Source organism: Bufo gargarizans, chromosome 10 (genome assembly GCF_014858855.1).
Source record: "Bufo gargarizans isolate SCDJY-AF-19 chromosome 10, ASM1485885v1, whole genome shotgun sequence".
NCBI classification, from domain to species: Eukaryota; Metazoa; Chordata; class Amphibia; order Anura; family Bufonidae; genus Bufo; species Bufo gargarizans.
The window spans coordinates 88286989-88431167 of NC_058089.1; the positions used below are offsets into that span (position 1 = coordinate 88286989).

Below are 144179 nucleotides of genomic sequence, written 5' to 3' on the forward strand. Positions count from 1 at the left end.
GATGGAACAGTGGTCGTAACCCCTGGATATGAGCAGTGTATAATGTGATGGAAAAATAATTCAGGCCAGCAAGGGAAGCAATATGGATAATAACAATACATTAGTAAGTGCCTTGCATTCACTTTCTGTACATGATAAATACCACTTGCTAAAGTGAGACGACCCCTTTAACTATTTAAGGCTAGGGCTACACAATGACATTTTGTAGCACCAATGTCGCGCAGCAATTTTTATAATGATAGTCTATGGTGTCGCACTGCGACATACTGTGACACGACAGTAGCAAAAAATCCTTCCAAGATGGATTTTTTGGCGACTTTCACGTCGCAGCATGTCGCACTGCAACACCATAGACTATCATTTTAAAAATTGTTGTGCGACATCAATGTCGCACGACACATGTTGCAGTGTTGTGCGACATGTCGTTATGTAGCCCTAGCCTAATATTAGGTGGGGTCACATATCAAAGTCTTGATGTAACGTCGTGCTGATTGTTCAAAAATTGATGCAAAACTCCAGAATTCTTGCTGCACTTTTTTCCCATGGAAAACTGAAATAAAATTGTAATTGTGTATCCCCATTTGTATTGTCAGCCTGCATTATTGTTTCCTTTTGTTTACATGTTGCCTTAAAGGGGTTGTCCAAGTTATATTTATTGATGACCTATCCTCAGGATAGGTCATCAATATCAGATCGGCGGGGTCCGACACCCGGCACCCCCACGATCAGCTGTTTGAAGAGAAGGCGTGCGCGGTGTCAGCGCTGCCTCCTCTTCACTGTTTACCTTCTAGACGTTGCATCTGCAGTGGTGAGCAGGTGTAATTACACCCAAGCCGTCCCATTAATTTCAATAGGAAGGCTTGGGTGTAATTACACCTGCTCACCACTGCAGATGCAACGGCTAGAAGGTAAACAGTGAAGAGGAGGCAGTCCTCTCTGCGGCCCGTCCTCTCTGACCATCAGGATGTGTATGCGCGTCCTGGGGAGGATGGTGGCCTCATTCGAGGCCATTCCCTATTCCCAATTCCACTCCCAGGACCTTCAGTTGTTTATCCTATCCAGGTGGGACAAGTCCCCGGCAGGCCTCGATCGCCGGACCCGTCTCCCTCCCGAGCTTTGTCAGGATCTCTCCTGGTGGCTGAATCCTCGGACGGTGTCCATGGGTCGGTCCTTCCTTCCCCCCCAGTTGATGGGTGATCACCACGGATGCCAGCCTCTCGGGTTGGGGGGCGGTCTTCGAGTCCCTCACTGTCCAGGGTCTTTGGTCTGTTCAGGAGTCCTCCCTGCAGATCAACGTTCTCGAACTCAGAGCAATTTTCCTGGCACTGTCTCACTGGACCCCACGTCTCCGCGGTCTCCCGATCCGGGTTCAGACGGACAATTCCACCGCCGTGGCCTATCTGAACCACCAAGGGGGCACCAGGAGTGTGATGGCCCTGCAGGAAGCCTCCCGTATCCTGCGGAGGAGAACGTCCCTGTCCTCTCCGCCGTACACATTCCCGGGGTCGACAATTGGGCAGCAGACTTCCTCAGTCGTCAGCTCGTCGACCCGGGCGAATGGTCTCTCCACCCAGAAGTGTTCCTCCAACATTGTCACAGTTGGGGAAATCCGAACGTGGATCTCTTCGCATCGCGCCTCAATCACAGGCTCCCGTGCTATGTCGCGCGGTCCAGGGACCCTCAGGCTCTCGCGGTCAACTGCCCTAGTTCTGCCTTGGTCTCAGTTCGACCTTCTGTATCTTTTTCCCCCATTCCTCTCCAGCCCCGAGTGCTCAAGCGTCTCAAGGCAGCCCATGTTCCGGCAATCCTGGTGGCTCCGGATTGGCCCTGCAGGGCGTGGTACGCAGATCTGGTGTTTCTGCTCGCCGACGTTCTGTGGCGACTTCCTCTGCGCCACGATCTCCTTTCCCAGGGCCCTCTGTTCCACCCGAATTTACCTCAGCTTCATTTGACGGCGTGGCTGTTGAGACCGCGGTCCTGAAGTCCCGTGGCCTATCGGACTCAGTCATCCAGACGATGCTTCACGCTCGCAAGCCCCAGTCGGCCCGCATTTACTACCGGACCTGTAAGGCGTATTTTGCTTGGTGCGAATCCGGGCGTTTTCGCCCTCTCCGTTTCTCCGTCCCTAACATTCTGGCATTCCTTCAGGCCGGTTTTGAGGAAGGGTCTTTCGCCTAGCTTCTCTCAGGGGGCAGATTTCGGCCCTCTCGGTCCTCTTCCAGTGTCCTGTGGCCTCGCGGGCTCAGGTTAGGACTTTTCTCCAGGGTGTTGCTCGCCGAGCTTTAGATTGGCGGCATGGCGCTTTTTTCTTCCCTCCCTCGGGGACTGCTTTTGGACGTCCCATGGTGCTGTGTCCCCCAATGCCATGCACGAGAAAATTGGATTTTTTGTACTCACCGTAAAATCCTTTTCTCGTAGTAGGCATTGGGGGACACAGATCTCACCCTTCTTGAGTTTCTTCTTGTTTGAGGTCCCGGCGTTTGCCTAAGTGGTTGTCGGGTTTCCCCAGTTGAAGACTTGTTGGCTTTCAGTTTTTCTTTTTGGTTCAGGTGTGACGTTCCTACTGCTTTTGTACTGACTGATCTCTCTCGGCTCTGGCAGAGGGGTATAGCCCACCTGGGTGGAGCCAACACTTTTTTTGTTTCTAGTGTCAGCCTCCTAGTGGCAGCTAGGCATATACCCATGGTGCTGTGTCCCCCAATGCCTACTACGAGAAAAGGATTTTACGGTGAGTACAAAAAATCCAATTTTGTTTGACAAAGACTTGGTTACAGAGTCGAAACGCGTAACTTACTTGGTTCCTCCATGTGGCAATAAAAAGAAGCATTGCATCTATTTTAGCGAGTGGCGGTCTTCTCCTTTGTGTATTGCTTGGAAGAGCATGACCAAGACTTTATGGTATCACCCTGGCCCCCTAATTCCTCAGACTTGAACCTGTCTGAGCATCTATAGGACCACCTGGATCGTCATGTTCCCTCTATGAATCCTCCGCACGCACCCTCTAGCAGCTGTTGGACGCACTGCAGTCAGCAGATACCTGCGACCACCTACCAGGACCTTACCACCTTACCCAGTCAGTCCCGGCCCATCTAGCCGCAGTCCCGGCCCATCTGAGCCAGACAGAAAATCAGTGCATGTAGTATGTCTGCCTATATGGCTGCATAGAACACAACTGATATGAGAACTCACCCTAAGGGTCCATTCACACATCCGTAAGTGTTTTGCGGATCCGCAAAACACGGACACCTGCAATGTGCGATCCGCAATGATCTGGATAAATGAGAACCTTCACAGATATACGTTATATACTTTCCGATGCTGGTGGATGTCAGAGACGGTTAATCTGTGTGTCGGGTGCCCACCAAAATCTGTTGCCTGCACAACTCCTTTAATCAAATATCAAAGAAGTATAAGCAGGTTAACCTGACATCAGTCTGGACAAGCCCTGGCATCTTCTGTTCTCTTCCCACAGCTTGTTCTCATAATCCTCCTATAAAAGTGTTCTTACAACAAACTCCCATGAAAATGATATCCGCACCTTCACTGTTCATTCTTGTAGTGTTGCACAATAAAGTGCAGATCTGTCACCTTACTTTCATCATTTATTTAATTTTAGTAAAATTAAAATAGCCACAATAAAAAGAAGCAGACCTTGTGTCTGAAGAGGATGTACAGTGGGATGCGAAAGTTTGGGCAACCTTGTTAATAGTCATGATTTTCCTGTATAAATCGTTGGTTGTTACGATAAAAAATGTCAGTTAAAGATATCATATAGGAGACACACACAGTGATATTTGAGAAGTGAAATGAAGTTTATTGGATTTACAGAAAGTGCTATAATTGTTTAAACAAAATTAGGCAGGTGCATAAATTTGGACACTGTTGTCATTTTATTGATTCCAAAACCTTTAGAACTAATTATTGGAACTCAAGTTGGCTTGGTAAGCTCAGTGACCCCTGACCTACATACACAGGTGAATCCAATTATGAGAGAGTATTTAAGGGGGTCAATTGTAAGTTTCCCTCCTCTTTTAATTTTCTCTGAAGAGTAGCAACATGGGGGTCTCAAAACAACCCTCAAATGACCTGAAGACAAAGATCGTTCACCATCATGGTTTAGGGGAAGGATACAGAAAGCTGCCTCAGAGATTTCAGATGTCTGTTTCCACAGTTAGGAACATATTGAGGAAATGGAAGACCACAGGCTCAGTTCAAGTTAAGGCTCGAAGTGGCAGACCAAGAAAAATCTCGGATAGACAGATTCGGCGCACATTACACAAGGAGATGCTGTATGCGAGAGGGATGCAGAGGAAGCCTTTTCTCCGCCAACAGCACAAAAAGTGCCGCTTGAGGTGGGCTAAAGCACATTTGGACAAGCCAGCTTCATTTTGGAATAAGGTGCCGTGGACTGATGAAACTAAAATGGAGTTATTTGGCCATAACAAGGGGCGTTATGCATGGAGGAAAAAGAACACAGCATTCCAAGAAAAACACCTGCTACCTACAGTAAAATATGGTGGTGGTTCCATCATGCTGTGGGGCTGTGTGGCCAGTGCAGGGACTGGGAATCTTGTCCAAGTTGAGGGACGCATGGATTCCACTCAGTATCAGCAGATTCTGGAGACCAATGTCCAGGAATCAGCGACAAAGCTGAAGCTGCGCCGGGGCTGGATCTTTCAACAAGACAACGACCCTAAACACTGCTCAAAATCCACTAAGGCATCTATGCAGAGGAACAAGTACAACGTTCTGGAATGGCCATCTCAGTCCCCAGACCTGAATATAATTGAAACTCTGTGGTGTGACTTAAAGAGAGCTGTCCATGCTCGGAAGCCATCAAACCTGAATGAACTAAAGATGTTTTGTAAAGAGGAATGGTCCAAAATACCTTCAACCAGAATCCAGACTCTCATTGGAACCTACAGGAAGCGTTTAGAGGCTGTAATTTCTGCAAAAGGAGGATCTACTAAATATCGATTTCATTTTTTTTGTGGTGCCCAAATTTATGCACCTGCCTAATTTTGTTTAAACAATTATAGCACTTTCTGTAAATCCAATAAATTTCATTTCACTTCTCAAATATCACTGTGTGTGTCTCCTATATGATATATCTAAAATTTATAAAGATAGTGAGCAGGCACTCTATTTATTGGTTCATGGAAAGGCAATTTTATTCATAAAAAATAACATGGATATGTAAGACAATAGATAGCAACAATATAACGACAATTAAGAACAATGTGACAATGATAAATAATATAACAAATGATAATATAGCAGCAATTCACCAGTTGATAATATATAGCAGCAATGGTAGCAGTATCAATAGTATATCACAATTAGTCTGTAGCAAAATTGTTAGCAGCAGTTGGTAATAATATGCAGCAAAAGACTTTCTTATAGGATTGGATTTGTGGCAATTATTCCATGTGTATGCGCCACTATTCCTATGGACGCAATGTAACAACAATATTCTTGGTTGTAGCAGTTATTGAAAAAACTTGCAATTAGTCGCTGAATGTCTCCTTATATTCCCTTTGTGCAATGCACATGCTTAAAATAAAAATGCGGAGTCCTCTATTAATTATTAATAAAATATTAATAAACATTAAGTGTTTGGTCTACTCACGATTCAGCTGTTTTCTGGTGCGGCGTCCCGCTCCTATTCTGAGAACAGACTGACCTTTATGATTCGGACCTTCCGATCGCAGCTTGTTTCTTAAGAGTCGGCGTGCCACATGCTATGGCGGCGTCTCTATTTAATGTTTCAGTCGCCTCTTAACTTGTATGTTCCAGCTGCCGGAGTTCCACTTTATAGATCGTTGGTCAATTTTCGTGAGTTGAATTAAATTGACCACTGAGGAAGGAGCGAGTTTGAGCTCTGAAACATGTTTGGGTGAACAGGCATACGAAAATTGGAATCATACAGCTGGAGCGCTCCAAGAGGAATTTAATTCAACTCACGAAAATTGACCAACTATCTATAAAGTGGAACTCCGGCAGCTGGAACATACAAGTTAAGAGGCGACTGAAACATTAAATAGAGACGCCGCCATAGCATGTGGCACGCCGACTCTTAAGAAACAAGCTGCGATCGGAAGGTCCAAATCATAAAGGTCAGTCTGTTCTCAGAATAGGAGCGGGACGCCGCACCAGAAAACAGCTGAATCGTGAGTAGACCAAACACTTAATGTGTACAATAGAGGACTCCGCATTTTTATTTTAAGCATGTGCATTGCACAAAAGGAATATAAGGAGACATTCAGCGACTAATTGCAAGTTTTTTCAATAACTGCTGCAACCAAGAATATTGTTGTTACATTGCGTCCATAGGAATAGTGGCGCATACACATGGAATAATTGCCACAAATCCAATCCTATAAGAAAGACTTTTGCTACATATTATTACCAACTGCTGCTAACAATTTTGCTACGGACTAATTGTGATATACTATTGATACTGCTACCATTGCTGCTATATATTATCAACTGGTGAATTGCTGCTATATTATCATTTGTTATATTATTTATCATTGTCACATTGTTCTTAATTGTTGTTATATTGTTGCTATCTATTGTCTTACATATCCATGTTATTTTTAATGAATAAAATTGCCTTTCCATGAACCCATAGAGTGCCTGCTCACTATCTTTATAAATTTAAATCTACTCACAAGTGACAAGGGTGAGTCACATTGAGCAAAAGCACCTGCTTTCAGAAAACCAGTGGAGAGCCGCCTTTTTTACTATATATCATATATTTAACTGACATTTTTTATTGTAACAACCAATGATTTATACAGGAAAATTATGACCATTAACAAGGTTGCCCAAACTTTCGCATCCCACTGTATCTTAAGAAAATCTTATTACTTAAAAGGGAATGTATCATCAGAATATGACCCCTTAGTGACCACGCACATTTTTTTAAAATCGCATTCCAAGGGCTATAACTTTTTAGTTTTTTTTCATCAATATAACTGTATGTGGGTTTATTTTTTGCAGGACAAATTAGTTTTTCATGCACCATTTTGTGTACATATACTGATTAAAGCCAGCTGTTTAGCTTAAAGAGGACCTTTCACGGGAATTTTCTAGTGTAATTAAATACCTTTACTTGCGGAGTACCCCCCGCTGATGCTGACACCCTGGTTGTTTTTTTTAAATACGGAATACGGCTTGTACGTCCCACTATGCCCCCCTGCAGTTTTCCTGCTCAGAATGTTAATCCTGAGCATTGGTACAAGGAGGAGGAGACGCCAGGGCTTCCCAATGAGCGTCTCCTTCTTCCTGGCTGTGCCGCCCACAGCCAGGGAGAAAAAACACCTCACCTTGGCTGTGACTGGACTGCGGCGCAGTCAGGGAGAAGGAGACGCTCATTGGGAAGCCCTGGCGTCTCCTCCTCCCTGTACCGATGCTCAGGATTAACATTCTGAGCAGGAAAACTACAGGGGGGCATAGTGGGACGTACGAGCGGTATTTTAAAAAAACAAACAGGGTGTCAGCATCAGCGGGGGGTACTCCGCAAGGAAAGGTATTTAATTAAACTAGAAAATTCCCGTGACAGGTCCTCTTTAGACCCCCTTTGTTTACGTCAGTAAAAAGGCGTATTAGTAGTCGCTAAGGGGTTAAATCAAGTTTTTGTGTGTAACAATATTTTAAAGAATTTTTGATGATGTTATTTTTCATTTTCTATGTCAAAACTTATTTTTAAACAAAAGAAAAACATAAAATCCTGCAGTTTTTGCACTGGCCACTAAGCCTAATAATAGGAGCCACTTCTTGGTCTCACTTTACCATAGTTACCTGCTTATCTGTCATCCTTATCCTGCCTGTAATGATATCACCTCTGTGTATAGATAAGGATCCATCATTCACAATAGGTGATTGTCACATCCTATCTATTCTTTCCTTGTACAATGTCCTCTGTGCAGGTCACAGACCCTGCCTAGAACACTCTCCCATAGAAGTCAGTGAGGTCCCCTCCTGACCATTTTGTCTATGGACCAGGTCCGGGTCTTACCTGACGACCTGTTGGAAAATGGCTTTGCGGATAATTGATCTTACCTATTATGAGTAAGGGGGCACATTTATTAAGACCAGAGTTTTTGCCAAAGTTGGCAGTGGTTCCGCCAAAGTTATAAAGAGGCGCAGGCTTCCGAGCTGTCCTACATTTAGACTTTTTACTACGTCCCCGAAACAGGTGTAGAAAATGGTAAATGAGATGAGCCTACTGGCCCGTCCCCTTCTCCGCCCGCTTACTTGGACCTGGCGTGAGCGGGGCGAAGTCCCAGATTGCGCCTGAAATGCACCTTAATAAATGACCCCCAAGGAGATTCATAGATTGCCGGTGTTTGTTAGACCCCTTACTGTAGATATTTTTTTTCACACACACCATGCTCTGCACAATAGGGCACATACCATGGGAGCTATACAGTCTTTAAACAGGTAATTTGCTGCGTGTATAATAAGGGATGAATCAGAACTAAATTAGGAGACATGAAGCAAAGCCACACATCTGCAAAGACTAACCTTTAATGGACAATAGGACTATAAAAAAAAGCTATAAATATTCAAAAAATAAATATATCCGCACGTGTAAAGCTCTGTATGACCCTGATGAATGATTGTCTATGTCAGAAACAGGCAAAACGGATTGAGTTATGCCTAGTGCAGGGCCTGAAAGACCAATGCCTGATAGGGATTCAAAGACCACTAAACATACATCATGTCCATTAGGCCCTGCACCAGGTAGAACACAGCGTGCTCGTGTTCCTTTAATATAAAAGCCTATTACTGTATTAAACAAAAAAAAACAATTAGGAAAGGAGCGTCCCTTTCTGCAGGATCCTCTGACGCTTTCCAGTCTACACACACTGACTGAAGGGAGACAGTTACACCCAAATAATCCTCTAATCCTTCGGTCAGACTTCTGATGTCAGCATTAAGAGCTCGTAAATAAACCTCTCCCGCTCACAATCCTTTTTTTTTCCCAAGTCTGATTCCTGAAGGCCTCGATTAGGATGAGGTTGCACCCACACGCATGATTCTGAACAAGGCATTGATGTTATTGCTCCGGATGGCGTCCCGGCACGCTGTGATCACCTGGGCTTTGGGTTTGCCAACTAGGAAAAAGGACAGGAATTGTACAGTAGCATGAATGTGCATCTGCAATAATCACGATGCTTCTTCATTTCTATTGCAACCAGGAGATTTCTAGGATATAACATTGATGGTCTAAACATCAGGATTGACTATTCTCTGGGGGCATAACACCTTCTACCTACACTATCTGCAGAAAGAGGAGGGCCATGGCTGCTCCTGTTCATGTTAAGTCAGCTGCAGTACCAGATACAGCCACACGGACTGCTGGGGGCAGAAAAATCCTAAAATTATTTCAACAGTTAGAACTCTGTAAATCTATCACCAGTTTTATAGTGCCCTAACTAAGGACAGCATAAACTGGTGACAGAGTCCCCGAGCACCTCGAGTGGACCCAGCCATTTAGCGCCTGTGCGGCAGGGAGTGATTTGTGTCGAACAGTTTCAGTGCTAAAGATGTTCAATACAGATTTTAGCAAATTCAAGTAAGCGACCCAGTGTTTTGCTCAGGGTCTCTGTCATTAGATTATGCTGCCCTCAGAGCACCATAAAACTGGTGACAGATTCCCATTAAGGCTTTATATCCATCACCGGCAGAAACTGCCACCCTCATCATCACTTCAGGAATGTCCTGAAAACTACCGTATATACAAGCCCCAGCAGCTCCAAGAAGCATGTTCTGGTAAATGCTTTGCATTATATTTTAAGCTGGTCATAGGCACTCAATGGTTTTTGGCCCAGTGACCCCTGGTAAAGGATAAGTGGCTGTCAGACATGCTGGGCAGCTGCCAACTGGGCACTACAGATATTATACCATGTACATAGATCCTTATGAAATTAGCGGGACTGAAGGATTGGCCACCAGTTTAGATTAATTCAGCTTTGGTTACTGCTCACACACCTCGTAATCGTCCTGCTCGCTGGATAGCCTGGTTTACGCACTTGAGATTTTTCAGGAGTTCTGTGTGGTTGTTACAACGGATCTTGTAGCGATTGATCAGGTCTTTGTTGAGGTCATAAAGTTCTGTGTAACGCTTTTTCATGTTCTTCCTGTAAAGTTAAGAGGAAATTCACTCAACTTCAAATAGAAATGACCACTGCAACCACTCTTAAAGGGTGTTATGTTGGCAGTCCATACCCACTGCCGCTCCTCTCTTCTCAGTGAGCAGTATAGCTATATGCGACTTCGTCCCGCTCACGCCAGGCCTGAAACTGCGGGCGTGGCTAGGACGGGGAAGGGGACGGGCCAGCAGGCCCATCTCATTTACCATTTTCTACGCCTGTTTCAGGAGTAGAAAAAGGTCCGAATGTAAAGACAGCAAGGAAGCTGTCTCACATTTAGAACTGACGCTGGATGCGTCAAAGTTACGAAAGTCATGCACCTCTTCATAACTTCGGCGGATCCACCACCAGCTTTATTAAGACCGGCTCCTAAAATGCCAGTCTTAATAAATGTGACTCATTGTACTTCGGGTTTTAAAGCTTTCATTGTTGGGGAAGATGAGGAGAAATGACAGAATTGTTATGCAATGGACTGCAATCTAGCTTACCTTCTATATGACAATATACCTGTATCTTTCGGACTATATGACGCCCCCACCCCCCCCCAGGTTTAGACAACAGGAAATTGGAAAACACATATTTTCTCCTAATTAAAACTAGACCACCTGACTGGAGACTGTAAGACACACACATTTTCGAGCAAGATTTATTCCTGCTAAAAAAAAGTGAGTCTTATAGTCTAAACAATACTGTATCAGCTTGGCTAGCTAACATCTTTGAACACAGTCCTGCTGGATTATTTATAGCATGGTCCCTGATGACAGCTTATAAAATGCCACATACCTATAAATTTGAAAGAAGTAAGAGAAAAACGACTTACACGTCTCTCATCAGGCGGGAATCCTCGGCCTGCACTAGCATGCTGCGGATGAGGTTAGACTGGTCTGCCATGTCTGCAGTTAGTTTCTGATGGACGGAATGAGAGTCATCTACCTGTGAGGGGAAGCATGACACAGTATATAGCTTTAGAAGACACATTTTTTCTAACCTTTTTAGTAACATGTAACAAGCATGCCAACATATCAGAATTAGAAATTGTAAGTTGACTCCTGTGCATAGATAATGCCACCTAGAAGTTGGAGTCCACATCTGCATTACAGTCCCCATAAGGTATTTGTAAAAGGGATTTCTAAATTACAACATAACTTTCAAGGAAATCTGCCATTAGTTTTATGCCGCCCTAAATTAAGCTACAGTACATGCAGATGAGTCCTGATATTCATGAAACTTAAATAATTCCTTTAAGGAGAATCTGTCACCAAGAAAACCCACCTTGAACTACTGAAATAGCTGGATCACTCAAAAGACACATTTTCAGAATATATGTATCTTCCTACTCACCTACATCCCCCCACAGTAAGCCCTGTGACACAGTGAGGGGTTGTGTCTGGCAAGGCAGGTATTTTCCTCCCAGCATGTGTAGGTGCGCTGGTTTCCAGCCAGGTGAGGTCAAATACCAGACCGGCAGCTGGGCTCAGCAGAGATGTCTGTTTTGGGGATCTGAGGCTTTGTGCCGTGCTGGAGGGCTGAGAGCCGCATGCTGGGGAAACAGGCCCCCTAAAGCCTGCTGTGGACTACTGGAGGCAGAATTGCTAGCAAGGTGACTTGTGTTTTATGAACTTTCCATTGTGTGTGAATTAACACCAAGACTGCAAAGTTATGTGCTGTTTTGTGCAATTGCCTCAAGTGTGAATAAACACTGATGTTTTGAGTTAAGAACTTGAATGTTTTGGTGTCGTGACTAGCAGGTACATCATTGGGGGTTTAAGCCGGCTGAGCCTGAGATGACCCAGTATTATGACTTACTCCACCTTTTGCAAAGTGGCTACAGCCTGATGTAATAAGTCCCACGGCTATGCTGGATAGAATATTGGCTGATATGTTATGGAGGGCTCTGCCACCCCCTCTCCAGCACTGGATCGGTCAGGTGTCTCCTGGCAACGACCTAGAAATGGTGGACCTGGTGGAGCGCTACGAGGCTATAGGGACAGTTACAGGGGGTTCTTTTGGGAGGGGGCAGTCAAACCCCGTAAATCTCCATCCCAGACCAGGCGACTTATACCAACCAAACCCACCCGGGATGTACCCTCTACGGGCCTGGCTTTGATAGTCTGCTGGCAGTGTCAGGAGCCGGGCCATGTAAGAGCTGACTGTCCCCATCAGGTGGAACCCATGGATACTAACTATGGCTACCATCAGTCGCTATATGCCAGGAAGCTGTGTGCATCAGGTACCCCAAAAACTCTAAACCACCTGTGCCAGGTGGAGGTAGGAGACACTCCAGCAGAGGCTCTGCTGGACTCAGGGAGTCTGGTGTCCCTAGTAAGGGCTCCCCTGGTACGGTCAGCGGAGTATACTGGCCGGAAAGTCGGGGTAATGTGCATCCATGGAGACTTAAAAGACTATCCCACCGCCCTGGTGTCTCTAACCACAGGGGCTGGCAGATAGATTCACGAAGTGGCAGTGGCCCCAAATTTACACTACGAACTTATAATAAGGAGAGACTTCCCGGCACTGTGGCCTGCTATGAGAGTGACTGATATCCATGAGACGAGGTAACCCTAGCAGAGTGGACCGGCTCAGGGGGGAGACCAGAACCCTGGGAACCTGAGACCGAAGGGCCATTGGTAGGGGTGACCGCCACTTCGGTGGAGGGGTTGACAATGCCGCTAAGTGTGATGGTGGGAGACGTGGAGGACTTGCCACCGGGTCCTGAATTGGCAGACCTCAATGTCACCGGGGATAATTTTGGTACCGCCCAACATCGGGACCCAACCCTATCCCGCGCCTGTGAAAATATGTTAATAGTAGATGGTTAACCAGAACAACCTGGGGCAGAGTCAGTGTTTCCCCGTTTCCAACTACGGGGTGAGCCTATTGAACAGTTGGTGGTCCCCAAGGCTTATCGCAAGCTTGTGTTAGATCTAGCCCACCAACACGTTCTCGGGGGTCACCTGGGGCTGCAGAAAACTGAGGATCGAATTCTACAGCGGTTTTACTGGCCCAGCATATTCAAAGAAGTGGAAGAGTTTTGTAAGTCTTGCCCGACCTGCCAGATAACTAGCCCACAGCCACATTTCCGTAGTCCCCTAGTACCTCTCCCGATTATCGAAGTACCGTTTGACCGAATAGCTATGGACCTCATAGGTCCAGGACCGAAGTCCGCCAGAGGGCTCCAACACATCTTAGTCATTCTAGACTACGCCACTTGGTACCCGGAGGTGGTGCCACTGTGACATAACTCGGCCAAACTCATAGCTAAGGAGTTAATGGAGATGTTTTCCCGAGTGGGACTACCTAAAGAGGTTCTGACCGACCAAGGGATCCCTTTTACTCCAAGGTGATGAGGGAACTCTGCAAGTTGCTGCACATAAAACATCTATGAACGTCCGTTTACCATCCGCAAACAGACGGTCTGGTAGAACGGTTTAACCAAACATTAAAAAATATGTTGAAAAAGGTAGTGTCTAAAGATGGGAAGGATTGGGACCTCCTTCTGCCCTATCTCATGTTTGCAGTGTGAGAGGTACCCCAGGCCTCTACTGGGTTCTCGCCCTTCAAACTGCTATATGGCAGACACCCTCGCGGTCTTTCGGTCGTGGCCAAAGAGGCGTGGTAACAACAACCCACTCCACATAAAAGTTTCATTGAGTACGTTACCCAGATGCAAGATCGGATAGAGACAGTGTTGCCTCTTGTTGGGGAGCATATGGAGGCAGCTCAGCGAGCCCAGAGTCGGGTCTATAATCGGCAGGCTCGGGTCCGGATCTTTAACCCAGGTGATCGGCCCTACGAGGTACCCAAGAAAATTGGAGATGTAAACTACAAGGTACACCAGCCAGGGTGGCGAAAGCCAAAGCAGGTTTACCATGTGAATTTACTCAAACCGTGGAAAGATAGGAAAACCTGTACAGAAGACAGCCCGCGGCCGGGTTTTCTAGAAGAGGTACCGGCCCCTCTGTCTGATGCAAGAGAGGCGGCTGCCACAGTAAAAACTGCTGACAGCCTCTCCTCTAAACAGACTCAAGAGGCCAGGGAGTTAGTTAGTCGGAACACGGATGTGACATTGTCACTGAGCCTCAGGCGAAAGTCTTATTAAAACCATACCGGGTACCCAAGGCTTGGCGACAAGCCATATCGGAGGAGGTGCAGCTAACGTTGCAGCTAGATGTCATTGAGGAGTCATAAAGTGAGTGGGCAAGTCCTATAGTATTGATACCCAAGCCGGACGGGACGTTGCAGTTTTGTAATGACTTTAGAAAACTTAACGAGGTTTCCAAATTCGATACGTATCCCATGCTCCGGGTGGATGAGCTCATCGAGAGGTTAGGACAAGCTCAGTATTTTTCTGTTTTGGACCCCACGAAAGGGTACTGGCAGGTGCCCTTAACGGAGGCTGCCAAAGAGAAAACTGCCTTCATTACGCCTGAGGGGCTGTATCAATATAAGGTCTTGCCCTTTGGTCTGCATGGTGCCCCCGCCACTTTTCAGCGACTAATGGACATTATGGTCGTGGCAACGGATACTGGAGCTGGCGTGACGGTGCCAAGGAATAAACCTATCCGTGCTACTGACTAACTAAACAGGCCTGGATTGTGCTCATAGCCGCGAACATGGGTAGACTATTATAAGGGGGCATACCCTGAGGAAGCCCTTGAAAAGGGGAAGGGAGGGTGGGGCACTGAGTGACGCCACCGCTAAGTGTCTGTGGGAGGAGAGCTTATAAAGCCTACGCCCCTCCCACAATAACAGGCTGAAATCAGCCTTGACAATTATGGTCGTGGCTACGGATACTGGAGCCAGCGTGATGGTGCCAAGGAATAAACCTATCCGTGCTACTAACTAACTAAACAGGCCTGGATTGTGCATATAGCCGCGATTGTGGGTAGCCTATAAGGGGCCAAAAAGTCAAGCAGGGTAGATTTTAGGATTTTATTGAATAGGTACATGGTTTACAAAACTAGTTTGCGAAAAACTTCAAAAATTTCCTGGTGTGGATTGGGAATGTACCTGGTGAAGCAAGATGATTCCCAACGACCCATTTTACGGATGATATGACTGGGTACATTGTGCTTGGATCCGGAAGGAGTGTCCTGATATGGTTTTGGGATCAATACCTAGGCATGAAACTAGTAGACGGATGTGGGATACGAACTGTGCTGTCGTGAGGGGCTTGGATTTGAAAGGCAATAGCGGGCTATCTGGGGAGGAATGACCCAAGGAGCTCATTAATTTGTTTAAAACCTGGACTGGGCACCACTTATTGAAGGATTTGAAATATTTGACTTGGACTGGAGGCCCTGCTTGTGATGTTTTGGTGGAAAGTAGTTGCAAGATGAAATGATCGTGATTCCAGGCTAGCTGGCTCTTAGTTAGGCACTTGGATTTTGTGGAGAAACCTGTGAATTCTCCTGGTCGCAGGAAACCATAGAAGCCTAAATACATGGCCGCCTGGATAACCGTGCTGGGTTGGCGCCCAAAAGGGTTGCTGCCTGGGGAATTGGAGAGCTTCCTAAACAGTTTCCCTGAAACTGGTTGTCTGCTTGAAGTGCAGCGTTGGCTATTTTTGGAATCCCCCTAAGGATTGCCTTGATTGCAGGGACGCGAAGATCGCCCTACTATCATGATATTTTAAGGTAGAGTAGTATTGCACCCCTGCCATGCTGCCATGTATAATCTGATGGAATTATAGCCAAGTTTGAGGTGTTGGTGACAGTAAGCCAAAAACGCCATTAAATAAGTGATCTTATCTGTGCCGCTCCTTGGGTGGAGAAGTGATTTTTTTTTTAAAGCTGTTCCAACCGGTCTTGTAATTTCTAGCTGTTTTGGCAGTGATCTTTGTACGAGGGATTTGGCGGATGAAATGAATTGTGCTAATCCATGCGTAGGGTGTTGAACTCTGGAGGGGATAGTCCTGCTGGCTCTGCCTCTGGCATGACCTGGAAGAAATGTTGGAAATGGAAGCTTGACAGTGCGTCAGCAACTGAATTCTGGACGCCCTGGATACGTCTACATGATATCTGGAAATTGTACTGTAAAGAGAGCCAAACAAATTTGCGGACAAAGGGCATGATGTGATGCGATTTTGACCTGCCCTTGGTGATGATGTCCACTACTGCCTGATTGTCCGTGATGAATGTCACCAGGGAATTTGCCCACTGCCTGCCTTAAATTTGGGTGTCCGCTACAATCGGGTAGATTTCTAATAAAGGGGAGGATCTGAAGTACTCGCTGAGAGACGAGATTTTAGGTGGCCACTGGCCTGCAAACCACTGGTTATTGTAGATGGCAGCGAAACCTTTGGAAGCGGCTGCATCTGAAAATATGGTAGGAGAAGAGGAACTCCATTGGGGAACAAATAAGGAGATCCCATTCCAGTTGGTCAGGAAGGAATCCCACATGGTCAAGTCGGCCATTGCTTGGGCATCCAGAAATACCGGGGAGTCCTGCTCTGTAGCTACAGATCCAATAACCTGGATAGAAAGGCCTTGCCCTGGGGCACGATTCTGACGGCGAAATTCAGCATACCCAGCAGGGATTGTAATTCCTGCTTCAAGAGAACCCTGCAACCCACAAAATTGGAAATAAGTTCCTTGATTTTAGCCAGTTTCTCCTTGGTGGTTGAGGGTCCTTCTATTTTGGTTGGGGCGACGGGGATGTTGAGGCTTGCAAAGACCCGGAGGAGACTATCAAGTTTGCAGGGTTTGATGCCTGGTTGCTCTATCAACAGAAAGTCATCAAGGTAATGAATGACCATAGGGCAATTGCAGTGGTTGACCAGGACACAGTGAAGGGCCTGGGCGAACTGATCGAATAGCCATGGACTGCTTTTTGAGCCGAAGGTGAGGCGGTTGGCGAAGTAGTACAGGCCATCCCACTTTAAGCCGTAAAATTTTTAAAGTTGTGGGTTGATGGGTAACAACTTAAAAGTGTCCGCAAGGTCTGCTTTGGACAGCCATGCCCCTGAGCCTGACAAAAGAATGAGTGAGATGGCCTTGCTGAGTGAGGAGTATTTCATAGAGAACTCCTCTAAAGGAACTAGAGAGTTGAGGCTAGGGATGCCTGAGCCATGAGGCGCTGAGAGATCATAGATTAATCGTTTTTTATTTGAGAATTTTTTGGTGACGATGCCGATGGGGTTGATCCTCCAATAGTCGAAAGGAATACTAGAGAAAGTCCCGATGAGGAAACCCTTCTCCAGCTCCGCCAGAATCAGAGGAACCACCGAAGCGGCATCGGTAACTGCGGACCTGAGGTTAGGGCCTTCCCAAGAAGACTGAGGAAGGACCACGAGACCGGTATGGAAACCCTCTGTGAAACCCTTGATTAGGAATTGTACCTGGTGGGGGTTGTGATGGTCGCAGAGGAGCGTTGCTAACAGGTCCACGTTGACACCGCCTAGTCACTTGTTTCTGGCGGTTCTTTTTGGGCAAACCGACAGGGGGTGGGCACATGTGGAGCAGACGCAGAGCGCTCTGCACTGGTTATAATTGCAGGTTGCCAAGTTGTAGTTATTGCAAATCTGGCTGTTACCTAGGAAAACTATGGGACAAACCAGTTTGTCTGTGCCCGTGTTTTGTCTTGGCTGGGAGCCCGAAGTGCCTGCCGCAGGCCCAGGTTGGGACACTGGAAGGCTGGAATTTGGGCACCAATCGGAGGAATGCAGGATTGACTGGCATGAAGTGCAAGCAGGGGCTTTGAGCTAGGCGAAATGCCGGCAAAAGAGCTCCATATCCAGGGATGCCCAATTGGTGAACCGTTGGAACTGGGTGAGGGCCGCTGCGGCTTTGACAGAGAAGGAACGGTGGTAGTCGTAAAACGCATACCCTCCATACTTCTATCCCAGGTCCGTGACCCTGTACAGGTATAAATCTAGTTCCTCGTGCCTCTCTGGGTAAGCGGAACAGATTATATCCCTAAACAGGCTAAATGCCAGGACGAACTCTGGGATTGACAGTTTTCTGTTTAATCGGGCATCCCTGGGGGCCTGAAGAACGTAAACAGGCGTGAAACATGGATGACAAAGACGTGGCCTGAAAAACAAAGAACAGGCTGTGTGGATGACGGAAAGCGGCCTGAATAACGTAAACAGGCGTGAGACCAAATAAGACAGATGTCGCCTAAATAACGAAAACAGGCTGTGTACAGGAGAGATGCTGCCTGGATAACGTTAACAGGTGGAAAACAAGAATGTAACAACGTATATCAGAGGTAGACAATTGCAGAGAAACATGGGTTAGTGATGTGTAGAGGCATGAGACATAAATAGGACAAAACATAACTGGATTGAAGCAAACAGGTTGTGCACATGAAATGGAGGCGGTAACCACGGCATAACACACGTGACATGAAACCGGACATTTTTGTAATTTTTATTTTTTTATTTTTTGTGAGAGTAAGACTGTAAAATGCAGCATATGGAAACAAAGTGTGGCGTGACAGAGGAGGCAAATAGCGTGGTATGTTTGGAAAACATGGTGACTCTAATGAGAGATTACCAACCTTGTGTTATTGAATTTTGACAAAACGCAGCAAGCAAAGTTCTTGAAATTTCCGCTATGTTTGGCCTGGAAAGCGCTACAGCCCAGCCGGAGCAAACCAGAACTCTATTTCTAAGAATAAAGTAAAATATGGGAAATATGGCAGCTCGGGATGATTCTACCTTGATGGGGGGGCTGATGCCCCTATACGTGGCTGCATAGGGAAGCCCTTAGGTTGGTGAAGAGCCCACCTTGGCATTGAAAAGGTTATTTTTTTTATTTTTTATTTATCCTGCCCCCAAGCATGTGAAAAGTAAGAATCCCTGGTCTAGGGAAAAGAAGGATTGTTATTTATGGCAACAGTGCTGATCGAGCCGATTATGGCTGGCCAAATGCGGGGAGCTTGAGCCGCTCTGTGCCTCTGGCCCCGCTGTAGGCTGTGACGTAAGAGAGGCATGGACGGGGAGGAGCCTGAACCTCCCCCCGCCCTGGATCGCAAGGGCCGGGAAAGCCGGAGGGAACGGCGTCTACCCGGCCGGCGAATCCCGTGAGCGCCGCAGCAAAGTAGGTGGGATGGGGGTGGCCGCTCTGTGGAGGTGCGGGGAAGAGGACCGGAGGGCTTGTTGAAGAGAAGGAGGTGGCGGGGACGCGGAGAGAAGGTAGGACGCCGGCGGCCATACTTACCTGGCTGAAGCCGAGTGAAGCGAGATTGACGTGACCCGGGAAGCACTGAGTGACGCCAGCGCTGAGTGTCTGTGGGAGGGGAGATTATAAAGCCTACGCCCCTCCCACAATAACAGGCTGAAATCAGCCTTGACAATTGTACTTCGTCCACATCGTCGGTACGCTTCGGCTTACCGGACGATATTGTCATCCACAGTACCGACTGGGAAAGTCACCTACCCAAAATGCAGGCTGTAGTGGACTCCCTTCGGAAAGCTGGCCTAACCGCTAACCCCCAAAAATATGCGATAGGGTTAGAGGAGACTAAGTACCTGGGGTATATCATTGGGTGCAGAGTCATTAAACCCCAAGTGAACAAAATAGAGGCGATACGGAATTGGCCCCGACCTGTCGCCACTAGGCAAATAAAGTCATTCCTGGGAATGGTGGTCTATTACATGAGGTTTGTTCCCCACTTTGCTACTCTAGCTGCGCCCTTGACAGGACTCTTGAAGGGACAAAAATCAGTGATGGTTCGCTGGGATGATCGTGCGGAAGAGGCTTTTGCCGCTTTGAAGTCGTTCCTGTGTGGGTCACCGGTTTTGGTGACGCCTGACTTCAAGAGGGAGTTCGTGGTACAAACGGATGCCTCCGAAGTAGGCCTCGGTGCTGTACTATCTCAGGAAGTCAATGAGGAGGAGCATCCTGTTGTCTTCCTAAGCCGCAAGCTCACCCCAGCCGAAACCAGGTACAGTATAGTGGAGAGAGAGTGCCTGGCTATCAAGTGGGCACTCTAGTCTCTCCGCTATTATTTGTTGGGGAGAAAGTTCCACCTGGTGACCGACCACTCCCCTCTCAAGTGGATGAGCCAGGCCAAAAGACAGGATTGCCCGGGTCACCAGATGTTTTTTGTCTCTGCAGAACTTTAAGTTCTCAGTAGAACACAGACCATGCCGGTTGCAGGGAAACGCAGATGGCCTGTCCCGGGTGCCCCTCAGGGTTGAACAAAGGGGGGGGGGGTATGTGACACAGTGAGGGGTTGTGTCTGGCAAGGCAGGTATTTGCCTCCCAGCATGTGTGGCTGGGCTGGTTTTCAGGCAGGTGAGGTCAAATACAGGACCGGAGTTTAAGTGCCAGTTCGGGTTTTGGCAGCACCTGGCCGTCCTTAAATAAGCAGCTGGGCTCAGCAGAGATGTCTCTGTTTTGGGGATCTGAGGCTTTGTGCCGTGCTGGAAGGCTGAGAGCCGCATGCTGGGGAAACAGGCCCCCTAAAGCCTGCTGTAGACTACGGGTGGCAGCACTGCCAGCAAAGTGACTTGTGTTATATGAACTTTCCATTGCGTGTGAATTAACACCAAGACTGAAAAGTTACGTGCTGTTTTGTGCAATTGCCTCGTGTGAATAAACACTGACGTTTTGAGTTAAGACCTTGTATTTTGCCTCTGTACTGCGCCTGCTTACCCTATCTACCAGAGCAAAACCCCACAGCCCTCAAAGGGTTAGTGTGCTGGAGCGCCTCAGTAAAGCAACAGCATGCTTGCTGTGAGGGATTGAGAGTAGAAAGATCAATTCTGAATCTCTTTTCAAGCTATCGAGCCATTACAGTAGTTTTGGAGGGGGGGGGGCTAAAAATCATTTTTTCAATGTATAGTTACAATTGGTTATGAGGTCAGGAGATCAGAGATAAGCCTTCACATGAGCTGTCAATTGACAGGACTGAAAAGTAATACTCCGCAAGCAGTCTGATTTTTTACCTCCCCCATCTAAAAAAGGCTACATTTTTTTAATAAAGACCAATTGAAAACCTTATTTTTAGCCCAAAATGAATTGAATGCAATAATAAAAAAAAAGGATTTCTGCCGAAGGTGTCCACAGCCTTTAAAAGGATTGTCTTGTTTAGAATTCCCATTTACAAATACCCTGTAATGCATATGCCCCCTCCCTCTCCCATTCTACTATACCTCTTACATAAACACCAATATATACCTCTCACATACTAAAAGCACAATGATACATATGCAGCCATTTTCTAATGCAGGTTTGATCACAATGCCATGTTGGACATCGCAGCTTTGGTCTACTGTCACTTTCAGAGCAGAACGTACCTGCACAAGCACATTCCGGAGCTGATCGTAGTATTTGGGGAAATTGGCTTCTACGGGGAGGTCTTCTATAGCCAGAAAGGTGGCCATGGACTGAATTATATCTCCAGCCAGGTCAATGTCATCTGTTCGCAATGTGATCTGTCGGCACAAAATTACGTTTTAGTAAAACAATAGACGGTTACTGCTTTAGATGTGACATAAGGAACAGCACTCACCTCTCCACTGGGCTTCATGTTCAGGAGGAGGGTTCCTGAATCACGGAGTGAGGTAAAGCAAATCTGAAATGGAGCGCTCTGCACCTCTGTGTCTTCTGGTAAGAGGAAGTTCTGGTTCAACCAAAGAACCACCTTTCCAAAAAGCAAAAACTTTACTGACTGGGTAACATAAGCGTTTACATAACACATATTGACAAGGACCTCAGTTTTTCTTTCCATAAATTTTGTGCAGTTGCTAAGTTCTTAATTGTATGTGAAAGTGTAAATGAAAATGTCAATTAAAGGGGTTATCCAACTTTAAACTTTTTTTAATAGACCCCTTCAGAGTGGGTTCATACTTAACTGGTCTCCGCTGCAGGGCCACCTCCGTGGGTCCCAGATCTCTGGGAATCCACATCCTGTTGACATACGGCCACATGACCGCTGTAGCCAATCATTGACCACATTGGTCACGTGTTACCCATGGGTCACATGCTGCACGGATGACAGGTCACCGCTGCGGCCAGTGAGTGGCTGCAGCGGTCCTGTGGCCCTATGTCAACAGGTTGTTGATTCACAGAGATCTGGAACCCATGGAGGCGGCCGTGGAACGATTGAGCCAGAACCCAGCAGTGCAGACCAGGTAAGTATGAACCCCACAGCAGGTCCTCCACTCTGAAAGGTACTGTTAAAAAAGTTTAAAGTCCTTTAAAATCTTTTTTTATCCTGAGATATTAGAGCATGAAGTTATAGACACAACGCCTGCATCTATGCTTCTGCTGCCAAGACCTCATGACACATCCTCAAAATTTCCAACACAAATCCTGCTCTCGCCCCCTCCTGGAAAATTATGATTACGTCTGAATGAGAATATAAACTGTGGTCAGTCAGTTATGTCTCCTGAAAAAAAGTAGTATTACATTATATTCAGATGAATACCCTTCTTTGCAATATATTCTGCAATAAGGCTGGGTTCACACATGACTGATTAGCTGCAGAGTACAGTACCAGCAAAGTCAAAAACTCTTATTCACGCATGGCAGAAAAAATCTGCAGCAGAAACGGACATGTGGTGCGGATTTTATACCTGCGGCAGGTCAATTTATACTCCGGATTTTATCCTTTCCGATGCAAAGAATAAAATCTGCGTCAAATCTGCAACAAAAACACACCATTTGGATGCATTTTTTTCTGCTGCAGATTACAATCAGAAACGCTGCAGACTTTCTGGTGAGAAAAAAATTGGCGGTCATGTGTGAACCCAGCCCATGGTGATCCACTAGTACAGAAAGACTCTGTTCTGTTTCATGGTGACTGGTCCCGTGACTTAAAAAAAAAAAGTTATCCCCATCTCAGCCATGTTTGGCTCAGAATAACCCTTGTATGACGTGGCCGGAGTTACGGAAACAGACGAGCAGACTGTGGTACAATCTTTTTGTAACTCCCATAGAAGTCACTGGGAGATGCAGAATCCATGTAGCACAGCAAGCTACGCTGTTTCTGTAGCTCCCGAGTTGTTAATTTATTCACACATTTCCAAGAGGTATAACAGAGGAAAGGCACAATGCAAAATTCTAAATGCTATTTTGTGTATTTACTAAAACAGACATGTCAGTGGAGCTAACAGGTCCTCTTTCAGCAGACTATCGGTGCCCATACACATTAGATGAACCTCGGCCAAACACACCGTTTTCAGTGGGACTGGCCGACTATCTAATATGTATGCGTGTCCTGACTCTCTCCCTAGACAGCAAATGTCGGGATAACGCCACACGACCATGTCTATTTTGCTGTCTGAAAATCGTGGATTCGCAAAATACAGATGGGGTCCGTGTGCCGCCTACATTTTTTTGGGGGGACCCATTGACTTCAAAGGGTCCACGGTCTGCATTTTGCGGACATATTCTATCTTTTGGCAGAATGGGATAATCTGTGTGCTTTCCACATCCGTATGTCCATTCCACAAAAGGATGGAACATGTCCTATACCTGGCTGCAAAATGAAGACCACGGACCCATTGAAGACAATGGGTCCTCATATAATAAGGATTCAGCACGGATGATATCCGTATTTTGCGGATTCGCAATTTGTGGAGTGTAAAATACAGTTGGGTGCATGAGGCCTACCAAAAGTTTGGACATGCTGGATTTCACTTTGTTCTCACAGGAGACAAGCCGTTGCCTTAGGTATCTAGAAACTTATTCCACTTTCTCCATTGAAAACACATGAGCCAAGCATGACGGGGGTCCCGAGGGTCCGCCGTCTGACAAATAAGCATTTGGCCGACAGCGATCTATGGTGCATGGCCATCTTATGTCATCGTCAATTATGTGGCTAACCATAGTGGACATCCTCTTTCAGTACACCTACACACAGCTATCCTAGGTGTAGCACAGGGACCAGCATCCTTTGGCACTCCAGCTGCTGTGAAACTACAACTCCCAGCATACACATTTACTTGGCTGTTCTTCTAACTCCCATAGAAGTGAAGGGAGGATTCTGGGAGTTGTAGTTTCTGAACAGCTGGAGTGTCGGAGGTTGCTGATCCCTAGTTCCATTTCCCACTTTGCTGAAAATCCTGTCAGCAGCACAACACTTACCCTCTGGACCCGCTCATTGATCGTGAAGGTGACATGGCTGGACGGCTCTGGAGCTGTGGCGGGGTTACTAAGCACATACATCGAAAAGCGAGGAAGCTGCCTCGTCAGTTCAAAGACATGGAACTGGATACTGTTCACAAGAGAAAGTTAGTTCTGGTAAGATTATCCAATCAGGCTAGTTCTTTCATTTCTTTAGGGATGACAAAAATGTAAGGAAAATGGAATCTGACTGGTGGTTACTGCAAACTGCCAAACTTATCCATTAAACTCAATGGAGATCTACATATGTCTATAGTGACAGTCCCTGTGAGCAGTGGTGCAATCACACTGTGGTGTGGCAGTTACACTGAAAAGAAAATTGAAAATGGCACTGTGTATGATGGTAGGAGGCAGAGACATAACTCTAAACTCTTAACGCTAATGCAAAATCTGTACAAGCTACTAAAGCCTACTACATGCTATATAAAAAGCTGTGTCCAAATTTTGGTCTGCAAAAAACTGATTTGCAAAATATGGACACCTGCTTTGTAACATTCTGCATTTTTCTCCCTCCCATCAGTATTAGGGCTCATTCACATGACCGTATGAATGGGTCCACATCCGTTCCGCAATTTTGCTGAATGGGTGCGGACCCATTCATTTCAATGGGGCTGCAAAAGATGTGGACAGCACACTGTGTGCTCTCCGCATCCGTTGTACTGTTCCGCAGCCCCTCAAAAAAGATAGAGCAAGTCCTATTCTTGTCCGCAATTGTGGACAAGATTAGGCATTTCTATCAAACTGCTGTATTTTTTAGATCCGCAAATTGCGGACCGCGAAACACTATGGTCGTGTGAATGTAGCCTAAAGGACTATTCTCATCCTCAATACGGACAAAAACCATACCTGTAATTTGTGGAATGGCCACACAGATCCACAAAAAATATGGATATGTACATCGCCCCTTACCAATGATTGGGTCAGTGTGCTATCCACAAAAAAATGTAGATTACACACGGATGATGAATACGGACATGTGCACGTGGCCTAATACTGGCGTTTTCTCATGTGACAGAGGGGCCTCAGCCCCTCCACTGGAACCGAGGCGCGGGTGCAACCTCCCTGACAGCTACTGCTCTGTCTTGGGAGCTGACTAATTGAAATGCCTGATATTTCAGGAGATGCCTCGACAGTAGAAGCCTCTGCACACTTGCATCCTGTATACAGGAACCTGTAGTCGCAGCAGTAAAGTGATGCCACTTTCTGGATTAACGATGCAGTGATGCCACTTTTACAGAGCTAGTGAGATAGGAGTATAATCTTTCCACTGCTTATACTGTATACCCGTGGAGAAGGTAGAAGCAATTATGCTATCAAAGGGACTTGTGATCAGAGGGACTACAAACGTGCCTTGAGAGATCAAGTTGTGGTCCAAGGATGGCATTCTGCACGGCTCTCTAGAAGCACAGCAAATGAAGACATCATATGCCTACAGTTTAATAGATCGCAGACTGCCCACAGTTGTGCACGTTGTCAATATCCGGATGTCCAGGCCATCAGTCCATTGCCACCCCCTTCAGTAACCTATTTCTTTGGCGAGGCCATCACTATCTAATCAGCAGTAGTCCAACACCACACACCTCACTGATCAGATGTTCTGCAGTACTTCCAATCAGATGTTCTGCAGTACTACACAGCTCTGTCCATGGGCAGTGAACAGAGTTGGTTATTGCTGGGCTGCTCCCAATGAAGTGAATGGTAGTTCTGGCACCGGAACTACGGCAGAACAGCTAATGGCGGAGGAGTGGGGTGTCTGACCCCCCGGATTAGACAGTGATGACCTATCCTGAGGGCCACTGCTTGTAAAGGGTTGGAAAATCCCTGTAACCCTTGGTATACTCTTACCTGCTTTTATAACCCACAAAAGCTTTTATGTGCAGATCCACAGGAACATCTTTAGGAGGGCAGATGGGAACCCGAATCCGACCAGTGAGATGTTGGGCACTAGGGTGTACAACATGGCTCTCACCCTCAAATATTCCTTCAGCAAAGATTAGTACTGCACGTATAATTGTATCTATGGACATACAATCATCAAGGTGGTGAATACATATATAATATTTATATGGCAGGTATATAATAGACAATTAGTGTTTGGTATTCAATATATTACAGTAAGTAAGGCTCTTTTCATAATGGCCTCGTGGCTTCCATTTTGGTAGAAGCCATGGTAGATGTGACAGATCTGTTATGAAAGATTTTGTAATTACCCATAAAGGGAAATATTACCATTTTATTAAAGTGTATTCATTGTTTAATAGAAATGTACAAAATGTTTCCATATCCATTTCTTAATGTTTTCAATATCTCTGCTTGCTGTCAATAAATAGGAACATTCCTTGTTTAGAGACCAGTCCTGTGTAGAGCCTTATTGGAAGTACTCCATTGGCAATACTTTATGTGAAACAAATATGCAAAAAGGGATCTCCCAAAAAATTCCATTCAAGGCATCGCACCCAACCAGCCAGAATCCTGCTACGTACAGACAAGGGGCAAGCACCCCAAACAGCTGTCTATAGATGGATAGATCCCCCAGTAATAACCCAAGGCTTACTGGAAAGTCTGACTCGTAGGGAGCCACTGGTGAGATGGTTCTCTTTCTTGGGAGATACCTCTTTGTGGTTTGGTTTCCCATGGAGCATTTCCAATAAGTCTCCATACCATGGAGTAGGGTTGTTGCGGGTATCGAAATTTCGATACCCAATCAATACTTTTGTCCCGGTATCGATACGATACCGGGATTTCCGTTTTTTGGATACTGGGCTGCGCTTCTGCGCAGTCTAGTATCTCTGAACATGAGCGCGCTGCTATCGGCGCGCTATTGTTCTCTCAGCAGCACAGGGGAGAAGAAAGCAGTCTCTCCCTCCCCCCTGTTCTGCTGCCACCAATGAGAAGAGAGGGACGGAGGAGGGGCGGGCGCACTGCGCCACCAATGAGAAGAGAGGGGCGGGCGCACTGCGCCACCAATGATAGGGCTATTCCCACACAGAGCGGCGCCCAGCGATGTCCCAGCACTCACCATTATTCCTGGGCGCCGCTCCATTCGCCCGCAGTGCCCCATTACTGTCTCCTCTCCTGCTCCACATGCTGATTACTATCGGAGCGATGTGGAGGAGACATCAGCTTCTCTAGTGGGCGTTCCTTCTCCCTGCGCTGCGATTGGACAGCGCTACAGCCAGGGAGAAGGAACGCCCACTAGTAAAGCTGATGTCTCCTCCCCATCGCTCCGAAAGTAATCAGCATGTGGAGCAGGAGAGGAGACAGTAATGGGGCACAGCAGGCGAACGGAGCGGCGCCCAGGAATAATGGTGAGTGCTGGGACATCGCTGGGCGCCGCTCTGTGTAGCCTGATACTTAGTCTGGACCCAGGAAAAGTAGTCAGTCAGTCTTTAACACATAATACAAGAGGCGGGTGCCGGCAGCAGAATCGCATTGCCGGCACCCTGCCCCTGACAGGGAGCTGCGATCAGCGGCAGTTAACCCCTCAGGTGCGGCACCTGAGGGGTTAACTGCCGCTGATCTGCCAGTACCCGCCTCCTGTATAAAGGGGTAATTATCATTGGTGGTGCAGTGTGCCCCTCAACCCCCCATCCCATTAAAATCATTGGTGGCACAGTGCGCCGGCCCCTCTCAACCCCCCAGTATTAAAATCATTGGTGGCAGTGGGCACAGGGTCCTCTCCCCTCCCCCTCATTGGTGGTGCAGTGGCAGCTTCTGATCAGAGCCCCAGCTGTGTAAGCCTGGGACTCTGATCGGTTACCATGGCAGCCAGGATGCTACAGAAGCCCTGGCTGCCATGGTAACATCCCTGATGCTGTGTGCACAGAGCAGCAGGGACAGTGTGATGTCCTATTCACCCTGATAGAGCTCTATCAGGGTGAATAGGACAAGGGATGAAAGATCCCAGGTTCTAGCCCCTAAGGGGGAAATAGTTATTAAATAAAAAGTGTAAAAAAAAAAAAAAAAAAAAAAAAAACAACACCAAAATATGAAGTATAAATCACCCCCTTTTCCCAATTTCACATATAAAATAAATAAACACGCCACGTCCAAACTATTAAAATATAAAAAAAAAAAAAATCTATGTGGTGAACCCCGGAAGAGAAAAAATAAATAAAAACTGCGCGATTCGCCATTTTTTAAAATGCGGAATGCACGTGGCTTTTTTGGTTTATTTTTTTTTTGCATGGTATCGAGTATCGCAATACTTTTTTATGGTATCGAAACCGAAACAAAAATTTGGTATCGCAACAACTCTACCATGGAGTACTTCCAGTAATGGTCCACACAGGACTGTTCTGCTGGTACCAAAATATTTAAAAGGAAAAATATAAGAGCAGGGGTTTGCAGGTGAGCCCATAGCCTACATTTTATCCAATTACCACCTGCCATTACCCAGGATGGTGTCCTCACCGTTTGATGTAGAAATGCTGAGCTCCACATGCGCAGATTGGGTCTCTGTGCCCAGGTTGACAGATAGAGCAGTCTGTAGCTGTGTGTTGGCTGGAATCACTCCCATCTGCCCATCAGGCTCGCTGACTTGAAGCCGTATTTCTGCCTGCTGCAAAGAACAATCGGCTATCAGCTCACTCTATGCCCGGTGCACTGTGGCACATATGGACGTTTTATGATCAACCTTTGAATTCTCCTGATAGTTCTTCAGTTCCAGCAATAAGTTCTGCTTCTTCTGACTGAGCTCTCGGACAAGTTCCTGCTCCACGCTTGTATCCATGAGACTCCCGGCAGTCTCCTGACTAGAAGGGAGGTAGCCTCTGACTGCAGGCAAAAATACGTCACTCATTTACCAATTTATCATTGTCATTCATTTCCATACTATATATATGGTGACAAAGACTTTAATTCAACGGCGACCTATTCTGACCCAAAAAGGGGCAAACTAATACTGTTGAGCCAAAAAGTTACATATTTACTGCAACTGCTGCGCGACCCTAATGTTCTATGGAGGAGAGGTCTTGCCACAATAAGGCAGCTGCCACACTATGGGTCTGAGCTAGCGTACTTTATGCCACATTTATCAAAATCTTGCATGTTGTTTGATAGATTTGCCTTATTCCCATGATTCATGTAAAAAAAATGAAAATCAGATATACAGTACAGGGATGGCCTACCTGCGGCCCTCCAGCTGTAAAACTACAACTCCCACCACACCCTGTTGTAGGCTGGTAGCTGTAGGTTGTCCGGGCATGCTGGGAGTTGTAGTTTTGCAATAGCTGGAGGGCCGCAGGTTGGGAATCCCTGATATAGTAAATGGCAGTCTCTTTTTAAATCTCCCTTTGGACAGGATGATACAGCAGCAGGAGGGAGCAGTGATCGCTAATGCCATAGTTCTTCCCCATGCAGACTTGTTGTTTGCCGGCAGCAGAGCGTGTTTAGACGGCATGATCTGCTGCTGGCAAACGACAATTTAGGTGCCTACACAAACCATTAAATTGCCCGATGAACACGCGTTTCGCTCATTCATTGTGTAATCGGCGGAACCTTTACACCGCCAGATAATTGCTAACAATGCCCATGCAACTGACTAAGGCTAGTTCTACACGAGATACCATCAGCCAAACCTATCTCCTAACTCACCTCAGTCTACCATCCTACCCATGCAACTGACTATGGCTAGCCCTACACGAGATACCATCAGCCAAAGTTATCTCTTCACTCACCTATGTCTACCATCCTACCAATGCAAGTGACTATGGCTAGCCCTACACGAGATACCATCAGCCAAACCTATCTCCTCACTCACCTCTGTCTACCATCCTACCCATGCAAGTGACTATGGCTAGCCCTACACGAGATACCATCAGCCAAAGTTATCTCTTCACTCACCTATGTCTACCATCCTACCCATGCAAGTGACTATGGCTAGCCCTACTCGAGATACCACCAGCCAAACTCACCTCTGTCTATCATCCTACCCAAGCTCTACGTTCTGTTAACAATCAAAGACTGGCCATTCACAATGTGCATGTTAAAATCTAACAGCCTGCTCCTCATCTCCCTTGACATCTGCCACTGCAAAGAGTCGGGAGGCTCCCACACATTAGATCAACGGTTGGTCCTGCTGGTGTATTTTGGTGAGTTTGGCCGAAATACATCTAATGCGTATGGCCAGCTGAAATCAAGCCACTGTGAAGTGGCTAGAAATATAAAAAAAATGTTAAATCTGTTGTCAATCACTGCTCGTCCCAGGGACACCTCACCACTTTCTGTTAATGAAAGAATGGAGGCAGCAATAGTGCAAGGTGCAAATCACGTTAATCCAGATGCGACGTTTGGGCTGACATTGCCTTTTTCAACACCTCCTATTGTCACAGCACGATGATGGTGCCTGTGACAAGGAATCACTAGCCCCGGTGGTGACAGGTTGTCCATCGTGACATCATAACAGGAACGATGCCAATTTTAGTATGTAAGTATATTAAGTTTTTTCGCATTCTGTTTGTTTCAGGAGCTCGCCAAATGTCTTCTCATTTCTAGTGACACATTATTCCTTAATCCTTTTATAATCTGTAAGGATGTTGACATGACATTTCTCCTGCCCACAAGACTTCTTGCCAGCTCTACCAAGATTATAATAAAGGGATTAAATTGAGGTAAATGATAGCAGGATTTTAAATTGTCGAAATATTCTAACAGCTACCTAAATTCTACATAGGTCAACAGCAGACACTCAAAGGGGTTGAGCATGTTTGTGGGGGTTTTGGCAAACAGGCTCCCGGATTCTGCGCTCTCTGCTCCCCTCGGGTCCCTGGATGTAAACTTCCAGTTTAACACTGCTGCAGCCATTTACTGGCTACAGTGGTGACCTGCTCCCGTTGAGTCATGTCAAATGGTTTAAATGGTCATGTGACGCAAGGAGAGCAGGTCACCGCTTTTGGCAACCTCCCATCCCCACCCTAAATGTGCAAAACCTCTTGAAAGGAACACTCCAGGCCAAACTGATCTAGCATGTTATGCCTAGCATATGGCCTGGGAGGGCAGTGCATGACAGAGGGATTTGCTTAGGATCTCTGCAGTCAGGCACATCCCCCTCCGGCCCTGCACTAGGCATAACACACTCCATTAGTTTTGCCTGGAGTGTCCCTTTAACTCTGAATCCTGTAATGTTAGCTCACCTTCTCCATCTATAGAGCAGCAGATAAGTTGGGTTTTTCCATCCATGCGGTAATCGCCTTCTACCACTCCAGCTATGGATGATGAGAAATTATCCTTGAAGATCACCTCTCCTGTGCGGTCGCTGCGGGCGTCCACCTTTAAAACATCCCCAGTAATAAATAAGAGAATTTTCCGTTATCAGCAGCACACATAACAGTTTCAGGACTACCGAACTACTGGCGATAAGACACCACAATATACCGTATATCACTTACAGGTGAAATGGCCAGAACAGTATATGGGGCCATTTCTTCAGGTTATTTGCTAGCTATGCCAGAGGAAACTGAAAGGACACTGCCCGGGTCAGAGTCCATTGCCCACATATATTTTCTTATTCTATTGGAATGCATAATTTATACAATTTAAGGCCAGTTCCACCAATTTACTGACCAGTGTGTTTTTGGAGTGTAGGAACTTAGGCAGGGTGCTGAATCTCCTTAAAGAGACCAGTCCTGTATAGAGGCTTACTGGGAGTACTCCAGGGTATGGAGACTTTTTGGCAATGCTCCATGGGAACCGAATATGCAAAGAGGTTTCTTGTGTCTCTTCCTTGGGAGATACCTCTTTGCATTTCCCATGGAGCATTGCCAATAAGTCTCCATACAATGAAGTACTTCAAGGAAGGCCCCTTTCACATGAGCAAGTTTTCCAGGCAGGTGCAATGCATTACGGGAACGCATAGCACCCGCACTGAATCATGACCCATTCATTTCAATGGGTCTTTGTACATGAGCGTTTTTTTTCACGCATCAGTTCTGCGATGCGTGAAAAATGCAACATGTTCTATACTGGGCGTTTTTCACGCAGCCCTGGCCCCATAGAAGTGAATGGGGCTTCAGTGAAAAACACATTGCATCCGGAAGCAGGTGCGGGTGCGATGCGTTTTTCACTGATGGTTGCTAAGAGATGTTGTTTGTAGACCTTTAGTTTTTAATCACTAGCGTGAAAAACGCATCAAAATGCATTGCACCCGCGCGGAAAAAACTGAACGCCTCCAGATCTAATCTGTAACGCTCGTGTGAAAGAGGCCTAAGTCTCCATACAGGACTGGTCTCTTTAAGAAGATCCAGCCCTCTACCTAAGGCACTCGCAAGGCATCGCATTCAGCCTGCCAGAATCCTACTTCATACTGACGAGGGGCAAGCATCGCGAAACAGCTGTCTACGGATGGATATCTGGCTTGGTTATATTCACTTATCAAATCCCAAGGCTTGCTGGGAAGTCGGATCTTGATTCATAGAGGCCACTTCCAATAGGTGGCGCTGATGAGATGCTTCTCTTTCTTGGTTGATACCTCTGCATATGGAGTGTAGGAGGAAATCGATGCAGACAAGGAGAACATATAAAACCCAAACAGATAATGCATGGTATATGACTGGGGTGGGGGTTGGTGCTGTTGTAGGGAATTTTTTATTTGGAATTTCCCCAAAAGACCATAGTAATAGATACTATAAATGTAATGCAGATACTCGGGAAAGTTCAACGCCACACAGTGTATGAGGGGTCATTATTGTACTGTAGGGAACCGTTACGTAACAGTGTGTGTACATTTTTATATTTTTCCAACTATATGGACTTGTTAGTTAAAAGGGGTTTCCTTCTTAACAACCATTGTCCACAGAATGGATGATAAATGTATAATCGTTGGGGCAGAAGACCATCTTTCCCCAAATGGGTCCACCTTTGGCGTCATCACATCCTCTTGGGTTCTCAGCTAGTAAACCTAAGATCAAGCATTGTGTTGCGAAAACCGTGTGGAGATAATATCTCCTGGTCTGGATTAACCACCGCATGGATACTTTATTTATTTTAGATCTGCCATTGAAGGATAAGGCACAGAATGGTCAGCAACTGCTTAAATAGCAGTGGCCAAAGTGAAAGATTCTAAAACCAGCGGTGTGTGCACATTCGCAACACAAAAATCACACGTAAAATACACGCGTCATGGTAATTAGAGAAAGTGCGACACTCACCTTCCCGTTGGACCACCCTGTGATCAACTCACAAACCCCATCAGAGTTAAGGTCGAAGGCGTGTATGCTCATCGCAAGGTTTTTAGACTGTGGGTGGAACGATATAGACAAAAGATTCATTAATAGACAGTGATACAAGACAAGGGCCCAAGTTAAAGGGAGTCTGTCACCTACATGACAGGCTCTTTAAACTGATAATATAGCTCTGCGGGACGCAAATACATAACACTGATGGTACCTTGGTTTAGTTTTTGAGAGGCTCCAAAGCACCAAAAATGAAGTTTTAAAGATATGCAAATTAGCTGTCGCAAGTGCCCAGGAGCAGCGAGTGTGCAGGCGAGTGTGCTGCAGGCGAGTGTGCTGCAGGAGAGTGTGCTGCAGGAGAGTGTGCTGCAGGCGAGTGTGCTGCAGGCGAGTGTGCTGCAGGCGAGTGTGCTGCAGGCGAGTGTGCTGCAGGCGAGTGTGCTGCAGGCGAGTGTGCTGCAGGAGAGTGTGCTGCAGGAGAGTGTGCTGCAGGCGAGTGTGCTGCAGGAGAGTGTGCTGCAGGAGAGTGTGCTTCAGGCGAGAGTGCTGCAGGAGAGTGTGCTGCAGGTGAGTGTGCTGCAGGTGAGTGTGCTGCAAGTGCCCACTGCTCCCCGCCTTACTTGCACCTGACTCTTCCCCTGTATTGTCCGGCCAGCCCTGTATCCTTGTGAGGTCATTCATATCTCCATTTCCATTTGTAATTACTGGTTACTTAACCGGCGCATGCGCACTACATATCACCATGCCTCTGCCCACAGTGGACCCACGGTCATGCATGCAGGCGTGAAAAGCTCTGATGTTCCACTTGTCCATGGTGAATAAGTGCAGAGCGGGTTGTGTCTAGGTTCAGCTCTGAACCCGGACAACCCCTTCAAGGGAAGATCCCTTTAACCTTAAATAGCAGCTGTCACTACTCCTGACATGTCTGCTTTAGTATACGCTTGTCTTTCGAATGAAATAACAATGGTGGCGTTTCTGTGTGCGTGCTGCCATAAGGAATTTATTTACAATTAGCCATTGGATACTAATTACCTCTTTTGTGGTAAAGAATTTTCCCTGAAATTGCAGTAAAAAAAAATATAAATACTTACTTACCTCATCCACTTGCGAGTGAAGAAGGTGCTGCCGCCATCTTGACTGAAGATACCACACGATATCTTGCGTGCGGTGACATATGATGTCAACACACCGGGTGGATTTTGCATGGTGTCTTCAATCAAGATGGCCCCGGCGGCCGCCACGCAATCAAATGGATAAGGCAAGTTATTTTTTTTACTGGATTAACCCCTGAAAGCCCTCAATGTTAATCTCAGATGTCGCAATCAGTGATAAACGTAGCATCTGAGGGGTTTAATGACGGGAGGCGACATCGCTCTTCCCGTCATTGCGCCCACTACATACAAAGAAATGTGCTTTGTGACTAAGTAATCTGTCACAAAGCGAACTTCTTTGTGAAATTCCGCAAAGCAGCCGAATCGAATTTTCCATAACTTCGCTCATCTCTATTTATAATCCCTGATGTAATCATATGACCGACCGACTTCCTCAGGAAAGCATCAACTCGTTCATAACCATAGATCCTCAGCGGTCAACAGATCAGTAATAAACCAAAAGATGACGGCAGCATATCCAAAACGAGGGTCCTTTATTCACCAAACGTCCATGAACAAGGTACAAAAAAGTATTAAAAAATGCAACGTTTGGGCTACATACTAGCCTTTGTCAAGCATACTGAATAGTGACTATTGAGAATATTTAAAGTGCTTCGTGTTCCACCGACCATCATCAGAGACCAATCATATCTCAACGTATTTGGGATCCACCTATTCATTAAGATCTCTCCAATAAACACATCTCATTCATAAGAGACATCACCCTAATCAAACATGTGATCTAAATAGGTGATTAACCTATAAGGCCACGTGGTAGATGGCGGGCAATGGAGTCCACACTACATGCACATAGGGTCTATCACAGTGTCTATCAGGTTCCACTGCGCATACTCACATGTGATCCCTGTCACTTCCGTCGTCGTCGATTCACCATTTGCCTCCGTATCTCTTTAATATATTTATCAGAATCCATAACTACCACTGCACCCCCTTTATCCACGGGTTTTATCATAATCCTGTTAAAGATATGTTATGTTTAAAGGATTTAGGTTTGAGAAAAAAAGAGTAACTTCTCTCCCCCACAGAATAACCATGTGATTGAATCGTATATTGAAATAGTCTCCAAAATCCAGGGAGAAATATGTACACAATTTGTCTAAACAGGAAAGAAATGCTTTAAGGTCGCTTGAACAGAATAACAGGATTCTGATAAAACCCGTGGACAAAGGGGGTGCAGTGGTAGTTATGGATTCTGATAAATATATTAAAGAGATACGGAGGCAATTGGAGGATAAGGATGTTTATGAGGTACTTAAAGGGGACCCTAAATTTGAGATTATGATTTTGTTGGAAAATATATTGAATAAAGCTATGGATGATGAGATTATAGATCAAGATTTAGGGGAATATTTAAAAGTACAACATCCCATAACCCCTTTAATATATGTACTTCCAAAAATCCATAAGAGGCTCATTGATCCCCCGGTAGACCAATAGTATCGGGTAGGGGATCAATATTTAGTACCATAGCCATATTCCTAGACAAATTATTGCGTACATATGCGGTGAATGTTCCCTCCTATATCGGAGACACAAGTCACTTTCTTTTAAAATTACAGGAGCTAGAGTTGCCAACACATTTCTATCTTGTTTGATGTGGTCTCCCTTTACACTTCCATTGAATACGACAGAGGCTTGAGGGCGGTCGGTGTGGCGCTTGCAAGCACAGGGTCCTCTCCAGGTGCTACCCAGTTTGTCCTCCGCCTGTTGGAGGTTTTCCCCAGGAGAAATTATTTCCTCTTTGGGACACCTATTACCAAAAGAAGCAGGGTACGGCGATGAGGTCCAATGTGGCCCCAACTTATGCTAACATCTATATGGCCCAGGTGGAGGACATGCTGGTGTATCAATCCGCATTTATGGAGAGGATTCTGTGCTTGTGGCGCTACATCGACGACGTCTTCTTGATTTGGAGTGGAACTTTGGAAGTGTTGGAGGATTTTCACCATCATTTAAACAGAGGAGTCCCTGGACTACAATTTACCAAAATAGTATGAGATTAGGAACTACAATTTTTGGATGTGAGAATCTATGTGGAGGAGGGTACTCATAAGACGGATCTGTTTCAGAAAGCCACTGACAAAAATAATTTGTTAGGATATGATAGTAATCATCCGCGATGTATGATTGAATCATTGCCATGGAGCCAATTGTTGAGGGTCAGGAGAGTGGTCTCAGATGAGAACAAATTTTGTAATAGGGTTGGAGAGATGTGCAACAGATTCTTTAAACGGAAATATCCTCGTAGATTATTGGAGAGATCCCGTAACAAGGTATTGGCTATTAATAGAGAGGTTACTCTACAGAAGAGGTCCAACAGCAAGGAGACAAATAGGATTCCCTTTGTGTCATCTTCTGGCACATACAGTGGTAAGATAGCGGGAATTTTGAGAAGAGAATGGCACATTTTATGAAGAGGCTTACCTGGGATACGGGAATTTGAGGCACCTCCCCTCATGGCTTATAAAAAGAACATCAGTTTACGTGATAAGTTGGTCAAGGTGGATATAGGCAGTACATTTATTGAGAGACAGCGTTGCTTGGCCCCACGGAAAATGGGCAATTTTCCGTGTCTGGGTTGTTGCAATTGTGGTAACCTAATCAAGGGGGACACCTATGTACACCCATACACTGGACATACATTTAATATCAGAGGTTATTATACATGAAGATCTAGGGATGTGATTTACATGATTCAATGCCCATGTAGTCTTATATATGTTGGTGAGACGACTATGGAAATCAGGGAGAGGATTAACAAACATAAAAGTACTAACAGAAAAAAGATGGCGGAAAAAACTAATTGAGATTTTGTGTAATTGACTCAGTGGGGACATTGAGGAGAGGAGGTGACAGGGAGATGATTCTCCGAAAAAAAAATTAAGGTGGCTCTTTACTTTGTTTTTTTTACAACCCTTCGGGTTGAACATTGAATTTAATGTAAGTGGTATTGAATACGTTTGTAATTATCATTCATCAGTATAGAGTATACATTGGTTTTATGGTAATACTATTTTTTAACTGTGTTTCTGTTTTTGTTATGGTTACAGGTGGAAGTTGGCGGACGTTGTATATACACTATGCACTGGTAAGAGGTATTTATAATGCCTTTAGTGAATATCCCCCATTCTACAGATTTGATTAGATGAATAAGATATTATAATATGAAGGCGTGATATGGCAGACGTTTCTTTTTATATAGACATATGCTATGCCGGAGGTGACAATTGATCTCCATGGAGGCGGGGACGCTTCTCTTCTTGTTTAATACTGAGGGGATCATGTGACTGAGGCGTGTCACATGATGCGCACGCAATTCAATGCGGCGTGGTGTACCGATTTCCATGGGGATGTGGATGCTTTCTTTACTAGTGCAGTTCCGGGTAGGTCATGTGACCAGTTTGTGTCACATGACAGGCTGACAGGGATCACATGTGAGTATGCGCAGGGGAACCTGATAGACACTGTGATAGACCCTATGTGCATGTAGTGTGGACTCCATTGCCCGCCATCTACCACGTGGCCTTATAAGTTAATCACCTATTTAGCTCACGTGTTTGATTAGGGTGACGTCTATTATGAATGAGATGTGTTTATTGGAGAGATTCTAATGAATAGGTGGATCACAAATACGTTGAGATATCTGATTGGTCTCTGATGATGGTGGGTGGAACACGAAGCACTTTAAATATTCTCAATAGTCACTATTCAGCATGCTTGACAAAGGCTAGTATGTAGCTGAAACATTGCATTTTTTAATACTTTTTTGTACCTTGTTCATGGACGTTTGGTGAATAAAGGACCCTCGTTTTGGATATGCTGCCGTCATCTTTTGGTTTTTTACTATCCTCAGGATAGGTCATCAGTATCCGATCGGTGGGGGTCCGACTAAAGGGACCCCTAACAATCAGCTGTTTTAGAAGGCACCGGCGCTCCTGTGAGCATCCCGGCCTTCTCGCAGCTTACCAAGCACAGCGCCATACATTGTATAGCGGCTGTGCTTGTCATCATGCTCAGTCCCACTGAAGTGAATCAGGAGCCCCAGTGCCTTCTTAAACAGCTGATCGGCGGGGTTCCCGGGTGTCATCCCCCCACAGATCAGATACTGATGAGCTATCCCAAAGATAGTTCATCAGTATAAAAATCTCGGAAAACCCCTTTAACTGCTATATTTTTTAATCGTCTTACATCACTTGCCTCATGCTATAGCAGCATGTTTATAGAACTCAGAAAGAGCAGGGATTTCAATTAATACAATACAAGGTTTGTGGAATCTTTTGCCAGAAAACTATACATCAATCTGCTCAGCTCCTCCTGCTCTATAACATGCTGCTTGCAGATTGCACTGCATTTTCATGGTGACTGCTCCCTTTAAGCAGACATGTCAGGAACGCTGACAGATCCACTTTATCTCCCTGGCTGGCAGACTGATAAACATACCTTTATCCTCCAGTACCGCGACATTCGTTCATACACCCCGACCGTGCCATTAGACAGTGCGTAACCAAATCGACTGGAATACATGGGACATATTGCTGTGATCGTCTGAAATGAGAAGCATTATTAAAAGTCTTCCTATAAAAACCGTGACATTTACAGCTTCTGAGACTCTGACATAAGATTCTACGCTTTTGCCATTGACTATATTGGTCCTTTGCTTAGCCTGTGGTGTAAGATTTCCGGCAATAGAAAGGGGTTTGTTAATTCTATATAGACCACTGAAATCACTGGTGGTCCGATATCACAGACTTCACCAAAGTGATCTTTGCAAATATGAAATATCAGAAGATCATTTCAACTGGACTTCTCCTTTAAAGGCTAGCACGTTTCACTATAACACAAGCTTGTCCCTAAATTTCACGTTATGCGACTATATTTATGCAGCTCATTCTTGGTCGATTCCTACAATGAGCTTGATATAAAAGATCAAAGCAGGTGGCTGATACAGACAGCTATAGAAACTCCGGTATGGCAGCACATGCTGCTTACACAGCATTTTTTTTTTTAAACTCAGATCATTTTTATTATATATAATCACTTTCCATATTCAAAATGCGATATTCAAAGTATTCCAATACAAAGGCGTCCATGAAATAACAAATCAGGCACAGTTCTAACCAGTTTCCCTCCAATCACCTCCCCCACCCAAAATGAAAGAACCCCCTTCCCCAACTCCACTCCCTCCCATTCCGACATTGATCATATCGGAAGGCATTCAGGCAGAGACTACTACTGGTCATCCATGGAGACCACAACTTGTCATACTTATGGGGACACCCCCTTTTCAGAAACACTATTTTTTCGTACATCAGCATTGTATTAACCTTAGATCTAAATTCCTCAACCGATGGGGGGCTCAATTGGATCCAATGCAAGGCTATCAGTTTCCTGGCTACATACAGTAACCCCCCTATTGCTACTCTGGCCGCCTCATCTGCGCCAACTTCTGTAACATAACCTAAGATACATATTTTAGTGTCCTGAATGATCAGTACCGAGAAGGCTCTCTGTATTGTCTCCAGTACCCCCACCCAGTACGCATCCAACCTTTGACATCGGCAAAGCATGCGTAGCAAATCCGCCGATTCCATCAGAGAGCGCGGACATTTTGCATCTGATCTGACACCAATGCGATGTAAAAATATTGATAATATTGTTTTGTACACTCTGTGTTCACTCAGCGATGACTGCGGTACCGCCGCGAGAATGTCTCCCCATTGCTCTTGCGATATCTCCCCCAGGTCCCTTTCCCATGCTCTCACACGAGAGAGCAGGTGTGAGTCTAGAAATTTATCTAGCAACATTTGATAAATTGTGGATATTAAACCCTTCTCATCTCCCCCAGATACCATCCTTAGAAGCCATCGTTCCACCTTTTTTAATCGTAGCATTGTATGCATGCCGTATCTGACACTACCACGTGGTATATGATAATTCTAAATGTTCTGAATACCCCGTTATCTAACAGATTACCTATCCTAATCACACCGTTGTCCATCCACACCTTAAACCCTGCTAGGGGAAGAAACTCCGGGAGTAGGGGGTTGTTCCATAAAGGAACATACTCTGTGACCCCTCTCAGTTGTTTGACTTTCCCCCAAACCGTCCTCCTTCCCCCAAACCTTCCTCCTTACACAGCAATTTATAGATGCATGTGAATAACGCCTGTTCAGGCCCACCAGGGTATCAGTCGTTTTGGCAGAACTGACAAATTCTGCAAAATACAAAAATCATAAACCTCTTAATATACGTTCCTTTAGAAGGATGCTCCGGGCCCTCTGTGTACCAACGGGCGTAATGATGACGTCCATAGGGAAGACATGTCTTGTGACCATTATGGCTTGTCAGCCAAAGGATAAGGGTTGAATGTCAGACGCTGGACTCCCAGTGATGCTGAGAATGGAGGGTCCCTGGGTCCCCTTTTTCTGAATTCACGACACTCACCATTCACTCCTACAGGATGGACATAGCCAACGCATTGTCAGTCCCATCAAAGTGAATGGTGCGATGGACCTACATGCACACTACCATTCTATTCAGAGAGGGGCTTGAGGACCCTCCATTCTTGGGATCACTTGGGTGCCCAGTGGTTGGGCTACCTGCAACCTGACATGTAATACACCATCCTGTGGATAGGTGAAAAATACTTTTTTGGGATAACCCCCTTTTAACATTAAATGGCCAATAACTGTTAATCCCATAAACCCCTTTAAGTCCAATTTAACATTACAAAGCATTTGAAAGCAAGTCTAGTCCTCTGACATGTGCAGACTTGGATGGTATGATCTCCACGTATTCCTTTTATGTTTCATATAACTTCATAAGCTTCTTAACCCCTTAAGGACCAGACTGATTTTTGCAAATCTGACATGTGTCACTTTATGTCAGGGGTGCACAACATGCGGCCCGGGGGCCACATGCGGCCCTCAATACCATTCTATGTAGCCCCCAGCCATCTGGTAGCAGACATGTATGTCTATATCTTGTGGCTGCTCACATGAATCTTTCATGTATTGTCCCATTAGATGGGAGTACTAGAAGTGTAACTAGACATTTAGAATATATACTGTATGTTCAATATGCCATAAATATAGTATTTCACTTGGTAATACCCCTTTAAAGATTATTTTTGGCCCTTGGAATTGTTTCAGGTTGACAATGTGGCCCCCAACCAGAAAAGGTTGTGCACCCGTGCTTTATGTGGTGATAACTTTAAAACGCTTTTACTTATCCAGGCCATTCTGAGATTGTTTTCTCATCACATATTGTACTTCATGACAGTGGTAAATTTGAATCAAAATATTTCTCTGCTTTTAAAACAGATAGTGATACCTCATATAATAGTTATTACTTTACATTTCCCATATGTCTACTCCATGTTTGGATCATTTTGTGAATGCCATTTAATTTTTTAGGGACGTTAGAAGGCTTAGACGTTTAGAAGCAAATCTTTTTTCAGAAAATGTAAAAAAAAAAAAAAACTTTTTAAAGGACCAGTTCAGGTCTGAAGTCACTTTGTGAGGCTTACATAGTAGAAAACACCCCAAAATTATCCCATTTCAGAAACTACACCCCTCAAGGTATTAAAAACGGATTTTACAAACGTTGCTAACCCTTTAGGTGTTCCACAAGAATTAAAGGGATTGTCCGGGTTCACAGCTGAACCCGGACATACCCTTATTTTTACCCAGGCAGCCCACCCTGAGGCTAGCATCGGAGCATCTCATGCTCCGATGCGCTCCCTTGTCCTGCGCTAGATTGAGCAGGGCAAGGGCTCTTTTGTTTATCATAACACATTGCCGGGCGGTGATGTCACCGGCTCTGATGGGCGGGCTTTAGCGATGCCCTAGCCGTTTTACTGGCTAGGGCAGCTCTAAAGCCCGCCCATCAGTGCCGGTGACGTCACCGGGCTTCCTGGCAGTCCCATGGAGAGCCCTGGTACGTCACCGGAACTCCTAAAAATGCAGTTGCCCTGCACGATTTAGCGCAGGGCAAAGGAGAGCATCGGAGCATGAACTGTTCCGATGCTCAAGTCAGGGGGGCTGGTTAACAGCCAAACTAAATAATATTTATTGCCCTGATTCTGTAGTTTATAGAAACACCCCATATGTGGTCATAAACTGCTGTACGGGCACACGGCAGGGCACAAAAGGAAAGGAACGCCATATGGTTTTTGGAGGGCAGATTTCACTGGGATAATTTTAACTTGCCATGTCATATTTGAAAGACCCCCTGATGCACCTCTAGTGTAGAAACTACAAAAAAGTGACCCCATTTTGGAAACTACGAGATAAGGTGGCAGTTTTGTTGGTACTATTTTAGGGCACAGATGATTTTTGGTTGCTCTATATTACACTTTTTTGTGGCAAGGTAACAAATAATTGCTGTTTTGGCACTGTTTTTATTTTCTGTTCTTTACAGCGTTCATCTAACAGGTTAGATCATGAGATATTTTTATAGAGCAGGTTGTTACAGAAGCGGCAATGGTTGTTTGTTTCAGTTTTACACAATAAAGCATTTTTGACACTGACGGTTTGATTGGCACTATTATGGGGTGTGTATGACTTTTTGATCGCTTGCTATTACACTTTTTGAGATGTAAGGTGACAAAACGGCTTTTTGACACCATTTGTATTTGATTTCTTTTACAATGTTCACCTGAGGGGTTAAATCATGTGATATGTTTATAGAGAAGGTTGTTACGGACGCAGCGATACCTAAATAAATACAAAAAGTATACATATTAAGTTTTATACACTAATATAATTTTGTAAACAAAAAAAAATCATGTTTTAGTGTCTTCATAGTCTGAAAGCCATATTTTTTTTTATTTTTTGGGTGATTGTCTTAGGAAGGATATCAATTGTGGGATGAGATGACGGTTTGATTGGTACAATTTTGGGGTGCGTATGTCGTTTTGATCGCTTGCTATTACACTTTCTGTGATGTAAGGTGACCAAAAAATGGCTTTTTTAACCCTTTATTATTATTATTATTTTTTTTTATGGTGTTCACCTGAGGGGTTAGGTCATGTGGTATTTTTATAGAGCAGGTTGTTACGGACATGGCGATACCTAATAGGTATACTTTTTTTAATTATTTTATTTAACACAATAAAATCATTTTTGAAACAAAAAAAAATCATGTTTTAGTGTCTCCATAGTCCGAGAGCCATTATTTTTTAATTTTTGGGGTGATTGTCCTATGTAGGAGCTCATTTTGTGCGGGATGAGGTGACGGTTAGATTGGTACTATGTCGGGGGGCATATGCCTTTTTGATCGCTTGGTGTTGCACTTTTAGTGATGTAAGGTGACAAAAAAGGCTTTTTTTGACACTTTTTTTTTTTTTTTTTTTTTAAGTGTATATCGGACGGGGTGAATCATGTAATATATTTATAGAGCCAGTCGTTACAGATGCAGCGTTACCCAATATGTGTGTTTTTTTGATTGTTTATTATAAAATCTGGGGAAAGGGGCTTTTTCTTTCTTTTTTTAATTTGAAACTTTTTTTTTTCTGAAAACACTTTTTTTTTTTTTTACTTTTTTTTTGTCCCACTCTGGGACTTCAACTTTTGGGGGTCTGATCCCCTCTGCAATGCATTACAATACATCTGTATTGTAATGCATTGCCTGTTAGTGGATTACACAGAGTAATACACTAACAGGTTGCCTAGGAGACGCAGCCTGGGTCTGGATCTCCACATTACCCATAGAAGGCAGGTCCCGATGCCGTGCAAGGCATTGGGGAGCCTCTGCACGGCATCGGGCTGCCTTGTCACACATCGGGTCCCCGCCACAGCAGCGCTGACCGCGGCATAGAAGGGGTTAATTCACCGGCATCGCTGTAAACAGCGATGTCGGTGAGTACAGCAGGAGCCCGGGTAACCAAGGACTGCCGGACCCCTGCAGTGATCAGGCGGGCGCAGCTCCTGCACCCACCCGATCAGCCCGCTGTGCATGTACGGCAGAATTCATTCTGGCACAGCATCCCCCGCTGTACATGCACTGCATTTTGCGTTAAGGGGTTAAAGGGATTTTGCCATCTCAGACAATGGGGGCATATCGCTAGGATATGCCCCCATTGTCTGATAGGTGTGGGTCCCACCTCTGGAACTCGCACCTACAACGAGAACGGAGTGGGGAAATGAACGGAGGGCGCACTGCGCATGCGCAGCCACCTTCCATTCATTTCTATGGGGCCGCTGAAAATAGCCGAGCTATTTCTGTCTGCCCCATAGAAATGAATGGGAGCAGGGGCAGTGCGTGAACGGTGCGCTCCTATTCACTTGTATGGGAGCAGCGGGAAGCAGCGCTTGGTGGTGGACGGACCTCAATAAACCACGCTCCGTTCTCCTTGTAGGTGCAGGTCCCAGAGGTGGGACCCACACCTATCAGACAATGGGGGCATATTCTAGCGATATGCCCCCATTGCATGTGATGGGAATACCCCTTTAAACACTTGGCAAATTTCTCACCCTTTAAGACGGGGTCTGCTGGAAAGCACATTACAACCCCACGCTCATTAGATTACACTAACATGGCCGCTCATGCTTATAGACGATCCAGCCGCACTCACCTCAGTCTCTGTCATTTCAGCAACAATCTCATCTTCTTTGAACACTCGTATATCAAAGTCTTCAGATCCAACAAGAAGCTGTAATAAGCCATGAATACCCTTGTATATTAATACTGTAATGAAATGGAAACATGTAAAATGTGGGTGATGTTCAGGGACCTGGGACCCTTCTGATCCCTAGAACGGGGGCTGTAGTCCCCCATTCCTCCCCACGAGAAACAGTTGTTACTGCACTTACGGAGTTGTATTGCCGCAGCTCAGCTGGACATAGTCCTCACCACTGACATGCACTGGGGTCGCCTATTCTAGGGATCAGTGAGGGTCCCAGCAGTCAGACACCCTCTGATCTAACATTTATCACCTATCGAGCGGATATGTCGTAATCCATTTTATAATAGGAACAGCAGTAGTAGAGTTTATAACAATTTGGTTCATCATTTCGAGAGACAGGCTGGACCTTCAGCGGCTGCTGCAAGGGAAATGTAGTATCACATGGCGGCCATACAAAAAATAAATGGCTGTCGTGTAATACCTGGATGGCTCAAATCTGCCAATATGGGAGCAGCTCCTATACCCTCCTCTTTGAGATCCATATTCCTAATGTTTAGCAAAAATTTGAAGACACATGAAAAAAACATGGCTTTATTTCAGATGAACTCCCATCTATTGCTCAAGATAAAGAAGCATTTGTAACATAAGTGATATTCTCTGTAAAGGTCAATGTGTAAAACAAGCTCACCTCTTTTTTCCCATCTCCATCAAAATCACACAACGCCAGGGAGCGCACATTGTCCCCCGTAACCTACAACACATTAATCATGAAATGTTACAGGGAGAAGTGGAAGATGCACCTGACGATCTATACAGACTTTAGGGCGTTTTCCTACTTTTTATACTGGTCATCAGTTTCTGATCAGTAGAGGTCCAACACTTCTATGGGGCTGAGCTGCTCCTAGGCCATGTGACCGAAGAACGTGGCGCTCACTTTCTTTCAGCTTACCATGAGCCTGTGACTTCACGTTCATCGGTCACGTGTCCTAGGCACAGCTCAGTCAAATGAATGGTGATACGAAGCACAGCCGCCATACAATGTACGTCACTGTGCTTGGTAATCAATGAGGAGGCCACGTCACTCACAGGCCTCCTGAAACAGCAAAGATCTCAGGTGTTGGACCTTCACCGATCAGATACTGATGACCTATCCAGAGGATAGGTCATCAGTATAAAAAAGTCAGAAGACCCCTTTAAATTGTGCTTACTGGCATATCAATTGGTGATCTGCTGTAAGGATCCAAAGACTAGCTCTACATATTAGATAGCCGTTAGCCAAATGGTTATCTGTCTGACAGCTATCTCTTTCTACTCCTCCCCAGACACAAGCACACTCGGACAAGCATGCATGTGCCATGAACAGGGAAAGGGTAGAAAGCTGCTGCCAGACTCCTCCGACACCAGTTTATCCCCCTGAGAACCAAGGAATCAGGCAACTGAAATCCAACAACCTGAACCTTATCTCCAATGTCACCTGCCATCAGGGTGGAGTCTGGAGGCCACAGTACACATTAGATGTCCATCCGGTCCTACTGAAATGAGCGGGCTCGGCTGACATTTATCTAGTGTGTGGCCAGTGAACATGTAATTCACCTGATGTACAGTATCCTGAACAGGTAAAAGGAAAATGTGTATGTTCACTTTATTCTCTCATCAAACAACACACAAGAATACACTGTCCTACCGTCCAAAACATGTCGTTCCCTCCACAGTCAAATCCTTGCAAGGCGCAGTTTCCACCAATAATTGCAAGGGGGCAAGAGATATCTCCCAAGGATCCAAGGACGACTGCATTGGCTCCATCCGCAACCTAAACAATTTCGAAAGAGACGAAAAGACGGATGTTGATATTAGCACATAATAAACATACACATTCTACAGCTTTGTCAAACCTGGCAGAAGAGGAAGCCATGTTAAAAGTAAAGCAAATCACATCGAAAGACTATGGTATCTGAGGGAATCCCATAAAAACCAATGGAATTCTGTCGTTAAAGGGGTTCTGCACTTTGTTTTAACTGATGATCTGTCCTATGGATACATCATCAGCTTCTGATCGGGACCCCCGCCTATTAGCTGTTTGAGAAGGCAGCGGCGCTCCAGTAGCACCGCAGCCTTCTCACTGTTTATCGCCGGCCCACTGACAACTAGTATCAACTAGCGTGGGCGGGGCTAAGCTCTGTTCACTTGAATGGAGCTTAGCCCCGCCCACGCTATTTGATACTAGTCGTGACGTCACTGAACCCCTTTAATCTATCCTATGCTCTCTCCATATAGGGGAACATAGGAGCCATGCCAGGTCTGCCTTCACCAAAATAACTGGATTTACTAATTGCCTCACACTATTAATCAGTGTTAGCGCCACCTTCTGGAAGTGGCTCCCTATGAGTCAAAGTCCAACTTTTTAACAAGCCTTTGAGCTTGACAAGGGAAAACAGCCAAGCCAAATATCCATCCGTACACAGCTGTTTCGGTGTGCTTTCCGTTCATCAGTATGGAGTAGGATTCTGGCTTAAGGAGTGAAAGCCCTTGAAGGCAGCTTAGCCATGGTGCTGGCTATCCTTAAAGAAACCAGCTGTGTATGGAACTGTTTTTGCAGTTCTCCATAGTATGGAGACTTATTGGCAATGCTCCATGGGAAAAACAGCTTGTTCAAATATTGGACTGAAGCCACTTCCATAAGGTGGCACTTGAAAGTTGGTTCTTATTCCCTGGGAGATACCTCTTTCCCTTTTTTTCCCCATGGATCATTGTCAAGAAGTCTCCATACATAGCTGGTGTCTTTAAGGAGAGCCTGCCTAACAGTATAGTAATTGTTTGCTTCATGGATATGCACCTGTTATTCTGAAGGTTTTAGTCTAAATTTTCTTGCAATATATTGGGGGTGGCACCCCTTTTAGACTAGACACTCCCAACTACCTGGGACTTCTGAGCAGAATACGTTTGTAGCTGGTTCCTACACTGCCCTGAATATTGTAGGCTTAAGTAAGTCCAAAGTGAGGCAGTATATTTAGTGAAAGGGACCCATCTTCGGAAGCCACCTTGACGCCTGGTAGATGGGCCCGACACGTATGTGCGCTAAGAGCTTCCATTATTCATTTATACTCATTTATAGTCGGTATTGTACCACTTTTATCTAGAATCACCCCCATTTCTTAGCTCTATTGTTTGTATATATAATGGTGTGCAGCCATTTTGTTCTTTGTAATTATGTTTGCTTCATGGATATGCACCTGTGGTTTTGAAGGTTTTAGTCTAAATGTTCTTGCAGTATAGTAATTTATAATAGAGCTTAGACATGGGACGATCAATTAATTCTACAACATGTGACCACTAGTGATGAGCGAACTTCTGTTTTAAGTTCGGCGTCTAAAGTTCGGCTTCCGGTTAGCGGAGAATCCCGATATGGTTCCCGATATGGATTCCGACTTCCGTTGTGGTCCGTGGTAGCGGAATCAATAATCGGCCATTATTGATTCCGCTACCACGGACCACAACGGAAGTCGGAATCCATATCGGGATTCTCCGCTAACCGGAAGCCGAACTTTAGACGCCGAACTTAAAACAGAAGTTCGCTCATCACTAGTGACCACCTAACGTTGGTTGAATGTATGTAAGCTTTCAGGGGTTTGGAGTGAGGGGTATACTGTAGAAGATAAAATATCACTTTATGCAGGTGATTTTTTTTTTCTTGGGTGATACCAACAGGGATTTAAATTACGTTATGGCAATGATGACCGAATTTGGTATGCATTTGGGTATAGTGATTAATTGGGGTAAATTGACCCTACTTCCACTTAGCGACAAGATTGGGGTATTGGATAAGAAGCTAAGGATACTGGGTCCTCATAAAAGTTTTAAATATTTGGGGTTAGAACTAGCTAAGGACCCTGCTAGGTTTATAAAGTTGAATCTTGTTCCGCTTTTTCGGAAGATAAAAGAGAGAATTAAGATATGGAATAAACTTCGTATGAATAAAGCAGATAGGATAGCTTTGATTAAAATGGTTTTGTTACCCCAATTATAATATACCATTAGGAATTGCCCTATTTACTTAGGTAAGCCTGTCTTCAAAGAAATTGAGAAATTATTTAATGACTTATTATGGGCGGGTAATGGAGTTAGGGAAAAATTGGACTGGTTTACAAGATCTTATGTTCAAGGAGGCTTGGAAGTACCAGATATTAATTATTTTGCGGCCAATATAGCATTGATTATGAAATCGGAACAGGTGGATTTTCATTGCCACTTGGTGCAGAATAGTGATGGCGCATTGCCAAATATGTTTGTACTAGTTGAATCAGGGCAATTGTATAATAAGGGTATATACAGAATTCCAATGGGGAAATCTTTAGTGGAAATTTGGGTTAAGCTTAAGCAATACTTGGGTTTGGAGGGTATTACACAAATGACTCCCTTCTGGTATACTAGGACACTGGGGGAAAGCACTTTTGTTGGAGATGCTAAGTACTGGAAAACAAAAGGATTTTGGTATATATCACAATATATTAAGGACGGGGAGCTGAAGTCTAAGGCCCCTTGCAGACTAGCGTTCCTCTCGCAGAGAGTCCGCATCGCAGCACCCAGCCTGACCTCCCATCGCTGCCGGGAGTCACATAGCATTATATTGATTTATAAGCTATGTAACCCTTACAGTTCTGGAATGTACTGGATAACACTGGCAGCATTATGCCAGTGTTATCCAATACATTTCAGAGGCCGGGTGCTGCGATGCGCACTCGCTGCGGGAGGAACGCTAGTCTGCAAGGGGCCTAAGGAAGAGTTATTAGAGAATTTAGGTGATGAAAGGCAAAGTTTTTTTTTTAGATATATTCAATTCGTTGCAATTTTCAAAGGACTTAAAAATGTGGAAGTTATGGCACTAGGTTCACATGAATTGATTAATTTTATTTTGGGGTTGGTTTCAATTTTATATAAAAAATTAAAGGGTTTGTCCAAGTTATATTTATTGATGACCTATCCTCAGGATAGGTCATCAATATCAAATCGGAGGGGGTCCGACACCCAGCACCCCCTCCGATCAGCTGTTTGAAGAGGAGACTCGCACGGTGTCAGCGCTGCCTCCTCTTCACTGTTTACCTTCTAGCCGTTGCATCTGCAGTGGTGAGCAGGTGTAATCACACCCAAGTCTTCCTATTGAAATGATTGGGACCCCCTCCGATCTGATATTGATGACCTATCCTGAGGATAGGTCATCAATAAATATAACTTGGACAACCCCTTTAAGAGAAGTTATAAACAAAGATGTGAGGTGTAAAAGTGAGATTGCATGGGAAAAGGATATCGGCCCGAGGAACAATGGAGAAGGTTTTGGCAAGTGAGCACCTATTTGAGGAATCCAATATAATCATTATTGGGACCTAACCTGGGTAAGGTATTTTAACAACTTTATTAACTAATGCCTAACTAGGCAGGAAACCAATCTTGACCCAGGTTAATTAATACTTCACTTTTATTTCTATATGTATTAACCTGAATAAAGTAGATATATAACCATGTAACTTATCTTTACTAATTATTCCTACAAGACAAGAAAATAAATTAAAAAAGAGAGTTTAAAAAATACAGTCCCCACTGCACTAGTGGGTAGTAGTGTTAGGTGGTGAAGAGGGAACGGGAGAGTGCACTAGCTCCCACCCTCTCACATTGAAAGCAAATTGCTACAGTGTCACCATTTGTGGGGCTGTTACTAGCTCTGTGCTGCTGTCAGTTTGACCATGTATAGCAGTGGGGACCTAGAAATGTCACACCCCTGTCAAAGGATGCACACTGCACCCATACACTCAGCAGGTCAGCTAGGGGCCTGATGGCTAGTCCATCCAGGACTAACCACAGCTGCTTCACTGTGAAGTGGGAGACTGCGTGTTAACTGCCCCCGACATGTTTCGCCAGTATTCTGGCTTCTTCAGGGGAAATGGGCAGCAAACTGACAGCAGCACAGAGCTAGTAACAGCCCCACAAATGGTGACACTGTAGCAATTTGCTTTCAATGTGAGAGGGTGGGAGCTAGTGCACTCTCCCGTTCCCTCTTCACCACCTAACACTACTACCCAGTGCAGTGGGGACTGTATTTTTTAAACTTTTTTTTTTGGCATGTAGGAATAATTAATAAAGATAAGTTACCTGGTTATATATATACATACTTTATTCAGGTTAATACGTATAGAAATAAAAGTATTAATTAACCTGGGTCAAGATTGGTTTCCTGCCTAGTTAGGCATTAGTTAATATATTTGAGGAATCCGTCGCACAGAGTTACTCAATTTATGATTGTGCGTCGGCTATATGTGACTCCTACTTGGCTTCAGAAATTTGGTAATCCAAATGTATGTCCAAGATGTGAAAATAGTAAAGCAGATATTATCCATATGTGGTGGCGTTGCCCTAAAATACAACCATTTTTGCAGGGCCTTATTGAACTGATTGGAGACATTTTCGGTTTTAAACCTTCTTTATCGATTCTTATTTGTGTATTGGATGAAATTCCTAACAATCTATCAAAAGATAATGAGATTATGGTGTCTAAATCCCTTTTTCTGGCTCGCTTATTAGTGGCCAGAAGATGGATGAGAACGGACGTGATAAATATGATTAATCTATATAGATCAATTGAGAAAGCAGGCTTTATTAAGGTAAATAAAATGCATATCCATGATAGACTATGATATAAATGGAAGATCTTTATGGATAAGTTTAATTGTTGATTTTTTTTTTCTCCCCCTCTTGCTTTTGGGGTGGGGTTAGGCGATATCAGGGAGGGGGGTGAATACTTGGGGAATTAAACATAAAATATTAATGTATGTTTTGTATGGTTTTTCTGATTGTATAATTATTGTTGAAATAAAGAACATTTAAAAAAAGAAAAAAAAACATTGGTTGAATTGGTTTTGCAAACGTGAGATTCACTTTTGCCGAATTGATTTGCTCATTGCATTCTATAAGTGCATCAAGGAGATGGAATCGCTTATCTGAGATGGTAAAGACCTCAACCAGCTGCTAAATCAATTCTGTTCATTTACCTCTTTAAAAAACAGGTCCGAGTTGTTATGCACATCATAGGCCAAGAGGTTGGTTTGGGTTCCCACGATCAGCGAGTCACAGCCCAGTTGGGGGTCCAGGACCCCAGCCCCCAGACAGCTGACACTTTGGTTGATGTTTAGCAGAGAGATATCCGAGTCTTGTAGGCTCTGCACGAGGCGGTTTGAAGAAAAACGTTGGCTACGAGTATGGGGGTTATGTATAAAGACCTAGAGGAAACATATCCAAAGCTGTTACACATACAGGCTACAACAGGCCAAGCATCAATTCTAGATCCTGAAATCAGTGCTAGGGTGGCTGGTATTTTGTTGCTGGCACCCCTTCCCTTTCAGAAGGAGAGATGGTTTTTGTATACCCAGGGGAAAAAAACAAACATAAGAAGAACGGATTAAAAACTGTTGCTGGCCATACACATAAGAAGGTCATCATCTACCTAAGTTCCATGGGAACAAAGGACCGGCCCGCTGAAATCCAACATCTCCAATCCTTCAACTTCTCACACCACAGGTCAATGGGGCTGCCCCCATACATGTTTCATTCTATACGCCCAGATTAAACGGGTCTTATAAAGACTGTCCATATATTTGCCGAAGACTCCTCCATGGACTTCAGCAGCATTGGACTTGCCCATACAAATAGGACTTCTATGGGAGGATTGTATGTAAACAAGTGCAGTCCTGGAGACCAGGACTTGGACTTTTTAAGGCAGTACAGTGGACTCATCAGACAAGGTCGTGGTCTGGATTGTTACCTAAAAATACAGCATGAATTAGTAAAATGATCCATGAGGAGGAGTGAGGGACATGGCTCCGGGCCAAACATGATCTCCAGTAATGGTCATCAGTAAAAAAAAATCCTGTAAAACCCTTTTAAATATGAAGCTAAGGACTTGTCATAACGCTGTTTATTTCATGTGTCTTAATTATGACTAATTAGGCCTCTGGCTTTCCAGCCTTCTTACCCTCAAGTAGCTGTGGGTAGGAACGTCTTGATACCTCCTGTTAAAGGGACACGTCCATGAGAAAGTGGTATTTTTTTTACTCATAATTAATAGAAAAACTGTTTTTAGATTTTTTTGCAGTTTTTCTTTTTCATTTTGCCAGTACTATACCATTAAAAAAAAAAAAAAAAAATCCTTCTGTAGCAGTCCTAACTGTATTGTCGTTCTGTAGCACTCGGCACAGATGATAATACCTCCAATATAGATAGGTAATCCATTGTCAGGTTACTGCTGCTATCGGGGGAATATGTTACCTGCCGAAATAATAGTCGGTGTAGAATTGGGACTACAGTATGACAGCTCTGTTGCTCTCTTGATAGGACTAGATAAAGATGCCCACAGGAGAGCATTGCTCTTCTCAGTGTAATGTCTGATGCTCTAAAGGACTCACTCATCCCCCTTCCCTTTCTGGTCAGAGTGATGGTCCGACTGCCATGCTAAAAGTCCAAACAAAGCAGGAAGTTAAAGAGCCCTGACAGGAAGTAGAATACATGCAGTGACTTCATAAAACCATATCCAGAAAACCATCTTCCAGGTTTGTTTGTTTTTTTGTAAAAAAAAAAATGAAAATGACCGTACTTAGAAGATGAACATATAGGCTGTTAATGAAAAATGACTTATGGTGGAGGACGGCCCAGCACCTCTATCTGATACCTTTCCAGCTTGCGTGGCTGCAGTCAAACATGGGTGCGTTCCATCATATTTTCCCACGGTCACCATGCGAGGGTTGATTTTGTGATTCAACTTCAGGGTAAATATTGGAACAAGCATGATGGTTCCTAGCAAAGAGATCACAAAACGTATTAAAAGAATACGGTGAAATTTTGGAAACTCCCCCAGCTCCAAACTGTGGACCCTGTGATGACGAGCCTGTTCCCAGGCATCTACTGCTCCATGACTGAATGTTTTGGGGACTTAGACCGTTTTTTTGAGATTTTTCCTCTGGTTAGGTAATCACTATGGGATTGGTGGGGTCTGACGCAGCATTCTCACAGCTTTGCCTAGGCCATGTGATGTCATTTTCATCGGTCACATGGCCTAGGAGGAGCTCAGTCCCATTGAAGTGAATGAGACTGAGCAGCAATACCAAGCACAGCTGCTGTTAAGCTGAGTGCACTGGTGCCTTCTCAAACAGCTGATCAGTGGGGGGTCCCGGGTTTCAGACCCCCAACAATCAGCTACTGATGACCTATCTACAGTCAAAAAAAACTTTAAACGGGCCATATAAGATTTCTGGGGGCTGCTTTGTTCCCCCCTCTAGAGGCTATGTCAGGTACTGCAGCTCAGTCTCAGCTTCAGTCAACTGAACATTACAGGACATAGAATACGACCACGAGTGGTTTAAAATAAGTGGACAGGATATTCAGTGGCAAGGCTTATGGTGCTTTTACACAGACAGATGATCAGGAATGGATAAGGCTCATTCCTGATCACTGCCAGTGTAACTATACTGCCGATCACCCGGAAAAAAAATAAACGGTGTGGAGGCGAAAGTTCGTATTAAAGGTATTTTCCAGAGTGAATATAAATGGCCTCTCCTCAGGAGGAGATCTGATTGGTGGGTTCCAGGCTCAGCACCGTACATTGTCTAGAAGCTGTGCTTGGTATGGCAGTTCAGGCCCATTCATTTGAATGAGACTGAGCTGCACATAATCCACGTGACCAATGAAGGTGACGTCACTGACCTGGGAAGAGGCTTCTCCAAACAGGTGATCGGCGGGGATGCTGGGAGTCAGAGCCCTACTGATCCGGAGGATAGGTCCTCAATATTGCACTCTCCGGAAAACCCCTTTAACGGTCATTCATCCCCCACGTAAACAGCACCTAACAAGTGCTGATCGCCCACGTAATCAGACCCTCGCCCCATCATATCTATCCATACCTCTTTTCCGTTTGGGTGGCACACTATTGCACATTTACCTTCAGCAAGACAGGCCAGGAGTCAGAGGGTTATACTGTAAAACGATAACGTCTAAAAACAATGAGGCCTTTCTGTAGATGCCAAATAATTACTGACATTGTGCTAGGCGTGGCAGTGAAGTGTGGGCACACAGATAATGGAGGCTTTCACGATAAAAGGGAGCATGAGCTTAGGAAAAGGAAAGAAAAAGATAAAGGGATGTGGGAGGAATGAGCTACAGATGGAATTACGGAAGACTCTGCGGGAGGGAATTAGGACGTCTAATATCCGTATGGACAGTGATCCAATGGAAGAGAATAACGCCATCATTACTGCTAACAGCTTACACCAGGGATCAGCATGCTAACTGCTGTGAAACTACAACTCCCAGCATGCACACTTGCTCGGCTATTCTTGTAACTCCCATAGAAGTGAAGAGAGGATTCTAGGAGTTGTAGTTCCAGAGCAGCTGGAGTGCTGGAGGTTCCTGATCCCTGCCTCGCAGTAACATTACAGTGATTTTTTTTGGGGGGGACGCCCTCTGTGAGGTCTGCTGTGCGTTCCTATACACTTAAAAATAGCGGTATGCTGATGCAGAACATCTTGCAGCAAATATGGTAACCATAGTGCAAAACGCAGTTCACACAGTGCAGAATAGCTGCAGAGGCTGATATACTGTGTTATGCCGAGTGCAGGGCCGGAGGGAGTCTCTGTGTACACTACTCCATCAGGCACGAGGCCGGTATTACATGAGCGTCTTCAGTTCTGAAAATACGAGGCATGTGAGAGCTGCATTTCCTGGACTGACCCAAACGGCATCGTGTTTTCTAATGCTGTGAGTCCCAGTCTGAATACGGGTCTACAGTCCCGTACTGAAATGATGCTGTGAGTACAGGACAGCAGTGATGGTCTCCAGCGAACACATGCGGGCTGCCATCTTTAGTAAGGTTAGACTCACCCGTCCGGCGATGCACAGGTAAGCCCTTACCTGTGCCTGTGCCGGGAGCCGGTCTGAAATCAAATGCAGTCACCGGGAGCAGGCAGTGCCGAGAACAGCCCGATGAAGGCCCCTGGCAGCTATTCTCGGCACTGCCTGCTCCCGGTGACTGCATTTGATTTTAGACCGGCTCCCGGCACAGGCCCAGGTAAGGACTTACCTGTGCATCGCCGGACGGGTGAGTCTACCTTACTAAAGATGGCAGCCCGCATGTGTTCGCTGGAGAACACTGCGAACTGACCATCACTGCAGGACAGGAGACCTGCGAATGGACTGGAACACACAACATCACAGATCAGTAAATGAATTATGTGATAACCCCTCACCTACTGTGTTCTCCCCTTCCCTTATAGATTCTAAGCTCCTCTGTACCAGTCTGTTAGTAGTTTCTTGTTTACTGTGTTTTTTATTTCTGTGTAACCCCAGCTGGATGTACAGAGCCATGGAATTAATGGCGCTTTACAATTAATAATAATGATAATAAAAATTTTGACATCATATAGTAGATGACAATCTTTAACAAAGCTAGACCCAGCCCTGTACCTCACATGGATCCGGAGATCTCACCAGTCATTGCTCTAATTGTCAGCATAGGGGGGTATGTCCTTTCTCGGGGGGGTTGCAGCGGGTGGCGGTTGAAGGACAGAACTGAGCATCTGCTTCGGTCTCCGAGAGCAGGACAGAGAAATTAGGAAAAAAGCAGACAGCAGGTGGCGCTGTACAGATAGATTTCATTGTGGCTAATACATTTTTAATGACATGCAATTACAAAAGTATTCAGATCCAGGCGCTGGTTGGAAAACAGTAGAATATTTTTCGTGGGACAACCCCTTTAAAGGGAGTCTTTAACCTAAAATCCCCATTTTAGAACACTAACATCAGGACCTCCATTACATCCCCCATATTAGAATGCTGCCTTCCATATTGCTGTCCATCGCCGATTTTCTCAGAAAAACACTTTTATTCAATATGTTAATTAGCTTCTATAGGTGCCCAGGGGCGGCGTTGCCGTTGCCCAGGCCCCTCGTCGCTTTTCATACGAAACCCCTCCCCTTACACCCCTCTGGCCGGCCCTAGATTCTTCTGATTAGGTCCTCCTCTTAGTGAGAAATCCAGCGCCAGCGCCGTTTGACATATTCGCCGCGCCTGCACACTTCATTCCCCATTATGGGCAGAGGCACAAAAGCGTTTAATGCGCATGTGCCGGCCCGTACATCCCGATCAAGCCGGGCCTTGTGCCTCTGCCCATAATGGAAAATGAACTGCGCAGGCGCGGCGAATCTGTTGAATGGCGCTGGATTTCTCACTAAGGGCTCATGCACAAGAACGTTTTTTGCGTTACGTATACGGGCCGTATTTTGATTCCGCATACGGAACCATTCATTTCAATGGGTCGGCAAAAGATACGGACAGCACTCTGTATGCTGTCCGCATCCGTTGCTCCGTTCCGTGGCCCCTCAAAAATTATGAGGCATGTCCTATTCTTGTCCGTTTTGCGGACAAGAATAGGCATTTCTATATTGGGTTTCCTGTTCCATTCCGCAAATTGTGGAAGGCACACGGCGGCATCCGTTATTTGCAAAAAACGTCATGGTCGTGTACATGAGCCCTAAGAGGAGGACGTAATCAGAAGAACCTAGGGCGGGACAGAGAGGTGAAAGGGGAGGGGTTTCGTATGAAAAGCGACCAGGGGCCTGGTCACCTTCAAAAGCTAATTAACATATTGACAAAAAAGTGTTTTTCTGAAAAAATCAGCGATGGACAGCAATATGGAAGGCAGCATTCTAATATGGGGGATGTAATGGAGATCCTGATGTTAGTGTTCTATAATGGGGATTTTAGGTGAAAGACTCCCTTTAAGGATGTAGCGAGCTCGAGTCAGTCCAGGAAATGCAGCGGTCACATGGTAACACGTGTGAAACTGTCCCTGTGTCACCTCTCCCTGGAGTTTTCAAAAAAACAAGCACTTGTGCCGATCCAGCACTGATGCTATAGCGGTCACCTGCCTGGGATGACTCATCGTATCAGCACATGACTGCTGCAGCCAATCGGTGGCCTCAGCAGTCTTGTGCCTTAGGAATTGTCATCATCGAGCAGTATTAGTATGATATGTGACCACTGAGGCCACTGACTGGCTGCAGCAGTCAAATGCCAGTGTGGCACATTATCACTGGAAGCCTATGGACTTGTAGGGGCCACACTAGACCCCCCCCCCCTCCTAAACTTATGACATCTTTCAATAGGTCTCAATGATGTACAGTCCTGATCAAAAGTTTAAGACCACTTGAAAAATGGCAAAAAAATCCTATTTAGCATGGCTGGATCTTAGCAAGGTTCCAAGTAGAGCTTCAACATGCAACAAGAAGAAATGGGAGTGAGACAAAAAAAAATTTGAGCATTCAATTTAATGAAAACAACGAATAAACTGAAACAGGCTGTTTTGCAGCTGATCAAAAGTTTAGGACCACACCTCCAAACTAAACCCCCCCCCAAAACAGAAATCCAACTTCCAAACATGAACTCAGTAATGAGTAGCTCCGCCGTTATTGTTAATCACTTCAAAAATATGTTTCGGCATGCTTGATGCAAGCGTTTCCATGAAGTGAGTGGGAACATTTCTCCAAGTGGTGAAGACGGCCGCACGAAGGTCATCTACTGTCTGGAACTGTTGTCCACTTTTGTAAACTTCCCTTGCCATCCAACCCCAAAGGTTCTCAATTGGATTTAGATCAGGGGAACACGCAGGATGGGCCAAAAGAGTGATGTTATTCTCCTGGAAGAAGTCCCTTGTCCTGCGGCCATTTTGTACTGTAGCGTTGTCCTGTTGAAAAACCCAGTCGTTACCACACAGACGAGGGCCCTCAGTCATGAGGAATGCTCTCTGCAACATCTGGACAAAGCCAGCAGCCGTCTGACGCCCCTGCACTTCCTGAAGCTGCATTGTTCCACTGAATGAAAAAGCACCCCAGACCATTATGGCGCCCCCTCCACTGTGGCGCGTAGAAAACATCTCAGGTGGAAACTGCTTGTCATGCCAGTAACGGAAACCATCAGGACCATCAAGGTTACATTTTTTCTCATCAGAGAATAAAACTTTCTTCCACCTTTGAATGTCCCATGTTTGGTGCTCTCTTGCAAAGTCCAAAAGATCAGTTCTGTGGCGTTCAAGGAGACAAGGTCTTTTGTTTTTGAAGCCCTTCAGTCTCAAATGCCGTCTGATGGTTATGGGGCTGCAGTCAGCACCAGTAAGGGCCTTAATTTGGGTCGAGGATCGTCCAGTGTCTTGACGGACAGCCAATTGGATCCTCCGGCTCAGTGCTGATGACATTTTTTTGGGTCTTCCACTTGACTTTTTTGTTCCATAACCCTCAGGATCATTTAAGAAATTCCAAATGACTGTCTAAGGGCCCTTTCACACCTGCGTTCTTGTCTTCCGGCATAGAGTTCCGTCGTCGGGGCTCTATGCCGGAAGAATCCTGATCAGGATTATCCCAATGCATTCTGAATGGAGTGAAATCCGTTCAGGATGCATCAGGATGTCTTCAGTTCCGGAACGGAACGTTTTTTGGCCGGAGAAAATACCGCAGCATGCTGCGCTTTTTGCTCCGGCCAAAAATCCTGAAGACTTGCCGCAAGGTCGGATCCGGAATTAATGCCCATTGAAAGGCATTGATCCGGATCCGGCCTTAAGCTAAACGTCGTTTCGGCGCATTGCCGGATATGACGTTTAGCTTTTTCTCAATGGTTACCATGGCTGCCGGGACGCTAAAGTCCTGGTAGCCATGGTAAAGTGTAGTGGGGAGCGGGGGAGCAGCATGCTTACCGTCCGTGCGGCTCCCGGGGCGCTTCAGAGTGACGTCAGGGTGCCCCAAGCGCATGGATCACGTGATCGCATGGCACGTCATCCATGCGCATGGGGCGCTCTGACGTCATTCTGGAGCGCCCCGGGAGCCGCATGGACTGTAAGTATACTGCTCCCCCACTCCCCACTACTACTATGGCAACCAGGACTTTAATAGCGTCCTGGCTGCCATAGTAACACTGAAAGCATTTTGAAGACGGATCCGTCTTCAAATGCTTTCAGTACACTTGCGTTTTTCCGGATCCGGCGTGTAATTCCGGCAAGTGGAGTACACGCCGGATCCGGACAACGCAAGTGTGAAAGAGGCCTTACTGCGTCCCACCTCAGCAGCGATGGCGCGCTGTGAGAGACCCTGCTTATGCAGTTCAACAACCCGACCACGTTCAAAAAGGGAGAGGTTTTTTGCCTTTGCCATCACAACGTGTGACTACCTGACAGAAAATGACAATAAATCCACATCTTTGCACAGATTTGGCCTTTTTGAGGCATGTGGTCCTAAAATTTGGATCAGCTGAAAAACAGCCTGTTTCAGTTTAATCATTATTTTCAATTAATTGAATGTTCAAAAAATGTTTTGTCTCACTCTCATTTCTTCTTATTGTATGTTGAAGCTCTACTTGGAACCTTGTTAAGATCCAACAATGTAAAATATGATTTTTGGCCATTTTTCAAGTGGTCTTTTTTGATCAGGACTGTATTAGACATCGCCTTATCTACATGGGAGATTTCCAGAAGCCTGATAAGACTCTGGCCCTGATCCTATGCCGGGCCCTGCGCTGCCGGAGGAGGAATTTACTACATGCCTCCTCCGGCAGTCCGCACGCCCGGCTGAAAGCTACTGTTCGTAGCTGACGAAGATTTCAGCCCTCATTTATGCCAGTCTTTGGCATAAATGATAAATATGCTGAAGTCTGCAGTCTCGCCCACTTTTCGGAAACTGGCAGCTGCAACTAAACCTTGTCGTAATGGCATGGCAAACCGAGTGCTGGAACTTGTTCATGCCAAATCTCCCCCCAATCGTGTTTCTGCAAAAATGTGTGAAATCTGCAGTTTGACGGCAGTGTGAGAACAGACGCTTCCTGGGATCTTGGAACATCATTTTTAGACTTCTGAGCCCCCCCATAATGAAGGCATGTAATGCCCTATATCGACTGCTCGCTAGATTGAGGCGTTTTTTTTAAATAACAGTAACTTTTTTAAATCAACGCTAAAGAGGCGATAAAAAAGGGCCATCACGTGACTGCGCCGTCCCACGTCTGCGGTATAATGATGTCACCGTGGACACAACGTCACGGCAGCTTACAGGGACTGGAGGGCGCAGTCATGTGACAGCTATGCCCCCCAATTAGCACCAGAGTATAGCTATAGGAGCTCTGTATGTAGCTAATGAGGCAGCTCCCCAGCTCTGCTACATCCAAAGCTGTCCAGGGTCTCCACAGGAGCAGGTTAGGAGCTAAGCTGTGTCCTCCTGTCTCCATGGCAACCCAATCTGCCCGCACCCGCAGCGTCACCTCCCTGCCCCACCACTATGGCCTCCGGCCCTCACCCCGCTCCCCCCGCTCTTATATCACATCTCATCCCCTCCCCCATCTTATTGTAATAAGATCTCACAAAAGAGGAACTCACCGGAGACAGAGGCTAAACCGTGGTGGGCTAAAGGACCTTTGATGACGTCCTGACCATGTGATTAGTCACGTGCGTGGGAGGAGTCAGGCTCTGGCTTAGAAATAAGGGTAGTAAGTGAGGTGTCTGTCATATGTGTACATGCAGCAGAGCTGTGTCTGTCATATGTGTACATGCAGCAGAGCTGTGTCTGTCATATGTGTGCATGCAGCAGAGCTGTGTCTGTCATATGTGTACATGAAGCAGAGCTGTGTCTGTCATATGTGTGCATGAAGCAGAGCTGTGTCTGTCATATGTGTACATGCAGCAGAGCTGTGTCTGTCATATGTGTACATGCAGCAGAGCTGTGTCTGTCATATGTGTGCATGCAGCAGAGCTGTGTCTGTCATATGTGTACATGCAGCAGAGCTGTGTCTGTCATATGTGTACATGCAGCATAGCTGTGTCTGTCATATGTGTGCATGAAGCACAGCTGTGTCTGCCATTTTTGTGTAGCTGCTATGTCTCTTATGTGCTTGCAGCAGAGCTGTGTCTGTCATTTATGTGCAGCAATTATGTGCATGTAGCAGAGCTGTGGCTGTCATTTGCGTGCTGCAGAGATATGTCTTAATATTTCTATGCAGCAGAGCTGTTTCTGCGCAGCAGTTGCCTTTAAGGGCCCATTCACACAACGATATATTTCTGCCCAAATCTGTTCCGCATTTTTTGCGGATCAGATGCAGGCCCATTAATTTCAATAGGGCCGCAAAATATGCGGACAGCACACCGAGTGTTGTCCGCATTCGTATGTCCGTTCCGTGGCCCCGCAAAGCCAAAAAAAGCTAGAAAATGTCCTATACTTGTCCGTATTTGTGGTCAAGAATAGCATTTCTATCATGAAGAAGGACGTTCCATTACGCAAAATGCAGAAGGCACATGTCCGTTATCAGTGTTTTGCAGATCCGCAAAAAAACAATACGATTGTGTGAATGAGCCCTTATATGCCTGTGACAGAGCTGTGTCTGGCATTCGTTTGAATGCAAAAGAGCGCTCACTCTGGACAGCATACTTCTCATTGTATCTCCCCCATAACACTCTAAATGCCAGCTTCCCTTCAATACGTTCTGAAACTGACTGCCTGCAGCCGCCACTAGGGGAAGCTCAGTGCACAGGAACGTATACAGTTACCACTGAGTGCAATGGAAGCTGTAATAATCTATTTGCTTTGAGCTCCCCTAGTGGCGGCTGTATGAAAATGCTGTGTTTTCATGTCGGCAAGAGAAGGACTTCTGTGCCGTGGTCAAATGGTTTGTCTCCACTGCAATGGAGGAGACCACGGTGTACTGGCCGTTCTGTGCGCCAGTATTAATAATAGAGGAGTATGACTGTAGGACTAGATTAGGCATTGCTTGTTGCCATACAGATGTATAGGTCTGCATCACAGCGGTAGACAGAGAACGGTTTAGATGCACTGCTATATGACCTCCATATGCCATAACAGGGCACTTGCACAGGGATCGCCATCCTGCGACCACCCATTTAGCATGCAGATCCCACTCTATTTGCTAGTTACATATGACTAGTTGTTTTGCTACTAGTGACCTCAAGTAGCACCTCTCTTTCTTCTTCATCCGCAAGTTCCCATTCAGCTCTAGAGGGTGAGAAAGTGTCAGAGATTTGCTGGCCCATTGAGTCCTGTGATTCAGTGTACCATGATCTCAGCAGAGGGCATTGTTCCTGCTTTCTCCCCGCTGCCTAGTGGCAGGCAGCATAATGTGTGCGATTCATTGCAGGAGGGACCGTGTGCAGAGAGCCGAGTGCAGAGTGTTTGTGACAGATCCAAATCAGTAATGATAATGCTAGGGTTATCCTAAAAGGCATTCTCTGTGCTGATACCTGTAGAACTGGAGGTAGTGTCAGGCCCCCGCCTATGTATTTCCATGGTCCTGGTGGCAATATCATAAGGAAGCTTCAATAATTACTTAATAAAATGATAAACGGAGCTGAATAACTTTCTAGGATGTCAAAATAGCAGATATGGATTATGGAGTCTTTTTCCAGAATGGGAACGAGTTGCAATGGCAAGAATGGCGATATTTCTGAGCTGCAATACCAGCTACAGCCCGTGATCAAGAGCGGCGCTGTTTAGAGCGCTACAATACTAGACACAGTCAGTGCACAAAAGTGGCGCTGTTTTTGAGCTACAGTACCAGACTCTGCCACTGGACAAAAGTGGCACTGTTTCAAGTTACAATATTAGACAAAGTCGGTGAGCAAAATAAGTGGCGCTGTTTCTGAAAAAAGAAAAGAAAAGACAAACTTTTCTGGTGTAATAGGATCAAGCATAACTCCTATACATTTTAAGGGATTAGAAAACAGTGCCTTTAATATTAGCGGTGCCCTTTTGTCACAGCGGAGAGTGGGGGAAACCCCCCACCGTGCGGTGTCAAACAGAAAAGGGGGATCAGCCAGGCCAAAAAGGGAGCAGGTTACCTCCTACAACATCTCTAATCCTCTCCCTGACTCCTCACCGTATGAGCAGACCCCGATGGTGGGACGGCTCATACCCTGGATACCTAATATCGCCCTGGAAATCCCTCACTTAGGAGCAGGGAAGAGACGACCTGTTCATCCCAGTCATGGAGGAACAGGAGTCTCTATCGGAGGCCAGGCTGCAAGGAGAGGGGAACACATGCAGCATATGGAGATGGCAGGTAAGTGAAACCAATAACACACTTAGGGCTCTTTCACACCTGCGTTATTGTCTTCCGGCATAGAGTTCCGTCGTCGGGGCTCTATGCCGGAAGAATCCTGATCAGGATTATCCTAATGCATTCTGAATGGAGTGAAATCCGTTCAGGATGCATCAGGATGTCTTCAGTTCCGGAACGGAACGTTTTTTGGCCGGAGAAAATACCGCAGCATGCTGCGCTTTTTGCTCCGGCCCAAAAAACTGAAGACTTGCCGCAAGGCCGGATCCGGAATGAATGCCCATTGAAAGGCACACATGAACATGGGACCAACACAGATGCCTTCAGCTGCCAAGTGCACATGGAACAGGTCAGCCGGTGTCGTGGGTACAAATCTGCTGACAGATGCCCTTCATGTAGGTGGTACATGTCAAAGTAACTCTACATGGTAACACAGGTCACATAATTCCTCAAACAGAAATGTTAAATAGGAGGCCACACACTTCATTTTTGGGATAAAAATAGGCTGTGTTGCTTTATTCGGGGTTACCCAAATTAAATGAATAAATATTTAATAGATAATCAATAAATAATTTAACCAATAAAATATCGACCAATAAGTCCACCCCTAATAAGAGCAACACGACTATATAAAGGCAGGGCGGGCAGGGAGCTGGTCCAGGTTTTCTTAAAACTGCAGATAACTAATGGCGATGTCTTTTCTTTTAAACCCACAGGTTTCCTATCGCAGAAGGCTTCATCCAATCAGCTGATGAACATCTTCCTGCTGCTGGACAACTGGACCAATGGACAGCTGACCCAAGAAAACGTGTTGCCAGGCAGAAGAAGCACCTGAACCGCCTGAAACCGGATTTACCTCAAAAGCCCTGTAGAAAGAGGGGAGATGGAGAATACCACACAGCACCACATACACCCAAAACAATAAAACCACCAATAAAGAATAATCCAAACCAAGTGACCGTGTCACCATGCGTCCCCCAAGCTATACGCTCTGGGGGGCCCTCACATGAATGACAGGACCCAAGGTTTCCCAGTAGAACGTTGCCTGGAGCATCACACGGCCCCACAATTTGTCTTCTTCCTATAGTGCAGGGATGGCCAACCTGCAGCTCTCCAGCTGTTGCAAAACTACAACTCCCAGCATGCCCAGTCTGCCTACAGCTATCAGCCTACAGCAGGGCCTGGTGGGAGTTGTAGTTTTACAACAGCTGGAGAGCCACAGGTTGGCCAGCCCTGCTATAGTGCATCCTGGTGCCATTGCGGACAAGGATACGGATGTTCTGTTAGGGGCCAGCTAATCTGTTCCGCAAAATACAGAATGCACACAGACTTCATCCAGTATTTTTTGCGGAATGCAAAATAAATACAGTCGTGTGCATGAGCCCTAAATGTAAGACACGTAGGAAGCTGTACTACATTTAGAAGTGGCGGTGGACCCGCCGAAGTTATGTAGAGGCCTGCGCCTCTAATAACTGTGGCGGATCCACCGCCAGCGATGGGGCTTATTAAGTCCAGCGTCTAAAATGCCGGTCTTAATAAATGTGCCCCTATGTTACCACATTAAAGCCTTGCCTTTGCCACAAAAACAATGTAAACATGAAAAATAAACTGTGGACATTCAGGCATCTGAAGGTCTAGGTCCTGAAAGGGTTAAATATCTGTCATAGAAATTTCCCCCCCAAAAAATAGAAGCCAGTTATTATTGGGCACGGACTCTGAGCGGCGCTTGTTTACTGCTTGCTGAGCCGTGTGCAGACGTCAGGAGGCTTTGGCTGGTTCTCCGCAGGAGCCGTGTGCACACGCTCCCCCTCCTCCATTCACCTGCTCCCGGAGGAAGCTGCGGGCCTCATTACCATTCAAACAAGAATGGCCCACACATCTCAAGTTGTTTACCAGCTGTCTTCTAGTTTCTTGGTATTCATTGATGAGAGTCCTGTGTGAGGAGAATCACTAACTAGCTGCATAGTAAAGAGAAGAATAGACCATAAATGTCACCTACTGCTGACCGGTTACATACAATTTGGGTTCATATTACTGACCTGGCCTCAGGAAAGGTCGTCAGTGTGAGATCGGCGGGAGTCCGACTCCTGTATGTAATGGTCATGGCACTCTGTGAACGCCTAGGACAGTGACCTTACGGTACATCAGGGGCAGCAAGTGAATTCGCGCTGAGCTGTGGTACCAAGCTCAGCCGCTATACAATGGATGGCACTGTGCTTGGTGAGCTGTGAGGAGGCCGCGTGGCGCGTGCCTACCGTCGCTCCAGTGAGCGCCAGTGCCTTCTCAAACTGCTGATGAGTGGGGATTCCAGGAGTCGGACCCCCCCCCCCCCCCTCCCCACCGATCTCATATTGATGACCTATCCTGAGGATAGGACATTGATATGTATATCACGGAGAACCCCTTTAAATCCCTAACCTGCCTACCCTCTCTCTAGTAAGGGCTCATGCACACGGCCAGGCCCGTGCTGTGGACCGCAAATCACGGTCTGCAATGCACGGGCACCAACAGTAGGACCCATTCACTTAATCCGCATCTGACAGTCCGCACAGCAAAAAAGTGGTGCATTCACTACTTTTTTGCAGTGCAGAGGCACTCCGTAGTGCTTGCTTCCGTGGATTTCCGTGGTTTCGTTCTGCACCGCAACTTCCAGATTGCGGGCTCAGCACCGCACCATCCGTGATGTGGTGCACAAATGGCTGGTGCCCGTATATTGAGGACCAGTTGTCTGCAGGCCAATACAACAGTCGTGTGCATGAGCCCTAATTGTGAGCCATGGTTGAAAAACGTGAGTCTAGTCCTGTCCATGCATCTGAGGCCATACTGATAGTACGAAATATGGGGAGAGCAGTCTATTGGTTTTATGCAATGTTTATGATCACAATTTGATGGAAGCATGACATCACATGTACATATGCCATGTTACGCAACGCTATAAGAAAACAATACATACAATTATCGCATGCTTTCACAATTTGTTTACACGGGCACATGGCATTCGCCATGGCACTTTGGTTCTTAAAGGGGTTATCCCGTTTGGATTGATATCGATAGGATATGCCATAAATGTCCGAAAGGTGCAGATGCCACCCCTTTTACCCGCTCGCTTCTCAAGATCAGTGCCCTGCCATGAACGGAGAGGATGCCGGCTTGCTCTATTCACTGCTATGGGCCCTCTGATAATAGCTGAGTGCTGGTCCCATCCAGGAGCACATCCCAGAGGTGGGACCCTTCAAACATTTATGGCGTATTCTAGCTTTACGGCACAGCCCTTATAGCTAGAAGGGAGTCCCATCTCCTGTTGAGCTGTAGTGCAACTGCTCATGGGTACAGTATGTCCATCCCTGGTGGAACCCTAATTGACCACATGTACTAAGTGTGTATGGTGGCATATGAAGCAGTATCTGCCATGCCTACCGCCGTATGGTACCATATAGCACTGTATTACCTCAGTATAATATATGAAGCACACAGGGTTACAGTAGGGCCCCATATGGATATGGATGCTCTATCATCCTGGGATGTGGAAATTAGGATATGGTTATGTGTGTCAAGCCATAGGTAGCAGCATTCCACACACAATCTCGCATGATAATGAAATTGCATAGGATTTCATACAACAACTTAGGCCGCAATATTGCCCTATGATCTTGGTATTATATTTGGTATAATAATCACCAGCTGTTGTCGCCCAATATCTATATATGGGATCTATTAGGCCATACAAATAACTTACCTTCAGCTGAAAAATAATGATACCAATAATGGGACTCTATAACCTGTATCTAGGAGGATACCTATGTATACAGAAAATAAGGAGGTGACCACTCTGGGGAGACCTTTGTGGCATCATGATCTGGGGTACATAGGCCAAGAGAAGCCTCTGGATTTTAGGACTACACACCCCATCACTGTTTTCTGTGTATTCTCTTAAATGGGCAATTCCAGCTTATTACAAACAAGCCAGACCATAGCATCATGACCCCCTGTGGTTCACAAAAAGGATGCTCCGCTAAACCTGTCACTGTTTCGGTTATTGACTTATGCCTTAGGCTACATGAACACGATCATATGTGTTTTGCGGTCTGCAAAAAAAACAAAACGGATGACATCCGTATGCCATCCGTTTTTTTGCGGATCCATTGTAACAATGCCTAAAACAGACAAGAATAGGACATGTTCTATTTTTTTTTTTTTGCGGGGCTACGGAACGGAAATACGGATGCAGATAGCACACTGTGTGCTGTCCGCATTTTTTGCGGACCCATTGAAATGAATCGATCCGCATCCTATCCGCAAAAAAAAAAAGAAACAGACACGGAAACAAAATACGTTCGTGTGCATGAGGCGTTATTCACACGTCAGTATTTGGTGAGTGTTTTTCATCAATGATTGATAGCCAAAACCAGGATTGGAGCCTACACAGACATAAGGTCTAAAACAGGCATCCTCAAACTGCGGCCCTCCAGCTGTTGCAAAACTACAACTCCCAGCATGCCCGGACAGCCTACAGCTATCAGTCTACAGCAGGGCATTGTGGGAGTTGTAGTTTTACAACAGCTGGAGGGCCGCAGTTTGAGGATGCCTGGTCTAAGGTGAAGATCTGCACCTGTTCTGTGTTTTGAGCCGCACCTGGTTTTGGCTCACAATCACTGATGGAAATCTCTGACCGAACACTGACGGCTGTGTGAATAAGGCCTCACTGCAATTGCGGTCCCCAATGCACGGGCAACATCCGTGCAGTGGGCCGGCCTGACCCATTCGACTTGAGTGGGTCCGTGGTCTGTCCGCACCGCAAAAAAATAAGACATGTCATATTTATTTGCGGTGCGGAACAACGGAAAGAAACACCACGGAAGACACAGACACCTCAGAGGAGCACTGATGTTTTTTTTTGCATGATACAGAACATCAGGTTATGACAGCCCCCACTGATGTTATCTGAACACACATCTCTATGACAAATGATAAGATAAATTAGAATTCTTATACGAAGGGACACCCATTAAAATTGTGTTATCATGTATTTACAACCGATATGTGAATATTCTATGTATTTTTTATTAATAAAAAAGTGGTTGGATGGTTTTCTGGATATAATTTTTTGAAGTCACTCTTTGTCTTCTACTTCCTGTCCTGCCTCTTTAACTTCCTCTTTGTTGGGACTTTTAGTATAGCAGGCGGCCTCGCTTAACTCTCTCAGTCAGACCATTCACTGCGACCAGAGAGAGAAGGGGGGATGAGTGATTTAAATAGAGCATCAGACATTACACTGGTAAGTGCACTGCTCTTCTGTGGACATATTTATTTAGGCCTATCAACAGAGTTGTCATACTGTCATCCCAATTCTACACCTACTATTATCACGAGGATTACTATCCAGATAACATATTCCCCTCACAGCATCAGTAATCTGACAATGGATTACTTTATCTATCTATATATGAGGTCTTACATTTTGAGCCGACTGTTACAGAAGGACAATATTTAGTACTTAATTTTAATGGTATAACGCTACCAAAATGAAAGATTCTAAAAACATTTTTTGACAAATTAGTTAATAAATGCCCATTTCTGATGGAAGTGCCCCTTTGATACACACTGCTTAAACTTCCCTAACCCTGGGTTCACACCTGAGCGTTTCTCAAACGCGCGTTTTACGCGCGTTTTTGTCGCGCGTTTTTATGCGCGTTTTTTGTAATAGTAAACGCGCGTTTGACGCGCGTTTGTGTGATTGACTGCAGTGTCCTATGGCCACAAACGCGCGTCAAAACGCCCCAAAGAAGCTCAAGAACTTGATTATGCGTCGGGCGTTTTACAGCGCGATCGTACGCGCTGTAAAACGCCCAGGTGAGAACCATTCCCATAGGGAAGCATTGCTTTTCATGTGTTGAGCGTTTTACAGCGCGTTTGAACGCGCTGTAAAACGCTCAGGTGTGAACTTAGGGTAAATCTATCAGGACTCTGCATCTGTCATTAGCAGTCCTCTGCCAACAAAGATAAGCACGCCACACCTCACTTCCCCGAATATTTTATTTCTGGATACTGCCTAATTATTTGCAAAGGTTGGTTTAATGCCATACATTATACCTTCATAGATTACAGTGTAAATAAATGGCTCAGTGTATGTTATATGGGCACAGCTAGAAAATCGAGATTTGTCTATATTTGCACTTACCCCTATCTACCTAAACCTCTAACTGGAATGTTTAATGGGGTTACTGAATTTTAGTTAAATGTTTGATATGACATAGAGACATATCAAAAGTTTTGATGGGGGTCTGAGTGCTGAGACCCCTGCCCACCACTAGAACAAGGAGAGAGAAGAATGTGCATGAAACGCTCTCTCTCTCCTCGCAGGAGATGGGCTCACCAGAAGTACCCATTGTGCCCCTGTAAAATAGTAATGCCCCCATTGTGCCCCTGTAAAATAGTAATGTCCCCATTGTGTATCTAATCTACTCTAATGTATCCATTGTGCCCATAAAATAATATCCACCATTGTTCCCCTATACAATAGAATTGCCACCAATAATACCCTTGTTTTGCCCCCATACAGTTGCAAGACTTCCCTTGTGCTGCTATGCAGTAATAATGCCCATCCTTTATGCTTCTATAGGATAATAATGTGTCCACTTGTGTCCCCCTTTATGCCCCACTTGCACCAATAAAATAAGGTGTTTTATTTTTATTTTTAATTCACTTTAGCGGGAAGGTGGTACTGGGGAACCAACTATGTGGGAGAGGGTATTATAACTACAGTGGGGTTAGTATTTGTATTGATAACACTATAAGTACTGGGTCCACTACAGAGGGGCATGATACCTTCTAGGGGCATGTCTGAGAGCACTACAGAGGGCATTATACCTACTGAGGGCACTACAGGGGGGCATTATGCCTATTGGGGGGGCACTACAGGAGGCCTTTATAACTACTGTGGGCACAACAGGGGCCATTATAACTACTGGGGCACTACAGGGGACCATGGTGGAATTAAAGGGGGTCATAACTACTGGGAACACTATAGGGGTTCATTATATCGACTGGGAGCACTACAGGGGCATTATGACTACTAATGGCACTTTTGGGGGAATTATAACTAATGGGGGCATTTGGGAACATTATACCTACTGGGGTACTACAGGGGGAATTATATCTACTGGTGGTACTAGAGGGTTGCATTGTAACTACTAGTGGCACTATAGGGGGCATTATATCTACTGGTGGTACTAAAAGGGGTATTATAAATACTGGGGATACTACGGGGGGAATCTGGGTTTTCATCCATTAGAATATTGAAGTCTAAATATAAAACCTGTTTGACAGATACCCACCCGGGTGACTGCATGCAATATGGCATTCACTATCTATAATCCAAATTTTGAAAGACTAGCCAAAAACATGCAGCGCCAGGTCTCACACGGAACCTGTTCATTGATATTTGGAACCATTTCCAGTTGTTTCCTGTTGGTTCTATGGCTTCTACAATGTTTTCATTGTAAGCGTGGCTTGCGACCAGCTCTGAATGTGGCTCTCAAGGTAAGAAAGGTTGGGGACCACTGATCCAGGGCCGCCTTAACCAAAGGGTGAATGGTGCAACTGCAGCGGGCCCACCATTGGCTATTCTCATGACTCCTTACTCCCAATACTCCTAGATCTGGTGGGACAGCTGGGATGATGCAGCATGTACAATGGTGAACCAGGGAACTGGAGAAGTGCAAGCAGAGGGAGAATATGCTCCGATCATCGTGGGAGCAGGGCTAGGGGACTAGTGGATTTTTATTTTATTTAGCTTACAGGGGCATCACTGTTGGGGCACTAAGAGGAAAGACTACTATAAGGGGGCACCAAAGGGACAGGAACATTGTGAGAAGAGCACTTAGGGGGCACAACCGATGTGAGGAGGCAGTAAGATGGCATAACTAATGTGAGGGGGCACTGAGGTGGTATAACTACATTGAGGGGACACTAAGGGGGCATATCTACCCTGTGGGGGCATGAATTTGACAGCAGTATTGTGAGGGAGCACTTAGGGGGCATAACTGATGTGCGGGGCAGTAAGGTGGCATAACTAATGTGGGGAGGCACTAAGGGGGCATAGCTACCTTGTGGGGGAACTAAGCAGGCATAACTACTGTGAGGAGGCACTAAGGTAGCATATTTACTGTCTGGGGGCACTACTAGCGTAAGGGAGCACTAAGGGAGCATACCTACTGTGAGGAGGCATTAAAGGGGCATAACTACTGTTAGAGGGCGGAAGGGGACATAGGAGGCATTTAAGGGGGCATTCTACTGTGTAGCAACACTAAGTGGGCATAACTACTGTGTGGGTTAGCATTAATGGGACATATCTACTGTGTGGGAGCACTAAGGAGGCATAACTACTGTGAGGGGGGACTAAGGGGACATACTGTGAGGGAGCATAGCTAATGTGAGGAGGATCTTAGGGGGCATAGCCACTGTGTGGGAGAACTAAGGCTACTTTCACACTAGCGTTCGGGGCTCCGCTTGTGAGTTCCGTTTGAAGGCTCTCACAAGCGGCCCCGAACGGATCCGTCCAGCCCTAATCCATTCTGAGTGGACGCGGATCCGCTCAGAATGCATCAGTCTGGCACCGTTTGTCCTCCGCTCCGCTCAGCAGGCGGACACCTGAACGCTGCTTGCAGCGTTCGGGTGTCCGCCTGGCTGTGCGGAGGCAAACGGATCCGTCCAGACTTACAATGTAATTCAATGGGGACGGATCAGTTTCACGTTGACACAATATGGCTCAATTTCTAACGGATCCGTCCCCCATTGACTTTCAATGTAAAGTCTGGACGGATCCGTCTGAGCAACTTTCACAATTTTTTCTAAACTATAATGCAGACGGTTCCGTTCTGAACGCAAGTGTGAAAGTAGCCTTAGGGGGCATAACTACTATGAGGGGACACTAAGGGGACATGCCTACTGTGCGGGAGCATAGCTAGCATGAGGAGGCACTTAAAGGGGTTGTCCAGGTTCAGAGCTGAACCTGGACATATCCCCATTCTCACCCAGGCAGCCGCCCTGACTTGAGCTTTGGAGCAGTTCATACTCATATGCTCTTGTTTGCCCTGCGCTGGATCGCGTAGGGAAAAGGCATATTCTGGATTTCCGGTGACGAATCGGGCTCTCCTTAGGGCTGCCAGGTGGAGGCTTCCGCCCAGCAGTGAGCCAAGTGACGTCACCGGCACTGATGGGTGGGCTTTAGCGCTGCCCTAGCCTGTAAAACGGCTAGGGCAGCGCTAAAGTCGGCCCATCAGAGCCGGTGATGTCACCTAACAGACTGATGGGCGGACGCTTCCGCCCCGGCAGTGTGTTATTGTAAATAAAAGAGCTCTTGCCCTGCGCAGGATCGCAGCATGAAATGCTCCGATGCTAACATCAGGGGGGCTGCCTGGGTGAAATTATGGGTATGTCCGGGTTCAGCTTTGAACCCGGACAACCCCTTTAAGTGGGGCGTCCTACTGTGTGGGGGCACTAAGGAGGCATACCTTCTGTGAGAGGGTATAACTAATGTGAGGGGGCACTAAGAGAGAATACCTACTGTGCGGAGTCACTACACGGGGCCCACAATGTATTAAAACAGCCTCGCACTGATCTATAGCATTAGTAAATCTGGACAATTGAGTGCCTAAGGAGCCCAAGTTTCCCCATGACACATTCATCATTCTGCCTGCGACATGCACTACATGTAAGCGGTATATCCTGACGTGAACAGCTTGTAGCGGTTGTGACATGCACTTTTCTGGAACGGCATACATACATACATACATACATACATACATACAAGAGCTGATAAAGTCTGCACATGGTGCAATTGTTGTAGCTTTTTTTCTGGAGAAAATCTGCACGAAAATCTGCAACGATGTACAATACAAGGGTTTAAAAAACAAAAGACAACATGAGTATGATGCGGAAATAATCTGCTGCACACGTAGTGGCCACAGTGTGGCCAAGTATTCTTTCCCAGGGCGCTGGCTGACTGGGTAATGAGTGCACTCAGCACATCATTGTTTATACTCTGTCCGTACACATGTGGATGGCGGTCACATGGCCGGGGGGAGTGTTTCTCACATGTCCATGTTTTGCACTCAGCTCAGGCTCTTGTGTATATAAGGAAGCATCAGAGCAGCCTCCATCATACTGCATCAGCCACACATCTGAGCAACAGCATCTTCCTGAGCAAGTCTATCAGCCATGGATCCAAATACTTGCAACTGTGCCGAAGGTATGAGGGGGTTCTGTAAGCATGTCCTAGCTATACCTAGCTGTGGAGGAGAGGGATATTGGGGGGAAGCACATGAATGAATGAATGCTAGTACTGGCTCCTGAGTGTGTGCTGGATTTAAATGGCTGTAATATGACCAGAAAGTCCTGGACCCCCTGAGATACCACCGAACTGCTTTTAGATCACCTATGGTACATAAGTAATACTAGACTGTATAACCATAGGCATTCATATACCTTGCACATGGTAGAGAAAGATTGGGTAAGGGCTCATGCACATGACCGTATGTTAAAAAAAAAAAAAAAAAATTGTTTAATATTGGTGCTTCATTCATTTTCTAACCTCTAGGTTATGTCTCTCTCCTAGGTGGTTCCTGCACCTGTGGGGATTCCTGCAAGTGTAAAGACTGCAAATGCAAGTCGTGCAAGAAAAGTAAGTACTTGGGCTGCGTTTGTTTTTGGGGCATTGTCTGAAAATCTAGTGTAATACTAGAGGTTTTATAGTTTTTTACATGTTAAAATCTGCAACTTGACCTAGGTTTCAGTTTCCCTCCAAAGGTTGAAATCTGGGTCTGAGAACTTTAAGTTAAAGGGGTTGTGCATGATTAGACAAATGTCTAGCTTCTGCTAAAAACTGTGCCACACCTGTCCATGGGTTGTCTGGTGTTGTAGCTCAGCTCTATTGAAGTGATTGGGGCTAAGCTGCAGTACCACACATGACCTGTGAACCGGAATGGTGCTGTTTTGGAATAAAGCGACTGGTTTTTCTAACCCTGAATAACCTCTTTAACATGCAGGACTAGGATGATCCTTGTTACTGCTGTGGCTATAAAGGTCTATAGATTTAAACTGGACAATTGGCATCTAAGCAATTTAGGTAGCTCTACACCATGCCTGATGGCTAAGGATTGCAATGTAGCACTGTCCGGATCACAACCAGTGATGCAAGCTGACCTTTGGGGCCCCTGCAATGTGTCACCGTTTAATGGCATTCGAAGTAGACCGAGGTTAAAGGGAACACCTCCTATAATGTATCGCACCTGCAGAGGCTACTTCCAATCAGCCAGGTATTGGGGCTACAATACTGCCTCCAGTGGTAGCTGCTTGTTACTGCAAGAGTAACATCTAGCACTAAGGAACCTGGGTGTCCTGCCACTCTACTTCAAAATGATTGCGTAGACTGCCCATGGAGTCCGTTGCATGACCTGTTCCTGGCAGTAACCCCCTGACTCTTCTCACACACAGGTTGCTGCTCTTGCTGTCCACCAGATTGCAGTAAATGCAGCCAGGGCTGCGAATGTGCGACCAAAGGAAGCGAGTCCTGCAGCTGCTGCAAGTGACCCGCTCTCCCGGATCCAGTCCCATCTGTCCTGACCGTAGACTAGGTTATTAATGCAGTATGTGTATAAGATGTCTGGCCCATTTCTATGGAAATATATGTATTTTGATAATAAAGTATGAGAAATGATGATTGCCTGACTTGCGTTTTTTTTTTCTACTGCATAATAAACAGGGGTAGAAGGGCAAGTGCACAACTTTGGCTGGTGGATCCAAGTGCATTGCTCAGTTTGTTTTCTAGTCCGTTTTAGAAGGACAAACAAAAAAAACACGGATCCTGTATTTTAGGGATTTGTTATGCACATCGTTTCTGTTTTTTTTTAGCTATTTCTGTCTCAAATCCGTGATTATAGATGAGAAGTTGGTTCTACACAATGTATCTTTTTATCTTTCTATCTAAAATAACGGATCTCGGACAGAAATGGCTAAAATGAATGCAAAATGTGCATAACTGATGCCTAAAATACAGGCTCTGTGGTGTGTGCAAATGTTTACAGGGTTTTGAGTAATTGCTGTTCTCAGCTGCGGAGCTCCTACAGGTGGACTCCTTGTGGCCACATCTTGCACTAGCTAAATGGGCCTGCGTTTACTATGGTCCTTGTGCTGGACTGTGTGACCTGAGTAGTGCCTGTCTGGTAGACATGTAGTACTGACTTGCTGCAATAAAACAGAAGGTTGCACTTTTGGTTTTCAAGTGTCAAGAGGAGAGGGCTATAAAATGCACTGACACTCGGCCCATCTCCTGATTACCTGCTCTAGTTTATGCTGTCCAACTATTAGACCGCATTAGTAAATATTGGGCCAATGTTTTCTGAAAAGGGTTATTCAATCCTTTAAGCTGGGGCCCCCCCCCCACTGCATATACTTGCCTCCTCCCTGTGCGCAGATGAAAACGTTCAGGGGAGCGTCACCAGCGATGCTAGGGAGGCTCGTCCCCGTCACCTCCTGCCATTGGCTGCTCAGCCTCTTAAACCGGATGTTTTCATCCGCGCAGGGACCCAAGTAAGTATATTTAGTATGGGGGGGGGGGGGGGACTTTTTATAGGATTGGATAACTCCCTTTAACTTTCATGCCACAAGGAGATTTATCAAAACTGGTGTAAAGGAAAAACTGACTGTTTCTTTGGGCAACTAAAATCAGCTTACACCTTTATAAAACTGAACGGAATAGTATACGTTCCGTTTGGTTGCACTCCCATACCTGACAGAAAACTGCTGCAAGCAGCGTTTTTCTGTCATGCATGGGATGCAGAGCAAAACGGATCCGGCATTAAAACCATTGTAAGTCAATGGGTGCTGGATAAGTTTTCTTTGGTGTCTGGGGGAAAAAACTGATCTGGCACCATTGACTTGCATTGTGTCATGCAGATCTGTTTTGCTCTGCATCCCATGGCGAAAAGAGAAACTCTCATTGCTATTTTAGATCCAATGGTTTTTTTTTTTTTAATTAATTTTTAAGACCTATATAAAGCAAAGGTAGCGGATGCAGCCGCTGGAATATCAATGTCAATAAGAACACCAGTAGCACATTCATAGATTAGATAGCAAAGCAAGGTATACCTCTCTTTACAATATAAATGGAATCCAGGAGATCCACTAGGATGCAAACAACCTGGTATTCTAACACAAGTGTTTATGGCCACTGAAGTGTGACCTGAGTAACACTCTGATAATAATTGAGCACCTTGTTATGAAATATATAAAATGTACATCTCCTCGATTAATTAGACTCTGTGGTACCCCTGGTGTATATAGCCCTTGATATAGTAATAAAAGATAATTGAGAACAAAAAAAAAAGGTCAACAATAAGATCAGTGAGGCCTTGTTTTACATGATGTCACCGAGTTTGTGAGTATGAGACCTCCATGTCAAATACCAGTTAAAGCTGTATGCCTAATAATTTTGTCGGGTTACATAATAAATGTACTAACAGACCACAAATGCCAAACATTTTTGAGGTAATTTGTTGATAAGATAGAGGGGGTTGGCGCTCTCTCATATTGCCAAGTAGTGTTTATAGCAGATATCGTCTCTTCCATTGCGGGAGCCACCCCCTCCTTCCAATGTCTGGTAATTACTAATTTGGCTATTACTAACATCTTGCATGCCAGTATTCTACTGCTTGGAGGTAGTTTTTCTAGATCCAAATATAATAACGCTATGTGAGCTCTGTTAGGAATTGTGAATCCCACATTGGAAGACAGGATGCGAAACACTTCCTCCCAATAATTCCGAAGGACGGGACACTCCCATAAAGTGTGTAATAAGAAGCCTTTTTGGCCACAGTTTCTCCAACACAACTGTGAAGTTGTAGGGTATATCTTGTGGCTCATTGCTATTTTAAAGATAATACAATCTGATTCTTTAATAACGGATGCAGCTGGTTATATTATTATGACAGAAGCATTTTTTGCTGAACCCTCTGGATCAGGCAAAAACACCCGTACAGGGTATGTGAAAGTAGCCTAATTGTGCAGGGCTATATGTCTGTTTGCAGCAAGTCAACAACTAAGGGAAGGTAGGGGTGACTACTGTGAGTGGGGCAAGAGCTGAGGGGAGGCCAGCATGACTCTGTTTTGGTTGGCGAGGGGCAGCACTTAGAGGGTTAATTGTTCCACAGGTAGTTAGGGGGAGGGGGTTACTAGGGTACGGGGGGAATGGTAGAGAGGCTTTATAAAGGGGAGCGTCATTTTAGTTTAATTTCTTGGCAAACTACCAGCTCACTCAACTTGTGGAGGAGCTTCTTGCCCGGATTAGGATGGAGGCGTAGGCACGGGGTCCCGGTTGGTTGAGGGAGCACGTTGGCAGTGTGCAGCCGCGGGGAGCAAGTGGTGTGGCCATTCCTGAAGAGAGGCCTAGACAGCTGCGGTGGGTCTGCCCTCCATGGCAGTTAGGTGTGCAGAGAGGTGCTCCCGCTGTGGAAGGAATCCTGGGCAGCAGCAGGACCCAGTGCAAAGCCCCCCCCCCCCCCCCCCCACTGCCCCCTCTTGAGCAAGTGCGTCTGGAGCAGGACCAGGTTCTGTGGACCTTCCTAGCTAGCCCCCCCCCCCCCCCGGCGTGGGAGTAGGGCATCACCAGCACGGGCTGTGCAAGAGGTCATGGGTGAGCTGCACAGGCCCAGATGACACGAAGACATTTGTTGAGCGACATTTTGTTGCACTAATGTCGCGCGACAATTTTTATAATGGCAGTCTAGGGTGTCGCACTGCAAAATGCAACATGCTGCGACTGCGACGCAACAGTCGCAGAAAATCCATTCGGGGTGGATTTTTCTGCGACTGTGGGTCAGGGAGCAAATTTGGAAAGGGAAATATGTGGAAATTTTTTCCCTACTTCCCCTTGAGAAATTTAATTTAGACAGGGGGAAACATTTGGGGTGAAGTGCAAATTTAAGCACGAGTGCACCACATGCAGTGGTTTCCACGGAGCTCATAGGTTCTTTAAAGGGGGAAGACAAAAAAGGGGGGACAATGCTGGAAAAGTGTCAGACACCAGTGCGGGTGGAAAAGATGGAGCAGTTCCTAAATAGGGAGGCAGCGGTTTTGTTGAAGGGTTTTAAGTGGGGGTTTTTCATTCCCTCGTTTCTGTCATTGGAGCCTGTCATGCATAAAAATTTAAGGTCGGCGCTCGAGCCTCCCTAAGTAGTTTCTGAAAAATTGGCCAAGGAGGTAACATTGGGATGGATAGCGGGTCTATTTCAGGAGCAACCATTGGTAAATTTGAGTGTATCCTTTGGGGGTAGTGCCCAAGAAGGAGCTTGAATACATTTTGGCTCATTCACCACCTTGCCTTCCCAAAAGGGGTGTCGGTCAATGATGATATTGACCCTGAATTGTGTTTGGTGGTTTCTAAGTCATTTGATGTGGCTTGGGTAAGGAAGTTGGGCCCCGGGACGTTGTTAGAAAAGACCGACATTGAAGCGGCGTTTCACTTGTTACCTGTTCATGCAGATAGTTTGCATTTGTTAGGTTGTTTCTGGAACGGGGGTTATTTTGTGGATAGATGTCTACCTATGGGGTGCTAGTTGTTGCGCCTATTTCGAGACTTATTTCGTTCCTTGAATGGGTAGTGGTTGATGTGTCTGGTTGTTCATCCATTATTCATTACTTGGATGATTTTTTTTTTATGCCTTGGCCCGGCAGGTTCTCAGGTTTGTTCATTATTGTTGCATACCATACAGTCAGTCTTTGAAGAGTTTAGGGTGCCTCTGGCAGCTGAAAAGATGGAAGGGCCTGCAACTGAGTTGTGTTTTTGGGGGATTGTGATTGACACGATTAAAATGAAGTGTAGGTTGCCGGAAGACAAGTTATTGAATTTGCGTCAGGAAGTTGGTAGGTCGAAGAGATTGCCAAAAATTAGATTGCAGGATTTACAGTCCCTGTTGGGTAAACTAAATTTAGCTTGTAGGACTATGCCAATGGGGCATATTTTCTGTAGGCGTTTGGCTTCCGCGACGGCGGGTGTGGCCGCACCACATCATTTTATTTGTCTGGGAAAGGAATTACAAGAGGATTTAGAAGTTTGGGCAGGTTTTTTAGAGGACTATAATGGTAGAATGTTGGTTATGGGTGAGGCGATCAACAATTTTGATTTTGAATCGTATTCAGACGCTGCCGGGGGAGGGGCTTTTGGAGCATACGGCTATGGTCAATGGTGTGCGGGATGTTGGCCGGAGTCTTGGATTGTTAGGGTCTGGGTGAGAAATTTGGCGCTTTTAGAACTTTTTCCAATTGTCATGGCGGTGGTGTTGTGGGAAGATCGGTTTGCGAATAGGAAGGTTCGCTTCCACTGTGACAATCTGGGGGTAGTGCAGGCTATCAATAGTTGGACGGCATAGTCTCCCCCGGTGGTTAAACTGTTGCAATATTTAGTGCTTAGCTGTTTATCCATCAATGCGTGGATGGTGGCCGTTCATGTGCCGGGAGTTTATAATGGTGTTGCGGATGCCCTTTCTCGTTTACAGTGGAAGCGTTTTCGTAAACTGGTGCCAGAAGCAGATGCCTAGGGGTTGGTGTGTCCAGCTTGGCTGTGGGAAATCTTGGAGGAACGGTAATGGGGCTTTTGCGGGTGTCATTGAATCCTGGCACGTGGGCTGTGTATGGTAAGGCCTGGGAGATTTGGGAAAGGTGGTGTTTGCAATTAGGTGTGGGGGAAGAGGATTGGGAAACGGCTTTATTGCTACTGTTAGGGTATGTCAGGGAGGAGGGGTGGTCTGTATCGCAGTTAAATAGGCGCATTGCGAGTTTGGCATTTGGTTTTCGTTTCCGTAGTCTTCCGGTTTAAAAACATTTTTGGTCAGGCAAGTCTTAAAAGGTTGGCGACTGGGTAAGCAGACAGAGGATCAAAGAAGGCCGGTTTCGTTTAAAGGGAATCTGTCACCTGGTTTGACCATATTAAGCTGTCACCATTGCCATGTTTAATAAAATACCTTATTTCCTGCAGTGGTCTTCTTTCTTCTCTTCATGGTTTTATTTTGTATTATGCAAATGAACCCTGAAGGTGCCCAGAGGGGCATTATTCATCACCCTCTGAGCCTAGTACCGCCTGTGTGATCCAATAGCTCCTGAGGGCAACAGGCTCAAAAGTGTCACTGGGCATGCGCAGATTTCCGGCGGACGAAAGGAAGATTCCAGGTGCGCAGTTTTAATTAATTAGTTGACGTAGCGGAGGGGGCGCCGCCGTTAAACTAGGCTGTGGGACGATAGTTCATAGCGGAGAGGCGTGCTTGGGCTCTAAATTAAGGCGGGCTAGGCACTGCAGGGGGGCGTTGCTGGGCTCAGAGGGTGATAAATAATGCCCCTTTGGGCACCTTCAGGGTTCATTTGCATAATACAAAAATCGCTTTAACAAAATAAAACCATGAAGAGAAACAGAGGCAATGGTAACAGCTTATTATAGTCAAACCAGGTGACAGATTCCCTTTAAGTTATTATTGGAGATTGGCTCTAAGTTAGGGTCGGTTTGTTGGTCGGCCTGTGAGGTTAGTTTAGTTAAGGCTGCTTTTTCACTGGCATTTTTTGGGGGTATTTTGGTTAAGGCTGGGGGGTTGAGGTCAGAAGATGTAGACCTGTATGCGGACAGGGTTAGAGGTACGCATCAGGAAGTCTAAAACTGATCTTGAAGGTAAGGGTAGGCAGTTGACTTTATTCGAAGTCCCAGGATGTTTACTTTGTTGTGTTAGGTGCCAGCAGGACTATGGAGGGGTGATTGGGAAGGGCACAGCTCCTCTTCTTAGGCATGAGGATGGCTCGTTTCTGTTGCATTTCCAATTTCTAGCAATTTTTACGAGAGTCTTGATGGTCTTGAGGATCAATGAGAAAGGTTATATGGGGCATTCATTTTGGATTGGGGCAGCGACGGAAGTGGCGCATTTAGGATAAGATAAAAAGAAGAGGTCAGTGGGAATCAATTTGATTTTGCTCATATGTGAGATTGGGTAGATTGTGAGTTAGGGTTATTATAATGTTTTAATGTTACTTGTGTTTTATTGTTCATAGGTTCACAGGCGGCATTGGTGTGGATCCTGGGGCATTCGTTCGTGTTTTGGGGGGCAGTTAGGGTGGACGTGAGACCAAACAGGTGCCAACTGGGTTTCGTACGGGACTTTGCGGTGGCTAGGTATCAGAGGTATATTATGGGGTGGGGTGTTGCAGGAGGTACATCGCTTTGCTGCAATTGGATCGCCCCCCCCCCCCCAGACGATTTAGTGTTACACGTTAGGGGTTAATGATCTAGGGGCTCGGCCATTCCGGGAATTAATTCGGGACATTGAATTTGATTTACTGAGGTTGTGGGCCATTTTCCTGAATATGATTACGGTGTGGTTGGACATTGTGCCGAGGCGGTCTTGGAGGGGTGCGAGGTCGGTCGAGCGATTAAATAAAGCTTGGATAAAAGTAAATCAGGAGGTGGGTAGATTTGTGGCAAGAAACAGGGCGGTATCAGTGCGGCATTCAGAGCTATCCCGCAATGCTGTAGGTATAGATTTGTGGTCTCTGGGGATTCAGGGTGGGATCGAAACAGCCCTGAGAATGTGGAGGGACGCGCAAACTTAAGTGGGTCAAGTTGTGCGTAATTGGTGGTGGGAGGCCCTCGAAGTTGGTGGATATGGTGGTAGTTTACAATGGGAGGGCCCCACCGATGGGGCTGGACTCTCATAGTTGAACAGGAGTGGAAGAATGGCGTTCATCACCTGCGAGCAAGATGGAGTTGCCAGTTTTTTTTGGGTGCAATTGTTTTATTAGGGCTTCTAGGACTTCCCTCGTTCCTCCCTTCCTTAGGTTTCTGCAGCTTAAGGTTAAGTTATTTATGTTGGATATTTATTTGTTAATTAATTTTAAAAAAATGGCTGCTATGTCCGATTTAATCTGAACTGTTGTCCAGCTGTTATTTAATGGTGGGGTTTAAAAAGGTTGGAGTTGGCGAGACCCGAGCTGACTAACCAATACCATAGTCATGCACTCACCCTGTTTTGAAATCCTCTACTGCAAAGTGCAGTACTTCAGTGCATTGTTGACGTTGTTGTTTTTTTTTTTTTTTTTTTTTTTAAATAGGTGATGCATTATTACTATGTGGGTGGCTCCTTGGTCACAGGGTTAGTGACCTATAGTCTGTGGCTCAGCATCTTCTTCTGGCACTGTTCCCTAAATGCAGAATACTAGGGGCTCCAACTGTTCTCCTTATATACAATTTCTAGATAGACTGGAACCTTCTAGTGGGAGGGGTGGAGTGAAGAAACTCATCTAAAACAATTGCATAGTTACCACTCTCGTCTGGCATAGACTTACATTAGCGCTTCAATGATACTCAATGGCAATGACACAGCAGTTTTTCAAGACAAAAACAAGTTTCCAGACATAACAGAGCTAAACCAGACATTCAAAAGGTCAGTTTATCTGGTTTTAGTGGTAAACCAGTCTGTCTTTTTCCCTTCAAAACATGCTCTTCTTTAAACCCTATGGCAGCTGTGCAAAATTACCAGCTTCTTATTCAAAGTCCCTAAAGTCTCTCAGTATTCATTAAAGGGGTTATCCAATTTCACAAACAGTCCACCCCCATGTGCCGGGCCCCCCACGCTGAATATACTTACCTGGCTCCCTGCCCGCTCCCGGTCCCCACACCACCAATACTGCTTCTCCCTGTAAATGGATGAAAACATCCGGTGTCAGGGGGGAAAGGGAGCAGCGAATGGCAGACGGGGACAAGCCTCCCTAGCGTTACCTGCAATGCTAGGGAGGATCGTCCCCGTCCTCGCCTGCCATTGGCTGCTCCCCCTCCAACACCGGATGTTTTCATCCGTGTACAGGGAGAAGCAGCAGCGGAGGTGCGGGGACCAGGAGCGGCGCAGGGATCGGGGTAAGTATATTCGCTGTGAGAGGTCCGGCCCATGGGGGGGCTGATTGTAAAATTGGATAACCCCTTTAACCCTTTCCACAGAGCATTGCAAATACAGTGCAAATGAACAAGATATATATCACAACATACATATAAAATGCAGTTACACAGTATTAAACAGTGCATGTTAACCCTTTCAAGTGAAATAAAGTCTGAAGTTTATAACTTTGCATAGGGGAAACAGGGGCAAATGTCCAGACTTCACAGTATCCCTGCTCCAGGGCATTACATAAGTCATCTCATAACACATGCTGGTGGCCATCCAAGAAAATAATGTTTTTTCCGCTGTCCATTAAAAGGGTCTGATCTTGAGTGATGGCTCTAGTGTCCATCCAGGAGATCGCCAGAGCTGCTACTCAAGATTAGAGGGGAGGGATTTCGGATAGCGGCATTAGGTGCTTTAAAACTTTTTTTCTTAGTCATGCAACTCGTATGACCATCACATTTTGTAGGTATGTTTTAATAACTAGTTCTGCCAATAGGTGTCACAACTGGTGAGGGACTCTTTTTAACCCCTTTGCACACCTTGATATAACTACATGTGAGGTGTGTGACTGGTGTATCAATTGGACTCACAAGCTAAGCCCTGTCCATATGCTGTGGGTGTCAGCTGTGGAATACAGAAGACATCTGCCCACACTTTACCAAAATTGAAGATAAATCTGATTCTGGTCATTTAACCCCTTAGATGCTGTGGCTATTACAAACTGTAGCATCTGAGAGGTTAGGCTATGTTCACATCTGCGTTCAAGCTCTCCGTTCCTGTAGTCCGTCCGGAAGTTGAAAAAAAATATCTAAAAACGTATCCGTTCAACCTCCCATAGAAACTAATTGACGTATGTATGCATACGTTTGACTCCGTTAGTTGGTAATACGTTCGGAATACGTTTTTTCAGACGGAAAACAAAATCCTGCTTGCAGGATTTTTTTCTACGTTCAGAAAAGCGGATTCTTGACGGAGCGTCCATTCACGTTCATTGTAGTAAATGAGAAACGGATTGTTCAATTTTTATTTCGCGGACATAGCGTTCCTAAAGTACGTTTTTTTTGTTGCTGAACATGCGCAGAACAAACAGGAACTTACAAACGAAGACAGGAAAACAAGGGAGTGTCATGTGACAGTCACGTGAGCGCTACTCCTCACCATTTCTGAAGGCTGATGTGCAAGTTGGAGAAAGTCTCAAGAAAAGGGTATGAATTGATGCAATTGAAAAGTATTTACTTCGATCATCTACTGGTGCATGCTATTTGGCTACTGGGGGCTAAAAATGAAGACTGGAAAAACTTTCACCACTAGCCAGAAACCTACAAAAAAATAAAATAAAATTTAACATAATTGTTACACAAATACTATTCACAATAAAAAAACTGCAGCAAAACAACTTTTTGGATTGTCCCACAAGCAATTGGATGTCACAATATGGCACAATTTTTATATAGCATGCAGATAGGGGAGGGACAACTGAAAAAAAAAAAAGGAAAAAAACGGATCCGTTATCGGAGTAACTAAACGGATTGAACGGACATTAACTGATATTTTTAATCCGTTTATTAACGTATCCGTTAGATGGTATCCGTTTAAAAACGTAGCAAAATTTGTCCGTTACGTTCCGTTATGAATGAATCCGTTTCAATTTTGAAACGGACGCAAGTCAGAACGGAAAGCCGAACGGAGGATTGAACGCTGATGTGAACGAGGCCTTAGTTGTTGGGTCTCCTTCTCACCTCCACTCAGCACCCCGGTGGTGAAATTGCAGACTGCTAATTGCAGTGTGCTGGCCAGCAAAGGGAGGGAGTAGAGAGTAGTGGAGATGATGGAAGTGGTGGTGGTGGCATTAAGGGTGGTTGTTGTCCTCATTGTGGCTAACCTTGTTCTAGCTCACTAACAGGCTGCACGTGTAGTGAAGGAGTGCAAACCTTCTTTTCCTCGGGGCACACCCTGGACCTCGGAATCTCTTGCTTCTGGTGGTTGCGGTGCCCTTGATGTTGGGTGAGCAGCAGGGTGCAAGGCAGGAGAACAGGGAAGAAAAACCCAGATTGGAAAGGGTGACCAATGACCAGGCCGTCTTGATTATATTAAAATAAAGTCTTTCCTTTTCTGAATAGATGATGGGGTTCACAGTACAAAGTTAGTGCTCTGGAGCAAGAGTACTTTGGACTACGGTAATTTGTGGACATTTGCCCATTTTGTTACTATGCAAACTCATCAACTTCATTTATTGCACTTTTAAGGCATAACTTGCACAGTCATTTAGATGTGCGCACTTATACTGTTTCATTTTGATTTATATGTTTATTGTACTACTGTATATCCTGATCATGTGCAGTTATTACACTCTAGCTGCACTGTCAGATATCACACGCCTCTACACACAGGCCACAGATTGAACATAGATCACACCCCAACACAGCCTTTCATGTACCCCTACACGCTGCCACCATCTATAATATTTAAATTAATATAGCAATTAATTAGAGGCTCATAGAAAACCCCACAGGCACTAGCACAGTAGCACTAGCCACACAGGGGGAGATTTTATATTTGCAATTTATTTCTTTGAGACTCAGCCTGCTGGAAAATATTCAAGGAACCCTCGTTAGTGATAATCTGCTGGTGTACAGGGCCGCCGATTACTCGATGAACCAGTGAAATGCTGGTTCATCAAGCAATATGATTGTTTCTTTGGTCACTAAATCATTGTTTGCCAGCAGCAGATTGCTGTCTAAACTGTCTGGTGACGAGCAATGGCATTAGCGATTTCTCCTCCCCATACCTTAGCAAAGTTTCTTTTTCTGGCAGCTTTCACTCACAGGAATAGTGTTTTCCTGGAGCAGGATTCTGTTTTGGCTTGTTTGGCAGCAGCATGCATTAGGCATGTCATCTCTTTTGCTTGAATACCAGCAGACTCTCTACTAACCAGAGGAAATGTGACCAGCCCATAACCTGGCGAATAATACTAAGAAACTGCCAGTTAATTATTTCCTGCCTATATATAGCTTTGTGGGTCACATAATACATAAATCAAATTCAGCATAACTTATTTTGTAGTAAACCATAACATCAACCCTTTAGCAATGAACCAGTAGATCACTGCATATGCAAAGTCTGATGAAACCTCTACAACACTGAATGGGAGTAGTGTGGCTCCATCAAGGTTATGTGCACAGACTCTGGTTACGTGCACTGGGTCGCAATGACCTTTTGATAATGGATTCTAATTCCATGCTTTTACCCTAACAGGATCAGGTTCACACATCTCTTACATGGAGCAGTATTACTGCTACCTGCCATCACAACAAAATTCTTGAGACGGTAGAAGTTCCGTCTGGGATCACTGGGTCACAGCCTTTATTTAGCCACTTCACTTACCTACAGTACATATAATACGATTAGCAGACTGCTCAACAATGTTGTATCTTCTACTCGTCTGCATTATATTGTATACTGTTGTCTTTAATCCTGGACAGGGCCGGCGTCATAACCCGGCATCCCCGGGCAAGTGCCGGGGCCCAATGCTCCTGGGGGGGCCCACTGAGCTGCTATGAGCACTTCCATCAATACAGATGGGAGCTCTCACTGCTGTCACTTCACTTACGCAGTACCCCTTTGGTGGGGCCCTCTGAGCTGCAGAGACTCAGACACGCCCCCTCTACACAGGACACACGCTGCCTGAGGAGAGAGACCGAGGGCTGGAGCTGGAGCTGAAGACAGTCTGTGAGTGAGTCTGCAGTCTGCACTGTGAATGTCTCTTGTCTGTGGGACAGAAGGGGGGGTCTCTTCGATCGGCTGCTGCTTCATTCTATTTAGTTGTGTTACTGTTTCATTAAGCAGTTTGCCTCCATGACACCTGCCCCCCCCCCCCCCCCCCATATCCTGTCCTATCTCATCCTCATGGGGCCCCTGCTGTCTCCTTTCCTCCCTCATGTATCCAGAGCTCCTGTTTCACCCTCCTATCTCCTGTTGCTGCCCTGCACAGACCTCCTGCCCCTACTTCTTGTATGAATCCCCCTCAGAGCCCCTTCCCCCTACTTGCTGTGTCCACCCCTCCTGTCCACCCAGGGCCCCTGTCTCACTCCTCTGCCTCTCATTATGGTGGCATCTGAACAGCATTCACCATAAGGACCTTCTAACGTCACAGGGTCATGTGACTGTGCCCCCCACCCCGTACTGTGCCCACTTATACCCTGCATTGTGCCCTCTTACCACACCCTGTGCAGTGCCCATAGTCATTCCCTGTACTGTGCCCTCTTATACCCTTTTATCCGGTCACTGTATGGTGGTTTTATCATTGTATGGCGGTGTTATCACTATATGGCGGTGGTATCCAATAACTGCATGGCCATAACTGTATCCCTTTCCCTGCCCACGCCATCCTTTTTTAGACCTGGCATGAGCGGAAAAAGATACAGATTGTGGTGCTAAGGACCTTTGTGCCACAATCTGTGTCAGAAATACGCCTAAGGCTACTTTCACACCTGCGTTTAGGTGCGGATTCGTCTGGTATCTGCACAGACGGATCCGCACCTATAATGCAAACGCTTACATCCGTTCAGAACGTATACGTTTGCATGATAATGCAAACGGATCCGTTTAGACTTTACATTGAAAGTCAATGGGGGACGGATCCGTTTGAAAATTGAGCCATATTGTGTCAACTTCAAACGGATCCGTCCCCATTGACTTACATTGTAAGTCTGGACGGATCCGTTTGCCTCCGCACGGCCAGGCGGACACCCGAACGCTGCAAGCAGCGTTCAGGTGTCCGCCTGCTGAGCGGAGCGGAGGACAGATGGAGCCAGACTGATGCATTCTGAGCGGATCCGCATCCACTCAGAATGCATTAGGGCTGTACGGATCTGTTCGGGGCCGCTTGTGGGAGCCTTCAAACGGAACTCACAAGCGGAGCCCCGAACGCAAGTGTGAAAGTAGCCTAACAGACGTATTTCTATGTAATAAATGACCCCCTAATTGTATTATTATTTGGGGGTAGGGCTAATATCTTTATATTATATGGATTCTAGTGTATTATATTGTGCACTGTATTTCCCAGTAGAAAATGATCCTTGGGAAGCACAGTCCTCATCCCTGACCACCAGGACCAGGTAGCGCTCTGTCAGTACATGGCGGCCTCCCCTCTCCGCCACGCTGCTCCGCTGTGTACTGGTCCTTATTCTGACACTAGGGTTGGGTTCACATCCCATTTGTGCCATCCATTTAATGTATACCAAAAATTTATGCGTTACCAGATGCCTCAGACTGATGCCGTACAGTGGCGTCCGGTCACCATACAATCCTCAGACTGATGCCGTACAGTGGCGTCTGGTCACCATACAATCCTCAGACTGGTGCCGTACAGGGGCGTCCGCTCACAATACAATCCTCAGACTGATGCCGTACAGTGGCGTCCGGTCACCATACAATCCTCAGACTGATGCCGTACAGTGGCGTCCGGTCACCATACAATCCTCAGACTGATGTTGTACAGTGGCGTCCGGTCACCATACAGTTCCATTGTAAAAAACCATATACGTTAACGTATGCATTTTTTACTTGACTCTGCAGGATACAAAAACGTGGAGCGCTGCACATTTGTATACATCAAACCGATAGGAAAAACGTGATGTGAACACACATTGGGGAGGAGGGGGGCGTACTAAAATTTGCTGTGGGGCCCAGTCAGTTCCAGCTACATCACTGCACATCTCCTTCTCTCCTCCAGGTTAGGCTGCAGCGGCCGCCTGAGAGAAGGAGCGCAGGGAGCTGCGGTTAGTGATGGACAGGACGACCAGCTCCCCTGCAATGATAGGTATGTGAGGGGGCCACTGGGGGGTCATTCATCATACTGTGAGGGCCCCTTACACAGTATAATGACTCCCAGTGCCCCCCATTTAGTATAACGATCCCCATTGACCCTCCATTTAGCATAATGACCACCAGAGCCCCCATTAAATATAATAACCCCTCGTGCCCCCTCCATACAGTATAACCCCCAGTGTGGTGGCGACTGGGGGTCATTATTCTGCATGGAGTGTCGCTGTGGGGTCATTATACTGTGAGGGCCCTTTACATAGTATAATGACCCTCAGTGTCCCCCATTTAGTATAATGACCCCCAGAGCCCCCTCCATACAGTATTCCCCCAGTGTGGGGGCTACTGGGGGTCATTATTCTAAATGGGGGCGACTGGGGGTTATTATTCTGAATGCAGGGCCACAGGTGGTCATAATACAGGGGGGGGGGAATTGGGGGTTCATTATACTGTGTGAAGGGCCACTAGTAGTCATTATACTGTGTGAAGGGCCACTAGTAGTCATTATACTGTGTGAAGGGCCACTAGTAGTCATTATACTGTATAATGGTCACTGGGGGTCATTATACCGTGTGGGAGCCACAGGGGGACATGTCAATGTAAAAAAATGCCTCACGGGGGCCCACTGGGATTTATCGCCCAAGGGCCCACATGAACCTGGAGCCGGCCCTGATCCTGGATTTTGCGAGATAAGTGGTAATCCTGGTTTGTGCCCTCATTCCCCAAGATGCACATGTCAGAAACCATTCTGAGTACATAAAAAAATATAAAAACCTCAGGTTTTTGAATAGTTTCTTGCTAGTTTTCTTTAATTTAAAGGAATCATAATTTTATCTTAATTCATTGTGCATTCTCTTGATCTCGTTAAGGGTAACTGTACACAATGTGCAATGGGCGCCTCCCCCTAGGGCCCTCTGTCCCATCCCAGGTGTAGGAAATGCTGAGTAGTATGTTGCGGCCTAAAATGTCCTTTTATGTGTGTCACTTTGCTCCTACCTGGACATGGCTGGACCCCAGGCTTTGGCTCCGAAGCAATAAATAGGGGGAATAATTGAGGGATTTGAAAGAATAACTTGAGTCCAGACTTTGAGATGAAGTTAACGGCAGCTTTACTTCGAATAAACGTTTCTTAAAACAGTCTTTGGGCTTTGTCTTGGTTCCAGCAGGATTCAGCATATAACTGTCAGGCAAACTCAATTCTGCGCTCTTTCTCTTTGATTCTGCTGTACTGACAAGCTTAAATGGAATCTTTGCTTTCTTCTTGATGCTGCAGTCTGACTCTAGGTTATGCCAGTCAACTTTCCTCCTAGCTCCTGAGGCTTCAAGCTTTGGCCTCAAAAGACGTGCCCCTGCACACCCTTCCCCTAGCTGGGAGTAAGTTAGGCTGACTCAAACTAACTGGTCCCCACCCTTCCTGCAAGAAGTAAGACAAGCCCACTCCCCTACAGAGGGGGGTTAGAATGGAATGGAAGGTTCAATTCTATCTAAATATAGCTCTGCCGTGTTTGCTGGGGAACCAGGTGCATTACATGAACAGTTACATAACATTAGAAATGCACAGTGTGGAGGACCTTAAATAAATGCATAAGATGACATGAGGTCAGACCAATAAAGACAGTAGCAAGGTGCAGAAGTGGTAACACCACTCTGGGGTGTTTTATTCCCCCTTATTTAAAACCAAGCCACCCTCGGCTTGTGCTTAGGATATGCTCTAAAGGTACCCAAATAAGGTTAGAGTGCTGCTTTAGACTATAGACTATTATGACATACATATACTAACATAGAGACTGCTACCACTAGGTTCCTGCCCATATGAGTAGGGTGTCTATTCACAGTTTGCCCTCTAGGTATAAACAGTGAATCAAAAAAGAAATTGCACCAAGTGCTCAAATACTCCACACAGGACTGGGCCAGAGCCGCATATGGAGCGTCCGGGTGTCATGTACTCTTATCCCTCCACGATACTAAGAGACACCCGCAAACAGAATGGTGGTTTTATCCTGTAATCCCTTCCTAGCACCAAGGCCTTATAATGATGTATAATGAGGTAGTTAACCAACATCGAATTATAGAAGAAAGCGATAGTTGTCAGACATCCCAGCTGGAGAGTTGGAGGCGTTGGTAGACCTGGGATCAGAATGTCCGGCTGGGGTTGTACTTTTCTTAGAAGCGGAGGACTTCCCCCGCGGTCTCTTGGACAGGAGGGTTACCCCAGTGGCAAATGGTCCCTTAAGGGAGCCCATGGGGGTGTATACACGTGGTCCCCTGCGTATAAGCTATGACGGACCTGGGGCAGGTAGGGGTGTTTCACCGACCTGCGTCCCACGACGAGTTCTTCGCCGCTCTTGTCATCCACCAGGAAACCAAAGCAATAAATCGGGGAAATAATTGAGGGATTTGAAAGAATAACTTGAGTCCAGACCTTGAGATGAAGTTAACGGCAGCTTTACTTCGAATAAACGTTTCTTCAAACAGTCTTCAGGCTTTATCTTGGTTCCAGCAGGCTTTAGCATATAACTGGCAGGTAAACTCAATTCTGCTCTCTTTCTCTTTGATTCTGCTGTACTGACAAGCTTAAATAGAATCTTTGCTTTCTTCTTGATGCTGCACTTTCTCTTTGTAGTCTGACTCTAGGTTATTCCAGGGAACTTTCCTCCTGGCTCCTGAGGCTTCAAGCTTTGGCCTCCAAAGACGATAAAAAAAAATTCCAAGTTAAAAAATGTGTAAGAAATACAGGTTTTGGAAATAATATATGCATTATATTGCATTAGATTTTATAGATTATGAGGGATTTGTGTGAATCAGAGATGGGTAGGTGACTGTACGTGTGTATACTTTATTAATATGTATCTAGCGCCTTTTGTCTTACTATGATCCTCATAGATAAAGGCCTTGAAGGATCCTGTATCTCTTACATATGCTGATTGGCAGAGAACAAAAGGCACCCAAAATGCGTGAATAGGAGCAAAGTGTCATAAAATGCTAAAATAACTGGTTGACCAAGATTCAGTTTCTGGGCAGGCCCACCAAATCTCAGAAAACCGATATGGGGCGTTGGCAAGGATGGGGGTAGAGAGCTTTCAAAGAATAAAAGATCCATGCTTTGGGGTATATGGGGGACGCTGGAGGAGGAGACTGGGAGGAAGAGAGGACTGGAGAGGACAGAGGAGAGACAAGGATTGGAGGCCCATGTGTGGTAACTATAAACTGTAAGGAATTTTAATGTTGAGTTAAAGTAGCATTATATTGTGTCCTGGAAATTGCTAGTAATTATAATTATGATGTGTGTATAAGTCTCTCTCTATGTAATATTTATTTCTTTTTGTTCCATTGTAACTCCATATATACTCATCAATAATAATACTGTAATTAGGGTTGTTGCGGGTATCGAAATTTCGATACCCAATCGATACTTTTGTCCCGGTATCGATACGATACCGGGATTTCCGTTTTTTCGATACTGGGCTGCGCTTCTGCGCAGTCTAGTATCTCTGAACATGAGCGCGCTGCTATCGGCGCGCTCATGTTCTCTCTCAGCAGCACGGGGAGAAGGAAGCTGTCCTCCCTCCCCCTGTGCTGCTGCCGCTGCCACCAATGAGAAGCGAGGGGTGGAGGAGGGGCGGCAATGAGAAGCGAGGGGCGGAGGAGGGGCGGCAATGAGAAGAGAGGGGCGGAGGAGGGGCGGCAATGAGAAGAGAGGGGCGGAGGAGGGGCGGGCGCACTGCGCCACCAATGATAGGATTATTTCCACACAGAGCGGCGCCCAGTGATGTCCCAGCACTCACCATTAGTCCTGGGCGCCGCTCCGTTCGCCTGCAGTGCCCCATTACTGTCTCCTCTCCTGCTCCACATGCTGCTGATTACTATCGGAGCGATGGGAGGAGACATCAGCTTCACTAGTGGGCGTTCCTTCTCCCTGCGCTGCGATTGGACAGCGCTACAGCCAGGGAGAAGGAACGCCCACTAGTGAATCTGATGTCTCCTCCCATCGCTCCGATAGTAATCAGCAGCATGTGGAGCAGGAGAGGAGACAGTAATGGAGCACTGCAGGCGAACGGAGCGGCGCCCAGGACTAATGGTGAGTGCTGGGACATAGCTGGGCGCCGCTCTGTGTAGCCTAATAGTGAAAGTCTGGACTCATATACAGTAGTCAGTCTTTAACACATACAGGAGGCGGGTGCCGGCAGCAGAATCGCATTGCCGGCACCCTGCCCCTGACAGGGAGCTGCGATCAGCGGCAGTTAACTGCCGCTGATCTGCCAGTACCCGCCTCCTGTATAAAGGGGTAGTTATCATTGGTGGTGCAGTGTGCCGCCCCCCCTCAACCCCCCCATCCCATTAAAATCATTGGTGGCACAGTGCGCCGGCCCCTCTCAACCCCCCAGTATTAAAATCATTGGTGGCAGTGGCCACAGGGACCTCTCCCCTCCCCCTCATTGGTGGTGCAGTGGCAGCTTCTGATCGGAGCCCCAGCTGTGTAAGCCTGGGGCTCCAATCGGTTACCATGGCAGCCAGGACGCTACAGAAGCCCTGGTTGCCATGGTAACATCCCTGATGCTGTGTGCACAAAGCACAGAGCAGCAGGGACAGTGTGAAGTCCTATTCACCCTGATAGAGCTGAATAGGACAAGGGATGAAAGATCCCAGGTTCTAGCCCCTAAGGGGGAAATAGTTATTAAATAAAAAGTGTAAAAAAAACTAACAAAAAACACTAAAATATGAAGTATAAATCACCCCCTTTTCCCAATTTCACATATAAAATATATAAATAATAAACATATTACATCGCCACGTCAGAAAAGTCCAAACTATTAAAATATATTAAAAAAATCTAGGTGGTGAATGCCGGAACAGAAAAAATAAAATAAAAACTGTGCGATTCGCCATTTTTAAAAATGAGGAATGCACGTGGCTTTTTTTGTTTATTTTTTTCGCGTGGTATCGAATATCGCAATACTTTTTCATGGTATCGAAACCGAATCAAAAAATTGGTATCGCAACAACTCTAACTGTAATATCAATTTTCCACACTATACAATATATCTTTTTTTATACGTTCACTCTTGTGTCTCATTTATTGCATCCAACCTCGAATCAGACCCAGTAAGAGGGTGTATTGTATATACAGGGTGGGCCATTTATATGGATACACCATAATAAAATGGGAATGGTTGCTGATATTAACTTCCTGCTTGTGGCACATTACTATATGTGAGGGGGGAAACTTTTCAAGATGGGTGGTCACCATGGCGGCCATTTTGAAGTTGGCCATTTTGAATCCAACTTTTGTTTTTTCAATAGGAAGAGGGTCATGTGACACAACAATGGTGTGCTTGGTTTTAACATAACTTTATTCTTTCATGAGTTATTTACAAGTTTCTGACCACTTATAAAATGTGTTCAATGTGCTGCCCATTGTGTTGGATTGTCAATGCAACCCTCTTCTCCCACTCTTCACACACTGATAGCAACACCGCAGGAGAAATGCTAGCACAGGCTTCCAGTATCTGTAGTTTTAGGTGCTGCACATCTCGTATCTTCACAGCATATGCATTCAGAGTGCATTCAGTGAAACTCACACTATTTTTCAAGCAAGTTTTGTCTGCGATTGCGTTTAGTTGTTCAGTTTTTTCCGCGCGGGTGAAATGCGTTTTTCACACGCGTGATAAAAAACGGAATGTTTACAAACAACATCTCTTAGCAACCATCAGTAAAAAACGCATCGCACCCGCACTTGCTTGCGGATGTAATGCGTTATTCATGCAGCCCCTATTCACTTCTATGGGGCCAGGGCTGCGTGAAAAACGCAGAATATAGAAGATGCTGCGATTTTCACACAACGCAGAACTGATGCTTGAAAAAAAACCTCATGTACACAGACCCATTGAAATGAATGGGTCAGGATTCAGTGCGGGTGCTATGCGTTCACATCACGCATTGCACCCGCGCGGAAAACTCGCTCGTGTGAAAGGGGCCTAAGTCTCCTCACACTGATTAAGGTGCTCTCTCCCTAAGGAGAGTCAGTTCCCCCCTGACCAGGTCAATTTTAGAAACATTGCAAATTTATTAAACAAGATAAACTAAAGCCATGACAATTAGAAATTTAGCTCTGGGGGTCTCCCATTTTTCTTGATCATCTTTGAGATGTTTCTACACCTTGATTGGAGTCCACCTGTGGCAAATTCAGTTGAGTTACACGATTCACAGCTGATAATGCATATCAGAGCAAAAACCAAGCCATGAGGAGGAAAGAACTGCCTGTAGAGAACAAAGACAGAACTGTGTGGCACAAATTTGGAGAAGGGTACAAAAATTTCTGCTACACTGAAAGGTCACAAGAGCACAGTAGCCTCCTTAATTTTTAAATGGAAAAAGTGTGGAAACAACCAGGACTCTTCCTAGAGCTGGCCATCCCACCAATCAAAGTAATCGGGGTAGAAGGACCTTTGTAAGAGAGGTAACCAAGAACCCAATGGTCACTCTGAGCTCTGAAGATGTGCAGATGAGAGAAATATCCAGAAGGTCAACCATCACTGCAGTATTCTACCAATCTGGGCTTTATGGCAGAGCGGCCAGAAAGAAGCCTCTCCTCTGAAAAAGACACATGGAAGAAAGCCAATCTAGAGTTTGCAGAAAAAAGCACCTAAACGACTCTCGGACTGTGAGAAACAAATCTTTGGTCCGATGAAACCAAGATTGAACTTTTTGGCCTCAATTCTAAGTGACGTGTCTGGAGAAAATCAGGCACTGCTCATCACCTGCCCAATATCATCCCTACAGTAAAACATAGTGGTGGCAGCAGGGCCGGGCTGGCCATAGACCCTACAGGGAAATCTTCAACTGCTTTGCCGTCCTCGGGATGATGATAGGGCAGTATTTTGTGGTGCACTGTGGTATTTGGTGCTGCACTACGGTATTGCTGGCCTTCCTACTTCTGTTGTCCCTGCCTACTTCAGTTGTCCCGCCTTCTGTCTATTTGGACTTGCCTACAACATAGGGCCACTTTTTTTTTTTCCAGGGCCACTTTAAGTTCCCAGGCTGCCCCTGGGTGACAGCATTATGCTGTGGGGGTGGTTTTCAGCAGCTAGGACAGGGATACTGGTCAGGGTTGAGGGGAACCCTAATGAACATACATGAAAGAACATAGATAGTCTCAATGAAAACCTGATCCAGAGTGCTCTGGTCTGGACCTCAGACTGGGCTGAAGGTTTACCTTCCAACAAGACAATGACACCAAGCTCACAGCCAAGGCAACACAGGAGCGGCTTAGAGACAACTCTATGAATCTCCTTGAGTGGCCCAGCCAGATCCCTGACTGGAACCCAATGGAACATCTCTGGAGAAACCTTAAAATAGTTGTCCACCGACGGCCCCCATCCAACCTGACAGAGCTTGAGAGGATCTGCAGGGAAGAACAGCAGAAAATCCCCAGATCCAGGTGTGCAAACCTTGTGGCATCACACCCAAGAAGACTAGAGGCTGTAATTTCTGTCACACTGGCTTCAACTAAGGCCTCTTGCACACAAATATTTATTTTTTCAGTTTCTGTTCCGCTTTTTTGTGTTCCATTTGCGGTTCGTATGCGGAACCATTCACTTCAATGGGTCCGCAAAAACAATGGAAGGTACTTTGTATGCATTACGTTTTCATATTTCCGTTACGTAAAAAAATAGAACAAGTCCTATTATTGCCCGCAAATCACGTTCCGTGGCTCTATTCAAGTCAATGGTTCCGCAAATAAAACGGAATGCATCCGTATGTCTTCTGTATCCATTCTGTTTTTGCGGAACCATCTATTGAAAATTTTATGCCCAGCCCAATTTATGCTGGCATAGCCAGTACCAGGGCTCCCCTCCGGGTCGATGCATTTTTCCATCGCCTCCTGCTGTCACACCCACGTCTATAAGACTAGTGTATTTACTTGTGGCCTCATTTATGAAAAGAACAGAAAAGTCACTAGTGTCTGCCCATAATTATTTTAATGAAGAAAGCAGTATTTTTTATAGTTTAGCAGGAAAATTAGAAAGCATTACCGCTAATTACAATCCCATATACAGATGCATATTATTGACAGTCATCAAGTGCTTGCTAATCTGGGATATGCTAATCCAGGGGTCAGCAACCTTTGGCACTCCAGTTTCTGTGAAACTACAACTCCCAGCATGCACACTTGCTTCGCTGTTCTTGTAACTCCCTTTATGGAGCATTCAGGGAGTAGTAGTTTCAGAACAGCTGCAGTGTTGGAGGTTGCTGATTTTAGGGCAAATGCAACAGGCCCCTGTATAGAAAGCTTTGAACTCCATTACTCTATACATATTTATTTTTGTGCAATATTTGCAACAAATGTAAGCTTATGCATATATTTAGATATTTTACTGAAATTTCTGCAACTAAAAGTGAATTGCATTCATCTTAAAGGGGTATTCCCACCACAGACAATAGGATATGCCTCTATTGTCTGATAGGTGCGGGTCCTACCGAGAACGGAGTAGGAAAGGTGGCGGAGGGCACACTGCGCATGTGCAGCCGCCCTCCACTGGCTCGGCAATTTCCGTCGGCAATGTTGAAATAAATGGGAGCAGTGGCCACGCAAGCGCTGTGCGCTCCCATTCACTTGTATGAGGAGAGCGCTTGGCGGTGGCCAGATGCCGGTAAACCTGGGGTCCTCCAGCCACCACTCTTCCCGCTCCGTTGCGGACCTCTGGGACCCGCACATATCAGACAATGGGGGCATAGCCTAGCGATATGCCCCCATTGTCTGTGATGGCAATACCCCTTTAATCTAAATGGAGTTCATGGTTTTCTGCTAGACCCTTTGAGATGAATGGGACAGTCACAAAAATTTCACTAGCAAATCTGCTGTGGATAGATATGCCCTACTTGTATACTTCAGGGGGTGCCTTAGTATACTGGCTTTAATGGTGTCTTCAGCTTAAATATTTAAGATTGAACATATTAAATACACAGAAATAGGTGTTTTAGGTATAATCCTAGTGACTCATAATTTGTTTCCTGTAAATGTATACATTTTGAAGAATACACTTAAAGAATTTGCCTTGTACTTAATAATCTCATAATTTTGAGACACTAGTGCCCCCTGGTGGATTATTTTTTGAACTGCAGTTGATGTTTCTACCTGGTATACAAAATATGAATGATCTCATAGTAAATATTATGCAGCATATTATAAACAATGAAACAATACTCCTAAATATTTAAAGAAATAAGCTACACTAAAGGGGCCCATTTGGGACATCGATGTCAGATATGTGGGGGTCCTAACAATATACCATCAATGTCACACACAGACCAACACTTTTAAACCATTTTCTTTTGACCCGTTTGGGACACATTGAGTGACAACCAGTGCAGCTGTCATTACACCTTTCACAGGGATTGTCCCCCTTTGGTGACAACTAGTACTGCTGTTATTGGAGTTTTTACAAGGGTTGTCATCAGCTTTCCTGGACTGAAGAAGAGAGGGTATATACTGTATACTCCTACATAACTAGGAAGAGTTAGAATGCAGGAATGATAGAAAACTGTGTGACATACTGTAGCTATGGAAAGTCATTTTGTGCTTTGCTTTCTCAGGTTTACCAAAAGAAAGCTTAAAGGGGTTGTCCAGGACTTTTAAAAACCTGACAGAAGAAAAGGGATGTGAATAAATTACTATAAATATTAATCAATATCTGATCAGTGGAGGTACAACTCCCGCACCCCCACCGATCAGCTGTTTTAAGGGGCTGCAGTGGTCAGACAAACACCGTGGTCTCTTAGTACTATACCAAGCACAACGCCACATATTACATAGTGGCTGTGCTTGGTATTGCAGCTGAGCTGCACAAAAGCCATGTGACTGATGGACATTACATCACAGACTCTTCAAACAGCTAATTGGCGGTTCCAGAAGTGGGGCCTCCACCAGTTGGATATTGATGAGTGACCTATAGGTCATCAATATTTAAATCCTGGAAAATCCATTCAGGATGTATCAGGATGTCTTTAGTTCAGTCATTTTGACTGATCAGGCAAAAGATAAAACCGCAGCATGCTACGGTTTTATCTCCAGTGAAAAAAACTGAAGACTTGCCTGAATCCCGGATCCGGCATTTTTTCTATAGGAATGCATTAGTGCCGGATCCGTCCTTCTGGTCTGCGCATGCGCAGACCGAAAAATAGGTGAAAAAAATAAATGCCGGATGTTTTGCCGGGTGACACCGAAAAGACGGATCCGGCATTTCAATGCATTTTTCTGACTGATCAGGCATACGTTTTGCCGGATCCGGCATGCAGTTCCGGCGACGGAACTGCTTGCCAGATCACTCTGCCGCAAGCGTGAAAGTAGCCTAATACGCAGCCAGCTAATACTGAAAGACTGGGATTTTTCAGCCTGTGCACTGGGAAGCTAATCTTCCATTGCTGTCCTAAGTGACTATACAGAGCTAAATTTTGGAGGGGGAGAAAACAGACAAAGCGAACTTTTGACTGGTTTAGCTCTTTCAAACAGTTTGCGACTGGAAACTGCTTAGTCATTCCCTTTGACTTATACTGAGGTACAATACAAATCTATGGCAGCCAATATATTTTTTCTGTCAGGCTGTGCTTCTGCAGCTTCACCCCTCCCACTAGAAGGTTCTAGATCATTTAGGAACTGTATACAAGTAGAGCAGTCAGAGCCTCTTGACATCTGCAGATAGGGACCAGTGTTCAGAAAGTGGGATTGCTCTACTTTTATACAGATTGCACAAGAGACCAGGAGTAAACACTAAGGCCTTTTTCACACGGGCGTCAGTATTTTTGCCCAGATAAGAGGAGGGTGCGTTGCGGGAAAATGCACGATTTTTCCGCACGAGTGCAAAACATTGTAATGCGTTTTGCACTCACGTGAGAAAAATCGCGCATGTTTGGTACCCAAACCCGAACTTCTTCACAGAAGTTCAGGCTTGGGATTAATGTTCTGAAGATTGTATTATTTTCCCTTATAACATGGTTATAAGGGAAAATAATAGCATTCTGAATACAGAATGCATAGTATAATAGTGCTGGAGGGGTTAAAAAAATAAAAAAGTTAACTCACCTTATCCTCTTGATCGCGTAGTTCCCGATCCTTCTTTACTAGCTGTGGGCTAAAGGACCTGTAGTGATGTCAGATCACATGCTCCATCACCATGGTGATGGACCATGTGATTGGAGCATGTGATCTGACATCACCACAGGTCCTTTAGCCCACAGCTAGTAAAGCAGAGACCGGGAACTACGCGATCAAGAGGATAAGGTGAGTTAACTTTTTTATTTTTTAACCCTTCCAGCACTATTGTACTATGCATTCTGTATTCAGAATGCTATTATTTTCCCTTATAGCCATGTTATAAGGGAAAATAAAACAATCTTCAGAACATCAATCCCAAGCCTGAACTTCTGTGAAGAAGTTCGGGTTTGGGTACCAAACATGCGCGATTTTTCTCACGTGAGTGCAAAACGCATTACAATGTTTTGCACTCGCGCGGAAAAATCGCGCATTTTCCCGCAACGCACCCGCCTCTTATCCGGGCAAAAAACATGACGCCCGTGTGAAAGAGGCCTTAACCCCTCCAGTACTATTATACTCTGCATTCTGTATTCAGAATGCTATTATTTTCCCTTATAACCATGTTATAAGGGAAAATAATACAGTGAATAGACTGTCACCTAAAACCCATGCGTGAAAATCGCACCGCATCCGCACTTGCTTGCGGATGGTTGCGATTTTCACGCAACCCCATTCATTTCTATGGGGCCTGCGTTACGTGAAAAATGCAGAATATAGAACATGCTGCGATTTTCACGCAACGCATAAGTGATGCGTGAAAATCACCGCTCATGTGATCAGCCCCATAGAAATGAATGGGTCAGGATTTAGTGCGATCCTATGGGAATCATAACGGATCCGTCTGGGTCCAATTATGCAAGACGGAAAACAAAGTCCTGTCGACAGGACTTTTTCTCAGTTCTACATAACGGGAACCAGACGAATCCATTAGGCTTCCCCATAGACTTCTATTAAGACGGATCAAAACGGAATGCCTTTTAAAGGCTTCCGTTTTGCATTCCGTCATAATACAAGTCTATGGGCAGAAGAACTGATCCGTCCCTCCATCTTATGGATTCCGTTATTTTCTGTTATAACAGTGTTATAACGGAAAGCCATAACAGATTCCATAACACTAGTGTGAACCCACCCTTAATGCAAAGCCGGCTAAGGCTACTTTCACACTGGCGTTTTGGTTTCCGTTTGAGAGATCCGTTTCAGAGCTCTCACAAGCGGTCCAAAACGGATCAGTTTTGCCCTAATGCATTCTGAATGGATAAGGATCCATTCAGAATGCCTCAGTTTGCCTCCGTTCCGCTCTGGAGGCGGACACCAAAATGCTTCTTGCAGCGTTTTGGTGTCCGCCTGACGATGCGGAGGCAAATGAATCTGTCCTGACACAATGCAAAACGGATCCACCCCTATTGACTTTCAATGGTGTTCAAGATGGATCCGTTTTGGCAATGTTAAAGATAATATAAACGGATCCGTTCTGACCGGATGCATGCGGTTGTATATCGGTGCGGATCCATCTGTGCAGATCCATGATGGATCCGCACTAAACGCGAGTGTGAAAGTAGCCTAATACCGAGGGACTTTTATGCTTTCTACCTATGCAAAGTTTGGAGGGAAAAAACAGACACACTGACCTTCTGACTGTCTGCTTTAGCTCTTTTGCTTATGTGTGAAGACTTATTTATGTCTGGGAAAACTGCTTTTGCATTCCCATAGACTTGCATTAAAGCTCTATACAAGTCTTTGATAGACAAAAATGGTAACAATGTATTTGCTTAGGCTGTGCTTGTCCACTCCACCCCTTTGACTAAAAGGTTCTAGTTCAACTAGATATTGTATATAAGGAGAGCAGTCAGAGCCCCTTGTTGTCTGCAGATAGGGGCCAATGTTCAATAGAAGAGACTCTTGCAGACTGCATAAGTGACCAGAAGAAGATGCTGAGATGAGGATGCTGAACCACGGACCCCTGCTTACCAACCGGTGGACCAGGAAGCCAGCTGGACGCCTAAGCCATGGACCTTAGGCCACCAGCCTTTGACCAGGATACTAGCTTTAAGTGAGAGAAAGAGACAGCTAGTTCAGTCCTTTCCTCAGCATGAGACCATCTTCTGGACCGGAGAAGACTGGAGAAACCAGCTCAGTTCCTTGCCTGTATTTTTTTGCGTTGAGTTCCTTCAGTAAAGGGTAACTGCAGACCCTGACTCTCTGTACTTATTTCCCATTGGGGTGCCCCACACCTTACCAGAAAGTAGCAACACGTGTAACACCTCAATGGTGTCTTTGGGAACCCAGTGGAGCACTGGGGCTACCCCAAACCTGGGCACTGCACTTTAATTCATGCTAAACAAATAACCTAAAGGAAAACACATCATGATCTTGATGGTCTTGAAATGAAGAAAATATTTGCATAGTAAGAAGATACACATAGTGTAAAACCTGCCACAGTTCTAAGAAGTTGTATTAATTATAGAAGGAAATGAACACATATGGATGATCTTGAGGTTTGCCGTAGAATGTATCACGTGACCCAAACACAGATGACCACTGCAAACATGACTATGACGATTAACAGGTATAGTATGAAGACCAGCCTGTCCAGAATCATGGCCGCAATGCACCAATCTGACTTGGCATCAGTCGTATCTCGAGATAGGGTAAGCTCTTTATGGATTTGTAGAATTTCAAAGAGCAGCCTTTTTAGCAATTTTACTTCCAGTGAATCTTTTTCCTTTTGGAGAACCTTCTTCTCCTGAAGGTCAGGAACATTCTCATCCTTCTTTCCATCACTAGTGGCATCTAAGGGGAAAGTTACAATTGGCAAAGAGTTGGGAACTGTAAACACTATAGTCATCTCATGAACCTGTACTCACCATGTTCTTTACCTTTGATAGAAACCATATCTGTTTTGGAGCTCTTTACTTTAAAAAACAGAACACGTGCTAAACGTCTCATGATCCACATTTGTATCCAGGCTGGAGCGCTTGGTTGAGATTCAGACAACATAAGCATGTAGGAGGTAGCAACAGAGCCAATCGTACTGAACACCATGACCGCAAGACAAACGCAGCAGAATATTCCTGCACCAAAAGAAAAGATTAAAGAAGACCCAACACTGCTGCTGACGTCTGGTTTAGAAAATAATTGTATTGTAGATTAAATGACAGTTCCTGAGCATCTGTTCTTAGTCTTTATGTTGTGCCATTTCACTATTAGTCCTACTAGAAACGCTTGAATAAATGTAGATCTGGGTTTTACCAGAACTTCTAGACTGTGGAGGGCCGCATCCACAACTGGTTACAGAATAATAGAGAAATGACACACCACAGAGTTATATGAAAGGTTGCTCCGGAATTATTACGTGGGGAAAGCAAGTAGTTTCTACAACAGGAGAAATGACAGGTTATCTTTAAAGAGAGAACACTGGGCGTCATAAAAAAATAAAATACAAAAAACCCCCATAAAGACTGGATAATAAAAAGAAGGCATCTGATCCTCCCCACCAGGTCCTTCACAAACTAAGCCTCGGTTTGCTCAGTCTGGGAAACACCGCCCATGTATCAGCTGCATCTCCTGTGATTTATGATACATTTAGTTCATATCTGATCACAGATCTATTGTACTGTACTCACATCAATATATTAGGCAGTCAGTTAGGATCAGGAAAGCCATGGTTAGTCCAGGAGATGCGATAGACACACAGATCATGTTTCCAGGACCGATTGTATTTACCTCACTCCCTGGTACCCGCATCGCTTTTGATGCCCGCACGGCTGCCACTGCATCTCAGCGTCGCGTGGATCAAAACATCCGGCTACAGGTGTGTGTGGGGTTTTCAGCCAATAGCAGGCCGCGACAGGAACGAGCGTCCCTACCAACGCGTGTGAGGCTAGGGAGGCTTGTTCCCATTATGGCCTGCTATTGGCTGGGTCCCCCTCTCCATTGCTGGATGTTTTGATCCGTGCGATGGGGAGATGCAGCGGCGGCCGTGCGGGCAGAAACGACGGGAAGCAAGGTAAGTACAACCTGTGTAAGGGGCTCGGGCATTTGGGGGGGGGGGGGTATTTTTGGGCTTGGATAACCCCTTTAATTATACTTTGAATGAAATAAATTCCCGTATATCAGGCCAACTTAAAGGGCTTCTGTCACCCACCAAAAGTCATTTTTCATTTTCGGGCTAATTAAAATCCTTATAGTGCGATTATTCAATATATAATGCTCTTACATTTTTCTGTGGTTTAGTTTCTTTAAAAAATGCACTTTTATAATATGTTAATTACCTGGCTACCAGCAAGTAGAGCGGTTACTTGCTGGTAGCCGCCGCATCCTCCTTTAAAAAAAAACGCCCCCTCCTCCTGTTGATTGACAGGGCCAGCGAGCGTTCACCTCCCTCGGCTGGCCCTGTCTGCGTTCCAAATCTCGCGCCTGTGCCGTACTGGTCTTCAGTCGGCGCAGGCGCACTGAGAGGAGGACGCTCGCTCGGCTGCTCCTTCCTCAGTGCGCCTGCGCCGGGTGTAGATGTGACATCATCGGCGCAGGCGCACTGAGGAGGGAGCGGCCAAATGAGCGTCCTCCTCTAAGTGCGCCTGCGCCGACTGAAGACCGGTACGGCGCAGGCATGAAATTTGGAACGCAGACAGGGCCAGCCGAGGGAGGAGAACGCTCGCTGGCCCTGTCAATCAACAGGAGGAGCGGGCGTTTTTTTTTAAAGGAGGATGCGGCGGCTACCAGCAAGTAACCGCTCTACTTGCTGGTAGCCAGGTAATTAACATATTATAAAAGTGTGTTTTTTAAAGAAATTTGGATGGTACCTGCATCCCTTGCAATGGAGGCCATTTTGGCACAAAAAATGGAAAAAGGCAGAGTGGCTCCAACATGCATGTGGGTCCAACGCTCCCTGAATTTTATGGCGGTCATTATGGCGCATAACAGGTAGTATTTAGTGTTAGGACCCGTCTAACAGAGATCGCCTTGACGTTCGGCAGACAGGCTTAGATGGTTTTGTACAAAATGCATTGTCCAAGCATCTCGCTTTTATAAATAAGCGTAGTATTAGCACAATAATTTTTGTAAGCATTGTTGTACTTTGTCTGATTTGCAGAGTGCTGCTGCATTGTCTCTTTCTTTCCTCTAGGTCTTTGCCATGGCAGCGTGCACCTGCGCACTGGGAGGTGCTGACTGACCCCCTTTTTTTTCCAGATTTACAATGCTGGAGATGTGGCACTCCAGCGAGCTGTGGACTCCTGATTAGCCTGTCTGCCCCATAGGCTGATTTTAATTACTTTCAGTATAAAGCTGTAGCCTGCTCTCACTACATTCATTGGAAGCTGTCTAGCACCAGGAAGGGTATAGAGTGGGCTCAGCATGCATGTTGGTACCTGCATCCCTTGCAATGGAGGCCATTTTGGCACAAAAAATGGAAAAAGGCAGAGTGGATCCAACATGCATGTGGGTCCAACACTCCCTGAATTTTATGTCGGTCATTATGGCGCATAACAGGTAGTATTTAGTGTTAGGACCCGTCTAACAGAGATCGCCTTGACGTTCGGCAGACGGGCTTAGATGGTTTTGTACAAAATGCATTGTCCAAGCATCTCGCTTTTATAAATAAGCGTAGTATTAGCACAATAATTTTTGTAATCATTGTTGTACTTTGTCTGATTTGCAGAGTGCTGCTGCATTGTCTTTCTTTCCTCCAGCTAATATTGAGAGACTATGGACTTTTCAGCCGCTGCACTGAGAAGTTAGTGCAGCGTCCCACGTACTGTATGTGTGTAAAAGGGACACTTTAAACATATGCCTATTTAGTTAATGTATTTGCAATGTATGGTATTTCCTATTTATCAGGCTGGGATTGTCATTGCATCTATTCGCCCCTTGGTGGTGCTGTCATTACTTAAACAGAACAGAAAGGAAGTAGTCAGTCAGTGTGTGAGAGTCAGAGAGAGAAGAAGGAAGTTAATGGAGGAGAGAAACAGGCTTTATCCACGATATAGCTGCAAAATCTTTCCTCCAGGACCTGATCAATCCTGGAGAGGACAAACAGTAAATCTACGTCTAAATATGAAGTAAGTCTAGTGAAGGTTAGAGCTGCGTCTGGCATATGGACTTCCTTCCGGGATATAGTGAACCTTAATACTTCAGGAGAGCATCCTGAAAATAATGTTGCAGAGAGTTTGCCTTCCATGAGGGAGAAATGCCCTTATTGGATAGCTCAAGATAAGTAGAAAACAGTGTATTTAGTACCTGAGTGCAGTGGCGTCACTACATTCCTTGCCCCCCCCAGGTTCCCACCCCGCTGATTCGCTGCGGCGGCCCCTTTAAAATTTTTACAAACAAGTTCATTCATGCTGCTCAGCGCCCGCCGCCCGGCTCCTCTCTCGCATGATCTTCTGACTTGTCTCCAGGCAGAGCGTCTGTGTGCCATGCGGCGGGAGTACTAGTTTCCACAGCAGCGCACGCCGCACAGGCACAGATCTGAGTCTGACTGTAAGCCCGCCCTCAGCCAGCAACAGAACTTGTTTTGGCGCAGCTGCAGAAGATTCAGAAGACAGGACGCATAGCCGAGCCCAGAGGAAACCTGGCGTTCAGGCAGGCCAGCCCAGAGGAAACCTGAAGCTGAATGCTGCTGCTGGACTCGTTTTAAATGTAGAATTCAGGTGAACTAGTAACAGTCACATACCAAGACCAGTTCATGAATTTTTGCCAATAAACTGTATAATTGATTTCATGCGTTCTGGTATTTTCTTATAGGAGTTTATATTGTGTTTTAGGCCGAATGCACACGGCCGTGAGTGGTCCGTGGTATCCCGGCCTGGCATTCTGCTGAGAGCAGGAGCGCACGGCGTTATTGGTTGCTATGACGCCGTGCGCTTCATGCCGCCGCTGCACTACAGTAATACACTGGTATGATCTATACGAGCTGGAGTCCCTAGGGATCTGCAGATAGGGACCAGTGTTTAATATGAGAGACTATGCCAGACTACACACATGACCAGAAGTAGATGCTGAGATGGGGATACGATTGAGCCACAGACCCTGTGCCACCAGCCTTTTGGCCAAGGTATCAGCCTTCTGGGAGAAAGAGGGAAAACTTTTTCTGCCAGGGAGGAGACTAGAGACTCCAGCTGTATTGTTGCCCGTATTGTTTTGTGCTTGAGTTTCTCCAGTAAAGAAGCATACTTTTGACAGTAAACATTGACTTTATGGAATTACTTCCCACTGAGCTGCACCACACTTCACATCTCCTCCAGAAAGCAGCAGCTCATGGTGACACTTCAGTGGTGACTGGGGGATCCAGTCTAGCATTGAGGCTTCTTTAAACTTGGTCACTGCACTTATGGCTCCTTTTCGCCTCTCATTGTTCATTTCCATGGTTACGACCACCCTGCAACCCATTAGCGGTGGTCGCGCTTGCACGCTATAGGAATAAATACCGGCCTCTTTGGTGCCGGTGTAGCGTTACATTACCCTACTTCATGAGATTTCCCTACCTCCTGACTTCTCGTCGCACTGCTAATGACGTGAGGAGGCGTTCCTGAGTTTTAACGATCTGCGCATGCGCAAGTCGACAGTTTATGGAAAATCTCAGCGGGAGTTCAGCTTCACACCGGGACACTGCGCATGCGCCGGCCTGAGTTAGCCGCGCTTGCGCACTGGGCCGTAATATTTCCCTACTGAGGCTCTCCTGAGCATGCGCAGTGTCCCGGTGTAAAGCTGAACTCCGCCGAGATTTTCCATAAACTGTAGGTTTGCGCATGCGCAGATCGTCAAAACTCAGGAACGCCTCCTTACGTCATTAGCTGTGCAACAGGAAGTCAGGAGGTAGGGAAATCTCACGAGGTAGGGTAGTATAACGCTACACCGGTGCTTTTTTTATAGTATGCAAGCATGGCCACACTGATGGATTGTAGGGCGGTGGTAACCATGGAAACAAGCAGTGTATAATGTGATGAAAAAATTAATCCAGCCAGCGAAGGAAGCAATATGGACAATCACAATACATTAGTAAGTGCCTTGTATTAACTTTCTCTACATGATAAATGCCATTTGTTGATGTGATAAAACCCCTTTAAGTATTTTGATCTGGGACATATTTGGCATATTGGGCAGCACAGTGGCTCAGTGGGTAGCACTGTTGCCTTGCAGAGCTGTGGTCCTGGGTTTGAATCCGACCAAGGTCAACATTTGAATAGAGTTTGTATGTTCTAGCCGTGTTTGCGTGGGTTTCCTCCCACACTCCAAAGACATACTGATAGTTAGATTGTGAACCCCATTGGGGACAGCGTGATGCTAATGTGTGTAAAGCGCTGCAGAATATGTCGAGGGAGTATTATAAGGGAGTATAATAAATATTGTCAGGACCCACCTCTGGGGCCCACTCCTACCTCATGAACATGGCACTGAAATGAACGGTAAGTAAAGTACACATGCTCAGCCACCCTCCTTTCACTGATATGAGATTCCTGAAAATAACAGCGTGCTCACTTGCCTTGTTTTCGGAAGTGAAAGGAGATGTCGCCATAACTGCGCGGTGTGGTCTCTGTTTTTTGCGGGGCCCTGTCCTTGAGACAGGAGCAGGTGACAGACTTGGGACCCGCACCTATTGGACATTTATGGCACATACTAGCAATATGCCATACATTTTCCAGATGGAACAACCAATTAAATTCTATCTGTAAAATGTGAAGAGCATAATTGAAAGGCCATCAATATCAAATCAACAGCTGGCCTCGGCCTCTTAAAATAGCTGATTGGTAGGGATGCAGGGGATCGGACTTCCACTGATCTGATATTAATAAATAACCTATCTTGAGGATTGATCATGAATGTTTTACTCTGAGAAATCCCCTTTTAAAGATGAGCACACACTGTAAATTCATCCTCTTTTGACCTCTGTACTTTTGTGTACTGCAGTACATTCAGATTTTTGAAACACCTACACTTGTATTCAAAATAATAGCAGTGTGTTTAAAGAGGACCTTTCATCAATATAATTTTATTTAAATGACCCCCCTACCTAATAGTCCGGCATCCACTGATGTTCCCCCTTTTTTTTTTTTTTCAAATCGACCCCCGAATCTTGAAATAACAGCCTTTTTCTTCTGCTGCAGCGTCTGTCAATCAGACGCTTTTTTGTAGGGGGCGTTGCTCAAGTCCTTTCTTTGCTATTCTCCTTGGCTGAGAGCGCAGCCAATCGCAGCGCTCTCTCTCAGCCAGGGAGAAGGAGCTCAAGTTCTCGCGAGAATCGCGAGAACTTGAGCTTCCTAACATCCGGTTCCAGCGCCATCTTGGATTCCCCTGACGAGGATCGCGGCGGGTGAGGAAGCAGCGCAACGAGCGGCAGGGTAAGTATTAGAATATACCCCTAGACATCGAGCAAAAGGGGTATATTCTAATACTTACCCTGCCGCTCGTTGCGCTGCTTCCTCACCCGCCGCGATCCTCGTCAGGGGAATCCAAGATGGCGCTGGAACCGGATGTTAGGAAGCTCAAGTTCTCGCGATTCTCGCGAGAACTTGAGCTCCTTCTCCCTGGCTGAGAGAGAGTGCTGCGATTGGCTGCGCTCTCAGCCAAGGAGAATAGCAAAGAAAAGACTTGAGCAACGCCCCCTACAAAAAAGCGTCTGATTGACAGACGCTGCAGCAGAAGAAAAAGGCTGTTATTTCAAGATTCGGGGGTCGATTTGAAAAAAAAAAAAAAGGGGGAACATCAGTGGATGCCGGACTATTAGGTAGGGGGGTCATTTAAATAAAATTATATTGATGAAAGGTCCTCTTTAAAAGAGTGAATAAAGCTCAAACTCCTTCTAATAGCTTCTATTTCCATACACACAAATGCATTGGGAACACTGCACATTCTATTTCAAATCAAATCATGAAGAAAAATATATCAAATTTGTGTTGCTCCTCTAAAAAAAAATTGAAGATAAGTGAATATTAGACTGTTCCAAAAATTAGCAGTGTTTATATTCTTATCTACAAACTCATTCACTATATAAACTGAAAAATGTTTGAAGATTTTGCTTTCCTTTGAATCACTGGAGTCACCACCTTCTGCCCCTGTGAACAGGTATTCCAGCCCAGGATGATTGGACTACATTCCACAGTTCTTCTCTATTTCTTGGTTTTGCCTCAGAAACGGCATTTTTGATGTCACCCCACAAGTTTTCTATTGGATTAAGATCCGGGGATTGGGCTCGCCGCTCCATAATGTCAATCTTGTTGGTCTGGAACCAAGATGTTGCCCGTTTACTGGTGTGTTTGGGGTCGTTGTCTTGTTGGAACACCCATTTCAAGGGCATTTCCTCTTCAGCATAAGGCAGCATGACCTCTTCAAGTATTCTGATGTATTCAAACTGATCCATGATCCCTGGTATGCGATAAATAGGCCCAACACCGTAGTATGAGAAACATCCCCATATCATGATGCTTGCGCCACCATGCTTCACTGTCTTCACAGTGTACTGTGGCTTGAATTCAGTGTTTGGGGGTCGTCTGACAAACTGTCTCCAGCCACCAGACCCAAAAAGTACAAAAGTTCCACAAAATGTTGCTCCATTTCTCTATAGGCCGTCAATGTGCTCTTTGGCAAATTGTAAGCTCTTCAGCACGTCTTTTTTTCAACAGTGGGACTTTGCAGGGGCTTCTTGCAGATCGCTTGGCTTCACATAGGAGTCCTCTAATTGTAACAGTACTCACAGGTAACTTTAGACCTTCTTTGATCTTCCTGGAGCTGATTGTTGGCTAAGTGACAGTCCTTGCCATTTTGGCTATTCTTCTATCCATTTAAATGGTAGTCTTTTCGCTTTCTCCCACGTCTTTCAGGTTTTGGTTGCCATTTAAAGCATTTGCGATCATTTTAGCTGAGTAGCCTATAATTTTCTGCACTTCTTTATATGTTTTTCCCTCTCCAATCAACTTTTTATTCAAGGTACGCTGTTCTTCTGAACAATGTCTGGAACGACCCATTTTCCTCAGAATTTCAGAGAGAAATGTACTGTAACAAGCATGTACAATATTTGTTGCCTTCCTTCCTTAAATAAGGGAAATAAATGCCACGTGTTTTTCAAAGAATGAATGACCTCACTAATTGAGCTCCACACTGCTATTATTTTGAACATGCCTCTTTCAATAAGTGATTGAATCACAGAGAATCAGCAGCATGCATGGCATGACTGTTGGATTTCTATTACTCTACTACACCTTCTAGTAAATTATTTGCCATGTAGAAATATAATTTCTACCAAAAACAGTGATTGATCAGGTTAGTGATGTCTGACTGCTATTATTTTGAACACAACTGTACATGTAGGAATATAGAAATGAACTTACCTAAAACGGCGGGAGTGTCTGAACTGGGGAGCATGTCATTCAGAATCAACAGAAGCACAGAGAAGCCCAGCACCACTGTAATTTTAAACCCAAGTCTCTCTCCAGTTCCTATATGTATGAACATACTAACAATATCCATAATGACCAAGAAGCAAGCTGGGATGATGAGGTTTATAACGTAGACCACAGAGGATCGCTTTATGGTAACCTGAAGAATAAAATGTGAGAACACAAATAAATAAATAAACATACATGGACCACTGTGTAGTACCCCAGACCTGGGGGTTCTACTATTGTATATAGTTTGTATTGTTATGTATTTATTTTATATGTTATGGCCCTATCTACCAGTAAGAAATGGTTGGCAAAGGTTGGCAAAGAACAGGGTCTAACCACCCTGTTCCTCCCCCTTGGTAGGAGTGGGCTGTTACTGCTTCCTACCAGAAGGGGGAATTCCTGAACAGCCATAAGAAGGAGAGGAAGCACAATGCAGAGCTCATGCTTCTAAAGAGGTTCTCCAGTGAAAATTAACTTGATCAAGTACTAAAGTGAATCTTTGAGAACACAGAAGGCAGTGTGAATAGCTACGACCAGCATTTAAAGACCCAGCTGCAAGGTGAAGGACTATGGCTAAGACACCCATCACCCAGACTACTTTCTAAGGGCTCGGACACATAGCATTCAAATGCAAAACTATAGCAATCTCAGATTTCTGCTGCAGTTTTAATGGTGGATTTTTACCATGGAAAAATCCTCTGTGTGACCGTAACGCTAAGCATAATTTCATACATCGAGGCCCAAATTTACTAATCCTAAAGATGCCATAAACTTAGACAGGTCTCGATGTCTAGACCTGTACCAGATTTGTCACATGGGCTCAGGCTGGATGATAATCTAATGCAGGGATGGACACTTTCCTTCGACTCTATACCAACTTAGTTGGCTTACTTTAAGACAAACTGTTGAGCCAAAATGATGGCGCAATTTTAGCTCACAATGGCGCCCCTTAGGCCTGCCCACTTTCCCATGAAGCTCTACTCTCATTTTACTAAGCCCTTTCCCCTTGTCAAGCATGTTGGAAAAAAGTGTAGAAACCCTATATGTGCCATATTGTGCCAATTTGTGTGAAAGTTTTTTTTTCTATTATAGAAACATGTAAATATGACTCAAATATCTATATGTATAGCATGTACCACTAGACATGGGATTGAGGGCAGCTATAAGGTGTACAGAGGTAGCACTTATACAATTATTCTTTTTTTTAAAGGCTATGTACACCTTTTGAGGCAATTTTTATTTATGATTGTATTTTACTAATTTTTGGCTAAAAATCATATTTTGATTGGCCTTTATTAAAAATATTGAGCCATTTTGTCACAAAGGGTTAACTGTTTTTCTAACTGTGTGACTGATACTTTCACTTTGTGCCAATCACCTAAATAGCCCTTATCTCTAAACTACAAAGAGATTATAAACACTTATTTAAGCCACATTATTATCAGTAAGGTAAGGATTTAGCTTTAACCCTTAGGCTACCAGCGCTGGTGTGATGTGTAAACATGACGCCCGCTCGCACGTGTAGCGGGCGCCATGGCCGGCAGATCTCTGATGTTTCATACAGCAGAGACCTGCGGCTAATTACCGTGACCGGCAATAATGCCGATCGCGGTAATTAAATGCTTTAGATGCCGTGATCAAGTGACATCACGGCACCTAAATGCGCAAAAATCCAGAAGCTTCCTACCTATGCCCCGTGTGTCTAATCCGGGCATAGGTAGTTGCACTGAATACTGTATTCAAACTGCAATTCTTATTTTGGCTACCAGATGGCAGGCCAGGATAAGAAATGAGCAAAAGAAAACAAAATAAGCTTAATAAATACCTGATAAACCAAAATTAAAAATTAAGATTTTTTTTAATAAGCTCATATATGAGACACATAATGAACACAAAAACTAAAAAAAAAGTTAAAAAATATATAAAAAAATATAAAAGTTTAAATCACCCCCCTTTCTGTATAATTAAAAAATAAATACCTAAATAACAATAAATATAAACATCATAGGTATCACCGCGACCAAAAATGCCCATACTATTAAAATAGAAAAAAAAAAATTCCAATAAGGCGAATGGCGTAATGGAAAAAAGGGTAAAAATGGCCGATTTGCAATTTTTTTCATTGCTTCTCTCATCCCAAAAAATTTCATAAAATGTGATCAAAAAGTCATGCACACTCCAAAATGGTATCAATTCAAAGTACAGCTTGTTCCGCAAAGAATGAGCCCTAAACAGCTCAGTAGACATAAGTATAAAAAAGTTATGGGGGTCAGAATATGGTGATATAAAAAACAACAACTTTTTTCTCAAAGTTTTAATTTATTTTTACACTATTTAGACATAAAGAACCTATACATATGGGGTATCGTTGTAATCGTACTAACCCAGAGAATGAACGGCATGGGTCAGTTTTGCCGTAAACAAAATGCTGTGGGAACAAAACCCGTAAAATGGAGGGATTGCATTTTTTTTCCAATTCCACAACACTTCCCACAACATTTTATGCCATATTTAATGGTGGAATTAGAAAGTACAACTTGTCCCGCATAAAATTTGCTCTCATACAGCTATGTGACTGGAAAAATAAAAAAGTTTATGGCTCACGGAAAATAGGGAAGAAAAATGAAAACGCAAAAACGAAAAAGGGTTAATCAGTAGTTATAATGTCAGAAAGCAGAGATAAGGAGCCCGTCTGCTCCCCAGATGACAGAAAAGACAGAAAATCCACAGGCTGCTACTACAGCATCTCAGCTATGTGCAGAAAAAAGGATTCCTTACTTAAAAAAAGACCAATTAAAAAAAATGATTTTTAGCTCAAAATAAGTACAATGCAATAATAAAAAAAGAAATTGCCCCCAAATGTGTACATAGCCTTTAAGTCTCACCTGGTAGATCACTTTGCTATACTCTAGTCCTTCACTCCATATTGTCGTGTTTGACACACTGATGTCCAACAGGTTCCAGTCTCCTTTACTGACAAATACCTCTCGTGTGTTTATGTTCACTTGAGATGAGTTGAGTTTCGGCAACATGATGATGTCTTTAACTGGAAGGGAATGTAACGTGAAAATTTAATTAGACGCGGGTGTAAGGGAGGCGATTGCTACAATGGGAATCGCGAAGACGATTTTTGAGGTCAGCCTTTGTTTGTAACGGTTTGTATTCAACTCTGAATTAATGGTGTTAATGGTGGAATTCCCCTCTCCCTATTAAGGGCCCATTCATGTGAACCCAGTGAGATCAACGGGTCTGCGATCCACAAGATACAGCGAAAAATAGGACATGTCCTCTCTTTTACAGCGTTGAAGCATAGACCCCGAAGGCCATGGAAACAGGGGTGTAGCTAAAGGCTCATGGGCCCTGGTGCAAGAGTTCAGCTTTGGGCGCCCACCTTCCCTCAGTGCTTTGTGGCTGGGGCAGAAAAGCACATAGCCTTTATCTGAGGCAAAAATCGAAACAGCACCCCCTACCCCATGCCAAATTCTTGACCTAACACCTTCCCTCCAACCAGAGGTTTCACTTTATCTATAATAGTGGTGTCTTCTTAGGCACAAGGGTCTTTGGGCCCAGGCTCCAGGGCCCGGTAGAGACTGCTACCTCTGTACCCCTATAACTATGGCCCCTGCACGGAGAACTTCTCACCTCTCCTCACTACTTGCATTGCCTTTGCAATTAATTAATTCAACATACCAGAATGTAGATAGGAGCCAAAAGTCAAATTACAGGTCTGTTTGTCAAATGGAAACTTGAAGACATTTAGATCACAGGCACTAACAATTCGCATTGGCTTTGAATCTAAGATTAACCCATTGTAGTGGATAAGGAAGTAGGAAATCACTGGAGACTTATCCTCATTTTCAATCCTGTATAAGACAGAGCAACACATCATTACATACATTTTACCATGGTGATGGATCATGTGATGGAGCATGTGATGACCGGAGTGACGTCATCACAGGTCCTGTTCATGTAATTAATGCTCACCCCAGGTCCTGTTCAGCAAAGGAGACAGAAGGAGATGCCGGGCTACGCGAACAAGTGGATTAAGGTGAGTTAAATAATTATATATATTTTTTAACCCCTCCCGCGCTATTGTACAATACATTCTGTATTTAGAATGCTATTATTTTCCCTTATAACCATGTTATAAGGGAAAATAATAATGATTGGGTCTCCATCTCGATCGTCTCCTAGCAACCGTGCGTGAAAATCGCACCGCATCCGCACTTGCTTGCGGATGCTTGCGATTCTCACGCAACCCCATTCATTTCTATGGGGCCTGCGTTACGTGAAAAACTCACAAAATAGAGCATGCTGCGATTTTCCCGCAACGCATAAGTGATGCGTGAAAATCACTGCTCGTGTGCACAGCCCCATAGAAATGAATAGGTCGGTATTCAGCGCAAAAAACGGATCTGAAAAAAATACGGATGACATCCATGTGCATTCCGTTTTTTTTCGGAACGGAACATCTGGACCCTAATAGAACAGTACTATCCTTGTCCGTTATGCGGACAATAATAGGACATGTTCTATCTTTTAACGGAAATACGGAAACGGAAGGCATACAGAGTACCTTTGTTTTTTTTTTTAAAACAAATGGTTCTGTATATGGTCCGTATATGGAACTCAAAAAACGTAATGTAAGCGAATGTGTGCAAGAGGCCGTACATTGATAGGCTATAATGCATTGGTATACAAGGTATACCACTGTATTATAACAGCCATGGTTCCTAGTGAGACTAAGGCTACTTTCACACTAGCGTTCGATCGGATCCGTTCTGAACGGATCCGATCATAATAATGCAGACGGAGGCTCCGTTCAGAACGGATCCGTCTGCATTATATTGGCATATAAAAGCTAAGTGTGAAAATAGCCTCGGACGGATCCGTCCAGACTTTCAATGTAAAGTCAATAGGGGACGGATCCGCTTGAAGATTGAGCCATATTGTGGCATCTTCAAACGGATCCGTCCCCATTGACTTACATTGTAAGTCTGGACGGATCCGCACGCCTCCGCACGGCCAGGCGGACACCCGAACGCTGCAAGTTATATGTATCCCAAACCATTGTCACTAAAAAGTACAATTCACCCCTCAAAAAATAAGCCCTCATACTGCTACATTGACATAAAAAAAAAAGAGTTAAGGCCGTGAAAAAAAAAAAAAAACAGCCATCCAGTGTCTTATTCCAGTGCAAAGAGGAATATTTTTGCCTTTCTGGAAAACATTTAGTGCGGCCTCTTACTCCATGAACTATATGTGATGCCAGGATGCTGCGCCATAAAACTCAGCCCTGGCGCCAAAACATGCATGGAGGGGGCGGGTGTGACAGAAAGGGATTCCCACCAGTCAGAGTCTGTCCTCCAAATAGACCATGGGCGTCTATTTTCTGAAAAACCTTTGACGCTTTAAAAGGTATTGATAAAAATAACTGTCATACACTTACATTTCATAGATGTATATGTCTGGTTGCCAAAACTGTTCACCAAGAGTCACCATGTACTTAATTTTGCAAAAGTCTTCTGGTTCCCACTTTATGAATTCATTTTCCCATTCCTGAACAGAAATCATAGGTCTAAGCACACAGAAAGTTTTATAATCACAAGAACAAAAAAATTAAAAGGCTTTTCTATTGGATATATGCAGTGTGTCCAGGAAGGGAGAGGAGTGGAGGATAAGAGGTGGTAGCAATGAACGGAAGTAGTAACTACTTATAGTGGCGGTCCTCACACTGGAGCTTCCTGGGGCCATGTGGTGATGGGAGGAATGTACCCTTTCCTTCCCCAGGGAACACCCTGGATTTAGGTGGAGTCTCCTGTCTGGTGCTGGTTTGGGGTGCCCTTGGAGTTGATGGAGTATTGCAGCGTGCAAGGCAGGACTCACGGTGGAGAGGTAGCATGTAGCCATGCAAGTGTTGGTGCACTCAAGCATGCGGCTGGTTTTAGTAGGTAACGGATGAAAAGCTTTACTGGCAACTTCAGTAGTTCATAACCAACATTTGAGGTGGTAAAATCAGGGCATATAAGCCCCTCCCTGAGAATGCCCCAAACCCACCTAAAAACACCCACTTGTGGGCAGGGTTTGTATTAGCCACATACATTTTCGGCCCGGAGCAGCACAAATTTGCCGGGACTGTCACTGACTGGCAGCGATGCATGTTACGGAGGCAGCTTTCTCAAAGGCTGTGTATAGGGGGTGCAGCTGGTATACAGTCCCTCTGACAGATAACTGTTTGGTCAAAGAAGTGCAATTTCTCTCTCTAAATAACTCTGTTTCTCTGCCTACAATGTTCTCAGTAGCTCTGCAATACCCTCTGCAGGAGCAGTCAAGTAACAGTCTGTCTCTTAAAGAGTCTCTGTACGTTAACACAATTTCAGTAAGCCTAAATATGAAGTAAGCCTAGTGAAGGTTAGAGCTGCGTCCGGCATATGGACTTCACAAGCACAAGTGACCATGAGTAGAGATGGCCTTGCGGTTTGCCTAGCAGTTGTTTCACGGCAAACTTTTCGTGTTCGCGATTCGCCGAACATGCGAACATATGGAGAAATTCGCACCCGCCATATTCTTTTACATTATGAAGAACTTTGACCCAGAGGATAGATCATCAGTTAAAACAAAGCGCAGAACCCCTTTAACTTTAATAATTTAATTTATTTTCATTTTGAGGGATATCTTTTCTATTCACACATCCGCAAAATGGGTCTGCATCCGTTCAGCAATTTTGCGGAACGGGTGCAGACCCATTCATTTTCAATGGGGCCGAAATGTGCTGTCCACATCCGCATTTGCACTTCCGCATCCATGCTTCCGTTTCCGCAAAAAAATAGAACATGTCCTATTCTTGTCCGCAATTGCAGACAAGATTAGGCATTTTCTATTATAGTGCCGGTGATGTGCGGTCTGCAAATTGTGGAATGCACATTGCCGGTGTCCATGTTTTGCGGATCTGCAAAACACTTACGGACGTGTGAATGGACCCTCATAGTAAAATTATTAAAGGTTACGTTTTATCTTTATGTACAGTTGCAAGAAAAAGTATGTGAACCCTTTGGAATGATATGGATTTCTGCACAAATTGGTCATAAAATGTGATCTGATCTTCATCTAAGTCACAACAATAGACAATCACAGTCTGCTTAAACTAATAACACACAAAGAATTAAATGTTACCATGTTTTTATTGAACACACCATGTAAACATTCACAGTGCAGGTGGAAAAAGTATGTGAACCCCTAGACTAATGACATATCCAAGAGCTAATTGGAGTGAGGTGTCAGCCAACTGGAGTCCAGTCAATGAGATGAGATTGGAGGTGTTGGTTACAGCCGCCCTGCCCTATAAAAACACACACCAGTTCTGGGTTTGCTTTTCACAAGAAGCATTGTCTGATGTAAATGATGCCTCGCACAAAAGAGCTCTCAGAAGACCTACGATTAAGAATTGTTGACTTGCATAAAGCTGGAAACGGTTATATAAGTATCTCCAAAAGCCTTGCTGTTTATCAGTCCACGGTAAGACAAATTGTCTATAAATGGAGAAAGTTCAGCACTGCTGCTTCTCTCCCTAGGAGTGGCCGTCCTGTAAAGATGACTGCAAGAGCGCAGCACAGACTGCTCAATGAGGTGAAGAAGAATCCTAGAGTGTCAGCTAAAGACTTACAAAAGTCTCTGGCATATGCTAACATCCCTGTTAGTGAATCTACGATACGTAAAACACTAAACAAAAATGGATTTCATGGGAGGATACCACAGAGGAAGCCACTGCTGTCCAAAAAAAACCCATTGCTGCATGTTTACAGTTTGCACAAGAGCACCTGGATGTTCCACAGCAGTACTGGCAAAATATTCTGTGGACAGATGAAACCAAAGTTGAGTTGTTTGGAAGAAACACACAACACTATGTGTGGAGAAAAAGAGGCACAGCACACCAACATCAGAACCTCATCCCAACTGTGAAGTATGGTGGTGGGGGCATCATGGTTTGGGGCTGCTTTGCTGCGTCAGGGCCTGGACGGATTGCTATCATCGAAGGAAAAATGAATTCCCAAGTTTATCAAGACATTTTGCAGGAGAACTTAAGGCCATCTGTCCACCAGCTGAAGCTCAACAGAAGATGCAACAGGACAACGACCCAAAGCATAGAAGTAAATTAACAACAGAATGGCTTAAACAGAAGAAAATACGCCTTCTGGAGTGGCTCAGTCAGAGTCCTGACCTCAACCCCATTGAGATGCTGGGGCATAACCTCAAGAAAGCGATTCACACCAGACATCCCAAGAATATTGCTGAACTGAAACAGTTCTGTAAAGAGGAATGGTCAAGAATTACTCCTGACCGTTGTGCACGTCTGATCTGCAACTACAGGAAATGTTTGGTTGAAGTTATTGATGCCAAAGGAGGTTCACATCCAAGGGTTCACATACTTTTTCCACCTGCACTGTGAATGTTTACATGGTGTGTTCAATAAAAACATGGGAACATTAAATTCTTTGTGTGTTATTAGTTTAAGCAGACTGTGATTGTCTATTGTTGTGACTTAGCTGAAGATCAGATCACATTTTATGACCAATTTGTGCAGAAATCCATATCATTCCAAAGGGTTCACATACTTTTTCTTGCAACTGTATATTCTAATGGATTGCCTTCCTCGTACAATGTTATAATATACTTTCTATGTTAGAAAGTATATGCAGCGTCCCACTCAGGACACGTGGGAACTGCAAAAATTACTGTGAAACGGCATTATCATATTGCATGTCATTTTGTATTACAACACCTGTTGTATCCCTGTTCATAGGCTGGTTTGGTGTAATTTATACATCCCACCACTAGATGGGGATAGCACTTAGGTCATAGCGCTCAGGATAGCGCTCGTTCTCTGCTGGCCCTGTCTGCATTCAAAATCTGGCGCCTGCGCCATACCTGTCTTCAGTCGGCGCAGGCGCACTGAGGGGAGGACGCTCGCTTGGCCGCTCCATCCTCAATGCGCCTACGCCGATGACGTCACATCTACACCCGCAGGCGCACTGAGGAAGGAGCGGCCGAGTGAGCGTCCTCCCCTCAGTGCGCCTGCGCCGACTAAAGACAGGTACCAATATACTTTCTTTATAGTGCATTTGGGTACTGTATAGTGCATTTGCGCATGCGCATACGCAAAAATTATATTGCCGATATTTTGCATTGAAAAAAATAATGACTGGAGATCGCAAATTCGAATAATACATCTGGTATGTCACTGTCCATGTTGTGGGACTATTTGTGCACTTCTAGTAATTATTTCTTGGCTGCAAATATGAGCTGAAGGTTTTTCAGGTTCGCCTGCCATTAAAATGAATGGGACCCGCCGCGAACTTGTGGTTTGATCGAGTTCGCGCGATCGCGTTCGTGAAACCGTCCCGGGAGATGTTCGTCCATCACTAATTATATACAGTGATACTGTAGGAAATGGACGAAGCGGCTGCCAGGCCTCATCTGAGAGATAACGTTGTCTATATTTATTAATGCATATGATAATATTATACAGTACATAAAAGTATATATATAGCACACAAATCCGAATCAAAAATATATATGGGTTGCCGTGCTAATATATCTAATATAAATTAAAATTAGACGTCATAGATAAAAAATGCAGGCCTGTAAATGCACAATAAAATAAAATACAATGAGATGCTAAAATAGCTGCTGAGAATACACAGTAGATTACAATACTGGTTGTTGCGAGCTAAATCAAATAGCTTATGAAGGCCAGAGAAATATTGCAAATAAGCAGAGTCCGTCCAATTCGCAGATTGGAGTAGGTGGATAATAAATCTGGGATGGATCTGGTGGATCTGGTGTTGTTAGATAGACTCCTCCTTGGTCTCAAAACCATATGTAAAGAGAAAGGAAACGCAAGGAAACGCAATAGAACCGCAATGCAAGGAGGAGTCTATCTAACAACACCAGATCCACCAGATCCATCCCAGATTTATTATGGAACCATCTTGGGAGTCACAGGAATAAAATCGCCCAGCCAGACAGATCAAACAAAGCCACTGAGGAAGAGGGCAGGATAGGCTTCGAAACGCGTCTGGCGTGGAGATTAAGAGACCTGGATCTGGCAATAACTGGCAAAATCAAAATAACAACATTGCTGTACTAGCCGTTGTTTGGAGAAAGCGCTTTCACGTAAAAGGAGCCCCAGACTTTTTGGCCATCGTCTGGCAATCAACGGAAAACATCAGGAAGCTGGTGAAATTAAATCCCCTGCACGGGTGCTGCGGGAGGCATGTGAAACGCCCACCACAGACAGAGGATTAGACCGTGAACCTGCTACAGGATAGACAGAGAAAGACCTCTGACCTGCAGCCGGACCTGTGTAACAGCTAGAACGGGCTATACGGACTTTATGCGCAGCAGTAAGGCATTACCGAAATTAGCAAGATAAAGCTCAAAATACTTGACTTTTGCCAATATATTCCTGTCAGGAAGATATCGGAGCCCAACAGGCACCACGTCACGGTTCTCAGCATGGCAAGGGGTCCTACCACTAAGCTACCTATGGTGTGAACAAGGTCTGAAGGTGATGTAATCCAGCTCACAGCCAAGCTTCCACACAACCGCATAGCAGGACAACTAATGCAATGTGAACAAAGCAAGACTGTGAGCCACACCCATATCAGACCATGTGATGGAGGTTACCAGGTGCAAAGGAGAGTGTTTGAATGCCAGGTAAAGGCACATACACTACATATAAAACAAGACAAAAACACAGAAATATAGTGGCAAATCTGGGGGAGCTGCTCAACCCCTAACACTGTAGCGTGTTTTTCATTGGGGGAGCAGCCCCACCGCATGTGGACCGCAGCAAACGACTATCCCCAGCAAAAAAAAATTTGCATACGGTGGAGGATGTCGGCGCGGTCCACATGCACCACAAAGGCATCCTACACAAAACGGAGCATTGTGCGGATGAAAATATAATCATATAAATCACAGAAGAAATGCACCAAACGGATATGCCACTGACTATACTGGCTAGTCATAAATGCAGATATTAAAAGCTGAGACTTTTGCCAATATATTCCTGTCAGGAAGATATCGGAGCCCATCATGCACCACCATCATGTGGACCGCGCCGACATCCTCCACCGTATGCAATTTTTTTTTTGCTGGGGATAGTCGTTTGCTGCGGTCCACATGCGGTGGGGCTGCTCCCCCAATGAAAAACACGCTACAGTGTTAGGGGTTGAGCAGCTCCCCCAGATTTGCCACTATATTTCTGTGTTTTTGTCTTGTTTTATATGTAGTGTATGTGCCTTTACCTGGCATTCAAACACTCTCCTTTGCACCTGGTAGCCTCCATCACATGGTCTGATATGGGTGTGGCTTACAGTCTGGCTTTGTTCACATTGCACTAGTTGTCCTGCTAGGCGGTTGTGTGGAAGCTTGGCTGTGAGCTGGATTACATCACCTTCAGACCGTGTTCACACCATAGGTAGCTTAGTGGTAGGACCCCTTGCCATGCTGAGAACCGTGACGTGGTGCATGATGGGCTCCGATATCTTCCTGACAGGAATATATTGGCAAAAGTCTCAGCTTTTAATATCTGCATTTATGACTAGCCAGTATAGTCAGTGGCATATCCGTTTGGTGCATTTCTTCTGTGATTTATATCAAAATACTTGACGCCATGAACCCCCCCTTTGCCTGTAGAATATTAGGTCTCCTCGTAGTCTTGTGAATAGATGACCCGGTGGACTCCAAATGTTGTACAAGGTATCCTTTAATCAATAAATCAGCTAGACGCGTTTCGGGGTGTAAAACACCCCTTTCTCAGGAGCAAAGCTCCTCTCATACTTGTAATGTAATGTCAGGAGTCCAGACTATAGGCAGGGATCCTCATGGGATTATAGTCATCCATGTTGGACTACTCAATGGTTTTGATGGGAATATAAGAAGGTCACATCACTGGGCAGAACTATTCGAGTATTAACATTCAGTTATTGGCCATGGTGATATTGCCATCCTGGGGAAAATCTGCCCAGGTTGGTAACTGGACCTAATTGGTCTGCAGGTTTGTCCAATTAGTGCTTGGATTGGGTATAGAAACAGATCAGGTGATTGGCAGTGACGTCCTCAGGGCTGGGACTTTTGCTTCTTCTCGATCCTGACAGCAGAAAGTGAGGTCCAAGCTTTCTGTGGCGCCAGATGTGATGTCATTAACTGAAGCCTTCATCAGGTGCATCTGTTATTGATTCTAGGGCAGTGGTGGTGGAGATGGTTTCTCTGCAAGTTCAGGAGCAAGTTTCTTCACCTGCATTGCGGTCTAGTTTCAGGGATGTAGTTTTTACTGCTGGGGTTGCTGCATGTCAAGTTCTTGATTCTCTGGATATTGCTGTTGGAGATCCTGTTTCTCCTGCGGATTTAACAAGCCTTTTGCCATTGAAAGGTCTTGCCTGAGATGTGACACCTCCTACAGTTAATCTTCTTGCAGGCAGTTTTCCTTCCACATCTTCTGCAGGAGCTGCTGCACCAGTGGTGAGCCCAGGATCTTTGAATGCAATGCCTCAACAGGGTGTGTTGCAGCAAATTTACTTATCCCAATATTGTCGCAAGGTGTGAATACGTTACAAGCTGGTTCTTCCACCCTGCCCCCTCCTTCTCCCCTTCTTTCCGCTTCGCATTTACTGGAAAAGAGCATTGACTCCTTGGTTAAGGCTACTTTCACACTAGCGGCAGGACGGATCATGACGGATCAGACAGGCTGTTCACCCTGTCGGATCCGTCCTGCCGCTATTTCACCGTGCCGCCGGACTGCCGCTCCGTCCCCATTGACTATAATGGGGAAAGGGGGCGGAGCTCCGGTGCAGCACAGCAGTGCATAGCGAGAGGCAGCTGGACTAAAAGTACTGCATGTCCGACTTTTTAGTCCGGCGGCCTCTCAAGCGGCAGTCTTTGAGATGCAGGAAAGCAGACTTAACTTCAGGGGTCCACTTCTTTGCATCCACCCCTTTCTTCATCAGAGCAGAAATAGGAGCTGTGAGGGAAGAGAAGTTTGGGATGAACTGTCTATAGAAGTTGGCAAACCCCAGGAACCTTTGAATGGCACAGAGACCTTGAGGACGAGGCCAATTCAGGACGGCTGAGATCTTGTCGGGGTCCATTTGCAGACCAGAGCAGGAAACAATGTATCCCAGGAAGGGTAAGGGTCAATTCACACGTCCGTTGTTTCTTTCCTGATCTGTTCCGTTTTTTGCGGAACAGATCTGGACCAGATCTGGACCCATTCATTTTCAATGGGTCCTGAAAAAAAACGGACAGCACAATGTGTGATTTTTTTTCAGGACCCATTGAAAATGAATGGGTACAGATCTGGTCCAGATCTGTTCCGCAAAAAACGGAACAGATCAGGAAAGTAACAACGGACGTGTGAATGGACCCTAAGGTGGACTGCTCAAAGACACACTTTTTGAGCTTAGCGTACAGACCATTCTCCCTTAATCGCTGCAAAACCAGACGCACTTGCTTCCGGTGAGTGGTCAAGTTGGGGGAATAGATGAGAATATCATCGAGATACACTACTACACAGTTGTACAACAGGTCCCGGAAGATATATCGTTCACAAATTCTTGAAAAACTGCCTGAGCATTGCATAGGCCGAACGGCATGACCAGGTACTCATAGTGGCCATCACGGGTATTAAACGCCGTCTTCCACTCATCGCCTTCATGTATTCGTATCAGGTTATACGCTCCACGCAGATCCAACGTAGAAAATATCTGGGCGGCTCGGATACAGTTGAACAGTTCACAAATCAGAGGCAGAGGGTACTTGTTCTTGACCGTGATCTAATTCAGCCCATGATAATCTATGCACGAACGGAGTGACCCATCTTTCTTGGCCACGAAGAAGAAACTTGCTCCCGCCAGAGAGGTAGACTTTTGGATAAATCCACTGTTGAGGCTTTCCTTAACATAGCCTGAGTCTCGGGCGGAGATTATGGATAAGCCCTTCTGCGAGGCGGAGAAGTCCCAGGTAGAAGATCAATCGGGGAGTCATAAGACCGATGAGGTGGTAACATTTCAGCCCTCTTCTTACAGAAAACGTCCTCATATGCCCCATATTGCGGAGGCAGACCTGACAGTTTCATAGGGACCGGACGAGGAGACATTGGGCGAACCACAGACACAGGAAGTATGGCACTGAGGACCCCAGCGGAGAATATCCTCCGTATGCCAGTCTAAGATGGGAGAATGCTGCTGTAGCCAGGGTAATCCCAGGAGCACTGGGCCCGTGGAATCCGACAGGACATAGAAATATATTTCTTCAGAATGTAGCACCCTGACTTGGAGTTCAACAGGAGCAGTGATGAACTGAATAGGTCTGGGCAGGGGTTGTCCATTTACAATAGTTGCTACCAGAGGTTTCGCCAGAAGAGTAGTGGATAACTGGCACTGGGTCACCAGGGCTTGATTAACAAAATTTCCGGCTGTGCCGGAATCCAGGAAGGCAGGTACAGATATACTGGTTTTCCCAGAGGACAAGACTACAGGAACAAGAAGTTTGGGAGAATTGTCTTTTACCTAGGGTCACTCCTCCCATAGAGCCTAGACACAGAAGTTCTGCCTTCTGGGGACAGGTACGAACAACGTGACCCTTTCCGCCACAGTAGAGGCACAAGTTTTCTGCTCGCCGCTTTCCACCTGCATAGGCTCTTCAGGCAGAACCACAGCAGGAGTCTGAACAGTCCTCTGGAAGACAGGTGCGAGTCTAGATGTCCGCCTCACCCTTGCGGCTTGAGAGAAACGTTCTCGAAATCGCACGTCAATATGTGTGGCCAATGAGACCAAAGCGTCCAGAGACACAGGAAGGTCCATTCCCGCAAGTTCATCTTTAATACGGTCACTAAGACCCTCCCAGAATACGGCTTGTTGGGCTTCATCATTCCAGGACAGTTCTGCGGACAGAGTATGGAACTGAATTGCGTATTGTCCCACTGTCATTGCGCCTTGACGCAGATGAAGGAGCGCAGAGGCTGCAGATGAGGCACGACCTGGTTCCTCAAACACCGTACGGAAGACAGTTAGGAAGGTCTGGAGGTTTGCAGTCTCAGGTCCGCTTCGCTCCCATATAGGATTAGCCCAGTCTAGAGCCTCTCCAGAGAGCAGAGAGACTATGAAAGCTACTTTCGCTTGGTCAGACTGGAACTTGTCTCCATGTAGCTTAAAGTGGATCAGACACTGATTCAGGAATCCTCTGCAGGCTTTCGGATCGCCACTGTAGCGTGGAGGCAAAGACAGCTGGACAGCAGTTATGCCGTGGTGTGAATACAATGCATCAGGATTTGCAGGAGTTGCTGGGACTTGTGGTATGGCAGGAGCAGGTGTAGATAGCGCGTCCAGACGGTCGGATATCATGTTCAGACACTGCAGCAGGACATCTTGGCGTTCGCTCTGGCGTTGTAGCTCTTGGTATAAATCTTGCACCAGAGGCTTGGGCTTGCCAGCGGGGTCCATGGCCTGAGCAATCTGTAACACTCCAACGGGTGTGGACCCGCTGTGCCACTTACCGGTTTGGCTTTGGGCCAAACTTGGGAGCGGAATCTAAGTGTTCCCCTGGTCTTCACCCTTTATCCTGCTCCAGGATGCGGAAGCTGGTCTTAGCTGCAGGGGAGACATCAGGTCACTACAGCAAGAATGGTCCCGGCTAAGTGGCAGCTGGCCGAACAGGCCAGAACGCCCCAGTGCAAGCACCGGGGATACAGGCAGGTGGAGCGAGCTGTCGCTGGATGGAAGAAGCGCAGCAGCAGAGTCAGATGAAGCAGAGCTGAGTTAGTGATTAAGCAGAGCTGGAGCTGTTAAAACATCAGAGCTAAATAGCTCACAAACAGCAGAGCTGAATAGCTCAGGTGCAGCAGGTGTAACAAGCTGAACAGCAGGCAGAGGCGTGGTCGATAATCCGGATCATACACTTTAGAGCAGCGAGGTACAGGAGGATTAAGCAGAGACAAGGTCAGGATACAGGCTAAGGTCGGAAGCAGGATAACAACACAGGAACAATGAGCTGGAACCTTCGCTGTAGAAAACTACAATATTGCTCAGGCATCACAGGAAGGGGGAAGCACCTTGGAAGGGGGAAGCACCTTATAAAGGTGGCGCCTGGCCAGGATTGGAGAGAAGGCGGAATCAGGGGCGTGCAAGAACCCTTAAAGAAACAGGACACTTGCGGCTCCTACAAGGTGCAACTGAAGCTGTCGCCGCCTGCGACAGTACAGAAAAGTGGGTCCGGAGCCTGCAGCTTAGAGGAGGAGCCTTGTGTGCAGTTCGACTGAGGTACATAGCAGAATGCGCTGCACGCTGGCGGCTGCCAACTGCCATTATTACAGTAGTAAAGTCAGTTTAGGAGGTTCTCTGACATTTCTGTAGGCCTTGAAGTATAAAGAAACAAAGGTAATTCCTGTTCGTGATGCCAAAAATTACAACGGGCACCTCCCTCTAGGGCCCTCTATAACGCGACCCAGGTGTAGGAAATGTCGAGTGGTATAGTGCGGCCTAAAATGTCTCTTTATGTGTGTCACGGTGCTCCTGCCTGGATACAGCTGGACCCCAGGCTTTGGCTCCGAAGCAATAAATAGGGAGAATAATTGAGGGATAAAAGAATACCTTGAGTCCAGACCTTGAGATGAAGTTCAATGGCAGCTTTACTTTGCATAAACGTTCTCAAAAATGATTTACAGACTTTGTCTTGGTTCCAGCAGGCTTTAGCATGAAACTGGCAGGCAAATCCATTCTGCTATATCTGTTTCTCTCTGACTCTGCTGTACTGACAGGCTGGCTGTATAACTCAGCTCCTTCTGTATGCTGCACTTCACTTTGTAGTCTGACTCTAGGTTATGCCAGGGAACTTTCCTCCTGGCTCCTGAGGCTTCAAGCTTTGGCCTTCATGGCCAGCAGACCTGGGGGTTGGCTAGACTGAAGCTAACTGGTCCTCACCCTTCCTGCAGGAAGTAGTACAAGCCCACTTCTCTCCAGAGGGGGAGGGGGGGAGGGTTAGAATAGAATGGGACGTTTAATTTCCTTTAAGTACAGCTCTGCCATGTTTGCTGCCACCTGCTGGTGAACCAGGCACATTACATGAACATAACAGTTGCAAACAGATTAGGAATGCACATTGTGGAAGACACACATAAGATAACATTAAATTAGCCCATTAGAGATAGTAGCAGGTTGCAGGAGTGGTAACACCACTCTGGGGTGTTACATAAGTATGGTTACCTAATAAAACCCTTGGCCAAAATATTTCCAATTAATCTGCAAATTGAGTCTGCTATTTATTTTGAAGTTTGATTATGGAATTGTTCTATATTCAGGGCAGCTCTACTAATAGCCGTTTTGAAGAGGTAATGTAGATTACATTAATTTCTTCCAGTTTTATGAGGATGATACCTCACATAATAGCAGACCTGGTACATCTGTTACTTTAAATTGTGCATTTTAAAGTGGTTTTCCAAGAGTTTTTTTTTAATTTTTATTTACTAATGAACTGTCCTCTGGATAGATCATCAGTATCTGATCGGTGGGGGTCTGACACCCTGGACCCTTGCTGATCATCTGTTTGAAAAAACTGTGGTATCACAGAGCACAGTGCTGTACATTGTATAGCAGCTGTGCCTGGTATCGCAGCTCAGCTCTATTCACTTCAATGGCCATGTGACCAATTAACGCAATGTCAAATAGCCTTGGCAAAGCTGCGAGAAGGCCGTGGTGCTACTGCGAGCACTGGTGCCTTCTCAAACAGCTGATCGGTGTTGGACTCCCACAGATCAGATACTGATGAGCTATTCTGAGGACTTATTAAAATATTTTCGGATCTTCCCTTGTTCACTGTTTTTGAGACTTTTCTAAAAGGGAGTGTGGCATAGGCGTGAAGCAAAAAATCTATGCTGAGTTATCGTAGATTTCTGGTTAGGCGCACAGATTGCAGGAAGAGGCATGCTCCTCGTCATAAATTAGGCGCATCCTTCAGCAGAGAAGAGGATATTAAGAAATCGCCAGTCTTTATAAATCTCCCCCAAATAGTTTAGACGGAGGGGTTTTCACGACCAAACCGAGTCTCAACGTTTTTAACTCACTCCATTTTTACCTTTTTTGAGGAAGCCATGAGCGGCTCCAGTGTATTTCAGAATGAGACTAGCAGTATTCATGTTAAAATATTTCCTAAGAGGCAAACTCCTCATTGCCCCTATGTGAAAACTTGCTCCAACCAGCTTTATTTGTAAGAGCATGTGTCAACTCCATTGTGCTCTTTTATATACATATTTCTCCTCAATGGTTGTCTCAGAATTCTGCTATAATTGATGAAATTTTGGAGCTCTCCTTGTTGTGAATTATAACTTCTTCAGAAGTTTTCTGTGGGGACATACCACAGAAATGGACGGCTCTACAAAGTGAGTGCCCACCATTCCCACCGGAAAAAAACTTCTGAGGGAAGTACTTGCTCTTGTGAGACTTCCTCCGAGACTTCTCACCGATAGCTTGTGCTAGGTGGCTGCCTTCCGAAGAACAAATATGAATTACCTTGCACTGGTTTGCATTATCCAGCACTCTCCTTGCAATGGCCGCTCTACCTCTTCTTAACTTAAATTCCTCCCTTAGAGGTTGGTCTTTGCTCAGTCTACTGTATCTCTGCTTGCTCTGTCTGCGGCTGTTCTTTCTCTCTAGTAGACTCTCCAACTCCAGACTAAATACACAGCAGCTTCTGAAAGAACTAGGGTGGAGCCAGCCTACACCTAGTAATCGCATACCAACTGAAGCAGAGAGCTGTTTCCTGCCTATTCACATAGCTTTTGGGAACGGAATACACAAGCCAAGTGCATTAAGCCTGTATGTGGTGAGCTGCCAGCACACTGCATATATTTCTCATTTTCATGTTTAAAGTAACAGTCCAGGCAAGGCAGGTACACTTGTGTCGTGTACCACTCCTTCAAGGCCTGCACTACTTTTCCAGAGTGTTACTGTAAAACTACAGATTTTCTTCTATTCTATGAATTACTTTATTCCACAACCTAAAGCTAGATGGAAATAATTCTGTGATTAAAAAGACACCGATGAGCCATAACAATTAATTAAAGGGAATCTGTCACCAGTGACCTCAAACTGTTTGCATAGCTGTGGTTCACCTGATTAAAACGCTGTTTTTCTTTTGTTGATCTGAGTCCCAATTCCCGAGTTATGATATGTTCTCTTAACATGCAAATCGGACTTTCGGTGCAATGAGGGCATCACTATTGCTCTTGTTACACCCAAGCTCAACTCATTTCTGTGGTCAGCCATTCTTTGGCTGCTTTGCCACTGCAAGGCTCTGTCAATCAAAGCAGCCAGTGAGAGGCTGGCCACAGAAAGAAGTGGCGCTTAGGCGCAATAAGAGCAATGGTGATGCTCTCATTGCACCAAAGTTGCATATTGAGAAAAAGTATCAGAAGGCCTTATTCACATGTCAGTGAATCATGGATGTGTGTGTTCCGTGTTCTGTCATCCAAGGTGGCTGCAAACGCTTTTGCAGACTATCTGATGTACATGAAGCAGTCTTCAGGGGAGATTGGAGAGGATAGGAGTGGTGGTAGTAATAATAATGGTAGTAGCTACGGCAGCAGTCCTCTCTCCATTGCTCCCCTGGGCAGTGCAGTGAGGTGAAGAGTTTCACCTTCGGGGCTCCTGCCTGGTGCTAGGTGGAGTATCCTTGGTGGAGATGAGTTTTGAGGGTACAAGGCAGGGTGATTCAATGATCAGGCCAACTTAACAGATGAAAAGTTCTGCACTTGAGAATAAAGATCAAATACAGCAGTCAAAGTTCTCAACAAACATGGATCGGCAGATTCACAATTTTGCAGTTTGCACAGTTCTTACAATACTCACTCTAGACCAATCTTCCTCACACTTCACTTTGCTCTCTAACTTTAGCGTCCAGAAATAGGGGTGTAACACTTCAGTTGCAGCTTTCTGCATGTGCAGACTCCCGAAGTCTTTTATCTACTGGACAAATTATCTGTGGAGTCCATAAGCCTTTCAGACAAGTTACCTCCACAGTGTTTTGTTCTCTCACCTCCTCTGAAAAATTGTATGATCCCCAAAAATGTCTTTTTTTTTTTTCTCACTTAAGCTGGTATAAAGCTTTCTCTGTATATCTGTCACGACCATGGTCATGGTCGTGACTCAGGATCCGCATGCAGTTGCCTGCGGTTTGGTTTTATTGTCAACCACATGGTGAGGGCTGCTGTATGTTGCCTCACGTGTGGTTGCCGCTGGTAACATGGTTGTACTTGGCAGTATAGCAGCCTGAGCTGTTGCTGGGCCGCTTGCTGTCAAGTGCATGCGGTAACTCCTGGTTGGGTGTGTGTGTATGTTATGCACTTTGTATGTCTGGTGTGCACGAGGTGTTATGTTAGGTGTGCACTGTGACACTTCCCTTCACTGTGGCTGCCCGTGGCAACGTTTGGTATGGTGTACATGTGGTGGCAGTGTCTCTGCCTTCTGGCTGACTCCCAGGACATGGTTTCCACGCATGTCGTTGCCTGCGATAACAGCTGCAGTGTCATGTTCATTTGGACACTTCCCATTTAAGTGGTTTCACTTCCCTGGTTGGTGTTGGAAGGGTTAATTCCCTCTCCTGTGTGTGTCTGTGTGGGTGTGGCCACTTTGGGCTATAAAGCCTCTTTGGAGATCTGAAGCTGAGGGGTTCTTCAGCCATGCTATGCTGGAGACATCCTCCTGGTAATTCAATCTGCCAGTGGGGGCCACCCTTGTGGTCATAAGTTTATGTGATGTTCACTTGATGTTTTCCTTTGTTATTCGGTGCAGCTATGGATCTGGGTTCCTGTGTGTGGATGTGTGTGTGCTGAGTTCATTTTGTATTGTGTGGACGTCAGCTTGCCAGCACAGGGATCCAGTCAGCAAGGCTGTGGCAGGTGGCTGGAACTAGTGCAGTTCACCTGCCATATCCATAGGACTGTTTGTGTTCCCTTCTTCCTTGCAGCTTGGCCAGTGAGACTCCTGTTCCTCCGTATTCAGAAGGAACAGGTCGTCTTACCCAGCACCTAGTTCAGGGATCGGCGGAGGGTGAGTAGGGATCCGAGGTTCCTGAGCATGGGCCCTCCTACCTTCAAGGTCGGCTCATGCAGCTAGGTGTTAGGGTCGGATTAGGGATGCGTTAGGAGGTGACCTGCTCCTTAATTCTTTTGTCCTGGCCGAGCAGCCATTAACATCTTCCGTCATCGCACGGCTGAGGGTTTTCCCCACCCTCAGCCGTGACAATATCTTTTCCTCCTCTCAGGCTGGTTCTTTCCCAGGGGTGTTTTGTGCTTTTGTGCACTTCACTGTCTCTCTCTCTCTAGTCACTTACTCTTCCCTTTGGGGAGGGTAACACGACTCCACCTACCAATGGTTACTACCGCCTGTTAAGTCCTTGTGAAAATTACATAGAGAATTCATAATATACATTTTAACCCTTTAAGCAGTGGACCATTGGTAGCCCAAGAAACTTTCTACTCATCCAGCCTTGGCCTCAAATTGGCCAAACCTGTTCATGTGGGCAGAGCTGGCCAATCCAAGGGCATCAGGAATTGTCTTGGGCTACCAAATGCGCATTGTGCAAAAGGCAGTCTGAGAAGCTGTCCCGCTAGCAGTATCTTGGCACTTCAGTCGCTGGCTGGGAATTTGTTACCCCTTGCAGAAGTTTCTTCCTCAGGTTCCCTTGTCTCTGTTATTTCCAAGCCCCCACTTTAGTAGAGAGGAGCTGCTACATAGTGAAATACTGAAGACCTGGACTGTAAGATGCAGGGTTTGGGGTGAAGAGCCTTGGTAATAGGAGGAAAAGCTGCCTGGGATTGCATCACCTTACAAGGATTTATCCTGGAACCATCACCCAGTTACTGACAGGAGTCCAGAGATTCAGATGATGTCACCAGTGTTGGTGAAGATTGCTCATGGTGAGCACCATTTCTTTGTGTTTTTGAGGTTTGCCCAGTACTGCTGCTCATCAAACCTCACCAACAATGAAAAGCAGAACTGAGCAATCATCTCCAACATGGAAACAGCAAGCTAACATTGGGCAGGTGGTTTTAATGATATGACTGATTGGTGTATGTAAGTACAATGACAAAGTAATTAGCATAAGATATGATGGGTGAAAGGTTAACTCTTTACTTACCATACTGAACCAGATATAGGTTACTAAAGATTGAAGACTTGTGTCCTGAAACAAGAAAAGAACACTTAATTACTTAAATAGTCAACAGTAAGTACTGTAGCATTTATGGTGTTAGCATGAAGCAAAATGTACATCAGGGTCCCCCAAATGATCACATGGAATGCTGGGAGTTGTAATTTTGAGGTGGCCGAGTTTAGAAACTACAGCTTTAAAAAGATGAATCTCTACATTTGTAGTATGTGCATAAAATACTGTAATATGATAATAAGTGTCCAATTTTGGGACCTTTGCTCACATTCAAGCGCAGTACCCTGTCATTAATTATGCAGATCGTCTGTACAGGTGGCTGTTCCTGCTATTACATCTGCAGGGGCCGGGTTTGGAGTGGCCCCAATGCTACGCTGGGTCTCCGCCGGACACTGTTGAGGTGTCACCACGTGTTGCTGCTCTCCAGAAGGGATGGTAAGGCGTAGTGCATCACAATGGGAAATGAGTCCAGAGAGTCGGGGTCTGCAGTAAACCAGTGTGCTTCTTTAGTGGAGGAACTTAAGTGAAAAAAAAATACAGGTAATGCACTGGGCTGGCTTCTCCAGTCTCTCTGGCAGAAGAAGGTTTTAGGCTATATTCACACGACCGTATGTGTTTTGTGGTCTGGAAATTGCAGATCCGCAAAAAAAAAAAAAAAAAAAACGGATGACATCCATAGGGCTACTCTGTGAACTTCTTATGCTGTTCCCACCCTCCCCACTTCATGACTGGGCCACTATTTAGCCTTTTTGGCTTGGCTGACATCATCATTTATTTGACCTTTATTCTTATCTGTCAGAAGGAAGGAAAAATGAGACGCACAACAGATCCTCTCTGTGTTGCAGCTGTAAGGCCTGTATGGTCCCATCAGAATTGGCTTATGATTTGGTAGCAAAAAGCAGGAGTGGGTACAAAACACAGAAGACATGCAAATATTCCGTTCACGTGTCATCCCTGTTTTGGATCCACTCCTGTTTTTTTGGGGGGCATTAGCAATACTGATGGATTACTGACCAAATGCTGAACGAGTGAATGCGGATGCTCAACAGACAGGATCCGTTTTTTGTGCTTTATTGTTCTGACGCATCAGTGGAAGGGCAAAATAAATAATCAGTGACGTCAACACAAATTTACTGCTGACACCCTCTCCACTCTGTCGGGGGGGCTCTACTTGCATAAGGCCCCTTGCAGACAAGCAAGTCCAGATTAGGTCCGGATGCGTTGCGAATGCGTTCAGTGAAAAATGTGCGATTTCACAAAACAAAATCATTCAGTTTGGCCTGCGATTGCGTTCAGTTGTTATCGCGCAGGTGCAATGCGATTTAATGCGTTTTGCACGCGCGTGATAAAGAACTGAAGGTATACAAACTCTCTTAGCAACCATCCATGAAAAACACATCGCATCCGCACTTGCTTGCGGATGCAATGCTATTTTCACGCAGCTCCATTCACTTCTATGGGCCAGTGTTGCGTGAAAATCGCTGAATATATAACATGCTGCGATTCTTAAGTTGTGCGTGAAAATCAACACACATGTACACAGCCCCATTGAAACGAATGGGTCCTGATTTCGTGCGAGCGCAATGCGGTTGCATCATGCATTGCACCCGCGCGGAATACTCGCTCGTGTAAAAGGGGCCTAAGCATGTAATAGAACAGGTTCTGTAGACATGTATGTGGAATCCGCTGACGACGGTGTAAAAGGAGTGTGCTTCTTCTTGACGCCAACATTGACCTGTAAGGCTGAGTTAATTCTTGAGTTATTTGGTCAGTTTTGGCCCCGTGACTGCCCAAATAAGTGAAGTGTGCAGTGATTCTAAGAGCGATGCCTGTCATCTACATGTCATACGGACTCACAGTATTATTTCACTACCAAAGCAGACTCCCTATGCGTGTTACTGCAAGGCACCGTCTTCTACACCACTACAAAGGCTCTCTGCAGCCAGGAAATAGCCGTTTTTTTATTAAATCTGCCGCGAATATATTGGGATCGAACCAAATTTTTTCAAAACAATTCAGCGAACCGGCGAATCGAATTTTTTAAAAATTCGCTCATCTCTAGTGATGACCTATCCTATCCAATATCTGATCGGCAGTGGTCTATCTTCTAGCACCCCCGCCAATCTGCTGTTTAACCGCCTCCGGACCGCCTAACGCAGATCTGCGGTCCGGAGGCGGCAGCTGGGCGCTCAACGACGCATCGGCGCGTCATCTCGCGATACCCGAGATTTCCTGGATTTGAAGGTAAGCGAGTGGATCTCCAGCCTGCCAGCGGCGATCGCTCACCGGCAGGCTGGAGATGTGATTTTTTTTTAACCCCTAACAGGTATATTAGAGCACCTTTCGGATTTCACAGGTCATTTTTTACACATTTTGATTTCAAACTACTTACCACACATTAGGGCCCCTAGAATTCCAGGGCAGTATAACTACCCCACAAGTGACCCAATTTTGGAAAGAAGACACCCCAAGGTATTCCGTGAGGGGCATGGCGAGTTCCTAAATTTTTTTATTTTTTGTCACAAGTTAGCAGAAAATTATGATTTATTTATTTATTTTTTTCTTACGAAGTCTTATATTCCACTAACTTGTGACAAAAATAAAAAATTCTAGGAACTCACCATGCCCCTCACAGAATACCTTGGGGTGTCTTCTTTCCAAAATGGGGTCACTTGTGGGGTAGTTATACTGCCCTGGCATTCTAGGGGCCCTAATGTGTGGTAAGTAGTTTGAAATCAAAATGTGTAAAAAATGACCTGTGAAATCCGAAAGGTGCTCTTTGGAATGTGTGCCCCTTTGCCCACCTAGGTGGCAAAAAAGTGTCACACATCTGGTATTGCCGTACTCAGGAGAAGTTGGGGAATGTGTTTTGGGGTGTCATTTTACATATACCCATGCTGGGTGAGATAAATATCTTGGCAAAACACAACTTTTCAAAAAAATTTATACAAAGTTGGCATTTGACCAAGATATTTATCTCACCCAGCATGGGTATATGTAAAATGACACCCCAAAACGAGTGACGTCACGACTAGTATCAACTAGCCTGGGCGTGGCTAAGCTCCATTCAAGTAACAGAGCTTAGCCCCGCCCACGCTAGTTGATACTAGTAGTGACGTCAGTGGGCCGGCGGTAAACAGTGAGAAGGCCGCGCCGCTGCTGGAGTGCCGCTGCCTTCTCAAACAGCTGATCGGCAGGGGTCCTGGGTGTCAGACCCCCGCCGATCAGGAGCTGATGATCTATCCAGAGGATAGATAATCAATTAAAACAAAGTGCAGAACCCCTTTAAGTGCAAGAAAGCTTTAATAAAAAAAATGTAAGCTACCCTCCACCTCATTCACTTTATCTGACTTCTGTGTTGGAAAAAGTGGAAAAGGTGCATCACAAATATAACGCCTAGAGATGAGAAAACCAGTTTATAACAAACCATGTTTGTTACGAAATTTGCATAACTTTGGCCTGCAGACAAACCCTAACCTTTTCAGGTTCGGCATAGCACCATTTTACTGCAGATGTCGGTGGGGAAAAGCACTAAGGAGGAAAAAGAAGGATGCTCACATGACCCTGAGAGGGAGTGGGGGAGGGGAGGACTTGCCTTGATTGGCGCACAGGCCAAGAGACAGCCTGTATGATCCAATCAGTGCTGCGGCAGGCAGGAAGGTGCGTTTTCAGAATTAGTAGCGTGCAAAAATATCCGTGAGCGATAGCGTGAAATATAAACCCGTGTTGTTTAATCACACAGTTCAAATAAAATAAAAAATTGTTTACGTTTTTAAAACCAGCATATACGTGCAGGGTAGCAGACAGAAAAAGTAGTACTAGTAGGCTGCAGTTGTCCTTGGTTTTGGAAAGGCAGAACACTATCGTTGAGAAGAAGGGGGTGAGATTGTGGATTGGATGGCTCACTGATCCTCTCAGTCGCAGCCGGATGACGTGGAGGTGACTTTAGAGTCATGGAGCCAGGGGTTACGGCATTCCTCCTGCTCCTTCTCCTTGCAGGCCAAGTGGAGTCCTTTCTGTGCTCACTTCACTTCCTAGTGGGGCACCTTCCTTTTTTCTAAGAAGTGGCAAGAAAACCCCAACCCACACTATGGCAGACAGTCAACAGTGTCTCCTTGATAACGACTTGTGTGAGAGCAGTACGCATTTGGCATGCCCTGAGTAAGGGATTCAAGAGGAGGCCGGAGATCCCATGCATAGCCGTGTTGGAGGGAGTAATAGTAGCATCCAAAGCCAAGACTTTTGGTATTGGGGCAGTGGCAGTTGGGGCAAATGCAGAGCAGGGGAGGGGGGCATGGAGGGCGAGGACTCAGATGACGATTGTGTGCTAGACAGGACCTGGGAGCCAGATCGGGTCGCTGAGGAGGAGGCAACAACAGTGGAGAAGGGTGGTGGAGGTGTAACACCCCAGAGTTGTGTTACTACACTCCTCTACCCCGCTACTATCTTTTAAGCACCTCTTACAATGTCATCTGATATAATTTACATTATGTCCTCCAGAAATATACATATAAAACTATGTTAAATGCAATGGTACATGCAATAATCCTGGTTACCAGCAGGTGGCATCATCATTGGCAGAGATAGTCTTAATGTTATGGCACTTCAGAGTGGAACATTCCTGTTCTATTCTGCCCCCTCCTTCTGGAGAGAGGTGGGCGAGTCCCTCTTCCTGCAGCAAGGGAGGGAAAAACCAGTTAGAGCCAGATACAGTTTATCCCCTGTTGGGAAAAGGAGGGTTTTAAGTAGTACTCTATCCTTAGGGAATAAAGCAGGGGCACGTCTCCGCAAGAGACGTGGTCATATACCCAGTCTGAGCACCTTCAGCTGTGCTGGATGAAGAGAGCAGAAACTACAGCCAAACTCCAGAGTTCCAGGAAGAAAACATCCCCTGAGAATCCATCTCTGAGATAAGTCCAGAGTCCTAGGAGAAGCCTATTCCTCCACAGATAGTCTGTCCTCACACAGCAGAAGTTACAGATAAGTCCAGAAGCTAATCCTGCCACAGTTACAGAGCTATCAAGCAGACGTTTATCCTGCAAGCTCCACATATAAAGCAGAAGTACTCATTCCTGCCAATCACTGCTAAAACCTGCTGGGACCAAGACACCAAGCTGTATACTGTTTGGATGCAAGTTATTTCAAGTAAAGCAACGTTTGAACTTCATCTAAAGGTCTGGACATCATTTACTCTGCAAAGTTCCTTTATTACTCCTACTGTCACTACACTTTATTGCAAGTGAGCCCGGAGTCCGGCCGTACCCAGGTAGGAGACACCGTGACACAACTACCATAAAACTGCAGAGACATTATAGGCCATTACACCACTCTGGTATTCCTAATCGGGGACGTGCGTTATAATACCTTGGAAGGGCCCTGGAATAGGACCCTGCACACTCTGCAACTGGCGTCACGACAAATACAGAATCTTATCCACCTTTACCTGGCCATTGCAGCGGCAGCAATAAAGAGCAGGGGCGACATACAGTACAGACCAAAAGTTTGGACACACCTTCTCATTCAAAGAGTTTTCTTTATTGTAGATTCTCACTGAAGGCATCAAAACTATGAAATAACACATGTGGAATTAATACATAACAAAAAAGTGTGAAACAACTGAAAATATGTCATATTCTAGGTTCTTCAAAGTAACCACCTTTTGCTTTGATTACTGCTTTGCACACTCTTGGCATTCTCTTGATGAGCTTCAAGAGGTAGTCTGTCCCCTCCGGACAACGCCCCATTATCACACTTGATCACAGGAACCCGAATAGCTCCATTTCCGCATTCAGACCTTTTGGGGCCAACGTGTCAAATTCAAAAATCCTCCGGGATTCTTGTCTAGACATACGGGTCACAGAGTTGCCACCTCTTTTCGAATGATATACCTTTTCAATCGCTGTAAAGCGCAGAGAGGTTGGGTCACAATTGTGGAAGACCTTAAAGTGTTTGGAGAGTGAGTGCAACTCATCTCCCTTCAAGATCTTCAACACGTGCTCCCTCACTCTCTTTTTTAGGGGCCTTTTTGTTCTGCCTACATATTGTTTACGGCATGAACATTCGAGGAGATATATGACATTCTGGGAGTCACAAGTTAGTGTTTCCCTAATCGCAATCTCAAAATCATTTTGAGAAGATTTGACCTTTGTAGTCTTTTTGGGAAAAGATGTGCCTTTACAATTCAAACACCTTCCACACCAAAAAAAAACTTTTGTTGTCATCCACATAGAACCCGTTGGGGTCTTCTGTTGTTTAATAGTGGGAGCTATTCTCGATGCTAAATTATTAGCTTTGGTATATGTTATTTGTGGGGATTCTGTGAGGAAAGGGCCCAGGAGCTTGTCTTCTAATAGGAAATGCCAATATTTTTAGAATATGACATATTTTCAGTTGTTTCACACTTTTTTGTTATGTATATAATTCCACATGTGTTAATTCATAGTTTTGATTTCTTCAGTGTGAATCTACAATTTTCATAGTCATGAAAATAAAGAAAACTCTTTGAATGAGAAGGTGTGTCCAAACTTTTGGTCTGTACTGTACCTCCCAAAGAACACCAGGGCCACATCTGCTTCAGGATCTGGTGATGACGGTGACACTGTGGGTGAGTTAGGCCCAAAACATGCCAGAGCTAAGCCAAGCTGAACTGCCTGTAGCTCTGTGCGAATTACTGTTGTATGGCATTTTTTTCTCCACAAGGCACATAAAAACACAGCCGTGTTTAAGATGTGCTGGATTAAAATAAGCCATGGCTGTTCCAACACAATCATAGGTACCAGAGGTCTATTGCAGGTCATGATGTGGCATCACTGGTTCTTTTGGGAATATACAACTGGCTAGCATTCCCAATCAGATCAAGTCTGTCCTCCTTCTCCTGGTCCTCTTTGTGGCAGCCAACCTGCACCCCCAAGCGATACAGTACTTTTATCATCATCACCTACTTCTCCTGCTAAGACTCCTCCTTTTCCTCTGCTCAATCGTGATACATCTATAACCATAACATTTGACCATGAAAAAAAAATTCTCCACGAGAACCTGGCCTTGTTGCTGGTGGTGAAGTTGCTGCCATCCCGTTGTAATAGTGCCTTGTACTTTCACATCGCAGAAAAGGCGAGTCACTCCTTGCGATTCTCGGTGTGAGGCAACCTGCACTCCACAGTGGACACCTTCAGTAGGAACAGCAAATGTCTCACTGGGTGAATGTTTTTTGGGGAAGCTTAGAGGCAGCACCGCAGCAATATGGCCAGGTCCTTTTAAAGCCATAAAGGTCCGACACTCTGCAATTCAGCAGAGCAGCAGAGTCACCCTTCCTCCCACCACCACAAGCAGCAGGACCTGCAGTCAGTTCAGTCTCCTCAACATGATGGAGCAGTTTTTCCATGTGCCACACCAGGCTGAGGCCAATCAGCAAGCCGAGAGCTCCCACCTCAAATCTAGGTTCAGGCCTACCTACACTCTGGCACATACCTCGTTCCCTGACGCCATGGATTTCTGGACAGGCAGACTGGAATAATGGGGGGGCACAGAATGCTATCTTTCTTGCCCAGCCCCCATTGTCATCTTGGAGAAAGTTATCAGCGCTGCAAGAGGTGTGGTGACACCCAAATGGACCAAATTGTCTTCCGCCAGAGCCCAAAACATCTCTTTTGTCAAAATGAACCAAGCCTGGATTGGGGAGGATTTTCACTTTCCTCTGGCTGAGGCCAATGAATAGATATGGCTTTGCTGACGGTGCCTCATCTTGCCACTCTTGCTGTCTGCCTGCTGTCCTGCCTACCATCATGTTCTAAAAGGCTGCTGCTGTCTCCATCATGCTGCTGCCTGCCCACCATCATCTTCCGTAAGGCTGCTGCTGTCTCCATCATGCTGCTGCCTGCCAACATGTGCGATATGGCTGCTGCTTGCTGTTAATACCCTACTGCCACCACTAATAATGCAATGTATCTCCCACTACTACCACTACAACCACTACTACTATTAGTACTACTACCCATAGACTTTTGACCTACTGCCTTGTATGATCCATGCTATGCTGTTCTGCTGTCACTACGATTGCGGCCACTTGCCTCTTATTACCCTACCCTTTCCACATCCACAACGTACTGCTGCTGCTCCCAGTTAAAAGGGATCATTTTTTAGGCTTGCTCATAACAAGCCAAATTTTTTTTATCCCATAGCACCATGTGTATGTAACCACCATCTGCCACCGATAAGGGAAGGTTTACAGTTATCATTGATTTAAATCGAAACTGTAAAGAATTTCTTTCCACTGACCTCCCCCGAGTAGTGACTGATGGAAAATGAGAAGCAGTTCCATGTCGGGCCCCTACTCTCCACAGAGCCTTATAGCATGTGGTCTGCCTCTATGGTAGATACACCACTACACACAATGGATGGAGATGGTTATTTCAGCTCTCTTACCATTGAAGTGTGAACTACACACAGTGGATGGGAGCTGTAGTTATAACACTGACACTACTGCAGTCATCTGAGCATCGGGGTTGCAAAGGATCAGATATTGATGTCCTTTCCTGGGGATAGGGCATCAATATAAAAGGACTGAAAAACCCGGGAACAAAGGGAAGTCTAAATATATAAAAAATACTAATATGGCATCTTACCAAGCTGACAACGGTATACAAACTCAGGTCAATATACACTGTGGTTGGTCTTCTCCAGTCCTGTACTGGACGAACTTCAGGTCCTGGAATATTGTCATTATTAGACAGGTTTTTAACTAAATTGAAGTAACTACAGTCCAGTTCACCACCGCATGTACCTAGGAGAAGAAAAGACCAGTTAAGGAAAGATGGTTACTGCTGTCAGATTCTTAATGGAAGAGTATGGCAGCTGTTTGTCAGGTAATACTGCATTCTGAATGTCTGAAAATGAATGAGTGTGGCTGTATGAGACGTCCATGATGTCATATGACGTCCAAAGATTGCTATGGGCACATACTATACTGTTGTGTGTCTCTGATTTTGTACGGCGGCAAAGTTTTCTCCAACAAATGTGTTCAGAATCTGACTAACTGCTTCTAGGAAAGAGTATGGTGCCTCCCAGAATCGCCATACAAGGTGCAGATGGAGTGCCTTCATGATACCTCCCTTGAACTCATTGAGAAGAAAATTGAGAAAAAAGAAACCTAAAGTCCTGTTCAGATTTCTATGTAATCGTTACGATATGTTGAAATCATAACAATAACTGCTCAGTGTAAAAACACAAAATGACATACTAATCATTCATACTTACCGTAAAATCATTATCATTCATGAAGTTGTTAAAATTAAATGTTAATTGTCTGACTTTTCCAATTTACGCCTCATGCACATGTCCTTGGAACACGGACCGTGTGAT

General features: G+C 45.4%; 3 protein-coding genes across 3 annotated transcripts in view; 1 reads left to right on the top strand and 2 right to left on the bottom strand.

Moving 5' to 3' along the window:
• Positions 1 to 8517: 8517 nt before the first annotated feature.
• On the bottom strand, positions 8518 to 61708 carry BBS2 (Bardet-Biedl syndrome 2). Its single transcript, XM_044269933.1, has 18 exons — positions 61655 to 61708; positions 53924 to 54048; positions 52251 to 52478; positions 46898 to 47023; positions 45902 to 45964; positions 45163 to 45240; positions 39027 to 39131; positions 33391 to 33477; positions 31378 to 31513; positions 28881 to 29020; positions 28658 to 28805; positions 26090 to 26261; positions 24206 to 24335; positions 21627 to 21758; positions 21412 to 21549; positions 10984 to 11096; positions 10003 to 10151; positions 8518 to 9125 (listed from the first exon to the last, which is right to left on the bottom strand). Exons 2-18 carry the CDS (start codon positions 54038 to 54040, stop codon positions 9019 to 9021), a joined length of 2169 nt encoding a protein of 722 aa, XP_044125868.1. The 5' UTR covers positions 54041 to 54048; positions 61655 to 61708; the 3' UTR covers positions 8518 to 9018.
• A 12786-nt stretch (positions 61709 to 74494) lies between these two features.
• Positions 74495 to 76058, top strand: LOC122920852 (metallothionein-1E-like). The gene is made up of 3 exons (XM_044270617.1): positions 74495 to 74590; positions 74957 to 75022; positions 75835 to 76058. The coding sequence occupies exons 1-3, from the start codon at positions 74560 to 74562 to the stop codon at positions 75927 to 75929; spliced, it is 192 nt and encodes a 63-aa protein (XP_044126552.1). The 5' UTR covers positions 74495 to 74559; the 3' UTR covers positions 75930 to 76058.
• Positions 76059 to 103657: 27599 nt separating this feature from the next.
• LOC122920078 (5-hydroxytryptamine receptor 3A-like) overlaps positions 103658 to 144179 on the bottom strand; it is a 53461-nt gene continuing 12939 nt past the window's right edge. Inside the window, exons 3-10 of the mRNA XM_044269288.1 lie at positions 143444 to 143601; positions 134796 to 134840; positions 118054 to 118163; positions 116295 to 116467; positions 115490 to 115650; positions 112548 to 112755; positions 104100 to 104294; positions 103658 to 104013 (exon numbers count right to left, since the gene is read on the bottom strand). Coding sequence (XP_044125223.1) covers positions 103736 to 104013; positions 104100 to 104294; positions 112548 to 112755; positions 115490 to 115650; positions 116295 to 116467; positions 118054 to 118163; positions 134796 to 134840; positions 143444 to 143601 — 1328 coding nt within the window. The 3' untranslated portion in view covers positions 103658 to 103735. The remainder of the gene's footprint in view (positions 104014 to 104099; positions 104295 to 112547; positions 112756 to 115489; positions 115651 to 116294; positions 116468 to 118053; positions 118164 to 134795; positions 134841 to 143443; positions 143602 to 144179) is intronic.

Coding starts and splice junctions, on each gene's coding strand:
- BBS2 (XM_044269933.1), bottom strand. CDS start 54,040: ATGCTTGTTCCAATATTTACCCTGAAGTTGAATCACAAAATCAACCCT. Junction 33,478..39,026: donor CGCGGTACTGGAGGATAAAG/GTATGTTTATCA, acceptor TTCCACCCACAG/TCTAAAAACCTTGCGATGAG. Junction 9,126..10,002: donor GCGAGCAGGACGATTACGAG/GTGTGTGAGCAG, acceptor CCTTTTTCCTAG/TTGGCAAACCCAAAGCCCAG.
- LOC122920852 (XM_044270617.1), top strand. CDS start 74,560: ATGGATCCAAATACTTGCAACTGTGCCGAAG. Junction 74,591..74,956: donor TACTTGCAACTGTGCCGAAG/GTATGAGGGGGT, acceptor TCTCTCTCCTAG/GTGGTTCCTGCACCTGTGGG. Junction 75,023..75,834: donor ATGCAAGTCGTGCAAGAAAA/GTAAGTACTTGG, acceptor TCTCACACACAG/GTTGCTGCTCTTGCTGTCCA.